Source organism: Vicugna pacos, unplaced genomic scaffold, assembly GCF_048564905.1.
Source record: "Vicugna pacos unplaced genomic scaffold, VicPac4 scaffold_19, whole genome shotgun sequence".
Taxonomy (NCBI): domain Eukaryota; kingdom Metazoa; phylum Chordata; class Mammalia; order Artiodactyla; family Camelidae; genus Vicugna; species Vicugna pacos.
The window spans coordinates 36,313,598-36,457,776 of NW_027328740.1; the positions used below are offsets into that span (position 1 = coordinate 36,313,598).

The 144,179-nt window shown below is 43.7% G+C and overlaps 3 long non-coding RNA genes across 3 annotated transcripts; 1 reads left to right on the forward strand and 2 right to left on the reverse strand.

Annotated features, from left to right (window-relative positions):
* Window positions 1-49,104: 49,104 nt before the first annotated feature.
* Window positions 49,105-100,188, reverse strand: LOC140693453 (uncharacterized). Its single transcript, XR_012069211.1, has 5 exons — window positions 99,928-100,188; window positions 97,256-97,370; window positions 62,618-62,715; window positions 55,910-56,033; window positions 49,105-49,323 (listed from the first exon to the last, which is right to left on the reverse strand). It is a non-coding gene; the product is annotated as an uncharacterized lncRNA (long non-coding RNA).
* A 16,815-nt stretch (window positions 100,189-117,003) lies between these two features.
* On the forward strand, window positions 117,004-118,413 carry LOC140692940 (uncharacterized). The gene is made up of 3 exons (XR_012068578.1): window positions 117,004-117,169; window positions 117,576-117,683; window positions 118,196-118,413. It is a non-coding gene; the product is annotated as an uncharacterized lncRNA (long non-coding RNA).
* An 18,014-nt stretch (window positions 118,414-136,427) lies between these two features.
* LOC140692904 (uncharacterized) lies at window positions 136,428-138,538 on the reverse strand. The gene is made up of 3 exons (XR_012068504.1): window positions 138,299-138,538; window positions 136,658-136,908; window positions 136,428-136,511 (listed from the first exon to the last, which is right to left on the reverse strand). It is a non-coding gene; the product is annotated as an uncharacterized lncRNA (long non-coding RNA).
* Window positions 138,539-144,179: the final 5,641 nt, after the last annotated feature.

The window sequence follows — 144,179 nt, forward strand, 5'->3', positions numbered from 1 at the left end:
ACATGCTCAGTTCTGAGAGATAAGTGTGTGTGAAAGCCGTCCTTCACCTAGCTTGAAGGGAACACAAAGTTTCTTTTCAGTTGCCAACTCCACTCCATACATATATATGGGGAGGTACAAGCTCCAACTCGGTTTTACAGTGAAAACGGCAGGAACTTCAAACCGGCACTAGGAAACAGACTGAGAAACCAGAGTAAGGGTTTCTCCTGCAACCCGTTCCCTTTGTGCTAGATGAACGAACGTCACTCCACATGCTCAGTTCTGAGAGTTAATTGTGTGTGAAAGCCGTCCTTCACCTAGCTTGAAGGGAACACAAAGTTTCTTTTCAGTTGCCAACTCCACTCCATACATATATATGGGGAGGTACAAGCTCCAACTCGGTTTTACAGTGAAAACGGCAGGCACCTCAAACCGGCACTAGGAAACAGACTGAGAAACCAGAGTAAGGGTTTCTCCTGCAACCCGTTCCCTTTGTGCTGGATGAAAGAACGTCTCTCCACATGCTCAGTTCTGAGAGTTAAGTGTGTGTGAAAGCCGTCCTTCACCTAGCTTGAAGGGAACACAAAGTTTCTTTTCAGTTGCCAACTCCACTCCATACATATATATGGGGAGGTACAAGCTCCAACTCGGTTTTACAGTGAAAACGGCAGGCACTTCAAACCGGCACTAGGAAACAGACTGAGAAACCAGAGTAAGGGTTTCTCCTGCAACCCGTTCCCTTTGTGCTGGATGAACGAACTTCTCTCCACATGCTCAGTTCTGAGAGTTAAGTGCGTGTGAAAGCCGTCCTTCACCTAGCTTGAAGGGAACACAAAGTTTCTTTTCAGTTGCCAACTCCACTCCATACATATATATGGGGAGGTACAAGCTCCAACTCGGTTTTACAGTGAAAACGGCAGGCACTTCAAACCGGCACTAGGAAACAGACTGAGAAACCAGAGTAAGGGTTTCTCTTGCAACCCATTCCCTTTGTGCTGGATGAACGAACGTCTCTACACATGCTCAGTTCTGAGAGTTATGTGTGTGTGAAAGTCGTCCTTCACCTAGCTTGAAGGGAACACAAAGTTTCTTTTCAGTTGCCAACTCCACTCCATACATATATATGGGGAGGTACAAGCTCCAACTCGGTTTTACAGTGAAAACGACAGGCACTTCAAACCGGCACTAGGAAACAGACTGAGAAACCAGGGTAAGGGTTTCTCCTGCAACCCGTTCCCTTTGTGCTGGATGAACGAACGTCTCTCCACATGCTCAGTTCTGAGAGATAAGTGTGTGTGAAAGCCGTCCTTCACCTAGCTTGAAGGGAACACAAAGTTTCTTTTCAGTTGCCAACTCCACTCCATACATATATATGGGGAGGTACAAGCCCCAACTCAGTTTTACAGTGAAAACGGCAGGCACTTCAAACCGGCACTAGGAAACAGACTGAGAAACCAGAGTAAGGGTTTCTCCTGCAACCCATTCCCTTTGTGCTGGATGAACGAACGTCTCTCCACATGCTCAGTTCTGGGAGATAAGTGTGTGTGAAAGCCGTCCTTCACCTAGCTTGAAGGGAACACAAAGTTTCTTTTCAGTTGCCAACTCCACTCCATACATATATATGGGGAGGTACAAGCTCCAACTCGGTTTTACAGTGAAAACGGCAGGCACTTCAAACCGGCACTAGGAAACAGACTGAGAAACCAGAGTAAGGGTTTCTCCTGCAACCCGTTCCCTTTGTGCTGGATGAACGAACGTCTCTCCACATGCTCAGTTCTGAGAGTTAAGTGTGTGTGAAAGCCGTCCTTCACCTAGCTTGAAGGGAACACAAAGTTTCTTTTCAGTTGCCAACTCCACTCCATACATATATAAGGGGAGGTACAAGCTCCAACTCGGTTTTACAGTGAAAACGGTAGGAACTTCAAACCGGCACTAGGAAACAGACTGAGAAACCAGAGTAAGGGTTTCTCCTGCAACCCGTTCCCTTTGTGCTGGATGAACGAACGTCTCTCCACATGCTCAATTCTGAGAGTTAAGTGTGTGTGAAAGCCGTCCTTCACCTAGCTTGAAGGGAACACAAAGTTTCTTTTCAGTTGCAAACTCCAATCCATACATATACATGGGGAGGTACAAGCTCCATCTCGGTTTTACAGTGAAAACGGCAGGCACTTCAAATCGGCACTAGGAAACAGACTGAGAGACCAGAGTAAGGGTTTCCCCTGCAACCCGATCCATTTGTGCTGGATGAACGAACGTCTCTCCACATGCTCAGTTCTGAGAGATAAGTGTGTGTGAAAGCCGTCCTTCACCTAGCTTGAAGGGAACACAAAGTTTCTTTTCAGTTGCCAACTCCACTCCATACATATATATGGGGAGGTACAAGCTCCAACTCGGTATTACAGTGAAAACGGCAGGCACTTCAAACCGGCACAAGGAAACAGACTGAGAAACCAGAGTAAGGGTTTCTCCTGCAACCCATTCCTTTTGTGCTGGATGAACGAACGTCTCTCCACATGCTCAGTTCTGGGAGATAAGTGTGTGTGAAAGCCGTCTTTCACCTAGCTTGAAGGGAACACAAAGTTTCTTTTCAGTTGCCAACTCCACTCCATACATATATATGGGGAGGTACAAGCTCCAACTCGGTTTTACAGTGAAAACGGCAGGCATTTCAAACCGGCACTAGGAAACAGACTGAGAAACCAGAGTAAGGGTTTCTCCTGCAACCCGTTCCCTTTGTGCTGGATGAACGAACTTCTCTCCACATGCTAAGTTCTGAGAGTTAAGTGTGTGTGAAAGCCGTCCTTCACCTAGCTTGAAGGGAACACAAAGTTTCTTTTCAGTTGCCAACTCCACTCCATACATATATATGGGGAGATACAAGCTCCAACTCGGTTTTACAGTGAAAACGGCAGGCACTTCAAACCGGCACTAGGAAACAGACTGAGAAACCAGAGTAAGGGTTTCTCCTGCAACCCGTTCCCTTTGTGCTGAATGAACGAACATCTCTCCACATGCTCAGTTCTGAGAGATAAGTGTGTGTGAAAGCCGTCCTTCACCTAGCTTGAAGGGAACACAAAATTTCTTTTCAGTTGCCAACTCCACTCCATACATATATATGGGGAGGCACAAGCTCCAACTCGGTTTTTCAGTGAAAACGGCAGGCACTTCAAACCGGCACTAGGAAACAGACTGAGAAACCAGAGTAAGGGTTTCTCCTGCAAAACATTCCCTTTGTGCTGGATGAACGAACGTCTCTCCACATGCTCAGTTCTGAGAGTTAAGTGTGTGTGAAAGCCGTCCTTCACCTAGCTTGAAGGGAACACAAAGTTTCTTTTCAGTTGCCAACTCCACTCCATACATATATATGGGGAGGTACAAGCTCCAACTCGGTTTTACAGTGAAAATGGCAGGCACTTCAAACCGGCACTAGGAAACAGACTGAGAAACCAGAGTAAGGGTTTCTCCAGCAACCAGTTCCCTTTGTGCTGGATGATCGAACGTCTCTCCACATGCTCAGTTCTCAGAGTTAATTGTGTGTGAAAGCCGTCCTTCACCTAGCTTGAAGGGAACACAAAGTTTCTTTTCAGTTGCCAACTCCACTCCATACATATATATGGGGAGGTACAAGCTCCAAGTCGGTTTTACAGTGAAAATGGCAGGCACTTCAAACCGGCACTAGGAAACAGACTGAGAAACCAGAGTGAGGGTTTCTCCTGCAACCCGTTCCCTTTGTGCTGGATGAACAAACGTCTCTCCACATGCTCAGTTCTGAGAGTTAAGTGTGTGTGAAACCATCCTTCACCTAGCTTGAAGGGAACACAAAGTTTCTTTTCAGTTGCAAACTCGAATCCATAAATATATAAAGGGAGGTACAAGCTCCATCTCGGTTTTACAGTGAAAACGGCAGGCACTTCAAACCGGCACTAGGAAACAGACTGAGAAACCAGAGTAAGGGTTTCTCCTGCAACCCGTTCCCTTTGTGCTGGATGAACGAACGTCTCTCCACATGCTCAGTTCTGAGAGTTAAGTGTGTGTGAAAGCCGTCCTTCACCTAGCTTGAAGGGAACACAAAGTTTCTTTTCAGTTGCCAACTCCACTCCATACATATATATGGGGAGGTACAAGCTCCAACTCGGTTTTACAGTGAAAATGGCAGGCACTTCAAACCGGCACTAGGAAACAGACTGAGAAACCAGAGTAAGGGTTTCTCCTGCAACCCGTTCCCTTTGTGCTGGATGAACGAACGTCTCTCCACATGGTCAGTTCTGAGAGTTAAGTGTGTGTGAAAGCCGTCCTTCACCTAGCTTCAAGGGAACACAAAGTTTCTTTTCACTTGCCAACTCCACTCCATACATATATATGGGGAGGTACAAGCTCCAACTCGGTTTTACAGTGAAAACGGCAGGCACTTCAAACCGGCACTAGGAAACAGACTGAGAAACCAGAGTAAGGGTTTCTCCTGCAACCCGTTCCCTTTGTGCTGGATGAACGAACGTCTCTCCACATGCTCAGTTCTGAGAGATAAGTGTGTGTGAAAGCCGTCCTTCACCTAGCTTGAAAGGAACACAAAGTTTCTTTTCAGATGCCAACTCCACTCCATACATATATATGGGGAGGTACAAGCTCCAACTCGGTTTTACAGTGAAAACGGCAGGCACTTCAAACCGGCACTAGGAAACAGACTGAGAAACCAGAGTAAGGGTTTCTCCTGCAACCCGTTCCCTTTGTGCTGGATGAACGAACTTCTCTCCACATGCTCAGTTCTGAGAGATAAGTGTGTGTGAAAGCCGTCCTTCACCTAGCTTGAAGGGAACACAAAGTTTCTTTACAGTTGCCAACTCCACTCCATACATATATATGGGGAGGTACAAGCTCCAACTCGGTTTTACAGTGAAAACGGCAGGCACTTCAAACCGGCACTAGGAAACACACTGAGAAACCAGAGTAAGGGTTTCTCCTGCAACCCGTTCACTTTGTGCTGGATGAACGAACGTCTCTCCACATGCTCAGTTCTGAGAGATAAGTGTGTGTGAAAGCCGTCCTTCACCTAGCTTGAAGGGAACACAAAGTTTCTTTTCAGTTGCCAACTCCACTCCATATATATATATGGGGAGGTACATGCTCCAACTCGGTTTTACAGTGAAAACGGCAGGCACTTCAAACCGGCACTAGGAAACAGACTGAGAAACCAGAGTAAGGATTTCTCCTGCAACCCGGTCCCTTTGTGCTGGATGAACGAACGTCTCTCCACATGCTCAGTTCTGAGAGTTAAGTGTGTGTGAAAGCCATCCTTCACCTAGCTTGAAGGGAACACAAAGTTTCTTTTCAGTTGCAAACTCGAATCCATAAATATATAAAGGGAGGTACAAGGTCCATCTCGGTTTTACAGTGAAAACGGCAGGCACTTCAAACCGGCACTAGGAAACAGACTGAGAAACCAGAGTAAAGGTTTCTCCTGCAACCCGTTCCCTTTGTGCTGGATGAACGAACGTCTCTCCACATGCTCAGTTCTGAGAGTTAAGTGTGTGTGAAAGCCGTCCTTCACCTAGCTTGAAGGGAACACAAAGTTTCTTTTCAGTTGCCAACTCCACTCCATACATATATATGGGGAGGTACAAGCTCCAACTCGGTTTTACAGTGAAAACGGCAGGCACTTCAAACCGGCACTAGGAAACAGACTGAGAAACCAGAGTAAGGGTTTCTCCTGCAACCCGTTCCCTTTGTGCTGGATGAACGAACGTCTCTCCACATGCTCAGTTCTGAGAGATAAGTGTGTGTGAAAGCCGTCCTTCACCTAGCTTGAAGGGAACACAAAGTTTCTTTTCAGTTGCCAACTCCACTCCATACATATATATGGGGAGGTACAAGCTCCAACTCGGTTTTACAGTGAAAACGGCAGGCACTTCAAACCGGCACTAGGAAACACACTGAGAAACCAGAGAAAGGGTTTCTCCTGCAACCCGTTCCCTTTGGCTGGATGAACGAACGTCTCTCCACATGCTTAGTTCTGAGAGTTAAGTGTGTGTGAAAGCCGTCCTTCACCTAGCTTGAAGGGAACACAAAGTTTCTTTTCAGTTGCCAACTCTACTCCGTACATATATATGGGGAGGTACAAGCTCCAACTCGGTTTTACAGTGAAAACGGCAGGCACTTCAAACCGGCACTAGGAAACAGACTGAGAAACCAGAGTAAGGGTTTCTCCTGCAACCCGTTCCCTTTGTGCTGGATGAACGAACGTCTCTCCACATGCTCAGTTCTGAGAGATAAGTGTGTGTGAAAGCCGTCCTTCACCTAGCTTGAAGGGAACACAAAGTTTCTTTTCAGTTGCCAACTCCACTCCATACATATATATGGGGAGGTACAAGCTCCAACTCGGTTTTACAGTGAACACGTCAGGCACTTCAAACCGGCACTAGGAAACAGACTGAGAAACCAGAGTAAGGGTTTCTCCTGCAACCCGTTCCCTTTGTGCTGGATGAACGAACGTCTCTCCACATGCTCAGTTCTGAGAGATAAGTGTGTGTGAAAGCCGTCCTTCACCTAGCTTGAAGGGAACACAAAGTTTCTTTTCATTTGCCAACTCCACTCCATACATATATATGGGGAGGTACAAGCTCCAACTCGGTTTTACAGTGAAATCGGCAGGCACTTCAAACAGGCACTAGGAAACAGACTGAGAAACCAGAGTAAGGATTTCTCCTGCAACCCGTTCCCTTCGTGCTGGATGAACGAACGTCTCTCCACATGCTCAGTTCTGAGAGATAAGTGTGTGTGAAAGCCGTCCTTCACCTAGCTTGAAGGGAACACAAAGTTTCTTTTCAGTTGCAAACTCCAATCCATACATATACATGGGGAGGTACAAGCTCCATCTCGGTTTTACAGTGAAAACGGCAGGCACTTCAAATCGGCACTAGGAAACAGACTGAGAGACCAGAGTAAGGGTTTCCCCTGCAACCCGATCCATTTGTGCTGGATGAACGAACGTCTCTCCACATGCTCAGTTCTGAGAGATAAGTGTGTGTGAAAGCCGTCCTTCACCTAGCTTGAAGGGAACACAAAGTTTCTTTTCAGTTGCCAACTCCACTCCATACATATATATGGGGAGGTACAAGCTCCAACTCGGTATTACAGTGAAAACGGCAGGCACTTCAAACCGGCACAAGGAAACAGACTGAGAAACCAGAGTAAGGGTTTCTCCTGCAACCCATTCCTTTTGTGCTGGATGAACGAACGTCTCTCCACATGCTCAGTTCTGGGAGATAAGTGTGTGTGAAAGCCGTCTTTCACCTAGCTTGAAGGGAACACAAAGTTTCTTTTCAGTTGCCAACTCCACTCCATACATATATATGGGGAGGTACAAGCTCCAACTCGGTTTTACAGTGAAAACGGCAGGCATTTCAAACCGGCACTAGGAAACAGACTGAGAAACCAGAGTAAGGGTTTCTCCTGCAACCCGTTCCCTTTGTGCTGGATGAACGAACTTCTCTCCACATGCTAAGTTCTGAGAGTTAAGTGTGTGTGAAAGCCGTCCTTCACCTAGCTTGAAGGGAACACAAAGTTTCTTTTCAGTTGCCAACTCCACTCCATACATATATATGGGGAGATACAAGCTCCAACTCGGTTTTACAGTGAAAACGGCAGGCACTTCAAACCGGCACTAGGAAACAGACTGAGAAACCAGAGTAAGGGTTTCTCCTGCAACCCGTTCCCTTTGTGCTGAATGAACGAACATCTCTCCACATGCTCAGTTCTGAGAGATAAGTGTGTGTGAAAGCCGTCCTTCACCTAGCTTGAAGGGAACACAAAATTTCTTTTCAGTTGCCAACTCCACTCCATACATATATATGGGGAGGCACAAGCTCCAACTCGGTTTTTCAGTGAAAACGGCAGGCACTTCAAACCGGCACTAGGAAACAGACTGAGAAACCAGAGTAAGGGTTTCTCCTGCAAAACATTCCCTTTGTGCTGGATGAACGAACGTCTCTCCACATGCTCAGTTCTGAGAGTTAAGTGTGTGTGAAAGCCGTCCTTCACCTAGCTTGAAGGGAACACAAAGTTTCTTTTCAGTTGCCAACTCCACTCCATACATATATATGGGGAGGTACAAGCTCCAACTCGGTTTTACAGTGAAAATGGCAGGCACTTCAAACCGGCACTAGGAAACAGACTGAGAAACCAGAGTAAGGGTTTCTCCAGCAACCAGTTCCCTTTGTGCTGGATGATCGAACGTCTCTCCACATGCTCAGTTCTCAGAGTTAATTGTGTGTGAAAGCCGTCCTTCACCTAGCTTGAAGGGAACACAAAGTTTCTTTTCAGTTGCCAACTCCACTCCATACATATATATGGGGAGGTACAAGCTCCAAGTCGGTTTTACAGTGAAAATGGCAGGCACTTCAAACCGGCACTAGGAAACAGACTGAGAAACCAGAGTGAGGGTTTCTCCTGCAACCCGTTCCCTTTGTGCTGGATGAACAAACGTCTCTCCACATGCTCAGTTCTGAGAGTTAAGTGTGTGTGAAACCATCCTTCACCTAGCTTGAAGGGAACACAAAGTTTCTTTTCAGTTGCAAACTCGAATCCATAAATATATAAAGGGAGGTACAAGCTCCATCTCGGTTTTACAGTGAAAACGGCAGGCACTTCAAACCGGCACTAGGAAACAGACTGAGAAACCAGAGTAAGGGTTTCTCCTGCAACCCGTTCCCTTTGTGCTGGATGAACGAACGTCTCTCCACATGCTCAGTTCTGAGAGTTAAGTGTGTGTGAAAGCCGTCCTTCACCTAGCTTGAAGGGAACACAAAGTTTCTTTTCAGTTGCCAACTCCACTCCATACATATATATGGGGAGGTACAAGCTCCAACTCGGTTTTACAGTGAAAATGGCAGGCACTTCAAACCGGCACTAGGAAACAGACTGAGAAACCAGAGTAAGGGTTTCTCCTGCAACCCGTTCCCTTTGTGCTGGATGAACGAACGTCTCTCCACATGGTCAGTTCTGAGAGTTAAGTGTGTGTGAAAGCCGTCCTTCACCTAGCTTCAAGGGAACACAAAGTTTCTTTTCACTTGCCAACTCCACTCCATACATATATATGGGGAGGTACAAGCTCCAACTCGGTTTTACAGTGAAAACGGCAGGCACTTCAAACCGGCACTAGGAAACAGACTGAGAAACCAGAGTAAGGGTTTCTCCTGCAACCCGTTCCCTTTGTGCTGGATGAACGAACGTCTCTCCACATGCTCAGTTCTGAGAGATAAGTGTGTGTGAAAGCCGTCCTTCACCTAGCTTGAAAGGAACACAAAGTTTCTTTTCAGTTGCCAACTCCACTCCATACATATATATGGGGAGGTACAAGCTCCAACTCGGTTTTACAGTGAAAACGGCAGGCACTTCAAACCGGCACTAGGAAACAGACTGAGAAACCAGAGTAAGGGTTTCTCCTGCAACCCGTTCCCTTTGTGCTGGATGAACGAACTTCTCTCCACATGCTCAGTTCTGAGAGATAAGTGTGTGTGAAAGCCGTCCTTCACCTAGCTTGAAGGGAACACAAAGTTTCTTTACAGTTGCCAACTCCACTCCATACATATATATGGGGAGGTACAAGCTCCAACTCGGTTTTACAGTGAAAACGGCAGGCACTTCAAACCGGCACTAGGAAACACACTGAGAAACCAGAGTAAGGGTTTCTCCTGCAACCCGTTCACTTTGTGCTGGATGAACGAACGTCTCTCCACATGCTCAGTTCTGAGAGATAAGTGTGTGTGAAAGCCGTCCTTCACCTAGCTTGAAGGGAACACAAAGTTTCTTTTCAGTTGCCAACTCCACTCCATATATATATATGGGGAGGTACATGCTCCAACTCGGTTTTACAGTGAAAACGGCAGGCACTTCAAACCGGCACTAGGAAACAGACTGAGAAACCAGAGTAAGGATTTCTCCTGCAACCCGTTCCCTTTGTGCTGGATGAACGAACGTCTCTCCACATGCTCAGTTCTGAGAGTTAAGTGTGTGTGAAAGCCATCCTTCACCTAGCTTGAAGGGAACACAAAGTTTCTTTTCAGTTGCAAACTCGAATCCATAAATATATAAAGGGAGGTACAAGGTCCATCTCGGTTTTACAGTGAAAACGGCAGGCACTTCAAACCGGCACTAGGAAACAGACTGAGAAACCAGAGTAAAGGTTTCTCCTGCAACCCGTTCCCTTTGTGCTGGATGAACGAACGTCTCTCCACATGCTCAGTTCTGAGAGTTAAGTGTGTGTGAAAGCCGTCCTTCACCTAGCTTGAAGGGAACACAAAGTTTCTTTTCAGTTGCCAACTCCACTCCATACATATATATGGGGAGGTACAAGCTCCAACTCGGTTTTACAGTGAAAACGGCAGGCACTTCAAACCGGCACTAGGAAACAGACTGAGAAACCAGAGTAAGGGTTTCTCCTGCAACCCGTTCCCTTTGTGCTGGATGAACGAACGTCTCTCCACATGCTCAGTTCTGAGAGATAAGTGTGTGTGAAAGCCGTCCTTCACCTAGCTTGAAGGGAACACAAAGTTTCTTTTCAGTTGCCAACTCCACTCCATACATATATATGGGGAGGTACAAGCTCCAACTCGGTTTTACAGTGAAAACGGCAGGCACTTCAAACCGGCACTAGGAAACACACTGAGAAACCAGAGAAAGGGTTTCTCCTGCAACCCGTTCCCTTTGGCTGGATGAACGAACGTCTCTCCACATGCTTAGTTCTGAGAGTTAAGTGTGTGTGAAAGCCGTCCTTCACCTAGCTTGAAGGGAACACAAAGTTTCTTTTCAGTTGCCAACTCTACTCCGTACATATATATGGGGAGGTACAAGCTCCAACTCGGTTTTACAGTGAAAACGGCAGGCACTTCAAACCGGCACTAGGAAACAGACTGAGAAACCAGAGTAAGGGTTTCTCCTGCAACCCGTTCCCTTTGTGCTGGATGAACGAACGTCTCTCCACATGCTCAGTTCTGAGAGATAAGTGTGTGTGAAAGCCGTCCTTCACCTAGCTTGAAGGGAACACAAAGTTTCTTTTCAGTTGCCAACTCCACTCCATACATATATATGGGGAGGTACAAGCTCCAACTCGGTTTTACAGTGAACACGTCAGGCACTTCAAACCGGCACTAGGAAACAGACTGAGAAACCAGAGTAAGGGTTTCTCCTGCAACCCGTTCCCTTTGTGCTGGATGAACGAACGTCTCTCCACATGCTCAGTTCTGAGAGATAAGTGTGTGTGAAAGCCGTCCTTCACCTAGCTTGAAGGGAACACAAAGTTTCTTTTCATTTGCCAACTCCACTCCATACATATATATGGGGAGGTACAAGCTCCAACTCGGTTTTACAGTGAAATCGGCAGGCACTTCAAACAGGCACTAGGAAACAGACTGAGAAACCAGAGTAAGGATTTCTCCTGCAACCCGTTCCCTTCGTGCTGGATGAACGAACGTCTCTCCACATGCTCAGTTCTGAGAGATAAGTGTGTGTGAAAGCCGTCCTTCACCTAGCTTGAAGGGAACACAAAGTTTCTTTTCAGTTGCCAACTCCACTCCATACATATATATGGGGAGGTACAAGCTCCAACTCGGTTTTACAGTGAAAACGGCAGGCACTTCAAACCGGCACTAGGAAACAGACTGAGAAACCAGAGTAAGTGTTTCTCCTGCAAACCGTTCCCTTTGTGCTGGATGAACGAACGTCTCTCCACATGCTCAGTTCTCGGAGGTAAGTGTGTGTGAAAGCCGTCCTTCACCTAGCTTGAAGGGAACACAAAGTTTCTTTTCAGTTGCCAACTCCACTCCATACATATATATGGGGAGGTACAAGCTTCATCTCGGTTTTACAGTGAAAACGGCAGGCACTTCAAACAGGCACTTGGAAACAGACTGAGAAACCAGAGTAAGGGTTTCTCCTGCAACCAGTTCCCTTTGTGCTGGATGAACGAACGTCTCTCCACATGCTCAGTTCTGAGAGTTAAGTGTGTGTGAAAGCCGTCCTTCACCTAGCTTGAAGGGAACACAAAGTTTCTTTTCAGTTGCCAACTCCACTCCATACATATATATGGGGAGGTACAAGCTCCAACTCGGTTTTACAGTGAAAACGGCAGGCACTTCTAACCGGCACTAGGAAACAGACTGAGAAACCAGAGTAAGGGTTTCTCCTGCAACCGATTCCTTTTGTGCTGGATGAACGAACGTCTCTCCACATGCTCAGTTCTGTGAGATAAGTGTGTGTGAAAGCCGTCCTTCACCTAGCTTGAAGGGAACACAAAGTTTCTTTTCAGTTGCCAACTCCACTCCATACATATATATGGGGAGGTACAAGCTCCAACTCGGTTTTACAGTGAAAACGGCAGGCACTTCAAACCGGCACTAGGAAACAGACTGAGAAACCAGAGTAAGGGTTTCTCCTGCAACCCATTCCCTTTGTGCTGGATGAACGAACGTCTCTCCACATGCTCAGTTCTGGGAGATAAGTGTGTGTGAAAGCCGTCCTTCACCTAGCTTGAAGGGAACACAAAGTTTCTTTTCAGTTGCCAACTCCACTCCATACATATATATGGGGAGGTACAAGCTCCAACACGGTTTTACAGTGAAAACGGCAGGCACTTCAAACCGGCACTAGGAAACAGACTGAGAAACCAGAGTAAGGGTTTCTCCTGCAACCCGTTCCCTTTGTGCTGGATGAACGAACGTCTCTCCACATGCTCAGTTCTGAGATATAAGTGTGTGTGAAAGCCGTCCTTCACCTAGCTTGAAGGGAACACAAAGTTTCTTTTCAGTTGCCAACTCCACTCCATACATATATATGGGGAGGTACAAGCTCCAACTCGGTTTTACAGTGAAAACGGCAGGCACTTCAAACCGGCACTAGGAAACAGACTGAGAAACCAGAGTAAGGGTTTCTCCTGCAACCCGTTCCCTTTGTGCTGGATGAACGAACGTCTCTCCACATGCTCAGTTCTCGGAGGTAAGTGTGTGTGAAAGCCGTCCTTCACCTAGCTTGAAGGGAACACAAAGTTTCTTTTCAGTTGCCAACTCCACTCCATACATATATATGGGGAGGTACAAGCTTCATCTCGGTTTTACAGTGAAAACGGCAGGCACTTCAAACAGGCACTTGGAAACAGACTGAGAAACCAGAGTAAGGGTTTCTCCTGCAACCAGTTCCCTTTGTGCTGGATGAACGAACGTCTCTCCACCTGCTCAGTTCTGAGAGTTAAGTGTGTGTGAAAGCCGTCCTTCACCTAGCTTGAAGGGAACACAAAGTTTCTTTTCAGTTGCCAACTCCACTCCATACATATATATGGGGAGGTACAAGCTCCAACTCGGTTTTACAGTGAAAACGGCAGGCACTTCTAACCGGCACTAGGAAACAGACTGAGAAACCAGAGTAAGGGTTTCTCCTGCAACCAGTTCCCTTTGTGCTGGATGAACGAACGTCTCTCCACATGCTCAGTTCTGAGAGTTAAGTGTGTGTGAAAGCCGTCCTTCACCTAGCTTGAAGGGAACACAAAGTTTCTTTTCAGTTGCCAACTCCACTCCATACATATATATGGGGAGGTACAAGCTCCAACTCGGTTTTACAGTGAAAACGGCAGGCACTTCAAACCGGCACTAGGAAACACACTGAGAAACCAGAGTAAGGGTTTCTCCTGCAACCCGTTCCCTTTTTGCTGGATGAACGAACGTCTCTCCACATGCTCAGTTCTGAGAGTTAAGTGTGTGTGAAAGCCGTCCTTCACCTAGCTTGAAGGGAACACAAAGTTTCTTTTCAGTTGCCAACTCCACTCCGTAAATATATATGGGGAGGTACAAGCTCAAACTCGGTTTTACAGTGAAAACGTCAGGCACTTCAAACCGGCACTAGGAAACAGACTGAGAAACCAGAGTAAGGGTTTCTCCTGCAACCCGTTCCCTTTGTGCTGGATGAACGAACGTCTCTCCACATGCTCAGTTCTGAGAGATAAGTGTGTGTGAAAGCCGTCCTTCACCTAGCTTGAAGGGAACACAAAGTTTCTTTTCAGTTGCCAACTCCACTCCATACATATATATGGGGAGGTACAAGCTCCAACTCGGTTTTACAGTGAAAACGGCAGGCACTTCAAACCGGCACTAGGAAACAGACTGAGAAACCAGAGTAAGGGTTTCTCCTGCAAACCGTTCCCTTTGTGCTGGATGAACGAACGTCTCTCCACATGCTCAGTTCTCGGAGGTAAGTGTGTGTGAAAGCCGTCCTTCACCAACTTGAAGGGAACACAAAGTTTCTTTTCAGTTGCCAACTCCACTCCATACATATATATGGGGAGGTACAAGCTCCATCTCGGTTTTACAGTGAAAACGGCAGGCACTTCAAACACGCACTTGGAAACAGACTGAGAAACCAGAGTAAGGGTTTCTCCTGCAACCCGTTCCCTTTGTGCTGGATGAACGAACGTCTCTCCACATGCTCAGTTCTGAGAGTTAAGTGTGTGTGAAAGCCGTCCTTCACCTAGCTTGAAGGGAACACAAAGTTTCTTTTCAGTTGCCAACTCCACTCCATACATATATATGGGGAGGTACAAGCTCCAACTCGGTTTTACAGTGAAAACGGCAGGCACTTCTAACCGGCACTAGGAAACAGACTGAGAAACCAGAGTAAGGGTTTCTCCTGCAACCCGTTCCCTTTGTGCTGGATGAACGAACGTCTCTCCACATGCTCAGTTCTGGGAGATAAGTGTGTGTGAAAGCCGCCTTCACCTAGCTTGAAGGGAACACAAAGTTTCTTTTCAGTTGCAAACTCGAATCCATAAATATATAAAGGGAGGTACAAGGTCCATCTCGGTTTTACAGTGAAAACGGCAGGCACTTCAAACCGGCACTAGGAAACAGACTGAGAAACCAGAGTAAAGGTTTCTCCTGCAACCCGTTCCCTTTGTGCTGGATGAACGAACGTCTCTCCACATGCTCAGTTCTGAGAGTTAAGTGTGTGTGAAAGCCGTCCTTCACCTAGCTTGAAGGGAACACAAAGTTTCTTTTCAGTTGCCAACTCCACTCCATACATATATATGGGGAGGTACAAGCTCCAACTCGGTTTTACAGTGAAAACGGCAGGCACTTCAAACCGGCACTAGGAAACAGACTGAGAAACCAGAGTAAGGGTTTCTCCTGCAACCCGTTCCCTTTGTGCTGGATGAACGAACGTCTCTCCACATGCTCAGTTCTGAGAGATAAGTGTGTGTGAAAGCCGTCCTTCACCTAGCTTGAAGGGAACACAAAGTTTCTTTTCAGTTGCCAACTCCACTCCATACATATATATGGGGAGGTACAAGCTCCAACTCGGTTTTACAGTGAAAACGGCAGGCACTTCAAACCGGCACTAGGAAACACACTGAGAAACCAGAGAAAGGGTTTCTCCTGCAACCCGTTCCCTTTGGCTGGATGAACGAACGTCTCTCCACATGCTTAGTTCTGAGAGTTAAGTGTGTGTGAAAGCCGTCCTTCACCTAGCTTGAAGGGAACACAAAGTTTCTTTTCAGTTGCCAACTCTACTCCGTACATATATATGGGGAGGTACAAGCTCCAACTCGGTTTTACAGTGAAAACGGCAGGCACTTCAAACCGGCACTAGGAAACAGACTGAGAAACCAGAGTAAGGGTTTCTCCTGCAACCCGTTCCCTTTGTGCTGGATGAACGAACGTCTCTCCACATGCTCAGTTCTGAGAGATAAGTGTGTGTGAAAGCCGTCCTTCACCTAGCTTGAAGGGAACACAAAGTTTCTTTTCAGTTGCCAACTCCACTCCATACATATATATGGGGAGGTACAAGCTCCAACTCGGTTTTACAGTGAACACGTCAGGCACTTCAAACCGGCACTAGGAAACAGACTGAGAAACCAGAGTAAGGGTTTCTCCTGCAACCCGTTCCCTTTGTGCTGGATGAACGAACGTCTCTCCACATGCTCAGTTCTGAGAGATAAGTGTGTGTGAAAGCCGTCCTTCACCTAGCTTGAAGGGAACACAAAGTTTCTTTTCATTTGCCAACTCCACTCCATACATATATATGGGGAGGTACAAGCTCCAACTCGGTTTTACAGTGAAATCGGCAGGCACTTCAAACAGGCACTAGGAAACAGACTGAGAAACCAGAGTAAGGATTTCTCCTGCAACCCGTTCCCTTCGTGCTGGATGAACGAACGTCTCTCCACATGCTCAGTTCTGAGAGATAAGTGTGTGTGAAAGCCGTCCTTCACCTAGCTTGAAGGGAACACAAAGTTTCTTTTCAGTTGCCAACTCCACTCCATACATATATATGGGGAGGTACAAGCTCCAACTCGGTTTTACAGTGAAAACGGCAGGCACTTCAAACCGGCACTAGGAAACAGACTGAGAAACCAGAGTAAGTGTTTCTCCTGCAACCCGTTCCCTTTGTGCTGGATGAACGAACGTCTCTCCACATGCTCAGTTCTCGGAGGTAAGTGTGTGTGAAAGCCGTCCTTCACCTAGCTTGAAGGGAACACAAAGTTTCTTTTCAGTTGCCAACTCCACTCCATACATATATATGGGGAGGTACAAGCTTCATCTCGGTTTTACAGTGAAAACGGCAGGCACTTCAAACAGGCACTTGGAAACAGACTGAGAAACCAGAGTAAGGGTTTCTCCTGCAACCAGTTCCCTTTGTGCTGGATGAACGAACGTCTCTCCACATGCTCAGTTCTGAGAGTTAAGTGTGTGTGAAAGCCGTCCTTCACCTAGCTTGAAGGGAACACAAAGTTTCTTTTCAGTTGCCAACTCCACTCCATACATATATATGGGGAGGTACAAGCTCCAACTCGGTTTTACAGTGAAAACGGCAGGCACTTCTAACCGGCACTAGGAAACAGACTGAGAAACCAGAGTAAGGGTTTCTCCTGCAACCGATTCCTTTTGTGCTGGATGAACGAACGTCTCTCCACATGCTCAGTTCTGTGAGATAAGTGTGTGTGAAAGCCGTCCTTCACCTAGCTTGAAGGGAACACAAAGTTTCTTTTCAGTTGCCAACTCCACTCCATACATATATATGGGGAGGTACAAGCTCCAACTCGGTTTTACAGTGAAAACGGCAGGCACTTCAAACCGGCACTAGGAAACAGACTGAGAAACCAGAGTAAGGGTTTCTCCTGCAACCCATTCCCTTTGTGCTGGATGAACGAACGTCTCTCCACATGCTCAGTTCTGGGAGATAAGTGTGTGTGAAAGCCGTCCTTCACCTAGCTTGAAGGGAACACAAAGTTTCTTTTCAGTTGCCAACTCCACTCCATACATATATATGGGGAGGTACAAGCTCCAACACGGTTTTACAGTGAAAACGTCAGGCACTTCAAACCGGCACTAGGAAACAGACTGAGAAACCAGAGTAAGGGTTTCTCCTGCAACCCGTTCCCTTTGTGCTGGATGAACGAACGTCTCTCCACATGCTCAGTTCTGAGATATAAGTGTGTGTGAAAGCCGTCCTTCACCTAGCTTGAAGGGAACACAAAGTTTCTTTTCAGTTGCCAACTCCACTCCATACATATATATGGGGAGGTACAAGCTCCAACTCGGTTTTACAGTGAAAACGGCAGGCACTTCAAACCGGCACTAGGAAACAGACTGAGAAACCAGAGTAAGGGTTTCTCCTGCAACCCGTTCCCTTTGTGCTGGATGAACGAACGTCTCTCCACATGCTCAGTTCTCGGAGGTAAGTGTGTGTGAAAGCCGTCCTTCACCTAGCTTGAAGGGAACACAAAGTTTCTTTTCAGTTGCCAACTCCACTCCATACATATATATGGGGAGGTACAAGCTTCATCTCGGTTTTACAGTGAAAACGGCAGGCACTTCAAACAGGCACTTGGAAACAGACTGAGAAACCAGAGTAAGGGTTTCTCCTGCAACCAGTTCCCTTTGTGCTGGATGAACGAACGTCTCTCCACCTGCTCAGTTCTGAGAGTTAAGTGTGTGTGAAAGCCGTCCTTCACCTAGCTTGAAGGGAACACAAAGTTTCTTTTCAGTTGCCAACTCCACTCCATACATATATATGGGGAGGTACAAGCTCCAACTCGGTTTTACAGTGAAAACGGCAGGCACTTCTAACCGGCACTAGGAAACAGACTGAGAAACCAGAGTAAGGGTTTCTCCTGCAACCAGTTCCCTTTGTGCTGGATGAACGAACGTCTCTCCACATGCTCAGTTCTGAGAGTTAAGTGTGTGTGAAAGCCGTCCTTCACCTAGCTTGAAGGGAACACAAAGTTTCTTTTCAGTTGCCAACTCCACTCCATACATATATATGGGGAGGTACAAGCTCCAACTCGGTTTTACAGTGAAAACGGCAGGCACTTCAAACCGGCACTAGGAAACACACTGAGAAACCAGAGTAAGGGTTTCTCCTGCAACCCGTTCCCTTTTTGCTGGATGAACGAACGTCTCTCCACATGCTCAGTTCTGAGAGTTAAGTGTGTGTGAAAGCCGTCCTTCACCTAGCTTGAAGGGAACACAAAGTTTCTTTTCAGTTGCCAACTCCACTCCGTAAATATATATGGGGAGGTACAAGCTCAAACTCGGTTTTACAGTGAAAACGTCAGGCACTTCAAACCGGCACTAGGAAACAGACTGAGAAACCAGAGTAAGGGTTTCTCCTGCAACCCGTTCCCTTTGTGCTGGATGAACGAACGTCTCTCCACATGCTCAGTTCTGAGAGATAAGTGTGTGTGAAAGCCGTCCTTCACCTAGCCTGAAGGGAACACAAAGTTTCTTTTCAGTTGCCAACTCCACTCCATACATATATATGGGGAGGTACAAGCTCCAACTCGGTTTTACAGTGAAAACGGCAGGCACTTCAAACCGGCACTAGGAAACAGACTGAGAAACCAGAGTAAGGGTTTCTCCTGCAAACCGTTCCCTTTGTGCTGGATGAACGAACGTCTCTCCACATGCTCAGTTCTCGGAGGTAAGTGTGTGTGAAAGCCGTCCTTCACCTAGCTTGAAGGGAACACAAAGTTTCTTTTCAGTTGCCAACTCCACTCCATACATATATATGGGGAGGTACAAGCTCCATCTCGGTTTTACAGTGAAAACGGCAGGCACTTCAAACCGGCACTAGGAAACAGACTGAGAAACCAGAGTAAGGGTTTCTCCTGCAAACCGTTCCCTTTGTGCTGGATGAACGAACGTCTCTCCACATGCTCAGTTCTCGGAGGTAAGTGTGTGTGAAAGCCGTCCTTCACCTAGCTTGAAGGGAACACAAAGTTTCTTTTCAGTTGCCAACTCCACTCCATACATATATATGGGGAGGTACAAGCTCCATCTCGGTTTTACAGTGAAAACGGCAGGCACTTCAAACACGCACTTGGAAACAGACTGAGAAACCAGAGTAAGGGTTTCTCCTGCAACCCGTTCCCTTTGTGCTGGATGAACGAACGTCTCTCCACATGCTCAGTTCTGAGAGTTAAGTGTGTGTGAAAGCCGTCCTTCACCTAGCTTGAAGGGAACACAAAGTTTCTTTTCAGTTGCCAACTCCACTCCATACATATATATGGGGAGGTACAAGCTCCAACTCGGTTTTACAGTGAAAACGGCAGGCACTTCTAACCGGCACTAGGAAACAGACTGAGAAACCAGAGTAAGGGTTTCTCCTGCAACCCGTTCCCTTTGTGCTGGATGAACGAACGTCTCTCCACATGCTCAGTTCTGGGAGATAAGTGTGTGTGAAAGCCGTCCTTCACCTAGCTTGAAGGGAACACAAAGTTTCTTTTCAGTTGCCAACTCCACTCCATACATATATATGGGGAGGTACAAGCTCCAACTCGGTTTTACAGTGAAAACGGCAGGCACTTCAAACCGGCACTAGGAAACAGACTGAGAAACCAGAGTAAGGGTTTCTCCTGCAACCCATTCCCTTTGTGCTGGATGAACGAACGTCTCTCCACATGCTCAGTTCTGGGAGATAAGTGTGTGTGAAAGCCGTCCTTCACCTAGCTTGAAGGGAACACAAAGTTTCTTTTCAGTTGCCAACTCCACTCCATACATATATATGGGGAGGTACAAGCTCCAACTCGGGTTTACAGTGAAAATGGCAGGCACTTCAAACCGGCATTAGGAAACAGACTGAGAAACCATAGTAAGGGTTTCTCCTGCAACCAGTTCCCTTTGTGCTGGATGAACGAACGTCACTCCACATGCTCAGTTCTGAGAGTTAAGTGTGTGTGAAAGCCGTCCTTCACCTAGCTTGAAGGGAACACAAAGTTTCTTTTCAGTTGCCAACTCCACTCCATACATATATATGGGGAGGTACAAGCTCCAACTCGGTTTTACAGTGAAAACGGCAGGAACTTCAAACCGGCACTAGGAAACAGACTGAGAAACCAGAGTAAGGGTTTCTCCTGCAACCCATTCCCTTTGTGCTGGATGAACGAACGTCTCTCCACATGCTCAGTTCTGGGAGATAAGTGTGTGTGAAAGCCGTCCTTCACCTAGCTTGAAGGGAACACAAAGTTTCTTTTCAGTTGCCAACTCGACTCCATACATATATATGGGGAGGTACAAGCTCCAACTCGGTTTTACAGTGAAAACGGCAGGCACTTCAAACCGGCACTAGGAAACAGACTGAGAAACCAGAGTAAGGGTTTCTCCTGCAACCCGTTCCCTTTGTGCTGGATGAACGAACGTCTCTCCACATGCTCAGTTCTGAGATATAAGTGTGTGTGAAAGCCGTCCTTCACCTAGCTTGAAGGGAACACAAAGTTTCTTTTCAGTTGCCAACTCCACTCCATACATATATATGGGGAGGTACAAGCTCCATCTCGGTATTACAGTGAAAACGGCAGGCACTTCAAACCGGCACTAGGAAACAGACTGAGAAACCAGAGTAAGGGTTTCTCCTGCAACCCATTCCCTTTGTGCTGGATGAACGAACATCTCACCACATGCTCAGTTCTGGGAGATAAGTGTGTGTGAAAGCCGTCCTTCACCTAGCTTGAAGGGAACACAAAGTTTCTTTTCAGTTGCCAACTCCACTCCATACATATATATGGGGAGGAACAAGCTCCAACCCGATTTTACAGTGCAAACCGCAGGAACTTCAAACCGGCACTAGGAAACAGACTGAGAAACCAGAGTAAGGGTTTCTCCTGCAAACCGTTCCCTTTGTGCTGGATGAACGAACGTCTCTCCACATACTCAGTTCTGAGAGATAAGTGTGTGTGAAAGCCGTCCTTCACCTAGCTTGAAGGGAACACAAAGTTTCTTTTCAGTTGCCAACTCCACTCCATACATATATATGGGGAGGTACAAGCTCCAACTCGGTTTTACAGTGAAAACGGCAGGCACTTCAAACCGGCACTAGGAAACAGACTGAGAAACCAGAGTAAGGATTTCTCCTGCAACCCGTTCCCTTTGTGCTGGATGAACGAACGTCTCTCCACATGCTCAGTTCTGAGAGTTAAGTGTGTGTGAAAGCCATCCTTCACCTAGCTTGAAGGGAACACAAAGTTTCTTTTCAGTTGCAAACTCGAATCCATAAATATATAAAGGGAGGTACAAGCTCCATCTCGGTTTTACAGTGAAAACGGCAGGCACTTCAAACCGGCACTAGGAAACAGACTGAGAAACTAGAGTAAGGGTTTCTCCTGCAACCCGTTCCCTTTGTGCTGGATGAACGAACGTCTCTCCACATGCTCAGTTCTGAGAGTTAAGTGTGTGTGAAAGCCGTCCTTCACCTAGCTTGAAGGGAACACAAAGTTTCTTTTCAGTTGCCAACTCCACTCCATACATATATATGGGGAGGTACAAGCTCCAACTCGGTTTTACAGTGAAAATGGCAGGCACTTCAAACCGGCACTAGGAAACAGACTGAGAAACCAGAGTAAGGGTTTCTCCTGCAACCAGTTCCCTTTGTGCTGGATGAACGAACGTCTCTCCACATGCTCAGTTCTGAGAGTTAAGTGTGTGTGAAAGCCGTCCTTCACCTAGCTTGAAGGGAACACAAAGTTTCTTTTCAGTTGCCAACTCCACTCCATACATATATATGGGGAGGTACAAGCTCCAACTCGGTTTTACAGTGAAAACGGCAGGCACTTCAAACCGGCACTAGGAAACACACTGAGAAACCAGAGTAAGGGTTTCTCCTGCAACCCGTTCCCTTTTTGCTGGATGAACGAACGTCTCTCCACATGCTCAGTTCTGAGAGTTAAGTGTGTGTGAAAGCCGTCCTTCACCTAGCTTGAAGGGAACACAAAGTTTCTTTTCAGTTGCCAACTCCACTCCGTAAATATATATGGGGAGGTACAAGCTCCAACTCGGTTTTACAGTGAAATCGTCAGGCACTTCAAACCGGCACTAGGAAACAGACTGAGAAACCAGAGTAAGGGTTTCTCCTGCAACCCGTTCCCTTTGTGCTGGATGAACGAACGTCTCTCCACATGCTCAGTTCTGAGAGATAAGTGTGTGTGAAAGCCGTCCTTCACCTAGCTTGAAGGGAACACAAAGTTTCTTTTCAGTTGCCAACTCCACTCCATACATATATATGGGGAGGTACAAGCTCCAACTCGGTTTTACAGTGAAAACGGCAGGCACTTCAAACCGGCACTAGGAAACAGACTGAGAAACCAGAGTAAGGGTTTCTCCTGCAAACCGTTCCCTTTGTGCTGGATGAACGAACGTCTCTCCACATGCTCAGTTCTCGGAGGTAAGTGTGTGTGAAAGCCGTCCTTCACCTAGCTTGAAGGGAACACAAAGTTTCTTTTCAGTTGCCAACTCCACTCCATACATATATATGGGGAGGTACAAGCTCCATCTCGGTTTTACAGTGAAAACGGCAGGCACTTCAAACACGCACTTGGAAACAGACTGAGAAACCAGAGTAAGGGTTTCTCCTGCAACCCGTTCCCTTTGTGCTGGATGAACGAACGTCTCTCCACATGCTCAGTTCTGAGAGTTAAGTGTGTGTGAAAGCCGTCCTTCACCTAGCTTGAAGGGAACACAAAGTTTCTTTTCAGTTGCCAACTCCACTCCATACATATATATGGGGAGGTACAAGCTCCAACTCGGTTTTACAGTGAAAACGGCAGGCACTTCTAACCGGCACTAGGAAACAGACTGAGAAACCAGAGTAAGGGTTTCTCCTGCAACCCGTTCCCTTTGTGCTGGATGAACGAACGTCTCTCCACATGCTCAGTTCTGGGAGATAAGTGTGTGTGAAAGCCGTCCTTCACCTAGCTTGAAGGGAACACAAAGTTTCTTTTCAGTTGCCAACTCCACTCCATACATATATATGGGGAGGTACAAGCTCCAACTCGGTTTTACAGTGAAAACGGCAGGCACTTCAAACCGGCACTAGGAAACAGACTGAGAAACCAGAGTAAGGGTTTCTCCTGCAACCCATTCCCTTTGTGCTGGATGAACGAACGTCTCTCCACATGCTCAGTTCTGGGAGATAAGTGTGTGTGAAAGCCGTCCTTCACCTAGCTTGAAGGGAACACAAAGTTTCTTTTCAGTTGCCAACTCCACTCCATACATATATATGGGGAGGTACAAGCTCCAACTCGGGTTTACAGTGAAAATGGCAGGCACTTCAAACCGGCACTAGGAAACAGACTGAGAAACCATAGTAAGGGTTTCTCCTGCAACCAGTTCCCTTTGTGCTGGATGAACGAACGTCACTCCACATGCTCAGTTCTGAGAGTTAAGTGTGTGTGAAAGCCGTCCTTCACCTAGCTTGAAGGGAACACAAAGTTTCTTTTCAGTTGCCAACTCCACTCCATACATATATATGGGGAGGTACAAGCTCCAACTCGGTTTTACAGTGAAAACGGCAGGCACTTCAAACCGGCACTAGGAAACAGACTGAGAAACCAGAGTAAGGGTTTCTCCTGCAACCCATTCCCTTTGTGCTGGATGAACGAACGTCTCTCCACATGCTCAGTTCTGGGAGATAAGTGTGTGTGAAAGCCGTCCTTCACCTAGCTTGAAGGGAACACAAAGTTTCTTTTCAGTTGCCAACTCGACTCCATACATATATATGGGGAGGTACAAGCTCCAACTCGGTTTTACAGTGAAAACGGCAGGCACTTCAAACCGGCACTAGGAAACAGACTGAGAAACCAGAGTAAGGGTTTCTCCTGCAACCCGTTCCCTTTGTGCTGGATGAACGAACGTCTCTCCACATGCTCAGTTCTGAGATATAAGTGTGTGTGAAAGCCGTCCTTCACCTAGCTTGAAGGGAACACAAAGTTTCTTTTCAGTTGCCAACTCCACTCCATACATATATATGGGGAGGTACAAGCTCCAACTCGGTTTTACAGTGAAAACGGCAGGCACTTCAAACCGGCACTAGGAAACAGACTGAGAAACCAGAGTAAGGGTTTCTCCTGCAACCCGTTCCCTTTGTGCTGGATGAACGAACGTCTCTCCACATGCTCAGTTCTCGGAGGTAAGTGTGTGTGAAAGCCGTCCTTCACCTAGCTTGAAGGGAACACAAAGTTTCTTTTCAGTTGCCAACTCCACTCCATACATATATATGGGGAGGTACAAGCTCCATGTCGGTATTACAGTGAAAACGGCAGGCACTTCAAACCGGCACTAGGAAACAGACTGAGAAACCAGAGTAAGGGTTTCTCCTGCAACCCGTTCCCTTTGTGCTGGATGAACGAACGTCTCTCCACATGCTCAGTTCTGAGAGATAAGTGTGTGAGAAAGCCGTCCTTCACCTAGCTTGAAGGGAACACAAAGTTTCTTTTCAGTTGCCAACTCCACTCCATACATATATATGGGGAGGTACAAGCTCCAACTCGGTTTTACAGTGAAAACGGCAGGCACTTCAAACCGGCACTAGGAAACAGACTGAGAAACCAGAGTAAGGATTTCTCCTGCAACCCGTTCCCTTTGTGCTGGATGAACGAACGTCTCTCCACATGCTCAGTTCTGAGAGTTAAGTGTGTGTGAAAGCCATCCTTCACCTAGCTTGAAGGGAACACAAAGTTTCTTTTCAGTTGCAAACTCGAATCCATAAATATATAAAGGGAGGTACAAGCTCCATCTCGGTTTTACAGTGAAAACGGCAGGCACTTCAAACCGGCACTAGGAAACAGACTGAGAAACTAGAGTAAGGGTTTCTCCTGCAACCCGTTCCCTTTGTGCTGGATGAACGAACGTCTCTCCACATGCTCAGTTCTGAGAGTTAAGTGTGTGTGAAAGCCGTCCTTCACCTAGCTTGAAGGGAACACAAAGTTTCTTTTCAGTTGCCAACTCCACTCCATACATATATATGGGGAGGTACAAGCTCCAACTCGGTTTTACAGTGAAAATGGCAGGCACTTCAAACCGGCACTAGGAAACAGACTGAGAAACCAGAGTAAGGGTTTCTCCTGCAACCAGTTCCCTTTGTGCTGGATGAACGAACGTCTCTCCACATGCTCAGTTCTGAGAGTTAAGTGTGTGTGAAAGCCGTCCTTCACCTAGCTTGAAGGGAACACAAAGTTTCTTTTCAGTTGCCAACTCCACTCCATACATATATATGGGGAGGTACAAGCTCCAACTCGGTTTTACAGTGAAAACGGCAGGCACTTCAAACCGGCACTAGGAAACACACTGAGAAACCAGAGTAAGGGTTTCTCCTGCAACCCGTTCCCTTTTTGCTGGATGAACGAACGTCTCTCCACATGCTCAGTTCTGAGAGTTAAGTGTGTGTGAAAGCCGTCCTTCACCTAGCTTGAAGGGAACACAAAGTTTCTTTTCAGTTGCCAACTCCACTCCGTAAATATATATGGGGAGGTACAAGCTCCAACTCGGTTTTACAGTGAAATCGTCAGGCACTTCAAACCGGCACTAGGAAACAGACTGAGAAACCAGAGTAAGGGTTTCTCCTGCAACCCGTTCCCTTTGTGCTGGATGAACGAACGTCTCTCCACATGCTCAGTTCTGAGAGATAAGTGTGTGTGAAAGCCGTCCTTCACCTAGCTTGAAGGGAACACAAAGTTTCTTTTCAGTTGCCAACTCCACTCCATACATATATATGGGGAGGTACAAGCTCCAACTCGGTTTTACAGTGAAAACGGCAGGCACTTCAAACCGGCACTAGGAAACAGACTGAGAAACCAGAGTAAGGGTTTCTCCTGCAAACCGTTCCCTTTGTGCTGGATGAACGAACGTCTCTCCACATGCTCAGTTCTCGGAGGTAAGTGTGTGTGAAAGCCGTCCTTCACCTAGCTTGAAGGGAACACAAAGTTTCTTTTCAGTTGCCAACTCCACTCCATACATATATATGGGGAGGTACAAGCTCCATCTCGGTTTTACAGTGAAAACGGCAGGCACTTCAAACACGCACTTGGAAACAGACTGAGAAACCAGAGTAAGGGTTTCTCCTGCAACCCGTTCCCTTTGTGCTGGATGAACGAACGTCTCTCCACATGCTCAGTTCTGAGAGTTAAGTGTGTGTGAAAGCCGTCCTTCACCTAGCTTGAAGGGAACACAAAGTTTCTTTTCAGTTGCCAACTCCACTCCATACATATATATGGGGAGGTACAAGCTCCAACTCGGTTTTACAGTGAAAACGGCAGGCACTTCAAACCGGCACTAGGAAACAGACTGAGAAACCAGAGTAAGGGTTTCTCCTGCAACCCATTCCCTTTGTGCTGGATGAACGAACGTCTCTCCACATGCTCAGTTCTGGGAGATAAGTGTGTGTGAAAGCCGTCCTTCACCTAGCTTGAAGGGAACACAAAGTTTCTTTTCAGTTGCCAACTCCACTCCATACATATATATGGGGAGGTACAAGCTCCAACTCGGTTTTACAGTGAAAACGGCAGGCACTTCAAACCGGCACTAGGAAACAGACTGAGAAACCAGAGTAAGGGTTTCTCCTGCAACCCATTCCCTTTGTGCTGGATGAACGAACGTCTCTCCACATGCTCAGTTCTGGGAGATAAGTGTGTGTGAAAGCCGTCCTTCACCTAGCTTGAAGGGAACACAAAGTTTCTTTTCAGTTGCCAACTCCACTCCATACATATATATGGGGAGGTACAAGCTCCAACTCGGGTTTACAGTGAAAATGGCAGGCACTTCAAACCGGCACTAGGAAACAGACTGAGAAACCATAGTAAGGGTTTCTCCTGCAACCAGTTCCCTTTGTGCTGGATGAACGAACGTCACTCCACATGCTCAGTTCTGAGAGTTAAGTGTGTGTGAAAGCCGTCCTTCACCTAGCTTGAAGGGAACACAAAGTTTCTTTTCAGTTGCCAACTCCACTCCATACATATATATGGGGAGGTACAAGCTCCAACTCGGTTTTACAGTGAAAACGGCAGGCACTTCAAACCGGCACTAGGAAACAGACTGAGAAACCAGAGTAAGGGTTTCTCCTGCAACCCATTCCCTTTGTGCTGGATGAACGAACGTCTCTCCACATGCTCAGTTCTGGGAGATAAGTGTGTGTGAAAGCCGTCCTTCACCTAGCTTGAAGGGAACACAAAGTTTCTTTTCAGTTGCCAACTCGACTCCATACATATATATGGGGAGGTACAAGCTCCAACTCGGTTTTACAGTGAAAACGGTAGGCACTTCAAACCGGCACTAGGAAACAGACTGAGAAACCAGAGTAAGGGTTTCTCCTGCAACCCGTTCCCTTTGTGCTGGATGAACGAACGTCTCTCCACATGCTCAGTTCTGAGATATAAGTGTGTGTGAAAGCCGTCCTTCACCTAGCTTGAAGGGAACACAAAGTTTCTTTTCAGTTGCCAACTCCACTCCATACATATATATGGGGAGGTACAAGCTCCAACTCGGTTTTACAGTGAAAACGGCAGGCCCTTCAAACCGGCACTAGGAAACAGACTGAGAAACCAGAGTAAGGGTTTCTCCTGCAACCCGTTCCCTTTGTGCTGGATGAACGAACGTCTCTCCACATGCTCAGTTCTCGGAGGTAAGTGTGTGTGAAAGCCGTCCTTCACCTAGCTTGAAGGGAACACAAAGTTTCTTTTCAGTTGCCAACTCCACTCCATACATATATATGGGGAGGTACAAGCTCCATCTCGGTTTTACAGTGAAAACGGCAGGCACTTCAAACAGGCACTAGGAAACAGACTGAGAAACCAGAGTAAGGGTTTCTCCTGCAACCAGTTCCCTTTGTGCTGGATGAACGAACGTCTCTCCACATGCTTAGTTCTGAGAGTTAAGTGTGTGTGAAAGCCGTCCTTCACCTAGCTTGAAGGGAACACAAAGTTTCTTTTCAGTTGCCAACTCCACTCCATACATATATATGGGGAGGTACAAGCTCCAACTCGATTTTACAGTGAAAACGGCAGGCACTTCAAACCGGCACTAGGAAACAGACTGAGAAACCAGAGTAAGGGTTTCTCCTGCAACCCATTCCCTTTGTGCTGGATGAACGAACATCTCACCACATGCTCAGTTCTGGGAGATAAGTGTGTGTGAAAGCCGTCCTTCACCTAGCTTGAAGGGAACACAAAGTTTCTTTTCAGTTGCCAACTCCACTCCATACATATATATGGGGAGGTACAAGCTCCAACTCGGTTTTACAGTGAAAACGGCAGGCACTTCAAACCGGTACTAGGAAACAGACTGAGAAACCAGAGTAAGGGTTTCTCCTGCAACCCGTTCCCTTTGTGCTGGATGAACGAACGTCTATCCACATGCTCAGTTCTGAGAGATAAGTGTGTGTGAAATCCTTCCTTCAGCTAGCGTGAAGGGAACCCACAGTTTCTTGTCATTTGCAAACTCCACTCCATACATATATATGGGGAGGAACAAGCTCCAACCCGGTTTTACAGTGCAAACCGCAGGAACTTCAAACCGGCACTAGGAAACAGACTGAGAAACCAGAGTAAGGGTTTCTCCTGCAACCCGTTCACTTTGTGCTGGATGAACGAACGTCTCTCCACATGCTCAGTTCTGAGAGATAATTGTGTGTGAAAGCCGTCCTTCACCTAGCTTGAAGGGAACACAAAGTTTCTTTTCATTTGCCAACTCCACTCCATACATATATATGGGGAGGTACAAGCTCCAACTCGGTTTTACAGTGAAAACGGCAGGCACTTCAAACCGGCACTAGGAAACAGACTGAGAAACCAGAGTAAGGATTTCTCCTGCAACCCGTTCCCTTTGTGCTGGATGAACGAACATCTCTCCACATGCTCAGTTCTGAGAGTTAAGTGTGTGTGAAAGCCATCCTTCACCTAGCTTGAAGGGAACACAAAGTTTCTTTTCAGTTGCAAACTCGAATCCATAAATATATAAAGGGAGGTACAAGCTCCAACTCGGTTTTACAGTGAAAACGGCAGGCACTTCAAACCGGCACTAGGAAACAGACTGAGAAACTAGAGTAAGGGTTTCTCCTGCAACCAGTTCCCTTTGTGCTGGATGAACGAACGTCTCTCCACATGCTCAGTTCTGAGAGTTAAGTGTGTGTGAAAGCCGTCCTTCACCTAGCTTGAAGGGAACACAAAGTTTCTTTTCAGTTGCCAACTCCACTCCATACATATATATGGGGAGGTACAAGCTCCAACTCGGTTTTACAGTGAAAATGGCAGGCACTTCTAACCGGCACTAGGAGACAGACTGAGAAACCAGAGTAAGGGTTTCTCCTGCAACCAGTTCCCTTTGTGCTGGATGAACGAACGTCTCTCCACATGCTCAGTTCTGAGAGTTAAGTGTGTGTGAAAGCCGTCCTTCACCTAGCTTGAAGGGAACACAAAGTTTCTTTTCAGTTGCCAACTCCACTCCATACATATATATGGGGAGGTACAAGCTCCAACTCGGTTTTACAGTGAAAACGGCAGGCACTTCAAACCGGCACTAGGAAACAGACTGAGAAACCAGAGTAAGGGTTTCTCCTGCAACCCGTTCCCTTTTTGCTGGATGAACGAACGTCTCTCCACATGCTCAGTTCTGAGAGTTAAGTGTGTGTGAAAGCCGTCCTTCACCTAGCTTGAAGGGAACACAAAGTTTCTTTTCAGTTGCCAACTCCACTCCGTACATATATATGGGGAGGTACAAGCTCCAACTCGGTTTTACAGTGAAAACGGCAGGCACTTCAAACCGGCACTAGGAAACAGACTGAGAAACCAGAGTAAGGGTTTCTCCTGCAACCCGTTCCCTTTGTGCTGGATGAACGAACGTCTCTCCACATGCTCAGTTCTGAGAGTTAAGTGTGTGTGAAAGCCATCCTTCACCTAGCTTGAAGGGAACACAAAGTTTCTTTTCAGTTGCAAACTCGAATCCATAAATATATAAAGGGAGGTACAAGCTCCATCTCGGTTTTACAGTGAAAACGGCAGGCACTTCAAACCGGCACTAGGAAACAGACTGAGAAACTAGAGTAAGGGTTTCTCCTGCAACCCGTTCCCTTTGTGCTGGATGAACGAACGTCTCTCCACATGCTCAGTTCTGAGAGTTAAGTGTGTGTGAAAGCCGTCCTTCACCTAGCTTGAAGGGAACACAAAGTTTCTTTTCAGTTGCCAACTCCACTCCATACATATATATGGGGAGGTACAAGCTCCAACTCGGTTTTACAGTGAAAATGGCAGGCACTTCAAACCGGCACTAGGAAACAGACTGAGAAACCAGAGTAAGGGTTTCTCCTGCAACCAGTTCCCTTTGTGCTGGATGAACGAACGTCTCTCCACATGCTCAGTTCTGAGAGTTAAGTGTGTGTGAAAGCCGTCCTTCACCTAGCTTGAAGGGAACACAAAGTTTCTTTTCAGTTGCCAACTCCACTCCATACATATATATGGGGAGGTACAAGCTCCAACTCGGTTTTACAGTGAAAACGGCAGGCACTTCAAACCGGCACTAGGAAACACACTGAGAAACCAGAGTAAGGGTTTCTCCTGCAACCCGTTCCCTTTTTGCTGGATGAACGAACGTCTCTCCACATGCTCAGTTCTGAGAGTTAAGTGTGTGTGAAAGCCGTCCTTCACCTAGCTTGAAGGGAACACAAAGTTTCTTTTCAGTTGCCAACTCCACTCCGTAAATATATATGGGGAGGTACAAGCTCCAACTCGGTTTTACAGTGAAATCGTCAGGCACTTCAAACCGGCACTAGGAAACAGACTGAGAAACCAGAGTAAGGGTTTCTCCTGCAACCCGTTCCCTTTGTGCTGGATGAACGAACGTCTCTCCACATGCTCAGTTCTGAGAGATAAGTGTGTGTGAAAGCCGTCCTTCACCTAGCTTGAAGGGAACACAAAGTTTCTTTTCAGTTGCCAACTCCACTCCATACATATATATGGGGAGGTACAAGCTCCAACTCGGTTTTACAGTGAAAACGGCAGGCACTTCAAACCGGCACTAGGAAACAGACTGAGAAACCAGAGTAAGGGTTTCTCCTGCAAACCGTTCCCTTTGTGCTGGATGAACGAACGTCTCTCCACATGCTCAGTTCTCGGAGGTAAGTGTGTGTGAAAGCCGTCCTTCACCTAGCTTGAAGGGAACACAAAGTTTCTTTTCAGTTGCCAACTCCACTCCATACATATATATGGGGAGGTACAAGCTCCATCTCGGTTTTACAGTGAAAACGGCAGGCACTTCAAACACGCACTTGGAAACAGACTGAGAAACCAGAGTAAGGGTTTCTCCTGCAACCCGTTCCCTTTGTGCTGGATGAACGAACGTCTCTCCACATGCTCAGTTCTGAGAGTTAAGTGTGTGTGAAAGCCGTCCTTCACCTAGCTTGAAGGGAACACAAAGTTTCTTTTCAGTTGCCAACTCCACTCCATACATATATATGGGGAGGTACAAGCTCCAACTCGGTTTTACAGTGAAAACGGCAGGCACTTCAAACCGGCACTAGGAAACAGACTGAGAAACCAGAGTAAGGGTTTCTCCTGCAACCCATTCCCTTTGTGCTGGATGAACGAACGTCTCTCCACATGCTCAGTTCTGGGAGATAAGTGTGTGTGAAAGCCGTCCTTCACCTAGCTTGAAGGGAACACAAAGTTTCTTTTCAGTTGCCAACTCCACTCCATACATATATATGGGGAGGTACAAGCTCCAACTCGGTTTTACAGTGAAAACGGCAGGCACTTCAAACCGGCACTAGGAAACAGACTGAGAAACCAGAGTAAGGGTTTCTCCTGCAACCCATTCCCTTTGTGCTGGATGAACGAACGTCTCTCCACATGCTCAGTTCTGGGAGATAAGTGTGTGTGAAAGCCGTCCTTCACCTAGCTTGAAGGGAACACAAAGTTTCTTTTCAGTTGCCAACTCCACTCCATACATATATATGGGGAGGTACAAGCTCCAACTCGGGTTTACAGTGAAAATGGCAGGCACTTCAAACCGGCACTAGGAAACAGACTGAGAAACCATAGTAAGGGTTTCTCCTGCAACCAGTTCCCTTTGTGCTGGATGAACGAACGTCACTCCACATGCTCAGTTCTGAGAGTTAAGTGTGTGTGAAAGCCGTCCTTCACCTAGCTTGAAGGGAACACAAAGTTTCTTTTCAGTTGCCAACTCCACTCCATACATATATATGGGGAGGTACAAGCTCCAACTCGGTTTTACAGTGAAAACGGCAGGCACTTCAAACCGGCACTAGGAAACAGACTGAGAAACCAGAGTAAGGGTTTCTCCTGCAACCCATTCCCTTTGTGCTGGATGAACGAACGTCTCTCCACATGCTCAGTTCTGGGAGATAAGTGTGTGTGAAAGCCGTCCTTCACCTAGCTTGAAGGGAACACAAAGTTTCTTTTCAGTTGCCAACTCGACTCCATACATATATATGGGGAGGTACAAGCTCCAACTCGGTTTTACAGTGAAAACGGCAGGCACTTCAAACCGGCACTAGGAAACAGACTGAGAAACCAGAGTAAGGGTTTCTCCTGCAACCCGTTCCCTTTGTGCTGGATGAACGAACGTCTCTCCACATGCTCAGTTCTGAGATATAAGTGTGTGTGAAAGCCGTCCTTCACCTAGCTTGAAGGGAACACAAAGTTTCTTTTCAGTTGCCAACTCCACTCCATACATATATATGGGGAGGTACAAGCTCCAACTCGGTTTTACAGTGAAAACGGCAGGCCCTTCAAACCGGCACTAGGAAACAGACTGAGAAACCAGAGTAAGGGTTTCTCCTGCAACCCGTTCCCTTTGTGCTGGATGAACGAACGTCTCTCCACATGCTCAGTTCTCGGAGGTAAGTGTGTGTGAAAGCCGTCCTTCACCTAGCTTGAAGGGAACACAAAGTTTCTTTTCAGTTGCCAACTCCACTCCATACATATATATGGGGAGGTACAAGCTCCATCTCGGTTTTACAGTGAAAACGGCAGGCACTTCAAACAGGCACTAGGAAACAGACTGAGAAACCAGAGTAAGGGTTTCTCCTGCAACCAGTTCCCTTTGTGCTGGATGAACGAACGTCTCTCCACATGCTTAGTTCTGAGAGTTAAGTGTGTGTGAAAGCCGTCCTTCACCTAGCTTGAAGGGAACACAAAGTTTCTTTTCAGTTGCCAACTCCACTCCATACATATATATGGGGAGGTACAAGCTCCAACTCGATTTTACAGTGAAAACGGCAGGCACTTCAAACCGGCACTAGGAAACAGACTGAGAAACCAGAGTAAGGGTTTCTCCTGCAACCCATTCCCTTTGTGCTGGATGAACGAACATCTCACCACATGCTCAGTTCTGGGAGATAAGTGTGTGTGAAAGCCGTCCTTCACCTAGCTTGAAGGGAACACAAAGTTTCTTTTCAGTTGCCAACTCCACTCCATACATATATATGGGGAGGTACAAGCTCCAACTCGGTTTTACAGTGAAAACGGCAGGCACTTCAAACCGGTACTAGGAAACAGACTGAGAAACCAGAGTAAGGGTTTCTCCTGCAACCCGTTCCCTTTGTGCTGGATGAACGAACGTCTATCCACATGCTCAGTTCTGAGAGATAAGTGTGTGTGAAATCCTTCCTTCAGCTAGCGTGAAGGGAACCCACAGTTTCTTGTCATTTGCAAACTCCACTCCATACATATATATGGGGAGGAACAAGCTCCAACCCGGTTTTACAGTGCAAACCGCAGGAACTTCAAACCGGCACTAGGAAACAGACTGAGAAACCAGAGTAAGGGTTTCTCCTGCAACCCGTTCACTTTGTGCTGGATGAACGAACGTCTCTCCACATGCTCAGTTCTGAGAGATAATTGTGTGTGAAAGCCGTCCTTCACCTAGCTTGAAGGGAACACAAAGTTTCTTTTCATTTGCCAACTCCACTCCATACATATATATGGGGAGGTACAAGCTCCAACTCGGTTTTACAGTGAAAACGGCAGGCACTTCAAACCGGCACTAGGAAACAGACTGAGAAACCAGAGTAAGGATTTCTCCTGCAACCCGTTCCCTTTGTGCTGGATGAACGAACATCTCTCCACATGCTCAGTTCTGAGAGTTAAGTGTGTGTGAAAGCCATTCTTCACCTAGCTTGAAGGGAACACAAAGTTTCTTTTCAGTTGCAAACTCGAATCCATAAATATATAAAGGGAGGTACAAGCTCCAACTCGGTTTTACAGTGAAAACGGCAGGCACTTCAAACCGGCACTAGGAAACAGACTGAGAAACTAGAGTAAGGGTTTCTCCTGCAACCAGTTCCCTTTGTGCTGGATGAACGAACGTCTCTCCACATGCTCAGTTCTGAGAGTTAAGTGTGTGTGAAAGCCGTCCTTCACCTAGCTTGAAGGGAACACAAAGTTTCTTTTCAGTTGCCAACTCCACTCCATACATATATATGGGGAGGTACAAGCTCCAACTCGGTTTTACAGTGAAAATGGCAGGCACTTCAAACCGGCACTAGGAGACAGACTGAGAAACCAGAGTAAGGGTTTCTCCTGCAACCAGTTCCCTTTGTGCTGGATGAACGAACGTCTCTCCACATGCTCAGTTCTGAGAGTTAAGTGTGTGTGAAAGCCGTCCTTCACCTAGCTTGAAGGGAACACAAAGTTTCTTTTCAGTTGCCAACTCCACTCCATACATATATATGGGGAGGTACAAGCTCCAACTCGGTTTTACAGTGAAAACGGCAGGCACTTCAAACCGGCACTAGGAAACAGACTGAGAAACCAGAGTAAGGGTTTCTCCTGCAACCCGTTCCCTTTTTGCTGGATGAACGAACGTCTCTCCACATGCTCAGTTCTGAGAGTTAAGTGTGTGTGAAAGCCGTCCTTCACCTAGCTTGAAGGGAACACAAAGTTTCTTTTCAGTTGCCAACTCCACTCCGTACATATATATGGGGAGGTAAAAGCTCCAACTCGGTTTTACAGTGAAAACGTCAGGCACTTCAAACCGGCACTAGGAAACAGACTGAGAAACCAGAGTAAGGGTTTCTCCTGCAACCCGTTCCCTTTGTGCTGGATGAACGAACGTCTCTCCACATGCTCAGTTCTGAGAGATAAGTGTGTGTGAAAGCCGTCCTTCACCTAGCTTGAAGGGAACACAAAGTTTCTTTTCAGTTGCCAACTCCACTCCATACATATATATGGGGAGGTACAAGCTCCAACTCGGTTTTACAGTGAACAAGTCAGGCACTTCAAACCGGCACTAGGAATCAGACTGAGAAACCAGAGTAAGGGTTTCTCCTGCAACCCGTTCCCTTTGTGCTGGATGAACGAACGTCTCTCCACATGCTCAGTTCTGAGAGATAAGTGTGTGTGAAAGCCGTCCTTCACCTAGCTTGAAGGGAACACAAAGTTTCTTTTCATTTGCCAACTCCACTCCATACATATATATGGGGAGGTACAAGCTCCAACTCGGTTTTACAGTGAAAACTGCAGGCACTTCAAACAGGCACTAGGAAACAGACTGAGAAACCAGAGTAAGGATTTCTCCTGCAACCCGTTCCCTTCGTGCTGGATGAACGAAAGTCTCTCCACATGCTCAGTTCTGAGAGTTAAGTGTGTGTGAAAGCCGTCCTTCACCTAGCTTGAAGGGAACACAAAGTTTCTTTTCAGTTGCCAACTCCACTCCATACATATATATGGGGAGGTACAAGCTCCATCTCGGTTTTACAGTAAAAACGGCAGGCACTTCAAACAGGCACTTGGAAACAGACTGAGAAACCAGAGTAAGGGTTTCTCTTGCAACCAGTTCCCTTTGTGCTGGATGAACGAACGTCTCTCCACATGCTCAGTTCTGAGAGTTAAGTGTGTGTGAAAGCCGTCCTTCACCTAGCTTGAAGGGAACACAAAGTTTCTTTTCAGTTGCCAACTCCACTCCATACATATATATGGGGAGGTACAAGCTCCAACTCGGTTTTACAGTGAAAACGGCAGGCACTTCAAACCGGCACTAGGAAACAGGCTGAGAAACCAGAGTAAGGGTTTCTCCTGCAACCCGTTCCCTTTGTGCTGGATGAACGAACGTCTCTCCACATGCTCAGTTCTGAGAGTTAAGTGTGTGTGAAAGCCGTCCTTCACCTAGCTTGAAGGGAACACAAAGTTTCTTTTCAGTTGCCAACTCCACTCCATACATATATATGGGGAGGTACAAGCTCCAACTCGGTTTTACAGTGAAAACGCCAGGCACTTCTAACCGGCACTAGGAAACAGACTGAGAAACCAGAGTAAGGGTTTCTCCTGCAACCGATTCCTTTTGTGCTGGATGAACGAACGTCTCTCCACATGCTCAGATCTGGGAGATAAGTGTGTGTGAAAGCCGTCCTTCACCTAGCTTGAAGGGAACACAAAGTTTCTTTTCAGTTGCCAACTCCACTCCATACATATATATGGGGAGGTACAAGCTCCAACTCGGTTTTACAGTGAAAACGGCAGGCACTTCAAACCGGCACTAGGAAACAGACTGAGAAACCAGAGTAAGGGTTTCTCCTGCAACCCATTCCCTTTGTGCTGGATGAACGAACGTCTCTCCACATGCTCAGTTCTGGGAGATAAGTGTGTGTGAAAGCCGTCCTTCACCTAGCTTGAAGGGAACACAAAGTTTCTTTTCAGTTGCCAACTCCATTCCATACATATATATGGGGAGGTACAAGCTCCATCTCGGTTTTACAGTAAAAACGGCAGGCACTTCAAACAGGCACTTGGAAACAGACTGAGAAACCAGAGTAAGGGTTTCTCTTGCAACCAGTTCCCTTTGTGCTGGATGAACGAACGTCTCTCCACATGCTCAGTTCTGAGAGTTAAGTGTGTGTGAAAGCCGTCCTTCACCTAGCTTGAAGGGAACACAAAGTTTCTTTTCAGTTGCCAACTCCACTCCATACATATATATGGGGAGGTACAAGCTCCAACTCGGGTTTACAGTGAAAACGGCAGGCACTTCAAACCGGCACTAGGAAACAGACTGAGAAACCAGAGTAAGGGTTTCTCCTGCAACCCGTTCCCTTTGTGCTGGATGAACGAACGTCTCTCCACATGCTCAGTTCTGAGAGTTAAGTGTGTGTGAAAGCCGTCCTTCACCTAGCTTGAAGGGAACACAAAGTTTCTTTTCAGTTGCCAACTCCACTCCATACATATATATGGGGAGGTACAAGCTCCAACTCGGTTTTACAGTGAAAACGGCAGGCACTTCAAACCGGCACTAGGAAACAGACTGAGAAACCATAGTAAGGGTTTCTCCTGCAACCAGTTCCCTTTGTGCTGGATGAACGAACGTCACTCCACATGCTCAGTTCTGAGAGTTAAGTGTGTGTGAAAGCCGTCCTTCACCTAGCTTGAAGGGAACACAAAGTTTCTTTTCATTTGCCAACTCCACTCCATACATATATATGGGGAGGTACAAGCTCCAACTCGGTTTTACAGTGAAAACGGCAGGCACTTCAAACCGGCACTAGGAAACAGACTGAGAAACCAGAGTAAGGGTTTCTCCTGCAACCCATTCCCTTTGTGCTGGATGAACGAACGTCTCTCCACATGCTCAGTTCTGGGAGATAAGTGTGTGTGAAAGCCGTCCTTCACCTAGCTTGAAGGGAACACAAAGTTTCTTTTCAGTTGCCAACTCCACTCCATACATATATATGGGGAGGTACAAGCTCCAACTCGGTTTTACAGTGAAAACGGCAGGCACTTCAAACCGGCACTAGGAAACAGACTGAGAAACCAGAGTAAGGGTTTCTCCTGCAACCCGTTCCCTTTGTGCTGGATGAACGAACGTCTCTCCACATGCTCAGTTCTGAGAGATAAGTGTGTGTGAAAGCCGTCCTTCACCTAGCTTGAAGGGAACACAAAGTTTCTTTTCAGTTGCCAACTCCACTCCATACATATATATGGGGAGGTACAAGCTCCAACTCGGTTTTACAGTGAAAACGGCAGGCACTTCAAACCGGCACTAGGAAACAGACTGAGAAACCAGAGTAAGGGTTTCTCCTGCAACCCATTCCCTTTGTGCTGGATGAACGAACGTCTCTCCACATGCTCAGTTCTGGGAGATAAGTGTGTGTGAAAGCCGTCCTTCACCTAGCTTGAAGGGAACACAAAGTTTCTTTTCAGTTGCCAACTCCACTCCATACATATATATGGGGAGGTACAAGCTCCAACTCGGGTTTACAGTGAAAATGGCAGGCACTTCAAACCGGCACTAGGAAACAGACTGAGAAACCATAGTAAGGGTTTCTCCTGCAACCAGTTCCCTTTGTGCTGGATGAACGAACGTCACTCCACATGCTCAGTTCTGAGAGTTAAGTGTGTGTGAAAGCCGTCCTTCACCTAGCTTGAAGGGAACACAAAGTTTCTTTTCAGTTGCCAACTCCACTCCATACATATATATGGGGAGGTACAAGCTCCAACTCGGTTTTACAGTGAAAACGGCAGGCACTTCAAACCGGCACTAGGAAACAGACTGAGAAACCAGAGTAAGGGTTTCTCCTGCAACCCGTTCCCTTTGTGCTGGATGAACGAACGTCTCTCCACATGCTCAGTTCTCGGAGGTAAGTGTGTGTGAAAGCCGTCCTTCACCTAGCTTGAAGGGAACACAAAGTTTCTTTTCAGTTGCCAACTCCACTCCATACATATATATGGGGAGGTACAAGCTCCAACTCGGTTTTACAGTGAAAACGGCAGGCACTTCAAACCGGTACTAGGAAACAGACTGAGAAACCAGAGTAAGGGTTTCTCCTGCAACCCGTTCCCTTTGTGCTGGATGAACGAACGTCTATCCACATGCTCAGTTCTGAGAGATAAGTGTGTGTGAAATCCTTCCTTCAGCTAGCGTGAAGGGAACCCACAGTTTCTTGTCATTTGCAAACTCCACTCCATACATATATATGGGGAGGAACAAGCTCCAACCCGGTTTTACAGTGCAAACCGCAGGCACTTCAAACCGGCACTAGGAAACAGACTGAGAAACCAGAGTAAGTGTTTCTCCTGCAACCCGTTCCCTGTGTGCTGGATGAACGAACGTCTCTCCACCTGCTCAGTTCTGAAATTTAAGTATTTATAAAACCCGTCCTTCAACTTGCTTTTTGGGAACACAAACTTTCTTTTCAGTTTAAAGCTACACATTTGGAGTGACTTTCGTACATCTAGCACAATTGAAACTTGTTTCTGGTGGAACCCTCACCCTACTTTCTCAGACTTTTTCTTAGTGCCTATTTTAAATTCCTGCGATTTTCAATATTAAACAGATTTGGAGTTTTTACCTCCCCTTATGTATGTTTGTAGTCTAGTTTCCAAATGAAAAGCATCTTTTTTCCCACAAAGCTTGGTGTTTTTTTTTTCACACACCCTTCTCTGTAATAATTGAGCATGTTTATTGTCATTCGTCTATGTAGCATTAAGTGAATTTTTGTCAATTTTTACACTTACTCTTGTTTCTGATTATGTTTCCAAAACTGCTTAGACGTTCATGCAGTTTTCACTTTTAAATCGATTTCGAGTTATTTCCTCCCAATACATATCTATAGAGTTTTTTTCCAGTAGAAAAAGCTATGTGTTCACAACATGCTTTGTGATTCACGGATTTCACACAAACTTTATTCTCATAGTTCAGCATTTGAACAGACGTCCTTTCATCTAACCTAAAGTGACTGGGTTGCAGTTGATTCACTTACTCTGGTTTCTCAGTATGTTTTTTGTGTCAATTTGAAGTTCATGCAATTTTCACTGTAAAACAGGGTTGAGCTATTTCCCCCATATATATGTATGTAGATTGTTTTCCCAGTGAATTAAACTCTGTGTTCCCTTCAAGCTATTTTATTGATGGCTTCCACACAGGCTGAACTCTCAGTACTGAGCAAATGGAGTTACGTTTGTTCATATAGGATAAAAAGAATAGGTACCACTAGAAACTCATACTCTGTTGTCGCAGTATATTTAATATTTTTGGTTTGAATTTCATGATGTTTTCACTGTATAACCTAGTTGAAAACTGTACCTGCCAATGTATATTTATGTAGTGTGTTCCTCACTGTAAACAAACTATTTGATCCCGAGAAGATTTGTGATTTTCGGCTTTCACACACATTCAATTTTTGAAACTGAGTATATGAGGTGGGATTCGTTCATCTAAACTAAACAGAATGGATTCCTGTAAATACACTTACTGTGGGGTCTGAATATGTTTCCTAATTCCGGTTTGAAATTGATGCATTTTTCACTTTAAAACCAATTTGGAGCTAGTACCATCCCGTATATATATATATACAGTGTAGTTTCCTGCTGAATAAAACTTTGTTTTCCCAAAAAACTAGCTAATTGATGACTTTTACACTGACCTAAATCTCAGAATTAACATGTGGAGAGATATTCGTTCATCTAACCTTAAGGGAATGTCTTGCAGTAGAAACGCTAACTTGGTTTCTCAGTATGTTTCCTAGTGCCGGTTTTAATTTCATGCAGTTTTCACTGTAAAACCGAGTTGGAAATATTACCTTCCCATATGTATTTATATAGTGTAGTGTTCCAGTGTAAAGAAAGTGTGTGTTCCAAACAAGCTAGTTGGTTGACGGCTTTCACACACACTTAACTCTCAGAATTGAGCATGAGGTGTGAATTTTTTCATCTAACATGAAGGGAATGTGTTGCAGTTGAAACATTTACTCTGGTTTCTCAGTATGTTTCCTATTGCCGTTTTGAAGTTCATACACTTTTCACTTTAGACACGAGTTGGAGCTTGTATCTCCCTATATATATAGAGAGAGAGATTAGTTTCCCACTGGATAGAATCTGAGTGTTCCCAAGTTGCTTGATGATTGACGGCTTTCACACACAATTAATTCTCAGAATTGAGCATGTAGAGAGACGTTCATTCTTTTAGCAAAAAGATAATGGTTTGCAGTAGAAAGAATTACCCTGGTTTCTCAGGATGTTTCCTAGTGTCCTTTTAAAGTTCATATATTTTTCAGTGTAAACCCGAGTTGGAGGTAGTACGCCAATATATATGTATATATGTAGTGTCGTTCTTCACTCTTTAGAAACTATGTTTTCCCTTCAAGCTAAGTGATGTTTTACATTTGCACACATTCATCCCTCATAACTGAGCATGTGTAGACGCTTTCGTTCAATTACGATAAAGGGAATTCTTTGCAATTGAAACACTTACACGGGTTTCTCAGTCTGTTTCCTCATGCCGGTTTGAAGTTCATGCAGCTTTCACTGTAAAACCGTGTTGGGGCTAGTACCTCCCCATATAAAATCATGTCATGTATTTTCCCCATGAAAAAGATTGTGTTTCCCCAACAAGCTAGGTGTTTGACGGCTTTCACACTCACTTACTCTCAGAATTGAGCATGTTAAGATACGTTCTTTCATCTTGCATAAAGAGAAGAGGTAGCACTTGAAATATTTACTCTGTTTTCTCAGTATGTTTCCTAGTGGCAGTTTGAAATTCCTGCAGTTTTCAGTGTAAAAACGACTTGGAGCTATTACCTTCCAATATAGATATATGTAGTGTATTTCCCCACTCAAAGGAAACTATGTTTTCCCTACAAGCTAAGTTATAGTTTACATTCACCCTTATTCAACACTCAGAACTGAGCATGTGGAGAGGTATTCTTTCAACTAGCTTAAAGGGAATGATTTGCAGTAGAAACACTTACTTTGTTTTCTCAGTATGTTTCCTAATTCGAGTTTGCAGTTCATGCAGTTTTAACTGTAAAACCAATTTGGAACTAGTACCTCCCCATATATAGGTATTTAGTGTTGTTTCCCACTGAAAAGAATTTGTGTGTTCCCAAAAGTTAGCTTCCTAACGGGTCTCACACTCATTTAACTCTCAGAATTGAGCATGTGTAGAGACGTTCATTCATATAGCATAAAGGGGATAGTTAGTAATAGAAACACTTACTCTGGTTTCTTAGTATATTAACTAGTGCTGGTCTGAACTTCATGCATTTTGCACTTTTGAACCGACTTGGAACTTGTACCTCCTCATTTATATGTATGTAGTGTATTTCCCCAATCAAAAGTAACTGTGTGTTCCCTACAAGCTAAGTGATAGATGGCTTTCGCACAGAGTCTGCTCTCAGAACTGAGCATGGGGTGAAGCGTTAGTTCATCTAGGATGAAGGGAATGGGTTGCAGTTGAACCACTTATCTGGATTCTCAGTTGTTTCCTAGTGCCAGTTTGAAGTTCATTCAGTTTTCATTGTAAAATCGACTTCGGGCTAGTACCTCCCCGTATATATGTATGTAGTTAGTTCGGCACTCAAAAGACACTGTGTTCCCTACAAGCTAAGTGATAGATGGTATTCGCTAGCATTAAACTCAAAACAGAGCATGTGGACAGGCTATCGTTCATCTAGTATAAAGGGAATGGGTTGCACTAGAAATAATTACTCTTGTTTCTTAGTATGTTTCCTAGTGTCGGTAAATTTGCTGCAGGTTTCACGGTGAAACACTTGGACCTAGTACCTCTCCATATATATGAATATATTGTAGTTTTCCACTCAAAAGAATATGTTTGTTTCCAACAAGCTAGGTGACTGTCGGCTTTCACACACACTTAACTCTCAGAATTGAGCATGTGGAGTCTGGTTCGTTCATCTAGCATAAAGGGAATGGGTAGCATAAGAAACACTTACTCTGATTTCTCAGTATGTTTCCTATTGCCGGTTTGAAGTTCATGCAGTTTTCACTGTAAAATCGACTTGGAGCTAGTACCTCCCCATATATATATGTAGTGTAGTTCCCCAGTCAAAAGAAACTGTGTGTTCCCTACAAGACTAGTGATAGATGATTTTGCACACATTCAACCCTCAGAACTGAGCCTGTGGAGAGACGTTCGTTCATCTATGATGAAGGGAATGATTTGCCGTAGAAGCACTTACTGTGGTTTCTCAGTATATTTCCTCGTGCCGGTTTGAATTTCATGCATTTTTAACTGTAAAACAGAGTTGGAGCTAGTACCTCCCCATATATATTTATATAGTGTCATTCCCAACTCAAAAGAAACTGTGTGTTCCCAAAAAGTTAGGTGATTGACGGCATTCACGCACACTTAAGTCTCAGAATAGAGCATTTTAAGATACGTTCATTCATCTACCATAAAGGGAATGGGTTGCATTAGAAAGACTTACTCTGGTTTCTCAGTTTCGTTCCTAGTGCTGGTTTGAATTTCATGCAGTTTTCACTGTAAAGTTGACTTGGAAATATTACCTCCCATATATATGTGTATATTGTTTTTCTCCACTCAAAAGGATCTGTGTGTTCCGTACAAGCTAACCGATAGATGGCTTTTGAACACATTCATCTCTCAGAACTGAGCATGGAGAGAGGCGTTCATTCATCTAGGATGAGGGCAATGGGTTGCAGTAGAATCACTTAGTCTGGTTTCTCATTATTTTTCCTAGGTCCGGTTTGAATTTCATGCAATTTCCACTGTAAAACCAAGTTGGTGCTAGTATCTCACCATATAGATATTGTGTAGTTTCCAATAGAAAAGAAGCTGTGTTTTCCCAACAAGCTAGTTGTTTGATGGCTTTCACACACATTCAACTCTCAGAATTGAACATGTGTAGAGGCATTCGTTCATGTAGCATAAATGGATTTTGTAACTTTAGAAACACTGCGATTTGTACGTATGTTTTCTAGTGCTGGTTTGAAGTTCATGCAGTTTTCAGTGTAAAATCGTGTTGGAGCTACTAGCTATCCATATATATATATATATATATATTTAGTTTAGTTCCACACTCTAAAGAAACTGTGTGTTCACAACAAGATAGGTCATTGACCGATTACATGCACATTCAACTCTCAGAATTGAGCATGTGGAGACGCGTTCGTTAATGTCGCATAAAGGGATTGAGGAGCCATAGAAACACTTAATGTGATTTCTCAGTATGCTTCTTAGTGTGAGTTTCAAGTTCATGCACTTTTCTCTGTTAAACCGAGTTGGAGCTAGTACCTCCCCATATATATTTATGTCGTGTATTTTCCCACTGAAAAGAAACTGTGTGTTCCCAACTAGCTAGGTGATTGACGGCTTTCACACACACTCAGCTGTCAGAATTGAGCATGTGGAGAGGCGTTCGTTCATCTAGCATAAATGGAATTTGAAAGCGATTATAATGACCTATGTTGGTATTAAAACAGTAAAGGGAGGATTAATTTAGAGCCTGTATAGTTATGATAAGCATACATGACAGAATTTCATTTTCAGCATAAATTTCTTTTTTTAACGTTCAGAAAACTTAATTCTTTCCTGTAACTGGATATAGATAGTGAATGTTTTAAAGTCTTTGAGCAACTGCTTTAAACTAGAATTGTTACTTTGCTTCTGGTCTTTAACCTAAGGGAATATCCAGAATTCCAGTGGCAGTTCAAAGCAAGGGCCTGAAACTTGCCTATTACTTGTTTTAAGTACAGTAAGAATAACTGTATACTAGGGTACTGTGGATAACTGAAGGGCTGCTTGGATATGTTATATGTAAGTTATATTTTCAAAAATTATTAATATCATGAAAATCAATCAACCTTGGTGATCTATTTGGTATAATTTAATCTTTAATAATGTAAATTTTGATAGCCCTTTTATTTATGTAACTTATGAAAAATAAGTTGGCTTTATATAACTACTTTTTAAATAAATGATTAAATTTTGGGTTTTTTATCATTTGCTTATTAAAAATAGGATATTAATTACAGAATATGTATTTTCCTTCAAGTTCATACATTTTTCCCAAAACTATCTTGACTTGTTTAGATAAGTTAACCCATAGTCTGATTTATTTTAAACACTCAGAATGTTCTTATGTATGTTGCTTTATTAGAGAGCAAGAATTCCTTATTATTTTTAATAAAATATACTTGCAGGAAACTATACTGGGATTCTTTCATTCACAGAGTCAAGCAATGATTCCTGTTTTGTTAGATCAGGTGTCTAGGTCTCTCAACTTCCAAAAGATTACATGGACAAAGTTAAAAACGCCATTAATGATCTACTAAGAAAGTTTATTGTGTTCCTTGATTAAAAGTATAAATATGGGTCAGCCTTAAATTCGGATGTAAAACTGTTATGAATTACATGAGTCTTCTCCAAAATTCTTTTTTTAAACATTTTTTATTGATTTATAATCATTTTACAATGTTGTGTCTAATTCCAGTGTTCAGCACAATTTTTCAGTCATTCATGGACAATAACACACTCATTATCACATTTTTTCTCTGTGAGTTATCATAACATTTTGTGTATATTTCCCTGAAAAATTATTTAATTTGGGCTTTAAACCCTCCAGTAAAATACTGGTTTGAAGGAAGAAGAAAGTTGAGAAATGATTCAATCCAAATTCTATGGGAATAAACAAAGCTAAATGTTTCAGTCATTATTTGAAGCAGAACAGATATGTTTTCTGCACCATATGATTTTAATATTATTCATCTGAACATACGGTATAGACACCATGAGACCACAAGCCAACAAACAAGATGTCAGGTAAAGCAAGAAAAACAACTGAGGGGATTTTCTACTGCAAAATTTCCCCTAACTCGAACTGTAATAGAGAACAAATCTGACGCCACATTGGATCTGTTCCTTTAGTTTGAAGCACTGTGCCCTGTTTTCCAGGCTTAATCTTGCTGGCTCTGCACCTTTTGTAAAACAACGTTGCCTTTAGCCTAATACCTAGAGGAAATCCTATTCTTGGGGCTCTGACATTTAATGATGTTAGCACTTCTGCACTTATGCAGGGATGGCAAGTTGCAAAATAGAGAATAACCTTTGTTTTGTTGGAGATTTACAGGGACACCACAGCCTGACACACATGGATGACTGCAAGAACAAAGAATGCCTGCAGCAAGAAGTTTGCACAGCCAACCACACTCCCTCCCCTTTTTAGCTTAAAAGGGGCCTGAATTCTGACTTGGGCAAGATGATTCTCCAGGACATTAGTCCCCCATCTTCTTGGTCTGCCAGCTTTCTGAATAAAGTTACTATACCTTGCTCCAAAACCTTGTCTCCTGATTTATTTTTTTATCGCTGTTGTGTAGTGAGCAGAACAAGTTTGGCCTCGGTAACAGAACCAGCTTTGTCATTTCGTCTGATGTGAAATCTCTCTGGGTGTACACGTGCTTGCCTGGTGGTGGTGGTGGTAGTAGGCAAAAATATTTCACTTCTCCTGATTTCAATAGGCTAAAATTTCCTGCTATTTAAGTCAACTCTAGACTTTTACAGAATCACCTGCAGATGTGCTTCTGGAAGCTAGAAAAATTCCAACAATGAAAATAATTGTATTGTCTCCAGACAAGATACTTTTCCTCAAAACTGAGTAGCTGTGAGACACAATTCAGGAGTACAGATAGATGCAGTGTGCTTCATTTCCCATGTTGTTCCAACACAATTTTCCAGTTATATCAAAGTAAATTAAAATCAGTCTTCAATAGCAGATGCTCTGGCATGATACAACAATGTCAATTCCACATATTGAGCCAGAGCAGCTTTAGAGTAAATAATTTTATACCAAATCCTGCTTGATGTCCTGTCTTCTCCCTGGTGGCTAATTCCTTCTTCTGTCTTCCTAAAAGTTCTCCTGTTATGGGAAGTTAGCCTTTACTGTGCACATTCAATTGAGAAGACACAAATTAAATATAGGAGGGGATGACATGCATATTTAATTCTTACTTATACATAAATACAAACACACAGGACCTGTGTCTTGGAAGACGTCACTTCCTAATATGGGCAAGAGGATGGTCTATAGTTCAATCAATGATCTAAAAGCAGTTTTCTAGGATATAATAAAGCAATGCCTGAGTTATAAGACAGAACAACCCCTGGATATGAAACAGTGGCACCAATCAGTGGGGGCACATGTGTGCACACACACGCCCATGCACACAGAGCAGCCTTGGAGACACTCCATCTGTGCTGATGGAGCAAAGTCATGCTGGGGAGATGAGGAAAAAGTGCCTAATACAATCAAACCAGGACACCTGAGGAATGGGTCATAGGAGTCAATTAAATTTTCTGGTTAGCTGTAGGTCAAACAAAAACACTTTTAGTTTCAAACGTCATTATTAAAAATTTTGTTAAAGCACAGGAGCCTGTTTTTAAACTGTCATGTTTTTAAACATGACAGATTCATGCTTCTCTGACTGTGGAATGGGAAAGGCCTTGCTGTCCTATTCTGAATATTAGTCTATGTTTTGCAGCACAGTGGATACTGAAAATGGGGCAATTTGAGTGAATGGGAATGGACATAACCTAGCAGTCATTGACTGTGTGTGATCTGCCAACTTTCTCCAAAAAGAAGGGGTAGCAAGCAAATCAGATTAATTCAGGGATCTTGGGGTGGGGAGTCGGGTGGGCTGACAGCTGGGTGGTCTCATGTAGCTGTTTTACTGTGTAAAATAGTGACTATGAGCCACAGTGACACATTGTCAAATTCTTGTGCCTGTAGCTGTGATACCTGGCCAAGTCTGTGCAGCCAATTTTATCGATGGTGCATAATGAAAATAACTAACCTTCCCTGAGGACCATCTTATGTGAAATCCATTCATTGTCTCACTGAATTCCCTAAGCACACTTTTTGGTACATAACAGTCTTAAAATATGAAGCAGGGATAAAATGAAGCTCTGAAGTTTTGAAGCCTTGCCCGAAATCATGCAGTTGGGAAGACGCGGTGCTGGGAGCTAAGCTCGAGCCAGACTACAGAACCTGAAGGGCCCAGCAAGTCCCCTCACCCAGGAACCTGGCCCACAGCCACTGCCAGGTCCTGTTCTGTTTCTATGAGTGCTCATGGGAAAGTGCCAGGGACTTAGCGTAAATATGACTTGATTAAGAAATTCAAACTGGGATAGCCTTTTGTTTGGGACTGCAACCTGGGAGTGAAACTGGCAGTGAAGTAAGGGAGGAAACAGCCCTGGTTGTAAGAACATTTCTAGGGAAGAAGGCTCCCTGATGGGCTGGCATGGGAATCGCTGTGGTTGTGAGCCCCCTGTTGCCCTGTGGGGGTGTGGGCAGGGAAGGAGAGAGACTGTTCAAACTGGTCATAGTCACTACAGTTTGTAAACAGCTGAGTTCTGTTCCCTCACAGCTCAGACACATGCAGGACATGAGGCTGCTTAGCTAATGACCAACAGTGGGTAGCAAAGGCCAAGAGTGGGGTGGGGAGGAGAGATGGGACCACCTTCTAGAAGAACCTCTGCCCCAGGGGTCCAGGAATGTAATGAATGATTGGGGATTCACAAAGGGTTTATATGACCTCATCAGGTAGTTCCTACTTTAAACTGAGAGTCTGGAATATATGGTAAAATACGGTGGAATGACTGCTCTTATTTTAGGTTCTGCAAAAACTTAAACAGATGGATTTCTATCTCCATTATACAAGCACTGCTGGGTAACCTTTAGAGCCATGTGAGGATCAAACGAGTGAGTACTTATTAATACTATTACCATGCTTCTACTGAATTAACACTTCTGCAACAGTATAATGGCCACGCTTCTTAACAACTGCCTCTGTAAGAGCTCTTGTAAGTCATAAATAATATTTATAAAGAAAATATATTAAAATAATAACAATTACAGTTACAACAAATATGTTGTTTATAGCGATGTCAGTGTTAGCATCTGCCTCTCATATTAAACAATGCCCAACACTGGATTCCTTAGGAAGTATTGCCAATGCATGTTTGGACTTTTCAAAGTCTTCAGCCCATGAAGACGTTTTACTCACATTGGTCCACCACAGCCAGAATTGCTGTTCCTTGCATGGTGGGCTGCCATGCTGCGATGTCCTGGGCTTTTTCTGGTACCATGCGTCTATACAGGGTAGTCAAGTTTCCACATACCCACTCTGATTTGCAATATATTGTTCTCCAGAGCCAACAGATTGGCCACTGGAAAGAGGCCACAGATAAGGTGGTGAACCCAAACTGAATTTGCCTCAACTCGATTTTGAAGGAATGGACACACAACATGGAGTGGTGGATGGATGGAAGGACAGCATCAATTCCTTTACTCCTGTAAAGAGAGAGGGGCAAATGGTGAACTAAATCCCAAAGAGAAAAGACATTCATGGTAATAATAATGTTCAACAGTGAAAGAATCCAAACAAAAGGCAAATATAAAATCTCTCGGAAGAAGACACATTACAACCTGTTTCTTTCACGTATATACCCTTAGTAGGAATAACATACTCAAAAATCTTCAACCAATCATAGTTATTTTCTGGTAACAAACTTGGGAATCTTGAAGCATATTATTCACTCTCAGTGTTGAAATAATACAATCTTGGAAGATGATATGTCATTGAGGATTAAGAAAAAGAATATTGTGGTTGTATATAAGAATTTAAAAAGGAATAAGGAATGTACTTTTGGGAAAGCTCTGCATAGAGAATGTTGGAGGAAATGCACTGAAAATAGGCAAGTGAGCAAGCTCCCTTGAGTCTGGGAAGGTGAGTGCAGCACATTCAGAGAGTCTATGAAGTTATTACAAGTCACAGAAAGGTATGCAATTAAAGTGTCTTCCTAAGCAAAATATCCTTCTTCAGGAATTTTTATCTTGATATTTCTATGGTCTGTGTGGTCACAGGAAGTCAAAGTTATGGTGGTGGCTTAGAAGTTCTTTTCTCTCTGTCTGTAATTTACAGGGCATTGCTACAGATGGGGCAGCAGAGATCTGCGGTAAGCTGTTCCATGGGGTGGGGGAGCAGTTAGAAATGATAAGGCCAGAGATCTAAAAGACTTTTAGACCCTAACTGGCAGACTTTTAAGTAAACTACCACAGGTATGTAACTAAGACAGTGGATGAAAGGCAAGTTTGTAGTCCCTTTAGTGTTACTGCTCAGTCAAGGGATAGGGACCACTCTGGCCAGGAACGGCAAGACCGTGGATTGGGTGGATGAGTAGGAGGAGCTGACATTTGCTTCTGACCTGAGAGGCAGGGGTGTGTTGCCGAAAAACCGACAGTGCTGGAAAGAAGCCTCATGTCCCCAGCCTAAAAGGAGATGTCATATTCAGGGAAGTCACAGAGAAAGAACCAGAGTTAGTGATGCCACAGGGTCAGCAGCGTGGCAGCAGTGATGTCAGTATCTGTTTCCATAACCCACCTAACCCTACATGAACAAGTCTGCCTACAGGGGGCGGGTAAGTATCAGAAAAATGTGGAGTAGGTGCAGCCACTGGCAAATTGGCAAGTGGACATCTTAATGAAATGCACTGCTCACAGTCACCATATTGGAAAGAGGGCCCCACACTGTCAGATCCCTTTCTAATTCAAGAGAAACTAGAAATTAAGACTTCATTAGCAATCATCCCTGTTCAAACCCAGAAAAGATATCATTTATAATGACAACCAAGGCACAGACTATTCAGAAATAAATTAATGAAAAATGTTAAAATGATTCTGATAAATGACTTAAAAAAGAAAAAAAATGATGATTGAATGAACAATAGAATGCACCATCCTCTTCAGTTGGCAGACTCAAATTTGGGGGACATAGAACATTTTTTCTCCAAAATAAATTTAGTATCTGAATGCAAATTTACTTAATAAACCCGAATGGATTTAAGAAAAATTTCTGAAAGGTGATCCTAAATTACTTCCAGAAATATACACAAATATACAAATAAAATAATGAGGAGGGATGTTTGAATTTGTAATATTAGGCACACTCTGGAAAAGGATAAAATAGGACCAACTGTAGGAGATATTAATCTATGGTCATGGAAACAGTATAGAAATAGTGCACTGAGAGTATGAATGAAATAGAATACATTTCAAAAATAGATGTGGATATTTAAGAGATTTTAGTAATATTATAAAACTGACACTTAAAATCAGTGGATTCAGGTACTGGTGTAATTAACTAAATCATTAGAAGGCCTGGTACATTGTCCACACTTTTGACATTAAAATAAATTCCAGAAAATTTTTTAATTAAAAATAAAACACTAGAAATAACCCAACATGATTTAATCTGTTCAGATAGTCAAGCGAGAAGAACTTTCTAAAAAGCTTTTGGAACAAATACCAACAAGAGCAAAGGCCTAGCAACACAGCAAGGCCAGAAACGCCCCCTGTAAAACAAAACTGACCCTTGCCCAACCCTCTCTCACTGCCCTGTATTGCTCTCTGATACTTTCTATACTTTCTTCTTCCCTTTAAAGTCCAGTATCTTGGAGAAGTGCCTGCGCTGATGACTCCTCCAGGGCTCAGAGCCCTGCATCCCCCACGGCCCTCACCACGGCACTGAGAAAGGAGTTGCACTGCCTGTGGCTGCGTGTTTCAAACCAGTGGGCATTTTCAGCTCCTGTTTATTTGATTACCAGGTAGCTTTTGCCGTGGACAAATATTTTCCTCTCAGTGGAATGTTTTCCCCCCTTAATTTTTGTTTTAATTAAATAAATATTAAAAGCCCAGGCAGAAAAGTGTGTGTGCACATATGCACACACACAGATACACACAGATCTGTTTTTTAAAAGCTACCTAAGTGTAGTCCTCCTCCGCCTTTTCCTCAGTTTAGACAATTAGAGGTGGGCTTTAGCCCTTGCTTTTATGCCCCACACAACCCCCTTTCTCACTACGCTCCTTTTATTCAGTGTTCAAATCCCTCTTAAGCCAGGTTACAGCCTTCTCTGTGTTGCCTCAACTCGTTTTCTCTCAACTGCACTGCTATTCTTCTTTCTCTTGGTGGACCTCTCTTCTCCCATTTGCCATGTACATGGCCCTTTTCCCCAAGGCCTCGTCTTCAGTCCTCCACCTGGCAGGACTGAATCGCCCCCACAGCCTCACCCACAGCTCCTCTGAGCTCCTGACTGGTGAAACCAGCTTAACAATGGACATCACCCCTTAGATGTCCCATAGACACTTCACACTCAAAATGTCACACACAGAACCATCTCCTCGAAACCAGCTCCTCCCCTTACACTCCCCCTGCAGATCTGCTCTCTGGATGGGTCACTGAAAGTCAACTCAGCAGCTCTGCGGCCCGCCGCCCCGGTCCTGCAGTCCCCACTGCAGCAGTCACCACTTATGCCGCCCATGTCTCTCTCCTTCTGCCCACGGCCTCTCTGCAGGCATGTGCCAATTGTTGTCTGGGTTACCTGGGTTGGTCCCCGAAATATCCTTTCCCCCAAAATATGGGCCTCCCCCCAAAAATAGTATCTTCCATTCTGCTGCCAGAATAACCAGATATTCTGCAACATAAACATTATGCAATTCTCTTACAAATATTCCAATATATCCCTGCTTCCTTAAGGATATATTGAAGTCGAAGCACACAAGGCCCATCGTGACAGAGGCCTTGTGCACCTGATATTCCCACCTATGGATCCTTTGTTCTAGCTCTACTTGTTGTTCTTCAGTCTGGCCAAGCCACTTCATGCTGTGTACACATATATGTCTCTACCTCTCTGCATGAAGTGTCCACTCCCTCTACCACAAAATTGAGAGCTAACTTCCTTTCACCTTTCAAGATTCAGTTCAAATATTTCCAGCTCTAGGAAGTCCAATTTGTGTTCACCTGCTTAGCAATCCATTAACTCCTTGCCATGCCTCGCCTGGCCTGGGAAGTGCAGACAACAAGTCTTACCTGTCTTGGTCTCCCCAGCAGTTGATGCAGTGTTTGGCATAGCAGTACTCAATGTTTGTTGGTTGGATAAATGAATGAATCAGTAAAGAGATGAGAGGTCTAAAATCGCCCCCAGTTACTCAGCTGCCATTTTGGAAAGTTTATTCTGCGGAGTTAAGGAAATGTCAGTGCAGGTGGTGGGCAGTCAGAACAGAGGTGAGGGCGTGGGGGAGACAGGCCTGTTCCTGGAGAGCGCAGGAGAGGAGTGGGTGGGAGAGCACTGGAGAGATAGGGAAAGGAGGGGGCGGGTGCAAGGAGATGTTGAAGAACAACTGATATTAAATGCAGTAAATTAAATGGAGAACATAATATGTGAAGGGAAGATCAAGTTAACACAGGAAGGGTGGAAAAGGCAGTACCAGAGATGCAGAGCTCTCACTTCATCCCTCACAGCATTCCACTTATGGCACCCGCCCTCTGGGAAGGCAGCGTCAAATTCTTGAGAGACTGGTGTTTGTGCTGTGGGTGCTCTAAGTACAAAACGGTATCTTATGGCTTCCAGATTTTAAGACTGATAGATTATTTCTCTTATGTCCCATGTCTGAGTTCTCAGGCAGCAGGATCATTCACTGGTGGGGGGAGAGATATTGTGGTTAACAACTCAGGGTTACTCTAATAATCTCAAAGGACAGTGGGGAATTCATGAAAACAAATAGAAGAGAAATTTCACTCAGAAAAAACCATTTGCCATATAGAACCTTGTGGGGGCATTGGGGGCAATGTTACCGCCACCTCATCTAATAGTTGTATGTGAGTGTGTTGAAACTACAAGCTCAAGTCACTTAAACACGTAGGAGAACCAGGGTCCAGGCTGTGGTGCTCCAGACATGGACGGGAAGATGAAAAGTCTGACTACTGCCTCCGACAGGATCACTACAGTCGGGGAGCACAATGGACATGGGCACGATTATGCACCATCAAGACAAGAATCAAGTACAATTCATGCCTAGACAGGAGAGCAGATAATCTCTAAAAAGTGGAGGGGTCCCTGTCAAGGCTTGGCAAGAGTCCTTCCAGGCAGAAAAGCAGAGAAAGGTAATTCAGGCGAAGGAGACTAGGGTTGGTGGCTGCGTGCAAGGCCTAACGAAGCACGGGTGGAGGGCTCCAGGGTCATGTATCAGTAGCTGTTCCCCCTCAGCAGCTAAGAGGCATAACTAAAAGGCAGGTGGGGTGTCATTAATGATCATGGGGAAAACTGGGAGGAGGAAACTGAGGTCAGGAGGTCACCACCAAAGGCAATTTATTTTAGAGGAACAAAAATAATTCAAAAAGCACTTGGAAATTCTATCTCCCATGAATGAAAAGAACACAAAATAAGTTTCACTCCAGCATTGAATACAGAATAACAGACTTCCTACTCTCAGAAATGGATTGAATTTTCTAATTCGTCAGGGATTATTTAGATAATAGGAAAACGAATAAATCTGAAAAATCTCTCTAGAATAGCTGTTACTCCATCCTGTTATGTAGGGTAGAGTTAGGCTGAATTATTTAATTGGTATTTTAATGAGACTATAAAGTTCTAAAAGCCCTATCAATTTCTCCCAAAAGCGTACAATTTTTCCTTTCATGACATTTATTTGACTTAATTAGAACAATAACTTTTTTCCAAGGCTTTTTTTGTGTGTGTTAAAATACCTAATGATATGCTGCCCCCAGAATGTTGTTGTTATTATTAATGCTGATAATACCCCCAATAAGACATATTTACCATTATGACTCATTTTGGAATAACAGGTCATTGGCTTAAAGTCCTTTTGAAAATAAGGAGAATAAACGAACATAATTTCTACACCAGGGACAGCAGCTGCACCCTTCATGGAACCTGGTCACTAAACACAGCAAAATCAAAGATGAAACTCAAATCAGACACCAGGCCACAAAGCATAGGTGACTGAAGATGCCACAATATGACCTTTCATTCACTGAGGGAACCAGATGCATTTCTATGTATAATGTATATTTTTAAAAGCAATTATTTTATATATAGAATGTAATTTAGGAAAAAGAAAACTCCATCTGTAGACTTATAAACAGGAAGCACAAAGGGTGCCTTTGCAGACAAGAACCTGCATGCATAAATGCAAAGCCTATTGACAAAAATCCTTTCCTGTCTCCTAAGTTTAAAAAAAAAAACTACTTCAAGGCAGTGGTGAGCTGAAAGGTTTCAGATACAAAACGTGCACATCAACAGCCTTCTAGTAGATAAAAGTGCACCATACATAATAGAAAAGATAAGGTTTCCTATGGAAATCTATTTTGAGATGCAACAATTTAAAGGCAACTGAGAGCTCAAAACCAAGTTCAACCAAGAGGAACAGAGCCCAAGCAAATGTACGGAAATGGACAAAGACATTGGAGAAGGAGGGGATCTGTGTTCTACCGATACTCCAGATCAGCAAATTCATCCTGAATTCAAGCCAGTGATGTGTCATGAGGTCACTCAAGGAACCAGGCAGAAACCATCAGCCAGAAGAAATAGGAACAATATCAAAGGCAGGTGTGAGATGTGGAAGGGGTGACCCGGTGCACCTTGCTGCAATGAGGCAGGATGCGCTTGTGGGCTTTCTGTACAGGCTGACTGGCTCACATGACTCTGTTTAGAAGGATATCAGCCAACAGCTGTGCCACACGGGCTACAGCCTGAGCTGAGTCACATCTAGTAACGGTTCTGAGTTCATCCTTAGACGACATGACCAGAAGGATCTGAGAATCAATGGTGGAGACATATCTGAATAAGTATTCCATTTCATTCCTTGGCAGTAAATCTTCAGCTTTGTACAACATAAATATTGACAAAGATATACACAGGCACCCTATTTGAAAGCCTGACTGCATAATTGCATCTAATGGAAAAAAGCGGGCTCCGTTTCGGTATGCTAGGACATTGTTTGGCTTGGTAACCGATGCTTCTGAGACCCAAAGCATACTCTAGTATAACCGACAGCACAGAAATCTCCACTGATGACTTACTCATTTCAGGGTATTCATAAAATAACCCCAGTTTGCTCATGGGATACAGATGGTTTTCCCGTTCCCATCGTGGGTTGGTCTGTTCTGCTCCCGAAATTGTGGCATCATTAGATTCATGATCCAGCTGTCAAACAGATCAAATTATAAGGCAGGATATTATCAGACCAAGGTCATAAAAGTATTACTGATATCTCAAGCTGAACACATCATCTTCCCAAGAATTTAATTTCTTGTTTTCAGGATAAATTTCTTTTTATTGCTGCCTCCCTACCCTCAAATATTGTGAAAACTAGTCCTGACTACGTGCCTTGGGTTTACCAAAATTGTAACGACTACTACTACTTTATCTCCTACCTCCTTTTCAGGTGGGCATTTTAGCTTTTAGAAGATGCCTTCCCTCATTTGTCTTTTTTACCCCCACTTTTCTGCTATTATCCACCATGGCCTTTCCAGTCTGAAAATCGTCAGAGAAAATAAGTAAAAGAAAGAAATACAGGTTCTGTGAGCTGGTGATAAGTGCTGTGGAGGAAAATAAAGGAGAGTGAAGAATGTGTGCTAGGGAGGAGTGGGGATGGGGCAGTGACCTTTGAATAAGGCAAAGACGGGAGCAAAGGGGTTTGCAGAGAATGGGCAGAGGAAACAGTGATCACAGGCCTGGAGGTCCCTCACGCTGGACAGACAGCATGGAGACTGGTGTGGGCCACAGTGAATAGGAAATAAGTGGTGGTTTTGGGGGTGGAGCCTTAGAGGCTGCCGTGAGGATGTGGGCATTTTTCCCTTTGAAGGAATTGCGGAGCCCTGGAGGGTCACCGAGCAAAAAAGTGATACTCTAATTTGGATAGAACAGGTCCAAGACCCTAATATAAGCTGAACAAATCAAGGGCCAAAGAAGTGACATGCCACCTCAAATTCAGTGCAGAGCTTGAAAGAAACACAGCCTCGACTCGCAGCCCAATGCTCTGCCCCCTTCTGGATGCTGTCCCACAGAGCTGTCTCTAACGTTATGTTTTTTCCTCACTCAGAGGCTTGTGGGCCAACTGAATGCTTCCCCCTTTTTCAAATGGCAATTTGTCCTGAAAGGAAATCAGAGTTGGCAGTGAAACAAGGCATGGACCTGTAGCCTACAGAGCTGTTGTCTCTGAAAGCAACAGGTGGCACGTGGTTTACTCGTGGAGTTCAGCAGAAGAGACAGAGCAACAACAGACAACTTAGCATCTGGCTGAGCTTCGGCTGACAGCACTGCACGTTTGGATGGATTTCAAATTTGGACAGTGAGGCGGCTTCACACGAAAGGCAGGTGTATACATCATACATGCCCACACGTCTGTATGCATACACATGTAGACACACACAGAGCATATGATGTGACTTGTAAAGAGCTGCCTCTGCTTGGTTTCCCACGGCCTCTAATTTCAGCATTAACCTTTCATTGGCCATGCTCCCAGGTCTGCTACGAGATTTCTTTGCAATGGAACATGCCCTTCGCTTCACAATCTTTCCCCACTTCTTTCAATGACATTAGGGGAAGAGCAGGGAGCCCTGGGAAATGCTGGGGATATGGACTCGAGATACCGCTGAATCTGAATCCACACTTCATGGCTTATTTGTTATTTAACTTTATTTACATTCAAAATGCAATTGTTGCAGATCTCAGAAGATGATTTACACTCACTGCTATGGCAGAATGTTGCGGTTAGTAGACTCACCACTGGATCCTCTTATTCAACACGTTCTTCCAATATTTCAGATATTACTGTATCACAAATGCCCATTTCTATATTTTGATATCTGCTTTTCAGTATAATTATCTTCCTTCTTTATTCTCTAAATCTTATGGTTTTAAAACATTTTTCTGAGAAGTGTTCCACAGGCACTTTACATATGATAATTTGATAAAGAGATCCTGGAGATCAAAACCACATTTAAATCCTGAGATAAACTCAACTGTGTCATATACATGGCTAGGTTTAGTCTGCTTACTTTGTTACTTTGTTTAGTAATTTTTGTTTCAAACAACAAGATCCTTCTGTATAGCACAGGGATCTACACTCAATAACTTTTAATAGCCTTTAGTGGAAAAGTATATGACAAGGAATATATATATATATAGTCCAAGAATTAAACAAGAATTAACACAATATTGTAAACCAACTATAGTTTCAACAAAAAAAGTTGAAATAAAATTGAGAGATGAAACTTCCACTGCCCAGGCTGCTATGAGGATGAAAAAATTCAAAGCAGGCCAGGTATTAGCAACCCCCCTGACACAGCAAAACCCCATGTGGGGTCTTCCTTTTGAGCAGCACAGGCTAACCGGCTGTGGTCACCTGTAAATAAGGTTGAAGTCACTTAGACCCTTGGCTTGGGATCACCGTGGCCACAGGGGTGGGGGTCACTGTAGCACCTACGAAAATGACGGGGCCAGCCTGCTGCTGAAGCCACTCCCCAGGCTGCAGCCCAGAGCGCTGCAGGCAGGTCTGTGGTCCGGCCGGGGGCGCACAGCTCCACAGCCCCTCGGAGCCCTGCAGTGCGGGTGGCGCTGGGACCGCACTCGTCCATTACCCTCCCTGGCACCCAGACTCGGGATTCTCCTGGGGGAATTTTTCTCTGCCTCATACTTCCTGTCTCAGCCACTTGTGGAATCCGGTCCATGCCCCAGGGAAGAAGGGCTTTTACCCTCTGGGACCCAAATCCATCACGGTTTGGATCCAGAATGAAACTTCCATGTTAACTCACCTGGCGCTCCCTTCTTGTGCTGAACTGCCCTCCCCCGTCGATGGCATTAGGTCATATTAGAAGTCCCGACTTGCTTGTCCTTAGCTAAGACTCTGAGCCTCTTGCTCAGTGTTCCTGAGTGGAATCACTCATCTGTGGCAGAAAAGCTTGGGCTGTCGTCTACCCATCATTGTCCACGGTCTTTTGGGCTTTCTGTTGGTTTAAGGTTCTTGTGCAGGGATATCAATTTGCACATGAGAAGCAACTGTAGACATTTTAAAAAATACAGACACTGGATCCTCCCCCCTCTCCTGCCAAGGCTGGAAGCTTTCTCCCTCTAGCAGGGGTTACACAATCATTTGCTTGGGAATTGACCACACATATTGGCATAATCATAGTATATTGCCCTTTACTCTGTGCTTGCCACGTGGCATTTTCTACTTCATGTTGTCTTTGTACCTTCATTATCACATTTAATCCCTGCATTATAGATTATCACCATTTCTGTTGAGGACACTCCTACTTGCTAATCTTGAATACAAGTATCTTTGATTCTCTTAAACTATTTCATTCCTGAGTTTCCTGTTCCTGAATTTAAAGAGTGAATTATGGACGCATGTATTTAAGATTCTCTTATTATATGTATCTGACTCATCCTCTAACCAAATCATATCTGGAGAAGAGAAATTTTCTCTTTTAAACATTTGCTTTTTCTTATTATATAGTAGTGCATACACACAGTGGAAAATGTAGAAACATATAAAGTAAGAAAATTACAGCCATACATTATCTAAACACCAAAGGACTATGCTATGTCATTTTGGGCATTTAACTATTTTTCTTTATATTTTATCATAAAATTTCCCTAGGAAAGTTGCTTAACCCTGGAATTGTACTAGCCTTTTGTCCAGTACAGAATAACATTCCCAGAAATGACCCCAACATCAAAATAGTATGTGAGGCTGGGAAGGCCACAGGGCACTCAGCTTATTGTCTGAGTCCTACAAAGAATGCTGTTAATTCACTGATGTTACGCATTCGATGCCTGTGAGTCAGTCACTCACTCAGCTGGCTCGGACTGAGACCTACTTTATACCAGGTGCCGATCCAAGTGCTGGGGAGACCCCAGAGGGAGCCTGGATCACGGCATCACTGTCCTTAATTTGCTCCCAGAATCCTACTCAAGAACCCTACATGGGATAGGGGGGGCGGAAGCAGGTGAGATATGGTGAAATTCATTTCATTATGTTCCTTTAGACATATTTAAAAAGCATGAAAATAGTCGCTAATTTTGGTAAGTTTTCTTTTCCTTTCCTATGTATTTTTGAGGATGGGTATAGTTTTGGTGCAGCAAGAGTAATTGATAGATCTTTGGTATGTTAGGATTTTATATGAAAAATTAAGAAGGAAACTGCACTTATACAAAGAGAAGAGGCAGTGAGGAAAAAACAAGCTACCCTCGAACTTGGCTACAATTCAGAATTCCTGGTTTTCAAAAAAGGGAAACATAATTCAAAATAAATTCCCTAAATATTTTAGCCCATAGTAGAAATACATGGAGGCAAAGTTCAGCTCACTGGAAGCTAGAACAATGTGCTTACTTAAGCGAAGGTATAAACAGACCACAGATACTATAATGCATCCTTTATTTTAAACTAGTTCATGTGAGCAAGTTTCATTTCACATAAATTGCTAAGTAACAGTTTTGGAAATATATCCTTCTTGATTGGTAAAAATAGCTCACGGATTACCAGATTCAACAAAATTTAGTATTAAATAATTTACTTATTTCCTTCAGGAAATTCTTTTGAGTAATCTGAGTTAAGTGTTTCCTCTATCTGATCTATTACTTTTCACAGAGAAAAGTAGTATTATTTGCACATGACCTACTTTTACTCCTCTGGAAATATCTGACTGTGAGCTCAGGTTAAGGGTTGTCTACTGCACAGTAGGGAAAAAAAAGTTTCATTTCACAGCGGAGATCAGAATCATTTTTTTGAGGGGCGTGGTGAGCTGGGGGACAAGGGAAATTCCTTTGTTTCGAGACAGACCCCAGGAATCCACACTGAAGCTGAAAGATGAAGCCCTTGTGAAGAAATGTGGAAGGACACACTGACACGAAAATGTGTTCATTCTGCAAAAACAGAAAGAAAGAAAGAAAAAATAATTTAACTGCCCTATAAAGAGAATGGACAGAAACTTGGTAATAAGGGAGAGAGAAGGAAGGTTAAGAAAGGGAGGAGAAACAATGAAAGGAAACTTGGATGCGGTGGGCAGAATACCAGGTTTCTGGAGCCTACAATGAAGGATGATAAGAAAAAAAGTACAGTTTAACAAAAGTTACAAAGTTTAAAATAGTTTAAAAATTAAAAAACAAAGTTAAAAAAATAAAATTTTATAGTGGCATGGAAGATTTTAAAATGATGGAGGTTTTTTATTTCAAAATTCAAGTTGTTTGAGTTTCTCCCCCATGCTACAAACAACAATAACACCTGCTTGTGTAAGTGGTTTTGGGGGACACCACAGAGAGGGACGAGCTCTGCAGTTAGGTTGGCCAGGAGCATAATGCTGGTGTGGAAGGCAAGACAGAAGAGAGATCAACAGTTTCATGAAAACAGATACTCAAAGCCAGAAATTATCTTAAAAAGGTTAGTGTGGTAGGCAGAAAAATGTTCCCCGCCAATATGTCTATGTCCTCATCCACAGAACATAGGAAGAGGTCAGATTCCCTGGCAAAGGGGCCTATGGTTGCAGATGTGGTTAAGGTTGCTAACCAGTCGACTCTAAGAGAGACCAGCTGGATTATAGATTTGGGCTCAGTGTAATCACCAGGGTCGTTAAAGGAGGAAGAAGGAGGCAGAAGAGGGGAGAGAGGAGAGGAGATCTGACCACAGGTTCAGAGTCAGAGGCACACAACCATGCTGACCTTGAGACAGAGAAAAGAGGTCACAGGCCAAGAGACGCAGGTGGCCTCTGGAAGACAGAAAAGTCAAAGATACAGTTTCCCCTGAGGCCTTCAGAAACAGCCGTGTCAACACTTTGACTTCATCAGGCTTCTGCGTTCAAGAACCCTACAAGGTTAAATTTGTGTTGTTTAGTGGAGACTTTTTCTTTTTTCTTCCTACTACCATGATGTTTGGGGATACTAGTTACAACAGCAACAGAAAGCGAATACAGTAAGCTCCTTGAAATGTTCAGAAATTGCAGATAACACTGGACTGTCCACTTTGATGTGGGATTGGGCTTATGTGAAAATCAAAAGGACAGTGTGACCTTTGCTAACATCTGCTTTTCTCATTTTTAGGAAGAGAACAGTAAGTCAAAACCTCTGTTGTTATTATTTTAGACAGTGTCTCTTAAAACATTATGTAACCCTGTGCCTTAGGACACTAAGAGAGTCTCTGTCCTTAGAAGAACCTGGATTCAGAGAGATAGGGTCTTACATCTGAGTCCCACAGTGGTCTCTTATTGGCAATGAGAGCTTGGGCAAATCAGTTACCCTCTTTAAGCCACAGGATCTTCATTTGCAAAAGGAAGATAAGAATAAGGATTGTTTGGGTGATTAAATTGTACACACACACACATGCACACATACATATATGTACAACATTTAATACAGTGACTAGCACATACTAGGCACTCAACAAATTCCTGTTATGGATTTTTAAATGCATATATAAAAGGAGGAGAAATTTGCAGGAAGTTGTAGGAAAACTTAGTTCATGGCCCCAAAAAGGGCTCTGATCAGTCAGTCCCCAGTGCTGTGCTAATAAGCAGAGACTATAGCACTTGAGGATTTATGTTAAACATAAAAAGGAAGGTATTTAAACATAATTATTAAACAGCAGGTACATTTATAATGTTGGCTGGATCATCTTATCTGGAGAGCTTTAATAAGCAGAGAGTCTCCCCTGTTCTAGAGATGGCCACGCAGGAAAATGACGTGGGTGGGTGGGCCGTTCTCACCCCAAGATCACATGACTGAGTACTCACGGAAGTAACACCTCTTGTATGTTATTCCAGATGGACTGTCCTCCCATGATTATTGTCAGCTGTGTCATCAGTTCAAGGAGACAGCCACTTGAGTCACACTGGAATATTAGAAAGAAAATCTCATTTAAATTTTGGATAGCTCTAACATGAAATAAAGTCATTATTTTATGCCTAAAATATCTAAGGAACAGAGAGTAAAGACACTCTTCATTGGGCAACTAAGAGAAAACCTGAAACAGGTTAGACTGTCAGAACACAAAGCTGTATTCACACCTCTTCATTTCTGTATTTTTACAGCCAATACACCAGATCTCACAGATAAGTCACAAATCTGCCCTTAAAGAATGTGTTGTAGAAACACGAGGAGTAGTAGTTGACAAAGTGGAACAAGAACACCTTCATGGCTGGGTTGTTCTCATAGTCAGTCTGGTCCTTGGGAGCTCTGCAGCTAGAATAAAGAAAAGTTAAGTCTGCAAAATTGTGAACGGCTTTGAGACCCTAATCAAAGCCACGGACACATGAGTTAACACGCTAAATATGTATGTATATATATATATATATATATATATATATATATATACACACACACAATTCACACTGTTTTCATATCAGCTCTTTTGAATTTCTTAACATATCCACTATGTTAATTCCAACTGTACACACTGTTGTAAGAGTTTCTCCCACTAAGAACGAAATATCTCACAAGGCAAAAAAAAAAGTCACCCGTTCCTTAAAATTTATAAGCACATAAGTATCTAATGGGCAAGAAATTTCCTTTGTCAGGTGTAATTTGAAAGAAAGCTACTTCTAAACATCCTGCTAAATAATATTCTCTTGTCTCCCTGAACGGCAGTAAGGTAGGACTATTGAAGAAGACAAACAAAACACGGGGCAACTTGCTAGAAGCATTTGGGGAACATAAAACGGGTCATCCTTCTAGTTCAGAATTTGAATTGGTCTTAGTATTTTCAGAAGATGACAACTGAGCAGACCACTGGGAGAACCACCCAGCCACATGCAATGTGTGGGAAGCACTTAACTTAGGCCGCTAAGCCGCTGGGTGGGATACAAGCCAGAGAGAAGAAACATTTATTATAGAAGTCGCAGCTGATGAGAATAGAGCTACACTAACGGGAACAGCATGGGGGGAAGACATATAACAGTGTGATTAATTGTCCTCTCCGTAACGCACAAGCAAATCTGCCACTGGAACCACGACCCTCTTCCACTTATTTGCAATACAGAGACTATTTACTTTCAACAATAGGGTACATTATCTAATGTAATTGAAATTATTATTAAGCACTGACATATTTACACAGAGTTTGGACATTCTAAAGCTTCCTTTGTCCCTTTTACTAATGCAAAAATGGAGCTAATTCACTTCTCACATAGGCTAGAGAAAATACGTTTACACTTGAAGTTAACTAAAGACTGTAATGTACTGCAATTGAAGTGCTTAAAAGATAGTCTCTGTTTTGACCTTGTTCTAAAACTAGTGTAGAAATTATCTCAGCTGCAGGAGGACCTTACCAGAGTCAGTCATCATGATTGCCACTTTCTCATATATGGCGTTCAGGGTCACCATGATGATAAAACTGATGAGGGAAGCAGTGATGGGCGTGGCCCACCTGCACAGTCAGGTACTTTTGGATTGGGTCTGTTCCATTCAGGTTCTTGGGAAGTTTTGCAGAAAATACAATGAACACTGAAAGTCCTTAGACAATGATCCCAATAACTGAAGCAATGGTCAACAGGACCTGACAACCCAAAAACCCAGCAGCATAAGACTCACTAATGATCGTATTTTTACACAGAAAACTTGCCCCCAACCCAGCTTAAACAGAAAACATGCATGTGTTGTAAACCTCACATAAACGTGAGAAGTGATATAAATCGCACGTAAATGCCATGAGACGTGAATATCAGGCATGTTAAATTTTAGGGGAGGAGGAATGAAAGATGTCAAAAAGAATGAGTGCATCCAGTAATGTAACATGCTGACAGCAGGAGCAGCTGTGTGCAGGGCATAGGGAATATATGGGAACTCCACTTTCTGTGAATTTTTCTGTAAACCTAAAACTGCACTAAAGAAGGAAGCCTGTTAAGTATATTTTAATGGGTGAAAATGGGGTAACTGGTGGCATGATATTTTGGAGGGAAGTCTGTGATAGCAGAACCAATGAAAGTATCCCTTCTACATCTGTAGAATTACTTAGGTTATGAACTAGTTGTAACCCATGAAGGGGATATGCTTCCTTTCAAGGGAGAACCTATCACTGATTCAGGGGTCAGCAGGTGCTAGCTATCGTCTTCATTCTGAATAAAACCAGTGAAGCTGTGGACATGCCCTGAGGGAAACAGTGGAAGTGACAGCAGGTCTCTGCTGATGAAAGCTTCACATGCTTTTCATACTCCTTGAGATCTTAAAATGGCAGGTATTCCTACTCCCTGCATTTACATAAGTTTCATGTCCCTGATCCCCTGTAGTTCTGACTGTGTGGACCCAAGGGCAGCGGGGGTGTCTGAAGCATAATTTGCACGTGGCTGATAGGGTTTCAGTTCCTCACTTGGCAGGTTTTTTCCTGCCCATTGAAGAATGCACATTAAAGATCCCATTTTTAAACTGTTTTCCTTCCATCTACCTTCTTGGTCATAGTCCAGAAGCATGTACTCAGTGTCCCTGGCTGCTCCTGATGACTGCCCCAGACAGAAAGCTACAAAGAATGTGAATTTCAGGACTAAGTGAACCACATCATGTTATTTACAGTAACAGCGGGTGGCTGGCTTGCACCTGCAGGGGAGAGCAGAGGGAGTGTTTACAAGCCCCCCCTGGAGCCACACTCCTGCATCTGGATCCCAGCTCCGATGCTAGCTGTGGGGCCTTGTGGAAATTTCTTAACCTCTAGGGGCTTCAATCTCCTCACCCATATAATGGGAGGATAATAATAGCAATTTATAGGACCATTGTGATGAGTCAATTAGTTACTAATTGTGAAAACAATTGGAACATTAACCGCAGGCATGTGAAAAACTCTACCTAAATATTAGCTATGAATATGGTGACCAAAGTCTTTTTTTAATTATTATTATTATTTTTTTTACATTTTTTATTGATTCATAATCATTTTACAGTGTTGTGTCAAATTCCAGTTTTCAGCACAATTTTTCAGTCATTCATGGACATATACACACTCATTGTCACATTTTTTTCTCTGTGATTTATCATAACATTTTGTGTATATTTCCCTGTGCTATACAATGTTATCTTGTTTATCTATTCTACAATTTTGAAATCCCAGTCTATCCCTTCCCACCCTCTACCCCCCCGTAACCACATGTCTGTATTCTCTGTCCATGAGTCTATTTCTGTCCTGTATTTATGCTTTGTTTTTGTTTGTTTTTGTTTTTTAGATTCCACATATGAGCGATCTCATATGGTATTTTTCTTTCTCTTTCTGGCTTACTTCACTTAGAATGACATTCTCTAGGATCATCCATGTTGCTGCAAATGGCATTATGTTGTCGGTTTTTATGGCTGAGTAGTATTCCATTGTATAAATATACCACATCTTCTTTATCCAGTCACCAGTTGATGGACCAAAGTCTTAAAAAGGCGTTTTTCTTAGTTTTTAAGCCATCAGTTTGTAGAGAAAGCATTTTATTTTCTCCTCTACTCTCTTTCATCATCCTTTCCTTCACAGTTAAGTCTTCATGCTTGTGAAAGGAATAACTTTTTGGTGTGTGTGTGATTAAATGTGAAAATTAGTTAAGGCTGAGAAAAATGTATTATAGAAGGTATATTAAGCCTTCCTCTCTTGTACAGCACATATAGGCCATTTAAATAGTATGCATTTTTTAAAAGTCTGCATAATAATTTTTTAATTATGTATTAAGTAAACATAAAAGTTAAGAATCCTTAAATGCTTACTATTGCCTCAGCACACATCTATTTTTCAAAATCCTCACAATTACCCTGTGGGGAAAGTAATATTATATCTCTTTTACAGATGAGGAAATAGAGCCACGTGGAAATGATGCAATTTGCCCCAAATGAAGCAACTTTTATGTGAAAGTACTGAAATACTCAAAGAGCCCAAAGACACACTAACTGTATAGCACTGTCTCCTACATGGTCTGTAAAATCAATTCTAATTCATTTCAGAACTTTTACAAACTTGAAACATTTCCATTTTTCTTCCAAGCACTTAATGGGTTCAATATTTCTTAAGAAACAGGAAAGCTTTCCATTCTCCTTCCTTAAGTTTCTTATTTATCATCTTTTCTGATCATAAATTTAACATTTGCTCATTAAAGAAAATTTGAAAGCACTCAGTAATGGACAGAACTTCTGTCCTGTATCTGTCCCCAGTCTTAGAAGAGGACCCAGAACTTGCTTTAGGATAAGTAACCTCCCTTTCGTTTTTAGTCCTGTGATTTAACCTCGATTGACCCACTCTTTCTGAAGCACCAGAAGTAGATCTCAGTTGGTTTAAGACAAATAATACCCCTCATTGTATTGGCCTCGCACATGATTGGAGAATTGGCAAATAACCCAGGAAGAGCCACTATTATGTGAGGAGATATGTGCTGGTGCCCATGTGAATCATAAGCTTCCTCTATCAAGAGAGAAAGGGGCCAAAAGGGACCTGTCTTGGTTTGGATGGATGATCTGGGATGCTGCGTGCCTAGAAGCATCATGCTGAGACATCTTTGGACACAGAATGAAGACAGGACAAAAGCAGCCCTTGACATCATCTGGGCTAGAGTATCTCTCCTTGACTGAAGCCAGACCTCAGACTGGAGGTTTTCATTTACAGGAACCAATAAATCCCATGCATCCCCATTTTTTGGTTGTTATTTAAACACATTGGAGATTGATTTTGTCACCTGCAATCAAAAGACCCCAACTCTGAAAATGAATAAAAAATAAAATAAGAATAATTGCTTCGACCTTTAGACATAATTCCTTCAGAACGGTGCATTGTTTGTATATTACAAATCATTTTATATATTAATTTTATCCTCAAATCTATCATAACACTTTGACATGTCATAAAATATTTTCATGGACACACTTTTTCATGACTGCATACTATTCTACTTTGTGAAGGGTTGGAAGAATATTTTGGCTGAGATTTTATATATATATTTATACACATACATATAAAAGTATGTCTGTGACTTGCATCCATACTGACTTTTCCCTGCCATTTTGAAATAATTCCTGATTAAAAGTTTTTCAAAGCTGAATTAGTGGATTAAAACATATGAGTATTTTTGACTCTTGATATCAACTGCTAGACTGCTTTCTAAGAAGGCTTGAGGAGTACACCAGAATTTAACACAGCATTGTAAATCAACCATACTTCACAAAAATTATCCAGTAACTAGGCATGGTATTGGTGATCACTGGCATTTCATCCTCATAAACAGAGCTGTGTCACTTGAGAGGTGGAAAACTATTTCATTTTGATGTGCACTGAGTGAATTACCATTGAAGTGTGACATCTATTTTTTCCTTTGTGAATGTGTGTTCATCTTTTCGGCCTTCTGCGCTCCTGAGATTTTTTGATGTTACCTTTGAAGTGATCTGAACTCTCTATGTATTGAAGGAATTAGCCCCTGGTCGGATTTGTAAACAAATAACATCCTCTGGTGTTTTGTTTAAAATTAGGATGCTTCTGATGCATGGAAATCTTTGTATACTTTCCTCTGAAACTTACTGTTCATCTAGAGGCTGTATACTCATCCATATTTATTTCTAGTTTTTTTTTTTCTAATTGTGTTACTTTTTAAGTGTTTCTGGAATTTATCACAATATATGGTTCACTGTATGATTTCAATCTTTTCTTTTCCCCCCAAGTAGCTAACAAGTGTTCTATTCACTGAATAACCTTTATTTATCTCCCTGATTTGTAATGCCTTCCATCTCTTATATTAAATTATTATTGATATCAGAGCCCATATCTGGACTTCCTGCCCTATTTTCTAATCTGGCTATTCTTGAACAAGTAAAACTCTCATTATCTTATTAATTATTATATTACTAATATTATTTTATTCACAATAAACCCAAAAGAATTTTATAATTTCTGATACTTTGGAGATATGATCTTTTAATCTAGAATCATGTGATTAAAGCACCTTTTATACCTTTCAGTAGTTTTTACTTTTATTTTTTGATAGTTCCTACTATCCTTTTGTTAGGCTATTTTTGGATATTTTACCTTGGCTGTTACACTTGGAAAATTTTAGAAATCTTAATGCCTCCAACTGGTCTCTTAATCAGACCCTGGAGAATCCTAAACCACTGATCTGATTTGAACAAATGAGGTGAAAAGAATTGGGTGAAGCACTGTGAGCAGAAGAGACTGTGGAACCTCCAGAGTGGCACCCTGCATTGGCTCAGATGTTCTCTGGAAAAAGTTTTCTCTATGAGACTACATAGTTCCCAGCTTGACTTTCAGTTTTCTCAGCATTTCACATTAGATTTTAAAAGTCTGTGGCAGGTTCTTACCCAGAAATAGAGCACTTGCACAAAGGGTTATATGTATACACTTTCCCCAGGTGGTAAAGGGAACACGCTCTTCTTCCTAATTTAAAAAACAAGTTTAGTCAATCAAGGGATTACACCAATGAAATGATATTTTTCCTAACTGGTCACTAAATCCTAAACATAATATAAAAAAATAATAATTTTCAGACATAGCCTCATTGTTTGTAAATGCATGGGTTTTTTTCTGTTTTTTTTCTTTTTCTTTTCTGTTAACGATGTCAAACGCACAACAAAATATGTACAGTGTTCGTTTTAATACTATTTTTTGAAAATTCACATGTGAACAGTAAACTGTTTCCCTGCCATGGTCTGAACACCTGACCAGGCCAAGCTTTAAAGCTCTATTCCTTAGCTTGCCTTTGATTTCAGAAGTGATGGTAGTTACAGCTTAGAGTCTGTGCAGGACAGAAAATATCACAGCTGTCTGCAGCTAACTGGTCTCTACTGTGTGTTTCTTGGTTGAACTTTATGTTTTAATTAGCTACAACTATGAAGTTTAAGAATTTCCATTTTAGAGTTTATATTTAGAATTTTTTAAGAGATGAAATCAGTAAGACTCAAGATTTACCTGGATTATAAAACCAGATATAGTATAATAATAGCTGTAACTAAGTACATGGCCCTTCCTCTCTGCCAGGAGGCCTTCCAAGTAGATTCTGTACATTACTTCGACCCGTCTTTACCACTGTCATGAAGAAGCAACTCTCTTATTCTTATTTTATAGGAAACAATGGCACAGAGAAGTTAAGTTGTCCAAGATCACTTAGGAAGTAAGCTGCTGTGTTCAAATATGAATTTAGGCAACTTCATTCGCAAGAACTCACTACCACGACGCTGGCCTCTCTAAACAATGGAGCATGCTTTCGCAAGTAAAGTAAAATACTTCAAATAAAAAACTAAAAAAAAATAAGGCAATTTTTTAAATAAGGAAGAATGATAAAGTTAAATGAGTCTTCATCTTCAATTTTTCAACAAGCATGTTTCAATGAAAATTTAAACTTATTAGTTGGCAATTTTAAATTTAAACTTGGCAGTTTAAATGACCAAAAAACTTTTCTTCAGTATTTTTTGTATGCTGCCAATATGATAAGTTTTTGTTTTTCAGGACTCAAAAGCATTATGAACATCTAATTTTGTCTTAGTTTCAGCTTTCATCTCTGAATGTACAGTCTTTCACCAACATACGCTTTTACCCACATCTTCAGTTGTAAACAATGGGAACTATTCATAATGGGGATTATTAGAAGCTTATTACATTGTAAAAGACCAATGTCACTTTCTATTGGTAGCTGAACCTCATTTTTGTTCATTTATAAAAAGAGGAGTTTGACCTACTCCCTCCATATCTTTTCAGTGCCAACATTCTGTAGATCTGTGATTCAATTTATTAAATCAATATTTGGAGACATTTTCAGATGATCCTAGTAAAAGCATTTTTTTCCCAAGAGTTATTCATGCTCACAACCTACTGTCCTGTTGCTGCTGACCGCAAGCACCATCAGCTCTAAATTATCTCAGCTGATGGAAAGAAGCAATAATACAGATGACTCAAAAATCATCTTTTCATAGCTCTGGAATGTTGATACAAAGATATATAGTTTTATTTTTTTAATTTTGCAGCAGGAGTGGCAGCAATAAATTTACATTTCCAATTATGTAAAATGCCTAGCTCAAACACTGCTCAAATACTGATGGCACCTCAACAAATGTTTCCCTGCTTCTTCTACCCTTTCTCTGACTTTAGGATGAGAGTCATGCTTCTTTGTGCACATCCCAATAGGAAGGGGGAGCAGTGACCGGGACTTAGTTCAAGACAAAGGGGCACCTAGTCTACGATGAAAAGGAGGCTGCAATAATGAAGTTGCATGTGAAAAAATGGGAGTCAACTATAAAAACCAATTTGTCTTTCCTTCTACATCTGTGTCATTGCAGCTAATTTATATTTTGCATTTTTTTATTGGTGTTATGAAAGGATACAGATCAATGCCTCTTTTCATATACACTTATACCAGTCTTTTTCTTTTCCCCTTTTTTCTGTTATTATGAAGGAAGGACCTCACTTCTCTTCTGTGTCCACCATTCCAGGCAGTGCTCCTTCAACTTGGCTGCACATTAGAATAACCAGAGGAGCTTTAAAAACTTCCCTATGCCAGAATGCACCCCAGGCCACTGAGTACCATCAGAGTTTGCAGTGATGGAATCCAGGCACCAACATTTTTTAAGGTCCCCTGGTGATTCCAACATGCAGCCAAGGCTGACAAGTCCAGAAGTAAACACACTAAAGTGCATCTAAACAGCACCCGCTTTTCCTGGGTAATCTCATCTATCTCCACGTGGGGACAACGTGCCTCCTATTCTGGCCAGACTTGTTCTTCCTGCTCAACCGTGTCCCATTTGTACTCAAGCACTGCCTGGCGCTGATTCCAGAACTCCAGAAGTAAGGTGACTAACAGAGAGAGAGAACAGCAGAATGTGGATCTTCAGTGATGACTGATGCTTCAGAAATCTGTACTTAATATTTATTACACTTAACACTTTGGTAAATGGTTAATAAAATCACATTTTATTTATAGGCGATACTAAAGAGAAAAATGAGTTAATACCTTTTTTTTAAGAAAAAAGAAAATGAAGATAATTTATTGAACTTTTGGAAACAGACAAGCTCTCTAGCTCAAGGGAAAGGTATTAACGTGATGGTCAGAGGCAGGTGACTATCTGATGCTAAAGTACCTGCTTCCAGCATATTATGCCCACTAAAAACACAAATATCGGGGGGAAGGGTGGGTATATCTCAGTGGTAAAGCACGTGCTAAGCATGCACAAGGTCCTGGGTTCAAGTCCCATTACCTCCATTAAAAAAATTAAAAAAAAAGCACAAGTAACTGTCACAATTTAAAAGCAATGCACGGTGCACCCTCCAAGCCTTCTCCTCACATCACTCTGTCTCTTCTGTCCAAAGGATCTGAGGGTGGGGAAGGGGATGAGAATACTTTAGTAGCCCCTGCATTTCTATTTTCCACCACCCCAGTCACACAAACTTAAAATAATATTCTTAAATATGGAAAACTGCCATTTTCCTCAATCATCGGTAATTTTTAGAAATCATCATTCTGTTTTAAGACTCGTAATTTTAAATAGTAGACAAAAACAACATGAAATGTTAATTGAAAATGTGGCTTCAGGGTGAATCCCCTAAGCCCTTCTTCCCACCAGACTGTTATCCCTAGGCCCCAACTCTAGAGAAATTGCAGAATAACCACTATGTCCTCCACCATTGTACGTGAGTCTCTACAATGCTCTGAGAATAAAGAGGAAAAAGACACAGTCCCTGCTTCCGGGAGCTCCTAGGTGCACAGGACTCATTGTGAAATGATGGCTGAGGAGGCGTGTTAAGAGGGCTTGGATAACAGTCAGCAGAGGGTGCTCGGGGCAGGGAGCCGGAACTGTAGCCAAGGCTCTCCCAGAGGAGAGAACCACTGTGGTGAGCTCTGAGATGCCCTAGAAGTGATCAGGTGAACTTATAATGTTAAGGCCATTTCTCCCTGGGGAGCTGCACATGCAAAGGAGGGAGGCCAAAGAGAGCCAGGTCCCTTCCAGGAACTGCAAATAGTCTAGAAGCGAGCACAGGGTGTGGGAGGCAGGTGAGGCAACCAGGTGGAGAGATCACAGGGGCACATCACAAAGGGCTCTGTGTGCCTCCAAGGTAGAGGAGACATGCAAAGTGATCTAGAAAGAGACAAGATAGAGGCAGGGAGGACTATTGGCAGGTTCATGTGAAGGCCTGCTGAGGCCCTGCCAGGAGGAGAGAGAAGAAAACATTTCAGCAGGTGGACGGATTGGCCACAGGTGTGATGGAAGGGCAGGAAGGGGACAAAGATGCCGACCAGCTTTCTGGCTTTGGCAGTGTCTAATTTATAATGCCATTCCCTGAAATAAGAAAGGCAGGAACCTCCTAGAGGAAAACATAGGCAAAACATTATCTGACATACATTTCAAAAATTTTCTCCTAGAAGAAATAAAAGCAAGAAAAAACAAATGGGACCTAATGAAACTTACAAGCTTCTGCAGAGCAAAGGAAACCAGAAATAAAACAAGAAGAAAACCTACGGAATGGGAGAAAGTTTTTGCAAGTGAAACCGACAAAGGCTTGATCTCCAAAATATATAAGCAGCTCATACGACTCAATAAGAAAAAAATAAACAACCCAATCCAAAAATGAGCAGAAGACCTAAACAAGCAACTCTCCAAGGAAGACATACAAATGATCAAAAAGCACATGAAAAAATGCTCAATATCACTAATTATCAGAGAAATGCAAATCAAAACTACAATGAGGTATCACCTCACACCAGTCAGAATGGCCGTCATTCAAAAATCCAAAAATGACAAAGGCTGGAGAGACTGTGGAGAAAGGGGAACCCTCCTACACTGCTGGTGGGAATGCAGTTTGGTGCAGCCACTATGGAAAACAGTGTGGAGATTCCTCAAAAGACTAGGAATAGACTTATGACCATATGACCCAGGAATCCCACTCCTGGGCTTGTATCCAGAAGGAAATCTACTTCAGGATGACACCTGCACCCCAATGTTCATAGCAGCACTGTTTACAATAGCCAAAACATGGAAACAGCCTAAATGTCCATCAACAGGTGACTGGATAAAGAAGACGTGGTATATTTATACAATGGAATACTGCTCAGCCATAAAAACTAACAACATAATGCCATTTGCAGCAACATGGATGCTCCTGGAGAATGTCATTCTAAGTGAAGTAAGCCAGAAAGAGAAAGAAAAATACCATACGAGATCGCTCATATGTGGAATCTAAAAAACAAAAACAAACAAAAACAAAGCATAAATACAGGACAGAAATAGACTCATGGACAGAGAATACAAACTTGTGGTTACCAGGGGGGTAGAGGGTGGGAAGGGATAGACTGGGATTTCAAAATTGTAGAATAGATAAACAAGATTACACTGTATAGCACAGGGAAATATACACAAAATGTTATGATAAATCACAGAGAAATAAATGTGACAATGAGTGTGTATATGTCCATGAATGACTAAAAAATTGTGCTGAACACTGGAATTTGACACAACCTTGTAAAATGATTATAAATGAATAAAAAATATTAAAAAAAAAGAAGGGCAGGAAGAGGGGCAAGTCATGAGAGGAGACAACTGATTCAGTTCTGGCTGGGTGCCTGTGGGCTCCAGGAGAGATGTGCAGTAGGCAAATAAAAGTCTAGAAATCGGGAGAAAGTTCTAGGCTGAGCCAAGTAGTTTTCCTGTTTCAAGAGGCTAATTGGTGTGAGTGGACAAGCTCACAAGAGGTGTATAGGGATAGCTCTCACCCTCCTGCATATGGGATGCATTTGGGAGCCTTTAAAAAATAGTGCACCACAGCCTGGAGTGGGGCCTTTGTACTGTTTATTATTTTTTAAATACTTCTTTTATTTTTGTGGGGAGTATTGAGCTTTATTTATTTTAATGGAGGTACTGGGAATTGAACCCAGGACCTCTTGCATGCTAAGCACGTGCTCTACCACTAAGCCATACCCTCCCCACCTTTTTTTGTTTTTAGACGTTAGCTCTACCCAGCAGTCAGGGTTGAGAATCAACCTGCAGAGAGCAGAGAGCCTTGGGGTTAGAGAACAAGGAGAAGCTGCCCAGAGCCCTGTAGACCCCACCAGGGGCAGCCGGAGATGCAGGGAGCCTCGGAAGGGCTATGAGGAATGTGAACTCAACACTCCCCAATGGCAAAGACGTCAAACATGTTTCAAGCACCCACTTCCCAGCAGTGTTTGTTCTGACTTTACTAGTATTCCAGTAATACTGAGTGAGAATAGAAATTATCTGGACACAGGGATCAAATTCAAATGCTGATTATGACCATTCTTAGTTGCATGATTACTGATTAAAAATTACTCGTCTGCCACGTGTAAAACGGGGGACCTAGCACAGTGCTCGTGGGCTGCTGTGAGCGTAATGAAATGACATCTATAAAGGCGCTCCTGACTCTCAGAGGTAATTGCTACTATTGTCCCCATTTGGGACACCAAGAAACAGAGGCACAGAAAGCTTCAAACATTTGCCCAAGATGAGGGTTGAGGTCAGGAATCAAGCCAATGACTTCTTGGATCCAGAGCCCAGGATCTTCTTACGAACAACACGGCACTGCCCAGGCTCCCTGCTTCAAAACCAGCCTCCCTTTGGCTCAGTTCCATGGCACCTGCACTGCACAGATGTCCTCACTGCCTGCCTGCCCTCCCGGTGTCTGACCCCAGCACTCCTCCCCCTGTCCCACACAGCGCTTCCTTGGGCACACCATCGCTCACGAGGCCATTGCTGTGGCTACTCGGATGTTTACACGGAAACGCAGGTGGCAGCCCAGCTTTTTGCTATACATGCTGCTGTCAGTGGAGGCAAAGAGCTCACAGTTGGTGGGGGAGGCCACTTGTGGTCTCCTCCTTGGCTGGAGAGCTGGATGAAATCCAGTTTTCCTTTGCAACTTAGACATCCAGCATGAGAGATATGTAAGGCCATCTGGCCTCTCAACATAGAAATGATGCCCCCGCAGTCGTTCTTAACATTGTAATCTCCTGGCTCCACCAGGGAGCACAGGCCATGGCCTGTTGTCCACCAAGTTTTGTTTCCTTGCACAACAGCTACAATGGGGTGAGTTAACACCGGACCAGAAAATCTACAAAGCCCTCGTGTACTATTTCCTGACACTTGCAGGTCACCAAAATACCCCAGATCCTCCAAGTAAACAACTAGTAAGAGGAACTGAGCTGGCTCGTCTGTCAGACCCCTGATGGCAGGACTGATTTGGCCTCTCCTGCTCTCGGGATGATCCGTTCTCCTTCTGTGTGCCCTTCCCCGAGTGAAAGGGACTGTTCTTTGTTTATGGGCTAGGGAGTATTTATGGCTGTCTGACCAGAACCTTCAAAAGTAGAGCTCTTGGTGAGAGTGGAAGCATGGCACCCACGTCTCATGAGCTCAGCTACTCAACAGCCTCATCTAGCCAAGACTGTGGCCAACACCAGGGGTCCATGCTGTTGAGTGTTGGGTCTGGAGAGCAATGCCTTCGCCACTGAGAAGCTGCCCCACCACTTGTGACCTTGTCCCCATCGAGGGGGAGGTGACGCATCCATGGGATGAAAGCCGCGAGGGCACTAGGTGACTGTGGACCAAGCTGTGACTGGCTGGTCCTGCCCCCCATGTGACCCATGTTATCCTCAAGTGCAGAAAATCCCCAAAAAGACCCCTGCTTGAGTGAATGGGTCACCTATAAGCCAACTGTTCTTGAGCCGCCTAAGAAGCAACACAGTATATACAGTGAGCCACCCACTCACTGAAGTCCCCAAGGCTCACAGCTTCCTAATGTGACACTAGGTAATCCCAGCAAACAGAAGACCCTTACTTTATAATTGACTTGAGAATTCTACTACCAACACTGCCTTCCACCTTCCACTTATGAAGTTCTTTCCACTCTATCCCCTGCTCTGCAATTGTGCAATCAGTCCAGAGCTCCTTCATGAGACAGGAGGGAAGGGGGAAGGGCACTGCCATTAAAAGAATGGCACAGCCATTAGCACCGAGACGGTGGAAAAGTCAACTCCCAGTAGATCTTGAGCTTCAATACACACTCACTGAAATACAGCAGGATGCTATATGGCACTCCCACAGGTGCCAGGACAGGTTCAAGGCTGACCATGAAAGGTCAAAGGGTGAGTGGTGGCCCAATTTCTGGTAATCGCAACACCTTCCCCAAAGCGGTTGGAATATTCCTCCCACTTATTAGCATATGAAAATACTGAGTGCATAAAAACTAACAACCACACCTCGTGGCTGCTCTCTCTGCTGAGGGAGACAGCCCACACTATGTCTGTGGAGTGTGTATCTACTTTTCCTTTAAACTGGAGCACCCAACCCTCACGCCTCATGGCCTTTCTGTTGCCTTCTGAAACAGCCCACTCTGTCTGTGGAGTATATATCTCTCTGAATAAATCTACATTTACTGAATTGTGGCTCTCTCTTGGATTCGTTCCTGTGCAAACCAAGGACCCACACATCACGAGGTGCATCTCAGGGACCCAAATAAGACCTGGGATACGGCCATCCTCTCCCCCACATTTTCCTGTATCATACATTCCTTCCCAAAGGATCTCACCTTGTGCACTCCAAAGTAGACGGCACTCATGTGTCCTGACGTGGATCTGCTTCTGTGTTTATCATTTCTTATGTCCACTAGAACGTCATCTTCATGAGGACAGGGATTTGGTTCTGTTCACAATGGAAGCACCAGCACATGACAGGTGCAGAAGAAGTATTAGCTGAATGAATAAGCTGTGGGAAGTCCTGGGAATTCAACCTGGAACTCCTAGCCACTTGGGCCCCAGCTCACTCCAGTTGCTCCCTCCTACTCATGGCTGACCTCTTGCCACCACTCTCTGCTCTGCCATCACCTGAGCCTGGATGAGCTGAGATGAGCACACACCACGGAGAGCATGGTGAATGGTTCACGTCGTTGCAACACACTCGCCCTCTGACTGCCAGGGGTTACTTAGGATGGACAAACTGAAGGGAGCACCATGTGCACCGCCCTAACCTACAACTCACTTGAAGCACCAGGAATGCACACATGGGAAGCGCAGGCCCTTTCCAACCTAAGGAGAGGGACTATGGGTGAGAAGAGGGTCTCTGTCAACTAACAGTCTCTTTACAAGCCCAGTCTTAGAAAAGCTCTTTAAAGACACTTTTGGTATCTTCCTTGTGTTTCGGTAATCCCTCTAGATTTTGTCATTTTAATCTATGCATCAGAAATACAGATGCTCTTGAAATCTCTATTGATTTTCAATGAAGAAAATCCTCAATTTCCTTCTCTGCTAGGAAAATTACTGCACTTTATATAAAAAAAGGCAGCTTCCTTTCATGAGTTTCTATCTTCAAACACCTAATTTCACAAGAATCAGTGAAGCAGGACATGAAAATCTCGCTGTGCTTTATCACCTACTGGTGGGCAGGAATGAAATGAATGAGTACTGATCTCATGAGATGGGAAGGCTGGGGCTGTCTTATTCCTGCTACAGATGGAAGGGTCCATATCTGTGAAGGGGAGGAAGGACCAAGGATGAGAAACCAACATTTTCTAACCCATTTCTCTTTTTCAGAGTCTCAGACAAAACACTGTGATTTTATAAACAAAACAAGAACAACTGCACCCTTTTAAAAGCACGCTACAACTTTACTACTACACACGGCACTCTGTCATTGACCTAAAGGCGAATGACAGCCAAGAAATTTGCGGGGATCTTATTCTGTGCTCATCCCTTTTGGTCTTTGGAACCTCAGGAAGTTTGCCTCCTCTCCCTGAGTGTCGTTTTCTCATCCTTCAAATGGGAGTGTAACAGTCATTCATTTGCTCAGTGTCCATTCGACAACAGGAGACGGCTTATGAAAACAATAATAAAAAAAGCAAAACAGCATTTCTGATCTGTGCTTCTTCCTCCTCCTCCCTGAACATGAACTTACAGGCTAAAATGGCATCTTTCACTAAATCCCGAACGTAAGGAGCAGTTCTGATAAGGAAGTCACAGGACTGCAGGTGTAACCGAGAAATGACCCAGTGAAAAAGAATGAGTTGCCAGCAAATCCTCAAAACCCGTAAGGGTGCAAACCCTGGGAGTTACAGCCATGGGTGGGAGTTCCTTAGTTCCCCATTTCACAAAGCCGAGAACTTTGCAGGGCCCATGAAAGACACAGATAACCCAGTAAAACCACACCATGTTTTGGAGTACACCGGGGCCACATTGCTGCTGACCTGCACTGCTGTGTGTCCCAGAGCAAGAGCCCTCGGCGGGGGTGACTGTGTTTGAGGCTGGACAAGAACTTCCTGTTCTGTCTCTTTTGCTCTCTCTCTTCCTGCAATAAAACAACTGGTAGGACTCTGGTGGGGAGCACTGCACCCACATTCTCTGGGAAACCACACACCAGGCAGCTCTAGCTGATCTGAGAGAGGACACGTCAATGAACATATATACACCAAAGTCAGGCAGAAGGCTGCCTGTGGCCTTGGGAATCCAAACTAGCTTGTCCTGTTAATCAGGATATTACACATCTAAAGAAAGTGTGCACCAGATGAAGACGATGCCTTAGACAGCGTCGGTGGTTATGTCCAGCAGTGTCTAAGGACAAGTCATGCTCTGGTAGATGGGAGCATTTTGGTTGCTTTAAGAGTTTGCTACTGAAGGGCTGGGACATTTCATTGGGACTTGAAACTCCAGACCTCTTTACTCACAAAGGCAGACAAGTTAGGTGAGCCAGGTCAGCCTTTATTCCAACTTCCTAACCAAAAGGCTATGAGGTCGAAAATATATTTCTCAGACTCTTCCGCAACAAGGATTCCAGATATGGCTTTAAAAATTCCCATCAGAGACTGAGATTTGCAAATATTAACTACTATATATAAAAATAGCTAAAAAAACTAAATTTCTTCTGTATAGCACAGGGAACAATATTTAATATCTTATAATAAACTTTAGTAAAAAAATATGAAAAGGAATTCATACATATATATGTGAATATGAAAGACTGGAACATTGTGCTGTACATCAGAATTTGACACATTGTAACTGACTATACTTCAATTAAAAAAAATATATATATATATATATATATATAATGCCCATCAGCAGCATCTGAGTGTCACTGAAAGAAGAAACCCAGATGAATGGACGCTGAGGTGGTTGGATGAGCTACGTTATTTTGCTGGGGTGGATGCAGCCTGCATGGCAGAGATCTAGAAGGAATGCTCACAACAGCCACTCACTGATCTGAAAGTGAGTTAGGTTAACAGCTTTCTGAAATCCTCACTGCCCCTCCTGATGAGCCAAGTGTCTGGCGTTTCTCTGGAAATCACTAGGTGCAGCCTGGAACTCAAAGGTAAAAATTAAAAACTGCAGTCAGGTAGCAAAGAGACTGGCAGGACGCGTTGGACAAAAGTAGGTCAGAACCAACAAGGAATGGGGAGGGGATAGAATGTGTGTTGAGGACCCTGAATTCAGGGGTGGATTGTCTATGTTGAGGACTCTGAGTCAGTATGAGTAGATGGATTTGTGTGGACTATGGACTAAAATGGTGGCCATTGTTCAGATAAGTGTGATTTGGAGTATATTTATTTGAGGAGGGTTTTTTTTTTCCCCTTCAACATTGATCATTTCTAGGGAGCAGAATAATACTCTGCCACACAACATCTAAGTGCAAAAGAGATGCTATGGGATGATGGTGGTATGAAAAATTTCAGTACTGCAATTTCAAGCTTTCCTTAATGAGGTGCACCGCAGTAGGTACTTAAAATAAAATAAGGTACTTATATTAAAGACATCATCATATGTACATATCCTTTAAGATACACATATGGTGCTATAAGTGGGCCTGAAATGTGTTCTGCATTCTAAAATCCGATGAAATAAAATCAGTAGTTCAATATGCCTGTCGGCTCTAAATACATGATGTAGCTCATGATCACAGAAAGCAAGATCAGCTAGGGAATTTGAGATTTGTCGTTTCCAGTGTCAAAGTTAATATTTTTTGCTTTACTTAAAAAGCATTTTTTTAATTAGGTCTGTCAGCATCCATTGGTATACGGGGTTCAGTAGATGTGTTCAGATGTTCCAGACAGTGAATCAGAGCAAAGACTGAGGTTTAGACAGTAGTTAAATGCCTCACCCGTGTGATCAGCATCCACAAACTGCTTTACTGAAAATCCTTAAAAGTGAGAACTTCATTAAAGCAACGATAAGTGAGGGGAAAAAATAGCTACAGACTAGTGGAAGTTTTATAACGTGTAAAAATGACAAAAGGCTATTCATGAGCATATTTTTAAAAACCCCTACACTTTAATAAGAAAAACAACAATCTGACAACAGGTTGTACACTGCTGTAGGAGAATCCATGCAGATGGACTCTTATGTGAATGGGGCTGGAGCTGTAGAATTAGTTAGTCTTGCAAGTAACTCAGTTAAACACAAATGCAAATGGGATACACTTCTAGAATATCTGAGGAAATATCTTGGAAAACTTACTCCTCTATGAAGCAATGACAATGGCAAAATTTGTCAAAATTAACCTCTGTAGAACTCTGGAAATTAAACCAAGACTTCCAGCAATCCGGGGAGTCTTTATTTGAGAAAGAAAAACAGCTAAATCTCCATAAAGATAGTGAGTTTTGAGGCATTGTAACTTGATCTACCCCATCCCTGTATCCTCACCTAAATGGTGGCCTTTATAAGCAATAGTCTCACAATCAAGGTAGGGGCAGAAGTGATTTAAAGTTACCCAAAAAATCCGCCCCCAGAGAGCTGTCACTATGTGACCTGTCACAAACTCATGCTGTGCAAACAGCCTGTCCCCAGAGTGTGTGTGGGAAAAAATCAGCAGTGAGTATCTAACATTACAACTGCCTGAGGCAGTGGGACCAGTAGAGGCTAACTAGGTGCTGACTAGGAAACTTAGAAGGCAAAATTGAGTAATGAGAAGTTCTGGGGGTGAAGGTAGGGTTAAAAAGCTCCAAAAAATTCTGAGAATTGTAGAAGGCAATATACATGTGTGGCACATGGCAAGGAAAGATCTGAGAAAATCCTAAGCCTTCAACACTGGCTGAACTTGAGGTTCTGCATAAGCAAGAACTAAAGGCTACGGAAGAGCTGCTGACTGCATGCTGGTGCTGAGGGCATCCCTCAGCATGCGGACACACAGCCACCTGGCAACAGCTCAAACGATTGGCTCCAGGCATTGAAAGAAATCACTGTCCAATTATTATTACAGTGATGACAACTAGGCTTTCTTCACACACACTGATCTCATGGTCATGCATGATAAAGAAAACAGACTTTAAAGAATTTGTTCAGGAAAGTAACTAAATAAATAGCTGCAGCAGCAATGACAATGGAAGCAACAATAAACCCTTGAGATGAGGAAAATCTGGCTTTCAGATCTGCCACATTGTAATATTTTAAATGTCCAGTTTTCAACAGAAAATTAGAAGATGTACAAAGAAACAGAAAAGTTTGGTCATAACAGATGGGGAAAAAGTAGTCAATAGAAACTCCCTGAGGTAGCCCAGACACTGGACTTACTAGACAAAGATATAAATAAGCAATTACACACATGTTCAAAATACTAACAGAAACCATGCCTAAAGGATTAAATTATGTGCACATCTCATTGTACAGAGAATATCAATAAATAAAATTTATAATAAAAACCAACTAGAAATTCTAGAGATACAAATATGACTAAAATAAAAACTTCAATAAGAGGTTTCTCTGTAGATATGAACTTGTTGGAGAAAAAGTCAGTTAAATTAAAACTACTGAAATTATCCAGTCTGTGGAACAGAAAGTAAAAGGAATAAAAAAAAAATAGAACACTGTGTCAGAGATAGGTGGGACACCATCAACAATATCAATACACACATAATGGGAGCGCCAGAAGGAGGGAGAGGAAAAAAGGGGCAGAAAGAATATATAAAGAAATAATGGCTGAAAACTTCCCAAATTTGATGACAGCATTAATTTGTACATCCCAGCAGTTCAACAAACTCCAAGTGCTATAAACGTAGAGACATCTAAAATAGGCACATCAGACTCAGTGTGTCAAAAGACAAGAATAAAGTATCTTGACAGCTGAAAGAGAAAAGTGGTTCAACATATAGAAAGGCTCCTCAGTAAGACAGTTGATTTCTCATCAAAAACCATGGAGACCAGAAGGCAGCGGATGGTATCGTCAAAGAGATAAAAGGAAAAGACTGTCACCAAGTATTTTATAGCCAGCAAAATGATTCTTTAAAAAAAATTAAAGGAGAAATTAAGACACTCCTACAAAAACAAAATCTGAAAGAATTCATTGCTAGCAGGCCTGCCCTACAAGAAATACTAAGGATAGTCCAGCAGGTGTAAATGAAAGGACACTTACCTGAAAAATAAAGAGCACTACTACATGAGTAAAAAAATAAAACAGTATAAATCGAGTATTACATGTAAATGTTTTGTTCTATTTGATGTAAAGGACAACTGCATAAAACAATACTTATGAAACTGTGTAGATGAGCTTATAAATGCATAAAGGTGCAATTTGTATGACAGTGACAGCATGAGGAGGGGGAGGGAAAAGACTGATACCAAAGCAAAGTTTTTGTGTACTGTTGAAATTAAGTTGGTATTCATGTCAACTAGATTGCTTTAAAACAAGATGTAAATTATAATCTCCAGGGCAATGGAAGAGAAGGAGGAGGAGGAAGAGGAGGAGGAGAAGAAAAAGATAAAATAAACAAATTAAAATGACACACTTGAAAATGCTTACTTTGTACAAAAATGTGTAGTAATAGAGGAATGGGAAAAAAAGACATATAGAAAGTAGACAGCAGTTGTAACTTCAATCTGATAAGAAATTACATTAATGTAAATGAATTAAACATTCTAATCAAAATACTAAAGGCAGAAATAAATGGAATAGACAATAGATGAACAATAGAGAATAATCAACAAAAGGAATAGTTGGTTCTTTGAAAAGATCAATAAAATTGACAAATTTTATCTAGTACTGAAAAAAAAAAGAGAGAAGATTCAAATTACTAAAATGAGAAATGAAAGGAAGGATGTCACTACTGCCCTTACAAAAATAACAAGGAATGTAAGGGAATACCATGGATAATTATATAGCCAATACATGAGATATTGTAGATGAAATGGATAAATTCCTAGAAGGACATAAATGACTGAAGCTAATTCAAGGAGAAATAGAAAACTCAAATAATCCTACAGTAAGTAGTAACTGAAATAGCAATCCAAAACTTTCACACAAAGAAATGCTAGGCCCGTATGGCTTTGTTGGTGAATTCCATCAACTACTTAAAGAAAAAACAAAAACAAAAACAAAAACAAACAAAAAATGCTTCACAAATTCGTCTGAAAATAAAAAGGTGGACACACTTCCCAATTCATTCAATGAGACTAGTATCACACTGATACGAAAATCAGACAAAGGGATCACAAGAAAACTAAAGACTATCTCTTATGAATATAAATGCAAAAATCCTCAACAGAATACAAGCAAATCCAAAACAGTAACATATAAAATAGACCACCATTAAGTGGGATGTATCCAGGTATGCAAAGGCAGTACAACATACAAAAGTCAATTCATGTAATACACCATATTAATAGAATAATGGATAAAAACTAGGAATAGAAGAGAACTTCCTCAACTTGACAGAGAACATCTATGAAAAACCTGAAGCAAAGATCATACATAATGCAGAAGCACTGAATTATTCCCTCCCAAAATCAACATTGTACTAGAGGTTCTAGTCAAATCAATCAGACAAAGAAAATAAAGCCTCTAGATTAGAAAGAAAGAAATAAAACTGTTTTGATTCCAGATGACATGATATTATATATTGAAATCACAAGGAATCCACAAAGGATAAATAGAAAAGAAAAAAAATCCTCTTAGAATTAATAACCCAGTCTGACCAAAATTGTAAGACACAGATGAATATATGAAAAGTAATTACATTTCTATTCAAAAGCAGTGAATAATCTAAAAATAAAATGAAGGAAACCTTTTCATTTACAATAGCATCAAAAAGAATAAAGTAATTAGTAATATTAAGAAAAAATATGTGGAATACTGAGAAAAATATCTGAAACTTGTATATTGAAAACTAAAATACTACTGATAGAAGTTAAAAATGACCTAAAATAAATGGAAAGCTCTTCTGTGTTCATGGATCAGAAGCCTTATTATTGTTAGGATGGCCATTGTCCTCAAAATGACCTATACATTCAATGCAGCTCTGGCTTTTTGGCAGAAATGAACAAGCTGATCCTAAAACTAATATGTAAATGCAAGATACCCAAAACAGTCAAAACAATCTTGAAAACTAACAAAGTTTTGAAGTTTCCAAATTCAAAACTCACTAACAAAACTGTGATCCATACAGTGTGGTACTTGCAGAAAGGACAGAAAAATAGATTGAGAGAAAAGAACTAAGAGACCATAAAAATGTCTTACATGCAGCCATTTAATTTTTGACAAAGGTGCCATGACAATCCAATGGGGAAAAATAATCTTTACAAAAATGATGCTGGGACACCTGTACATACACCTGGAAAGAAAGAAAACTGAACTTTTATCTTAACACCATTTATGGAAATTAACTCAAAATAAATCACAGACCTGAAACTATAAAACATTTAGAAAATGAACAATGAGGAAATCTTCAGGACTTTGGATTACAAATACTTGTAATATATGACACCAAAAGCACAAACAACAAAAGAAAAAAATCAAGTAAACTGGACTTCAGTGAAATTAAAAACTTCTGTGCTTCAAAGGACTTCATCAAGAAAGTAAGAAGACAATCCACAGGATGGATGAAAATATTTCCAAAATTTTCCCTGATAAGGGACTTTTATCCAGAATAGACAAAGAAGACTTAAAACATGACAATACAAAGACAAATGTAATTAAAATGGGCAAAGAATTTGAATACATGTTTCTCCAAAGAAGACATACGAATGGGAACTAAGCACATAAAAAGATGTTCAACATCAGTAGGCATTAGGGAAACAGAAATCAAAATCACAATGACATACCACTTCATACCAACTAGGATGACAAATATATATGATATATGATATATAAATATGAATCTGTAAACCCAGTAATAAAAAGTGTAGATGAGGATTTGGAGAAACTGGACTCCTCATACATTACTTCTGGACATATACAATGCTTCAGTCACTTTAAAAGCTATATTAGCAATTCCTCAAAATGTTAAAAGCAGAATACATCCCAGCAATTCCATTTTTTGATATATCCTGAAGAGAAGTGAAAATATGTGTTCACACAAAAACTTGTCCATGAGCATTTACAGCAGAATTATTCATCATCAACTGATGGATGGATAAGCAATGTGGTGTATTTATAACTACGGCATATTATTTGAATACAAAAAGGAATTTGGGTATTGATATATGCTACACTATGGATGAGCCTTGACAACGTCACACTAAATGAAAAACGATAATCAAAAAAGGCAGCATACTGTATGGTTCTACTTATATGAAATGCCTAGAACAGGCAAACCTGTAGAGGCAGAAAGTAGAGTGGTGGCTGTTGAGGGCTAAGGGAAAGGAAGGTTAGGGACTGACTTACTAAAGGGTACTGGTTCCTTTTGGGGGTGATGGCTACACAACCCTGAAATGTACATAAAAAGCTAATGCACACTTTCAAAGGCTGCATTTTACGGTATGTGAATTATATCTCCATAAACCTGTTATTCTTGAAGCTGAGCCCACCTATGGAGCAACTGACACAGCACTGACTGTGGCATCTGAACGGGGAGTGACCCACCCACCCACCGCGAAGGAGAGCAGCACCTGACCCAGTGTTGGAGGGGTGCAGTCTTCTTGCCAATGGACACTGTGAGCAGCACAGATGAGGGGGCCAACAGAGCAAGCTGAGTTCATGAAACAGGGAGAAGACACAAAGACCTCTCAATAAAACCATTAAGAGCGTTCAGTCTCTAGGAGAACACATCTTTGTTTTTAAAATCTTTTTATACACGTTTTATTTTCTATTAGCTTTTTAATCTTTACTTTTTAAACAGTTCTATATGTTTACAATTCTCATTTCATTTTTAATTCTCTTGGATTTGATCTGTTATTGATTATTCACAGGTTTTAAATATTGTGTTTTGAGTTTTTTCTTCTTTGCATTAAGGTTTTAAGAAGACATCTCAACTCGATTCCTATTCTTCTTCAACTTGCTCTTCTATTATTGATTATACACTGTTTTCAAACCTTCTTTTCCTCCATTCTTTTAAAATTCTATTTCTCTCTCTCATTTTTAAGTTTTATTCCAGCATAGGCCTTAGATAGATAAAGAAATAAACCCCTTTAAGGGCCACAATAGATAACTGATATTCCTTAAGCCACAGTGCCAGAGAGATATGAGCAGTTGAAGAAGCAGAGAAAGTATTCCCAATTAAAAGAGAAAGAGAAATCCCCTGAAAGAATGATCAATGAAATAGATATTAATGGCCTATTAGATCAAGATTTCTAAAAAGAAGTGATCGAATTACTGAAGGAACTAAAAGAGATAGTATTTAGAGACATAAAATATGTCAAAAACAAAATAGTAGCTATAAAGAAGAGCCAAGTAGAATTGGTAAATTCATTGGCTGAAATGAGATCTGACCTAAAGGCAGTACAACTCAGGCTAGATAATGCAGAGGAACGAATAAGTGACCTAGAAGACAGGACAACAGAAAGCACACAATCAGAACAGTTGAGAGAAAAAAATAAAAAACAATGAAAACAATATATGGAACCTATGGGATAATATAAAGCATGCCAATCTATGCATCATAAGAGTTCCAGAAGGGGAAGAAAGAACAAAGGGGATGGAGAAGGTATTTAAAGAAATCATAACTGAAAAATTCCCAAACATAAAGAAAGAATCAGACACCCAAGTACAGGAGGCTCAGAAGTTCCCAAACAGGAAAAGCCTAAAGAGACACACACCAAGACATAACAAAATCAAGATGGCCAGACTGAAGTAAAAAGAAATGATCCTAAAGGCAGCAAGAGAAAAACAAAGAGTGAGTTACAAGAGATGGCTCTCAGCTGATTTCTCTACAGAAACACTGTAGGCCAGAAGGGAGTGGAAAGATATATACAAAGTCCTGAATGAAAAAACAGATGCAGCCTAGGATACTTTCTGCAGCAAGGCTATCCTTTAGAACAGAGGGAGAGGTAATGAATTTCACAGAGAAGAAAAACTAAAAGACTTTAGCAACACTAAACCCATGCTAAAAGAAATATTGTAAGGTACACTCTAAATAAAAAAGAAGCAGGATGATACAGAAATGAGAGCTCATAACTGGAAAGGTGATAACTACCATGAATTACAAATAGAATGAACATGAAATTGTAAAAGAAGACATCTAAATCATTGAGTGGGAGAGGGAAGTAAGAAAATATAGAGTATTTTTTCTTTCTTCTTTTTTCTTAAATTTTTCGTTCTAGGTAGGATGGGTTAGAGATTGCTTTACTATCTGTTTAGTACACACAGTTACAGTAATTGCTTAACAGACTTACAAAAAAGTGTAACCACAAGCCAAAAACTTACAAGTGAGTAACAAAAACTAAATACAATCCAAGATAACAGAAAGGAAAATTACCATACCACAAAAGGAAGAAGAAAGGAACAAAGAAGAAATATGAAATCAACTGCAAATAAAAGTTCAAATAGCAATAAACACTCATTTATCATTAATTATTCTAAATGATAATGGACTAAATGCTCCAGTCAAAAGACAGAGTGGCAGACTGGATAATAAAGCAAAAAACTTCAATAAACTGCATACAAGAGACACATTTTAGGGAGAAGGACACATATAGATTGAGAGTGAATGGACGGAAAAGGATATTCCATGCAAATGGAAACTCCAAAAAAGCAGGTATAGCAGTTCTGATTTCAGACAAAATAGACTTTAAAACAAGGGCCATAAAGAAAGATAAATAAAGGCATTTTATAATGATTAAAGGAGCAATACAAGATGAGGATATTACAATCATTAATATATATGCATCCAACATGAGCACCTAAGTACATAAAACAACTACTAACAGAGATAAACGGGGAAATTGATGGGAATACAATCATTGTCAGAAGTTTTAACACCATATTAACATCACTAGACAGATCTTCCACACAAAAAATAAATAAGGCAACAGAGAAATTAAATGATACAATAGAAAAATTAGATTTAGTGGATATTTTCAGAGCATTACAACCCCCCAGAATAGGATATACATTCTTTTCAAGTGTGCGTGGAACATTTTCTAGGATTCATCATGTACTTGGTCACAAAAGAAGCCTCAAAAATTTTAAGAAGATAGAAATTTTCTCAAGTATCCTTACTGACCACAATGCCATCGAAACTAGAAATCTCTTCAGAGAAACAAAGCATAAAAAAAAGGAAAGCATAGAGATTAAACAACATGCTATTAAAAAAAAATGGGTCAATGATGAAATCAAAGTTGAAATTAAGGAATACATTGAGACAAATGAAAATGAAAACAACCACAAAAAACTTATGGGACAAAGCAAAAGCAGTGCTAAGAGGAAAGTTTAGGGCGATACAGGCCTTCCTCAAAAATGAAGAACAATTTCAAAAAAACAATCTAACCCACCAGTTAAAAGAACTAGATACTGAAGAGTAAAAACACCCAAAAAGTCAGCAGAAGGAAGGAAATAATTAAGATCTGGGAGGAAATAAATAAAATAGAGATTAAAGAAATAGAGAAAATAATCAATCAAACCAAAAGCAATTTTTTGAAAGAGTAAATAAAATCGAGAACCTCTGGCCAAACTCACAAAGAAGAAAAAAGAGAGAGCACAAATTTGCAAAATAAGAAAGGAAAATGGAGAAATTACAACAAATAACATAGAAATATAGACTATCATATGAGAATATCATGAAAAACTACATAAAAAAAGGGATAACCTAGAGGAGATGGACACGTTTCTGGAAACATACAGTCCACTAAAACTGAATCAAGAAGAAACTGACCACTTGAACAAAATGACCACTAGGAATGAAATCGAATTAACAATAAAAAAATCCCTACAAATAAAATCCAGAACTGGACAGCTTCACCAGGGAATTCTACCACACATACAAAGAAGTACTCATACCAGGCCTTCTCAAACTCTTCCAGAAGATTGAAAAGAAGGAATATTCCCAAACTCATTCTATGAAGCCACAATCACCCTGATACCAAAACCAGGCAAAGACACCACCAAAAAAGAGAATTACAGAACAATATCACTGATGAACACAGATGCAAAAAAAGTCCTTACCAAAATACTAGCAAATAGAATTCTACAGCACATAAAAAAGATTATACAACATGCTCAAATGGGGTTCATCTCAGGGACACAAGGGTGTTTCAACATATGCAAATCAATCAATGTAATACTTCACATCAACAAGAGAAAGGACTAAAACCACATGATCATCTCAATAGATGCATAAAAGCTTTTGATAAAATTCAACACCCATTTATGATAAAAATTCTCACCAAAGTGGGTATTGAGGGAACATAACTCAACATCATGAAAGCTATATATGACAAACCTACAGCCAGCATAGCACTGAACGGTGAAAACCTCAAAAGCTTCTCACTAAATTCTGGGACAAGACAAGGATGCCACTATCACCACTCTTATTCAACATAGACTTGGAAGTCCTGACCATAGCAATCAGGCAAGTAAGAGAAGTAAAAGGGGTCCAAATTGGAAAAGAAGAGGTAAAAGTGTCACTACATGCAGATAACATGACACTATATATAGAAAACCCTAAAAGGTCCACACCAAAACTACTAGAGCTGATCGAAGAGTTTAGCAAGGTAGCAGGTTACAAGATTAATGTTCAAAAATCAGTTGCATTTCTTTACACTAATGATGAATCAACAGAAAAAGGAAGTAAAGAAATAAAACACTTTAAAATAGCACCCAAAGTAATAAAATTTCTAGGAATAAATCTAACCACAGAGGTGAGAGAATTTTACACAGAAAACTATAAACCATTGGCGAAGGTAATTGAAGAAGACTTTAAAAAATGGAAAGGTATCCCAAGCTCTTGGATTGCAAGAATCAATATTGTTAAAATGGTCACACTGCCCAGGGCAATATACAGATTTAATGCAATCCCTGTAAAATTACCCAAGACATATTTCATAGAACTAGAACAAATCACAATAAAATTTATATGGAACCATCAAAGACATAGAAATTCCAGGGTATTACTGAAGAAAAAAAAGAAAGAGCCTGGAGGAATAACTCTCCCAGACTTCAGACAATACTATAGAGTTACAGTCATCAAGACAGCATGGTATTGGTACAAAAACATACATATAGACCAATGGAACAGAATAGAGAGCCCAGAAATGAACCCACAAACTTTTGGTCAACTAATCTTCGACAAAGGAGGCAAGAATATACAATGGAATAAAGACAGTCTCTTCAGCAAGATAAACATAAGACAAGATACAATAAACCTCCTAGAAGAAAATACAGGCAAAATATCTGACATACATCTCAGAAATGTTCCCTTAGGGCAGTCTAGCCAAGCAATAGAAATAAAAGCAAGAACAAACAAATGGGACCTAAAGAAACTTACAAGATTCTGCACAGCAAAGGACACCATATGTAAAAAAAAGACAACCTACAGAATGGGAGAATATTTTTGCAAATGAAACTGACAAAGGCTTGATCTCCAGAATATATAAGCAGCTCAAATGACTTAATAAGAAACAACCAAATAACCTAAACCAAAAATGGGCAGAAGACCTAAACAAGCAATTCTCCAAGGAAGACATACAAATGATCAATGGGCACATGAAAAAATGCTCAATGTCACTAATTATCAGAGAAATGCAAATCAAAACTACAATGAGGTATCACCTCAAACCAGTCATAATGGCCATCATTCAAAAATCCACAAATGACAAATGCTAGAGAGGCTGTGGAGAAAGGGGAACCTCCTACACTTCTGGTGGGAATGCAGTGTGGTGCAGCCACTGTGGAAAACAGTATTGAGTTCCCTCAAATGTCTAGGAATAGACTTGCCATATGACCCAGGAATCCTGCTCCTGGGCATGTATCCTGAAGGAACCCTACTTCAGGATGACACCTGCATCCCAATGTTCATAGCAGCACTATTTACAGTAGCCAAGACATGGATACAGCCTAAATGTCCATCAGCAGATGACTGGCTAAAGAAGTGGTATATTTATACAATGGAATACTACTCGGCCATAAAAACTGACAATTTAGGGCCATTTGCAGCAACATGGATGCTCCTGGAGAATGTCATTCTAAGTTAAGTAAGAACGGTAACAAGGAATAAAGACAATTACCCACAGGTACAGTTATTTTGATTAAAATATCCACACAGAAAGCAAGTCACCCCCACGACTGCTGCCAGGAGGAGCATCTGAGTGTAATAGCCCAGCCAAGCAAAGTAGATTCTGAACTTCTCTCCTTAGAATTTCCTGCAGAAAGACAGAAGGAAGTTTCAGAAGACACAAATAATCACTCTGTAGCTTCATCCTCATGTTAATTTATTTTTTTCTTTTTTGGGGGGCATAACTAGGTTTATTTATTTGTTTTTAAATGGAGGCATTGGGGATTGAACCCAGGACTTCATGCATGCTAGACATGCACTCTACCACTGAGCTATACCCTCCCTCCATCATATTAATTTCTGATTCTAAATCAAGGGGGCTTTAAGTTTAATCCTCCGACTCAATTCACTCTTAAAACATATGCGTTTTCATAGCAGCCCCCAAATTCTACCGTGAAATAAGAAGTGTTTTATGTATCATAGAAGTACAGATCACTGGCTCACCTGCTGAAGAGAGATAAATGAGAACAGAGCAAAGGAGAGGACGAGGCTGACTCCACAGCAGATGCAGGGGATCATCACCACTCACTGGACAGTCTGGCACATTCAACAAATCCCCCCAAAAATCATTCTTAACAGGCTTGACACAAGTGGACATCAACAAGTGGCTCAGTCATCTGCTCCTGCCTTATCTCGGGAATGTCCCTGGAGCAAATACATCGTAAACCACAGATAATAAGGAAATGGCTGATAATGATAACAACTGGGAGTGCAATGTCTGTCTGACAAAATATTTATAAAACTCATTGTGGGAATGGGAGAGGGCAGGAGGGATGTGACTGAGGAAGGCACTGCCCTGTATTCTTTGTATCTAGCACGTCTGTTGTTCCTAGGTTTTAAAACCTCTTCTCAGTTAACCTGGAGTAGATGGAACAGGCCAGGGAGGCAAGATTAGAAGAAAGGAGGCAGGGCATTAAGTGGTGCCAGGCTGATCCTAAAAGGGAGACCGACACAGACAGGCAGACACAGAGAGTTTAGGGATGAGGTGGAACAATGAGACGGCGGCTCAGGTGTGTCTTGCTGTTGCTGAACCTTCCCTCAACTGGCTCACTGATGACTCGGCAGTGCTGGGTAAAACCTGTGGATTTCCTCAGCTCTGAGTTCTCTCTGAGGCTTCCGGCTCAGTCTGGAGCTGAGATGAGTTCCGTGGGCTTAGCCTAGGGGGGACTCAGCTCCGAGAATAGCCTGGAATCCTGGAAAACTTCACGCAGGAACCCCGGAGGCTGGACCAGCACTCACAGGGCTGCTGTGAGACCAGCTCCATAGTCAGAGCCCTGGGCATGGACCATTCCATGGGGAAAAGGGCTGAGCCCGATGCCAAATCAGATAGGAGCGAAAAAGTGTGTTCATTCTCATGTGACTGGGCTTTGTGGCCTGGCTCACGGGTGGCAGGCTCAGGATGGTGTCTGGCAGAGAAAACCCTGGCAATGGGTTTGAGATGTCTTGGACTCATTCTTGTTAAGCTTTTTGTAATACATTCTTATCAACTATCCATCCTGAAAATGCCAAATTCAAAACTGAAAGAATGTTAGAAGTTGCCTGCTCTAACTGCCCAATGGTAAACACACCCTGCTACAGTTAGAGAGCTGGTCAGGCAGCCTCTGCCTGGATATTTACAGTGACGGGGAGTTCGTTACTTCCAAAGGTTACAAGTCGGCAGGAAGGTCAGACAGAATTTTTGAACCTTAAACAGATATCTGCCTCCTAGTCCTTGCTGAAAGGCAAGGAATAATGAGGATCCCTTCAAATGTAGTTTTGCCTGATTGTTATCTCTCTCTGTCAAAAGCACCCCAATTTTTTTTCAAAATTCAGCTTTGATTTCTTTTTATCAAAGTAATGCCATACATTTAATAAAGAGTCAAACAGTTCTCGAACACCGATTGTAAAAAGGAGCAGTTCCCATCAACCGCCCCATTTCCTGGCCAGAAACAACCACGTTCAGCTCCTACTGCTGACTCTTGGAATACTTACTCCCTTTCTCTGACTAATATCCTTGTAACACAGCCTACTGACTTTTTCAGCTTTATGTATCACCTATTTAACTTTCTATTTTGGAAAATGAGGATTCAGCTCTCTTTCAAACCCCATCTCATCTACACACCCAAACCTTCATTCTTCCAACCTTTTGATACAATTACATTATAATTTTCATCAGCTCAGTATCCTTGATTTACATTATTATTACTCTGTACAGACTATTCAAAGCTGTAGCAATTTGTGCTAGTCTTACCTTTTCTTCCCTACTTCGTTTTCCTGGAGTTAATAATTGTCTTGGTTTTTCATAGCTTAGATTTCTGTGCACTTAATAATTCAACCTCAGACCTTCTCTTAACGAACAACTTTCACAATACTTTCCAATACATTGTCTACAAATTTCATCTCCTTGAATAAATCTCTTCAGATCTCCTTCCACATGGATTAACGACATGCTAGTCTTGTCACAGAGCTCATGGGGCCACTAGTGTGAAGTAACATGGGAATACATGGACCAGGATCAGGGAAAAGATCAACATAATTGCCTTAGCAATACATACTTAAAATAGTAGGAAAATTGTTTTCTTTACAAACACAAACACACACACAAACCCCAAAAGCCCATAAAGAATGATTAAAGAGTGGTCAAACCCATTGCCCTGCCTTCAAATTCTGTATAACATAAAACAAAAATAACAGAAGGAAGATATCATATAAATATGAATCTCAAGGGGGATTGGGTACACTCAGTGGCAGAGTGTGTGCTCAGCATGCTTAAGGTCCTAGATTCAATCTTCAGTACCTCCATTAGAAAAAAAAATTAAAAAGAAAAAAAATTATCAATTTTAAATATTTACATATTAACAAATATCCTCCTTTAAAACTGTGTTCTAAAGGATAACCCGGGTTAAGGAGAAAGTACCTCTTCATGACTGTGATCCTGCTGATAATTGAGGGAGGAAATTAGAGTATGACCACATGAAATAAAATTCCTTATGAAATAATGATCCCGGGTGACAATCATTATTGGCTGCTGTCATCACAAAAAAGAGAGTCGAATGTAATATTATGTACCTTATGACAGGAGTACAAAACTTCACATAACAATTATTTTTGCACAAAGTTGAACCTCAATCAGATCAAGCTTTTAGGGGAGGATTAAATCACTTAGCTAAAGCCAATACATAGGATGGAGAAACAAGTCTAACACCATAGGGGAGAATGAAATCAGCCAAACAGGAAATAGAGAAACCCCTCAGCAATTTCAAGGAAAATGAGAAACAGGAAAATTATAGATTAGAACGCACTTGAGAGATATGCTAGCTGCAATGTCTGAATCTTGTCTGGATCTTGATTTCAACCCCAAAACTACTTAAAAGTGTATTTTTGTGACAAGCAGGGAATTATTTTGTAACCCTAAAAAAAAGGAATATTCCAATTTTATTTGAAAGAGACCTTGTCATTTCACTAATGAAAGGTTAAGCTATGTAGGATTGTCTTCAAAATGACCCCATAGTGGGGGAGGGGAGGAGATGGAGATGAAAGATGCAACAACAGTGACTCTGAGTTTATAATTCTGGAGCTGGGTGACTGATAACACCCAGGCAGGCTGGCTGTACTGTTCTCTCTATTTCTGTACATGTTTGAATCTTTCCATAAAATGTGAAACAACAAATAGACTTCAGTGTTTTAAAACCCTCACTTTGAAGGTTAAGAGGTTTGCCCAAGTAGGTGGGCACCTGCATGGGGCACTGAGATAAGAAAGAACAGACACCTGGCTCCAGACCGACCTGGGGCTACCTTGACCCTCCTCTTCTCCTAACCATCCACAGCCAGCCCATAACTGCATCCCGTCAGCCCCACTCCCCAAATGCATTCCTCATTGGCTCCCACCATCTCTCAACTGGCCCAATCCAAGAGCCTCCTACCTGGCCTCCCTGCTTCCTGGGTCCCTGCCATACATTCTCCACATTATCTTTGCAAAATGTGAGTGAGAGAAAATTACTTAAGTGCTTAAGCTATCATGACTGCTTCTCACTGCGCTTAGAGTCTACACTGCTTTCCGTGCTCCTGATGCCCTTCTAAACCTCGCGTCTCATCACTCTCACCAGCGCTGGCTCCAGTGTCTCCACAAACCTGCTGAGCACATTTGTGCCTCGGGGCCAATGGACAAGCTGCCTCTATTCCATGGGTGACTTTTCCCAGATCTTCAAATTCCAGCCTCCTTATCGCCATCTCAGCTCACATGTAACCTACTCAAAGATAGCTTTCTTAACTCACTTCCCCCCAAGTCTCCCATCTCAACACTGTGTTATTTCTTCATTTCAATCTGACATTGTTTCCTTATTTGCACGATTATTTTTGTTTTCTCGGTTGTCCTTGGCCTCCATCCCCCCAGCAGCCTTGCCCAAACAGCATAAGCCCCCGGGGAGCAGCCGGCGCTGGTGCTCTGAGAAGACACATGCTGAGCGTGACATTACAATCACGTGGTGTAGTGAAACGGTGTCGAACAGCAGATACAGAAAAGCAGTGAGAATTTCTCTCTTATTTTATAATTTAAATGAAATGTAACATTTACTCCTATGTAATGAAGAATTTGGTAGGTCTTTGTTCCCAGTTCCTAGGCAGCAACCGCTAAAGCCTCGAAATTTCCCAAGATAAGAGTGTCTTTGCTATTCATGGTGGAACCTTGGATGGCTTGTGTTCATGAGATGACTCAGGATGGGGACTGGCCAGCCAGAGACACCAACCATGTGATTAGAGGAGTGGGGCTTTGAGCTTTGTGACAAGTGAGTGGCCACCAGGAGAGGAAGGGGCTCAAAATTTAGGGCTAAGGAAAGGTTTGACTTACAGTTAGGGTTTGGGTTAGCCATGTCGGTAGTGACCCAATAAATCATGGCTTTGTAATAAAGCCTGCAGTAAAAACTTGGGGCAACGAAGCTCAGAGCTCCTGTGAGCTTCCTGGTTGGTAACACTCTTGGAGGACTGTCACACTCAGATGCCATGAGGACAACCCTGAGCCCTTCCCACTGGGGTGCTCTCCACAACACCTCACCTGATGAGACCTAAGGGCTGCTGCTTGTCTGTGCTTCGAGGAGGAGCCCATTCCCTGTACAGAAGGCCCTGATCACTGGGGCAGCTGAGGTCCTCTGACGGAGGCTGAAGTGGCACTGGGAATCAGAAGCAAACAGGTGAGCGTCACTGTCACAAAATGTTCACATGTTCTGGTGATAAAATTTGGTGCTAACACTTCATGGTCATTTGTAAATAAGGGGCCCTCACTTGCCAGGAGGGATGGAGGTACCATATAATTTTTCATAATTCTCACCCAGGATTAATATTAACCCCTTGAGGGTCATTTGCAAACGTGGGTGGAAAGGAACGCTTGGATGTCACAGTCCTGGGACCACCGTGGGTACCTGGTGAGAGCCTTGCAGATGCTTAATGTTCTACAACCGGGCCAGTGTTCCACAGCAAAAATCTAGTCCACCCAAGTGCCCAAACTGCTGCAGTGGAGGGACACCTGATGGTCCAGCCCCCTCTTTGGACACCCGGAGGAACTTGGACCCTGACAGGTTAGGGGCAGGGTCAATTCTAAAACCCAGGCATTTTTGTCCCCACAATTCAGTAGTTATTCGGTGACAGCACATGGAATATAAACAACAAAGTAACTTGACATGATGTTATATATTTAGCTTACTCAAGAAACAAAGTTTAAATCCAGTCATTCTCCTTCCCACCTGACCTACTTTCCTTTGTCTTGTACTAGCACCAGATTATTACCCACCCAGCCTTAACAAGGGTCCTGACTCCACTTACCTCCCTCCCAAACACCACATGAGATGATTCCTCAGCCTGGATGTGGGACCAGCAATTACAAGAAGCTTTAGTGGAAAAGAACTGGTTATGCACAGATACCAACTAAACACTGTAGATTCCTGGTGTCCCACAATAGTAATCATGACAGCTGTTTGCAAGTGTCCCCAAAGTTCATTTAAGACTCTCACTGCTAATTTTGCTGGGACATAAATATGAAACATGTGGACTGCTGGGCTGGACTGCTAAGCTGGGTCTCTAATCCAGGAAGCTCAGTGTCTGCTCCCTGCACCCAGCTCCCTGTTCTGTTCATGCATATGCATCAAGAAGCTGTTTAGTGTCCATTTTAGTATCTTAAACAGTGCATTTCAATATTGTCTTCATCCACAAATACGTGTACCACATAGTAGTAATGATCAATCTTAGTATTTGCTTTCTTTGGTCTTAGAGAGTCAGATAAATGGATAGCAAAGATAACAAAGTCATAGAGGGCTATAATATAGTATTTCCTTTATTTCAATGACAGGATTTATTTAAAGAGCTTAGATATAACATCCTTGCATTTATGGCATCATTAAGCGTCTGAAGCTGTTACATTATAAAAACTTCATTTCTAGCGAGATGTTATCAGTTAGAGAAGAGCTCCTAAATTTGAGGGGTTGCTGTCATCTCAGACAGAGTCCCTAAAAAATGTCAGCAATCTGCAGTATTGCCATCATGACAAGAACCCAGACAGATGAAATTTGGAAAGCCCTGTGGCTTTCTAGTGTACAGACATAAAATGGTATTTCAGAGGGAAAAGCCTGAATTACAGAAAGTGATAAATGAAATGGTCTAACATGCATTTCCCTTTCAAAGAACTAATATGTCTTTTGTCGATAATAACATCTGTCAGTAATTATGAAAAGAGCTGACAGATGCATAGTACTTAATATAAGCCAGGGCAGTTGTATCACTGACACAGATTCATTAATCCCCATAGCATCTCTACGAGGTGGGTACTACAATTATCCCCATTTTATTGGTGAGGAACTTGATAGACACAGAGGGTAAATGACATTTACAAGGTCGACAGCGAGAAACCAACACAGGTGTTCCAGCTTGAGTCTACGCTCTTGGCCACTTCTCTTTTTTTTTTTTTTTTTGGTGGTGGGGAGATAATAAGGTAATTCTGGTGGGGGGTGGGGAGGTAATTAGGGTTATATGTCTATTTTAGAGGACGTGATGGGGGCTGAACCCAGGACCTTATGCTTGCTAAGCATGTGCCCCATCACTTGAGCTGTGCCCTCCCCTCTAGAGTCTATGCTCTTAGCTGCTAATCCTCACTGTCCCACATGGTAACTGTGGGGGAAGTACAGTTCATTCATTCACTCGTTAAACTCAGCCTTCCCGGTGCCTGAGATTCAGCAGTGAACAAGACAACATGTTTCCTGCCTTAAATGAGCTTGTCGCGTCCTGATATATTATCTTCATTTTACCCAGGAAGAAACAAGGTCAAGAAGTTTAGCCTTTTCCTGTTAACACCGGAGGATACATGAGGTGCTTTATTTCAATTCTGCCATTTGACTTACACCATGGGGAGGGAAAGCTGCCTTGCAAATCCTGGAGCTCACAAACCTGTTAATCCTGAATTTTTTTTAACACTGTCCCTTACTTGATACTTGATCTGAGAAAGGATGAAGTAAACCTAAAAATGTTCTAAGAGAGCTTGTGGCTTATACAAGGTAACTAACCAGCCACTGTTTACTATCCTAACAGGAATCTGTAGGCATATTTCTTTTCTTTCTCTTTTTTCCTTTTTATGGGCAGCTTTTAAAAACCAAATCAAACCAACCAAACCAAATCACTGATAATTCAACAGCAGGTTCTAAATCACCCCCAAGACAGCAGCTAAACTCGGTTTAGACTTACAATGCGGTTTCTGGTGGTTGGATTGAAGAATGTATCTCTATCCTGAATATAAAAGTCTTTCATGGAGCTCTTCTCAAATAGGGCAATGAAAAACTCTTGTTCCGGTTGTTGATACTTTCATCCACTTGGAGGACTTTCATCAAACAGCGGAAGTTATCAAAGGCTGAGGACCGGGTTTTCAAATCATTGGGCTTCAGAGGCAATATTATGTGCAGTATCTCAGCGTATGTACAGAACACCTCCCACAGGGGGTGTACTTTTGAAATACAAGCTTGTCATCCAAAACCTATATTGGGAGAATGAAAACACAAACCAGGAAAATATTTTCACATTTTTAGTATACAGATTTTTCCTACGTTGCTGGTAGTTAAAGCACTTGTGCAAACACACACATATGTCACACTGGTAAAAGTGAAGATATAATAAAAATAGATTTGCATTACATCATACATTTTTGCCTTAAAGATAATTTCTTTGTTGAAATTACTGAAAAGTTTTTTAAATTCCTTACAATTCCTTCATAAAATAACCAATGTTTTAGATAAAGAAAAGCAAACTTGTTAATTTTTAGTCCAAATTAGTAACTAAAAATAGAAACACCAAAATATTCTTTGCAGTGGTATTGTAATGACAATTTTTTAAATTTCTGAAACCTAGAACTATTTACATATCTGTTCAATATATTGTTAAACAGCCATTAAAAGGGATTTAAAAGATTTATATTTATTGATATGGAATATATAATAAAAGGAGAAAACAAAAAAATGTGAAATAATAATTTTCCTTTTTGGAAGGGAAAAATATCTTCATTTGAACAAAAAAAGTTTAGAAGGATTTTATGATCCTTTATATATAATTAAGGTACAGATGGTTTTTAATTCCACTGTTCTTTCACTTTCAATTTTGGGGGTAACTTTTTATAATAAAAAAATCTTTAAAAAGGTTCTTGCATAAATACATTAATAGATATATTTATGACTATATTCTCTGGCTATTAAAAAAGATCTCCTAGCTGTGGATCTGAAACTTACATTCCATAATGCAGATTCTGACTGACTCGCCTCCCAGCCCACAGCAAAGGCACGGCTAGTGTGACATGTTTCAAATACCATTCCAAGGAACATGCAGGCTCCCAGCCAATGGCTGCAAGGGGACTGACACTGATCTGGTTGCTCCCAGCTGCAGACCATCACAGATGAGGTTAGATCCACAGGCTCATATTTTCTCTGTCAAAAGAAATCAGAAAGTGTTAGGCTTTTACTTACACCAGGGAACAAGAATTTGTTTTTTTATGCAAAAAAATAACAACAAACCAATTTGAACCTGATGAAAAGACATTTACTCAAAACAGCACAGTAGCAATGAAGGTGCTCTGGCAGACAGGGACTTGTTGGATTCCTGTGAGTGCTGGACTCCTCACATGGAATTTCCTTGGCACTCCAGAAGGCCTGTGGTTGTCCTCATGGGTTTGTGGCCATAAGTGGCGCACAAAAGTCTCTGGCTTTGCCACAGTTTCAAAGCCTTTTTGGCTTATGAAAGGTTTTGCCCTCAAATGGAGTTTTCTTGTGTCCAGTCACTGATGTCATTTACCAGAGTTACAGTCCAGATCTGATATTCTAGACTCTTAATATCTTGCAGACATTCAAATGGTTCAGGTTTGGATGTGTATTCACCTCTGCAGGCCTGGACCAAATCCGATAAAGACACCCGGACAAGTTCAGCAAAATACAAAGAAATTTTTCTCTCTGCAAGACTGAAATGTCTGTGAAGCTATAAAAACATCTGCACCTACGAAAATAGGGAACCAACTCATCAATAACATATCTATCCATAATGCATGGACATTCAAAATAAATACTGTATTTACTCCTATTAAATTCTATCTTGCTTTTGCCAAACTGTGTCCTAAACTGAAAGGAAAGTAGGTAAATGTAGAGAATTTTTTACCTTTTAAGAGAAAAAGGAACCCTCCTACTCGGTTGGTGGGAATGTAAATTGGTGCAACCTCTATGGAGGACAGAAAAGAGGTTCCATAAAAAAATGAAAATAGACTTCCGTGTGATCCAGCAATCCCATTCATGGATATATGTTTGGAGAAAAATTTAATTCAAAAAGACACATGCACCCCAATGTTCACAGCAGCACAATTTAAAATAGCCAAGACACTGAAACAACCCAAATGTTCACTGACAGATGACTGGATAAAGAAGTTGTGGTATATTATATATATATATATATATATATATTATATATATATATGTATATATACATGTATGCATATATATACACACGCATATATACACATGAACACACACACAAATGGAATACTGTTCAGCCAGTAAAAAATAAAATAATGACATTTGCAATAACATGGATGGACCTACAGGGTATTATGCTAAGTGAAATAAGTCAGAGAAAGAAAAACAAATATTCTATGTATTAACTTATATGTATATCTAAAAAATAAAACAAATTAATGACTATAATAAAACAGAAATAGACTCACAGGTACACAGAACAGACTGGTGGTTACCAATGGGGAGAAGGAGAAGAGGGGAGGCAGGAAGGGGTTAGGGGATTGAGAGGTAAAAAGTACTAAGTATAAAATGGATAGGTTACAGGGCTGTATCATACAGCACAGGGAAATATAGCCATTATTTTATGGTGACTTTAAATGGAATATAATCTATAAAAATGTTGAGCCTCTGTTTTGTACACCTGAAACTAATATGATGCAAATCAACTACTCAATTACAAAATTTTTAATCAAAGTTTTCTTTTCATATTATTTGCAATAAGTTAGAAGCCAGCACTGTCAACAGAAACATAGTGCAATTCACAATTTTCCAGTAATCCCATTTAGAAAATAAAAAGGAACAAGTGAAATTAATTCCAGTAATAATTACATTTATCCCAAAATATCCAATATACTATCATTTCAAAAGTGTGATTGACACTTTTAAAACTTATTAATAATATTTTACATTATTTTTGTTGTACAAAGTCTTGAAAATCTATTATGTATTTTCCACTTATAGAACATCTCAATTCACAATAGCCACATGTGGCTGGTGGCTACCATACTACACAGACCAGATTACACCATTCACACTTCTGATAAATTAACTGCTCTTACTTATTTAAAAAACTTGCAGAAAAGGGTTTAGATATTCCCTCTATCAAACAAAGCAACCTTGACAGGTGGGGATTATTTTCATTATAAAGTGAAAAATAAAGGTAAGAGAGCCATGCTTACATGTATGTTAAGGTAACAATACCTTCTTAATTCATTCAGGACTTTACAATCTTTCTTCATATGCCAAGGATTCACTGTCACTGCGCAATGTTTTTCACTACTATCATCTTTGTGATTGAGAGGCTTCTGATGACCCTGCTTTGTGCTTCTGTACATAAAGTAACGAAACAGAGAAAAAGACCTTATTAAAGATAATTTAGGGGGGAGGGTATAGCTCAAGTGAAAGATCATGTTCTTAGCATGCACAAGGGCCTGGGTTCAATCTCCAGTAATTCTTCTAAAAATAAAATAAATAAATAAAAACCTAATTACCACCCCCCAGCAAAAAATTAATTTATTACTTTAATTAAAAGTTTAAAAAAGATAATTTAGTGCAGGCTTATCAGGCTACAAGAGCTACAATGAATGCCCCCACCCATTAATTTAGAAGAAGTCTCACAGTATTTCTCAACATAAAGGCTAAAATATAATTGAGAACACTTCCTGATGGTCAGCATCATTTTAACAAAAATGTAGATAATTACGTCCCTGTTGTCAAATTTCTGTCAGAGTTGGGCATGGAACATTTAGTTAGTAAAAGTGATTTTGCAGCTCTCTTTGAAAGAAATGCTGAGAAATGATCTTTTCTGTTGGAAATTAGCCTGCTTTTAAATTCTTCAGTAGGCATAAGTGTTTACAAACCAGGCAGGAACTGGATTATATTTTACATATACTTTAGAAACTGATTTGAATTTTGCCCTCTACCTGCAAGGCTATTTCTTAGGTAATAACATAAGCAGGCCACTATACTAAATTTTGTTTCCCTGTTTGCTTAATCCTCACAACAACTCTGTAAGCTGCTATTATTACCCCCATATAACAGATAAAGAGCTTGAGGCAGAAAATAATTTGGGTAACTTGGTAAATGGTGGAGCTGGGTAAGACTGCAGCCAGTCTGACACTCAGGTCCATTCTTCTCACCAATGTCTGATACTGCTACCTACATTCAGCAATGACCGCTAATTTCATATTTAAGTGTGTCATTTCTAAAAGTGCAAAGCTATATTAGTACTGCTGTGTAAATTATCCGTTTGAGATGTGATTGCCAAAACAAAAAAAGAAATAAAATCAGGGTGCCACTGAGGGGGGGCAAACTGCATATGGACGGACACAAGGGGACTTTGTGAGGAAAAAGTTGCACAAATCTAGAAATAGCTAAAATGGCTGACTTGTACAATTATAATGTGTGAATTTTATGGCCTGTAAATTACACCTTAATACAGATATTAAATTAAGAAACTGGGATACAAAATTAAGACTAAAACACATATATAAATCACACAAAGAACAACAGGCAAATATCATTATTTACTGCACCATTGTCCTTGATGCAGCTTCCTATCCTCACCCATTCCTGAAAGGATGATTCATTTTTAAAATAGTCTTTTAATTTATTCAGCAAATAATTTTTGATTGCCTACTATGTACCCAGGACTAGTCTAGGCAGTTGGAATAGATAAATAAACAATACAAAATCCTGTCCTCACGGAGCTTTGTTGGAGTCTAGCTGGGATGGGGGTGGAGATGACAATTCACACAACAGAGCAGCAGAGGAGGTGGCATGTTAGGAAAGAGGAACCATGGAAAAATCAAAAAAGGGCAAGGTAAAGAGAGTTTAGGGTATGGGATGAGGGTGATGTTGTATTAAATACCAGAGCAGGCCACACTGAGGACTGAGGTTAGAACTAAGACTTGGAGGTGAGAAGTCCCAGGTGGACGGAATAACCATCACCGAGGCCAGCGTGCACTTCGCATGTTCCAGAATGGGGGCACGGCTGGAGCTGCGGAGAAGGGTCAGTGCAGATCCTGTATGGCCTTGGAGGACGTTGTAAGGACTGTGGCTTTTACCCAGAGTGAAATGGGGAGGCACTGCAGAAGGACGACACAATCTAACTTAGGTTTTCGAGGCTCACTTGACTGCCAGGTGAGAATAGTCGAAACGGGTCAGAGATGAAAGGAGGGAAGCCTCTGCGAAGGGCTGTGCAGGAGGAGAGGACAGTGGCTCAGGGTAGGGAAGCAGCAGTGGAGGCAGGAACCATGGTGAGAAGTGGCTGGGTTCTGGATATGTTTTAAAGGCAGTGTTAAACCAGATCTATTGACAGAATTCATGTGGTATGTCAGTGAAAGTCAGAATAACTCCAAGTTTTTTGACCCAAGCAGCTGGATGGATTAAGTTTCCACTAACTGAATGGGGGAGGTTGCAGGAAGAACCAGTTTGGGGTGTAGGAGAACAAAGAGCTCAGTTTTTACACATGTTGCTTTTAAGATATCAGAGTTTCAAGTGAAGATGTCAAATCAGCAGAAGATTGTAAGAGTCCAGAGTTGGAGAGAAAAATTCTAGCAGGAGACAGAAATGTGGGAATCATGGGTCACACAGGTGGCACAGGAAGACATGAAACCCAGGTACTCAAACATTAAGATAACCTGGCATTAACCATAGAAGTTGTCCTTGAGGTCCTGCCTACTAGGTGTGGATATCAGTCCTATTTCCTGACCACTCGAGTTTTAAAAAGCAACTTACAAATTAATTCGTGCAAGACACTGCCTCCAGTGGGTGGGTCCAGAGCTGGAGTGGGAGAATTGGATGGTGCACACTACTCCCTACAGTAGAATGTGTGTGTGTGTGTGTACACATGTGTGTGTGCGCAGGGGGATGAGATACACCTGGCTTAAGAAAAAGAGCTAGTAAGTCTAGAAGCTGAAAGATGAAAGAACATCCAGATATGGTAGAGGGAACAGGGGAAACACTGTGTACTGTAAGACATATGCCCATAATGCCATTTCCCACCATCCTTTCATCAGGAACACAGTTGGAAAGGGGGGAATTATGTAGATACGTGTGATGTACACAAACTTTCTGAGTATGTAACACAGAATATCTACATATGTAGCAAGTTAGTGATATTTATATATGCTTCAAGTTTAAAAACAAGTTCACAACAGAGGGAAAATAAAATACTGAGGAGTGGTAGAAGTATCATAGAAGGCCTTTCAATGCTCAGAATGGAAGCAAAAGCAGCTTCACCCAACAAAGAACGTCAATAAGAGTCAAGAATGTTTATATTTGCTTAAGAAATTGAGAGTTACAACTTCCTGCTTTAAAGAATTAACATAAGACAGATACCACACTATAAGCAACGTCTATACTGGAGCTTTCTTAAAGCTATTTTAGTTCCTGCTTGTTCTGATGTACTCCAGACACTCTGCAAAGAAAACCTTCTATTCAAAAGCTTAAAGGAATAAAATAAGAAATAACACTGCATTCTTTTCAGTGGTCTCTGTACTGAAAGTCACTTGCAAATGCAGCACCCTGCCACAGGTCCACATTTTTAACAATAAAGACCTTTGTGCAATTTTTCAATTGCTATGTGACTTTGGGTCAGTCTCTCACTAAGAAGCAGAATGGAGAACCAGAAAATGACACATCAGGTCTAAAACTACAGATGTGGGAGATGAACCTACACCAGGAAACAGCTAAGTGGGAGGGTAAGGTTTACCTTTTAAGTTACCGTAAGTGCAGTTACACCTGCTCCCTGCTTCCCCTGTGAAGTGAAGAGCTAGTCTTTTCCAGAAAAGCTCTCATTCTGAGAACTGTCTTCTTTAAAATATTCGGAGATTCTCTTTTAAGGTTCTTGCACTTTTAAGCCTTTCCCCAACTCTACATCCTATAACAAGTGTAAAAATTATCCTATAGCCTATTGTTACAGAACATACTCTACAAAAGCTGAGGTTTCCCAGGGTTTGGATCCCAGAACTCTGCTACCAGATAATCCTAAAGCTTTCCTTCCATAACAGACTCTTCCGCCAATTCCCAGCTGTGGGCAAATTCGGCTTCTCAGATCAGGTAACTTTCTAACTCTGCCTACGAACACTCTGCTGCCAGGAAAGGAACTCTCAGACAGAAAGCACACAATGCCCCTAGTGAGGGTTGCCTCCTTCAATCAATCAAGATGCCATCACCAAGCAAATATTTAAACCTACTGCAAAACCTCTAAAGACATCTTACAAACAATATAGTTTGTATAGATGCATACTATTTGCTCTGGAATAGTGATTTCCAATGGAAGGAACAAAGGACCACATGACCCAAGCAATTTTTTAAAACTGCACATAACCATCCCTCTTCACGTGAGGATTCAGGCAAGACGGTCTTACAGGCCTAGGTGTAACAGAATGACAGCACCTCTAGGAGTAGGTTGAAAAGCAGCGAGGTAGACTTCTAGTGAAAGGGGGTGATGTAATAGGCCCCATCGCCCACTTACCTACCAGCACAGGACAGTCATCTCAGATCGAGAACAAACACTTTGGGAAACAGAGGTTGTTTATATTTTTATGATATTCTGGTGGAAATAATGCCCTGAGTCATGTGAAGTTGTGGCTGCAAAATTGAACAGGGGACTGGACATTTTCACATTCAGGACAAAAATAGCCCCTGGATAGCCACCATATCTGCTCTCCCTTTTGCCTGTTCACCCCAAAAGCTGCAGGACTCTCCTGCTTGCAATGACACCCACCACTTCTCACAAATTCTTGCCAAGTTCACATCAGCAGCTGGTGGTGTCAAAGTCACCATTTGTACTGCTATGAAGTCCCTCCATTTCTTTATATCCCTTCTATTTTCTCTGTTGTCTTCCTAGCTACACTTGCATTCACAAGATAGTTACCGCACTAACATTGCCTCTGTAATCAGTCCAGGATATAGGAAGTAGAGATTCAACTGTAACCAGTCCCAGAATACTTGTCATGCCACACTAGTGTCCCAAAAAATACTCTGGCATCCCTCATCTCACTCAAAGAACCACTGCATTACTTAGAGGTTGTAAAATTAGAGGGCTTTCTCTACTGGGAAACACTGTGGCTTGTGGTAGAGTTGTGATTTCAGTTTTTGCAACTACTTACAGGCAAAAAGACATGGCCCGCAAATTTTCTTCAAGCGTTTGGTATTTAAACTTTCATTAGATACAGAGCCGGTGGACTAACCGTAATCTATGAACATATGGTCATATTATCAAATAATGTTCATGTCTACCTTACAGACATGTAAGAACTTGGATTACACCTGCAAGCCTCTAGGACTTTAGAATTAGATGTGAAGCATCCTGTGAGATAAAAAACCTCCTATCCAGTCACAGAACACAATTATAGACAACATGACACTAATGTCACTGAATACATTAGTATAGTCCATGTATGGTTAAGTTACATCTCCAATTTCTCAGAGCTGGAAAGGAGATGTCTAGAAAAGCTGGAAAAGCCCAATTACCAAAACAGCTCAAAAGTTAATGCAGACTCCTGCACCTCCCAGAGCAGAGGGCGGAGGGGGCATTGCCCAACACTCTGTCCTCCCCCAGGATGTGGCATGTGGGGAAGCAGGCAGGAATGGGTGGCTGGGACTCGGAGGTGGAGAGGTGATGAAAGCAAGAGTGGAACTGCTCTGGTCCTAGAACAACAGAGCTGTAAAAAGCTCGGCTTCAGTTCAACCAACTCCCTCTCCCACTTTCCCTCCCACCTACGTGACAAACAGAGCACAGCCAGGCACTTTCTGCCCATGACGGTGACTACTAGTAGGAAAGGGACCAGGATAAAAGCATGTCCTATAAAAGATCAGTCTGATTTTAAGGCTATGTTATAAACAATGAACAGCACTGTCAGAGTGGGACACTTGTGTGGCGCTCAAGTAGGGAGGAGGAGGTTGAGGATCCATTTCCAGCACTTCCATGTCTTTTATCACTCCTATTTCTGACCTTTCCTTTGCCACTTTTTGAAGCACTGCCATCACTGGCAGGTAAAGGGGCAGCAATGTGACTTGGCCATTTGGCTGATGGGGCTACATTTCCCAGCAGTGGAATGAAAAGGCACTGGAAGAGGATCAGCTGGAAGATGTGAACTGCGGTCCTGGCCTGTGCCAAACACTAACCAGGTGACCCTGGGATAGGCTCTTAGTCTCTCTGGGCTTCCGGCTGTTTACTTATAAAAGAAGGTTTTGTCATTGCACAAATATATCCAATATGAAATGTAACATGAAAGTCAAACATAATGACATCTCACCTGCTTGCTTCAGGGAACTGTACAAGCACTGAACACTATGTGAATGTAAACACAGTCTTAAGAAAACTATTGAGGTAAAGCACTAAACTGAACATGGAGATAAAGTTTTATGGATTTTCTTGGCTTTCTTTTTTAATTGCAACACTGAATTAATAGTTATTAGCTATAATCCACACCACCACCACTGCGAATAAATAAAGAAGGTAAGCACTGCCTGGATGCCTGTTATTGCCCGATGCTAAGCAGGGTGAGGGGTATAAAGGAGGCTGAACAAGTGAGTCTTCTCCAGTTACCAGCTAAGTGAGGAGACACATTGGAAACCACCCAGGAATGGTACCAAGTCAGTACTCAAATCCAAGATTACAGACTACTGATCATAAACAGTACAGGAATACAAAGAGGAGCTAGAAGTATTTGGAATAAATAGGGAAGACTCTATGAAGGGGATGGGGCTCCAACTAGTTCTCAGGGCAATTCTAAGCTGTTTTAACTGAGGACTGGATAGGAAAAGGCTGGTGACTCCTGGTTTTTAATAAGGCACAGGTTACCCTAGGAGGCTAAGTTACATAATGATTGGAACAAATAAGGTAAGTCCAAAATGATGAAGGGTCGAGACTCCCTGGCTGAGATCTGGTTGTGTTAAGTCTTTGACTTGACTGTAGATGTGGGAGCACCAAAACTGTAGGTTGACTGAAAGGGGGGGAGAGAATATCCAAGAACTCAGCAGAAGGAAAAATTCATGTATCAGGGATGAAAGCTCTTCATCAGAGTATCAGCAATCAGAATAGACACTTGAAACCAAAAAACATACAGTTCAAGAAGCTGACAAAATGTGGAGGGTGGTGAGAGAAAGATAAATCAAAGACCACTCCAAGCCTTTGTGTATTCAAGACCGAAAGAATGATTATCCCACTGAATAAGTGGAGACGCTGCAAGAAAAAAGATTATGAAATCAGCTTTAGACATGTTGAATCTGACGTATGAGCTAAGAGTAGGTTTTCTCTAAGAAGCTCAAAATTCAAAACTGAAGCCCAGATGTTGAGTACAGGCTTAAGATGCAGATGGACAAGACATGATAAATCTCCTAAAAGAAAACATAGGCAAAACATTATCTGACATAAATCTTAGCAACATTCTCCTAGGGTAATCTACCCAGGCAATGGAAATAAGAGAAAAAATAAACAAAAGGGACATAATTAAACTCATAAATTTCTTCACAGCAAAGACAACCATAAGTAAAACAAAAGGAAACAACAACCTACGAATGGGAGAAAATATTTGCAAATGATACGACTAACAGAGGCTTAATTTTCAGAATATATATAACAGCTCATACAACTTAATAACAAAAAAACAAACAACTCAATCTTAAAATAGGCAGAAGACCTAAACAAGCATTTCTCCAATGAAGACACAAATGGCCAATAGGCACATGAAAGAATGCTCGATATCACTAATAAACTGAGAAATTCAAATCAAAACTATAATTAAGTATCAGCTCCCATCATTCAGAATGGCCATCGCTCAAAAGTTCATGAATGATAAATGCTAGAGAGGCTGTAGAGTGAAGGGTACCCTCTTACACTGCTGGTGGGAATCTAGTTTGGTGTAGTCATTATGGAAAGCATGGAAATCCCTGAAAATACTAAAAGTAGACTTACCCTATGACCCAGCAATCCCACATCTGGGTATATAACTGGAAAGAACTCCAATGTGAAAAGATACCTGCACACCAGTATTCACAGCACCACTGTATACAATAGCCGAGACATGGAGGAAAGCTAAATGTAGCAACAGATGACTGGATAAAGAAGTTGTGGCATATTTATACACTGGAATACTACTCTACCATGAATAGGACAAAATAAAACCATTTGCAGCAACATGGATGGAGCTAGAGATCGTCATTCTAAGTGAAAGCAGCCAGAAACAGAAAAATACCAAATGATACCACTCATATGTGCAATGTAAAAAAAGAGAGAAAAAGACACTGTGAACTCATCTACAGAACAGAAACAGACTTGCAGACTTAGTAAACAATCAAGGTTACCAGGGAAAGGGGATAGGAAGGGATAAATTTGGGAGTTCGAGATTTACAAATGTCAGCCACTATATATAAAAAGAGATTTTAAATTAAGTTTCTTCTATATAGCACAGAAACCTATGTTCATTATCTAGCAATAACCTATAATGAAAAAGCTGATACAGCCACCAACTGAGGAAGCAGGAGAAGAAAGGAGAGTTAGTTATGCTGGGCTAGAGCCCACTTCTAAAATCCTTGTCAGCCACTGAGGCTGCCCCGAGTACACTGAGCTTTCCTCCCACGGACAGGCTGACATGACATGCGTCCTGCAAACCTGGGGCAGCAGAGGCCGTCCCCAGGTCTGGCCCTAGGGGAGATGGGAGCAAGTCCACCTGCTCCCCTTGGGGCAGCACCCCTCCCTGCAGCCCCCGCCACCTGACTGCACCACGCCTGCATCTCAGGAAACCACTGACTTGAAAACAACTGATCCATGAACCTGGGGCAGCGGCAGGGAGATGGGCAGCGACCTGGCAAGCTGGTAGACTTGCCCCCATCTCCCCCATGGCCTGTCCAGGGCTCGGCCTCTGCTGCTCCAGGCACGGTCCGCAGGTCAGCCTGCTCTCGGGAGGAGGGCACGGTGTGGTTGAAGGCAGTGGCGGGTTATGGGGCCTGCCCATGGGAGCCCTTGGATTTGCTTCAAACTCCCCAGCGCATGGCCTGAGCTTGGCCTCTGCTGCCTCAGGTTCGTGGAACTCAGGTTACAGGTCAGCCTGCTCCTGGAAGGCGGGTGCTGTGCTGTCAGGGAAAGGCGGCAGCTGCGATGGCGGGATTGGGGCTGCCCTGTGAGAGCGCGGGGGTTGCAACAATTTCCCGCTGCTGCTGCAGCCATCCCAGCACACTCATCGCACCGAGCCCATCTCCCAGGAGCAGACTGACCTGTAACCTGAGTCCCACTAACCTGGGTCTTTAGAGGCCGCCCCCAAGGTCAGGCCGCAGGTAAGATGGGAGCAAATCCATGGGCTCTCATGGGGCAGTCCCCATTCCATCCGAGGCCCCGCGACCGCACCGCACCCACCTGCAAGGAGCAGGCCATCGTCTGAGGGCCAGTCGGAGATGCTCCGGAACCGTCCGGCGCCCTCCCAACTCCCGGGGCTGTACCTGCTCTCCTAAACCCGTGTATAAGCGGCGGCAAAAACACGGTGTTCAGGAACTACTAATACCGGGGTTACCACGAACCACAGCGGCGGCTGGGACCCGCCTCAGGGTCCTAACGGGACGCGCGGCCGGGACCTCACCTCCGCACCCCTCCCTGGGCGCATCCTCAGCTGCACAGCCCAGGCGTCACCCGCCGGCTCCCCGAGCAGCGCGCCCCCACCAGCGCCCTCTTAACTGTCCGGCAGCGGCAGCCGAGCCGCGGGCAAGCGGCGGCCCAGGCCCCAGGCCGTGTTCCTATTCCAGGAGCTGGTCCAGGAGCAACCGGCTGCCGCCAGCTTCCACGCGTTCTGGGTGGGTTCCGGCGTCCGCGCGTCTGTCCGTCTGCGCGTGCGCGCCCCTCCTCCTCCCGCCCGCAGCGCAAACTGCTCGGGTGGGTCTCCTGCTTTACCGGCCCTGGCCGCTGGGGCCGGGAGGAGCCAGGTGGGGCCCCTCCTGCTTGTCCCGCCGGGTCTCCATCCCCAGAGCCTTCACCCAGCCACCGACTGGGTCCTGGCATTGAACTAGAACCACGACTGCCCTAGGCCAGGCCTCACCCACCCAGCCCCACTTTCCCTGCTCAACTTCCCCTCCCTGTTACTACCCTCCCACCACTGGCCAGGCCCAGTCTCCCACCAGACCTTGAAGACAGGGCTCCTTCTCCTCACACCATGGTCCCTGCCCTGACACTCCATCCTGCTAGGTCCTAACCTATGGCCCCTACACCCACAAGCTTACCCCTCATGCCTCAGCACAGGACACCCAACATCCTGAAATTATCCCCCTCACCTCTCAGCCAGGTCATTTCCACTCTGATCGGGCCCCACACCTCTCAACCTGTACCCCCACACCATGGGATCCCCTTAAATCTGAGTGCACCCCTACCCTGAGCTCACTCACTCACCCTTCACCCTGTGGTTGGGGTGGGGAAATCCGTGCTCCAGTAATGATGACTACTGCCACCAGTGGGGGATCGAGCCTAGTGTGCACCTTCAGAGTTAATGTCTGAGGCTACAGGGTGAGGCAGGCTGGGATGAAGGTGGTTCCAATTCCTGCCTTGGCACCCTGATCCCCGCAGCCTGTGCCTGAACTGACCTGATGGGTCAGGTTGATCCCAGACTGCCAGCCACTGGCCTTGGGCTTTCGGTGGTTGATGGTCCTGATGGTGATCTGGACTCCTAGGGCAGAGGCACTGGGCACGCGGACCTTTGGGGTGGGGGAGTTCAGAGTATGCACTTAATCCCAGGGTTAGACATCAGATGGTGGGCTGTGTGCATGGGGCTTTGTGCATGGCATGGACTCAGCACAGGTGGGTGCAGGGAACTTGTTCATTCACACCAGGCCAGAGGGAAGAGGGAAGGGAGCTTTTAAAGTGTCAAAGTGAGGAAGCCAAAGCTTTAGAGCAAAGTAGGAAGGTGCACTGGCCAGGCCACCATGGATCTTGCCGCAACGCTTGTCCCTTGCATCAGGGGAGACTGGCAGTTGACTGGCCAATGAGACATCCCCTGCTGTGGTATAGTTTACAGGCAATTGAAGGGATTTTGAAAGGTAATTTTAATCCAATAATTTTCAGTTTCTCTGTGGTAGATTAGGTCCAAAATCATGGTGAATCTGGCAGGGATCCTGCCTGAAATCCAGCCTGGGACAGTGGAGGACCCACCCAGGAATCATCCACTTAGCTCTCACCAAAAGTCACTGTAATAGAGAAGAACAAATCTGACTCCATATTGGATCTGTTCCTTTTCCTTTAACCCTCTGCTGTGTTATCTAGGCTTAGACATGCAAGCTCTGCACTTTTTGTAAAACAGTGTTGCCTTTAGCCTGAAATAAACAGGAGAGCCTATTCTCAAAAGTCTGAGCTTTAAGGATATTAACACTTTGCACTCCTATAAAGATAACAAGTTGCAGAATAGAAAAATTTGTTTTGTTGCAGGTTTTGCAGGAACACCATGATCTGACCCACGTGGACAGCTGCAAAGGATTCCAAGAACAAAGAATTCCTACACCAACAAGTTTGCAACAACCAACCCCTCCCCTTTTTAGTAGAAAAGGAGCCTGAAGTTGACATGGGGAAGATGGTTCTCCAAGATATTAGTCCGCCATTATCTTGGTGTACAGCTGTTTACGTAGACCAGGTCATAGTGCCTCTGTAAATCCCCTAACAAAACAAAAGTAGTTTTCTATTCTACAACCTGTTGTCTTTATATAAGTGCAAAAGTGTTAATATCCTTAAAAAATCAAAGCCTTGAAAGTAGGCTCTTCTGTATATTTAAGGCTAAAGGCAACATTGTTTTACAAAAGGTGCAGAGCTAGTAAAACTAAGCCTAGAAAAGAGGGCAAAGGGTTAAATCCAAAAGGACAGATCTTCTATGGAGTCAGATTTTTTCTTTTCTATTATACTATATTCTATTTTTGTTTTAAGTATATAAGAATAAAGTTTAGCCTTTTCCCATTTTAAATTGTGCAATTTTAAGGAGCATTAATTGCATTCACAGTGCTGTGAGACCAGCACCACTTGTTTCAGACTATTTCCTTCCTCAAAGTAAAAGCTTGTATACAAAGAGCACCCCACGTCCTACCTCCCCTAGCCCATGACAAGCCCTAATCCCCTTTCTCTCTCTATGTCTTTACGTATCCTGGAGGTTCCCTATCAGTGAAATCGTATAAAAGGTGGCTTTTTTTTGGTTTGTCTGCCCACATATCTTAAGTAGGGACGGGTGAATTATTTTTTTTTTGTTTTCACGTGAATTAGCATTTTTGTATTTTGAGAGGAAAGTCCAGATGGATTAAAGATGAGACGTACCAAATGAAGCCCTTTTAGTAACTCTGTGTATAATCTCGGGGTAGGCACTGCTGTTCTAACTGTGAAACCAGAGCCAGAAGGGAGATGCTTAGCTCTTCTTGTGGCAAAATAAATCCAAACAAAAGCAGAAAACAAAGGCCAAGAAAGACAGCTGGAAAGACAAACCACAGCCTGGAAAAACCTTTCCTCATGACCCAAGATCGGAAAAAAGCTTCACATCCCTGTGGTCCAAAAAGCTCTTGAAGCCCAGTGTTCTGAAAAGAAACAAAACACACAGAGTCAGTTCCAACGAGAGGCAGTGCAGGTGGCCGGTTTGTACTGGAGATGCTTGACCTCTCAGGTGAGGACACAGGCAGACAGACAGACTGCAGAGACAGCATTGGCCACCATCACCCTGGCAGGTCTTTAGCCCGGTGACAACCAGCCCTGGTGACAACGTGAGCAGGCAGAGGCCCCAGGAGGTACCCTGGAAGGAAGAGCAAATGGACGCTCCTCTCCGGCAGAACAAGGTGTAGGATGCATCAAAGTGCCACAGGTGCATCCCTTCCCTAGCAGTGCTGAGCCTTAGAGAAGATCCCACCAAAGTGCTTGCACAATTTTCAAAGATAATGTTTCTTCAGTAACATGAATTCAAAATAATCAATATGTCGTCAAGGGATTTTCAGAAGTGACCTGCCCTGGACCCGTACAATACACACACATAAATACACACATATACACATAAATATATACACACATACATACAGGAAAAGAGACAGACAGACTGAAACACAGAGAAGCAGGGGGAGACAGAGAAACAGAGAGAGAGACAACTCAGAGAGGCACTGAGAGACAGAGACAGAGAGAAGGAACACTGGAGCTGGTAATGAGTGGAACTCACATACATTTTCACAAGTCAGTCTATGTGTCAGAACCTGGTCCCAAAGTCGATCCACCCTCCAGGGGAGGGTGTGGGGATCCCACAAGGGTGTGGGAACAGAAGGCAAAAAGTAGGAAGCCATTGTGGGGCAGCCCACCACAGAGGCCGAGATGGGACACTGGGCCTGTATGTCAACATGACAGAATGACCTAGGAGGTTGTATGCCAGAGCGGACGATGTCAGAGTTGTATTTAATTTCAGTCTCACGACTGTGAGCGGGGAAGCAAGCAGCAAGGAAAGTGACTTTCTCCAGACCCCAGGGCAGACCCCGGCCTGTGTGGGGTGTGCTTTGCACTCCACCAGCCCTCTGTGGGTTCCTTCCTTTGCTGAGTCTGTGCACGATCTCCCTGTGATGCCAGCCCGTGGGGGTGACAGATGCAATAGGTGTTTCTAGGTCTAGAGACAGGATGGCTTCTCTAGGAAGCAGGGGCCAGAATGATCCCCACTGTGCTGATGGGGGATTGGGGAGACCCTGAGAGGCACGTGGCTTGTCCAGGATGATAACACTGCTGAGTAGGGGGAGCCAGGTCTGAACCCAGCTGTGTCTTCAGAGCTGCGGCACTGGTTGCATCCAGGCCTCCCCAGGGCTATGGGGGGGCTGAGTTGGTGTCACTGTGTGTGGACATGGCATGGAGTGAGAAATGAGAGATTGGAAGCCCAGAAAGGCCCTTGAGGAGCTTTGTGTCAGGAGGAAGCTTGGAGAAGTGGACCCCAGGAAGTGACCTCACTTCCCTGGCAATAGAACCCAACAGAACTTGGAACCGAAGTCACCAGGCACCCGCTCTGTAGAGAAGTCCCTACTCAGCTCACCTGGTTGGAGACAGAGGCATGTTCTGCTGCATCCCATTATCCTGAGGCCACAGGCCCCGGAAAGCCCTCAGCGAGGGTCTCTACCAACGCTGCCGGCACTGGGTCAGGTCTCACCCAAGGCGCCTCTGGCCTTTTGGCCAGAGAGACCCAAAGGTAACACAGGGAGGCCCAGGGCAGGCCCCCCCAGGCTGGGCCACCACTCAGATCCCATCCAGGTAGCCACACGGCCCCATCCTGCCTGGTGGAGGTGGAGCAGTCATGTTGGGGATGGGTATCTGCCTCAAGAAAGAGCAGGACAGAGGCCTGGGGGCCCGGTCACGTAGACAGCCCAGGACAAAGCTGGCTGGCTGGGATGTGGAGAGCCGGGGAAGGGTCCTGCCGCCCGAGGTGGAGCCCATGCTCTCTGGGTATGCATTTTCCCTCCCGGATGTCTGCGCTGAACAAGGTTCCGGTCTGATCTAGCAGCAGAGGGTAGAGTCTACAGAATCAGGAGTGTTCCTGGCCGGGAAGGACTCTGAGACTTCCATGCTGGGTCAGCTGCTGGTCACTATCATTGCAGAGCCAGATACCACATGTTGAAAAGAAGCTGATGAATAAGAACACCAACGCCCCCTCCCCAAGTGAAGGACTGGTGTGTCACTCTTCTGAGGGCCAGCGCAGACTCCTGGTGGGTCTGGATATGGAGGGGTCCCCACCACCATGGCCCACAAATCAGTGGGGCAGGCCTCCGAACCAGACATCACCCAGGGCTCTCCCAGGGACCTACCCGGGGCTGACGGGTAGCTCAGCACACCCTGGTCTGACCTGGAGCACCGTGCCCACCTCGCTGCAAGTCAGGTGGAGGACCAGGAGCCCCCGAAGCAGAGACCAAAGGTCAAAAAAGCAGGGCTGGTGTATGTGTGTAGGTGAGGGTGGGGCGAAGGCTGGGCCACACAGGGAGGTGTCCCTAGAGGCTACTGTTGGGACCAGAAAAAAGAATGGCCTCAGAACACCTGTCTGGAAAAATTCAGTCACAGAATACATCCTGTGGGCACTTTCTGGGTGGGAGCTGTCTGGAAAGCTCTGGGAAGATTTCTGTCCTTGTAGAGGCACATGGAAAGGGAGGCAGGTGCGTAAATTTTTCCTCTCTCACAGCATGAGATCTTCCACAAGACTTAAAACTCTCTCCACTTCCAATAGTTACAGAGGAGGCAGGGGCAGGGGAAGATGTCAGAGACCAAAAATGGGACGAACTGGATCCAGCAGGAGACCTCGAGCTCCCTCCTGCCGCTCCTGCAGCTCCTCCTGAACCTGCGTCTGCAGCTGGACTGCTGGGCAACGGAGAAACAGTTCAGGCATCACCACCACCTGGGGTAGAGCCCCTTCTGCACCCACCCACACCTTCTTCTCCAAAATGTTCTCCAAAATTCCACCGTCAGTCCCCCCACAAACTTGACGTCCCTTCCGCTGGAGATGTTTTTGTTTCATTTTCTTTAGTTTCCTTTGCTTGTTTCACATCATTTATGACATCCTTTATTTTTCTTTTTAGAGTTTCATGTAATAAAATGTAGACTTTTCCCCTTTTAAATTGTGCAATTCAGGAGCATTAGGGGCATTCACAATGTTGTGCGACCATCACTACCATCTAGTTTCACACTATTTCTTTCCTCAAAGTGAAACCTTGGATCCAGAGCATGCACTCCCCTCCCTCCTCACCCAGCCCCTGACAACCCCAAGTCCTCTTTCTCTTTGCGTGTCTTTACCTCTACTGGTTGTTCCCTGCCAATGAAATTTTAAAAAAGGATTTTTTCCTTCCTGCCCACATGTTTTCACCCGGGGCTGAGGATTTTTGTTTGTTTTCACTTGGAACAGCATTTTTATTATTTTCAGGGGATATGCAGGGGGATTAAAGATGTGATGCACAAAATGAAGCCCTTTTGGTAACTCTGTGCATAATCTCAGGGTAGACACTGCTGTTCCCCCTGTGACACCACAGCCAGAAGACACAAGGGAGATGCTTAGCTCTTCCTGTGGCAAAAACAAAACCAAACGAATCAAAAAAATTAGTAAAAGCCCAGAAAAATTGCTTGAAAGGCAAACCACAACCTGGAAAATGCATTCCTCATAACCCAAGGTTGGAGAAATTTTTCCCATTCCTGTAGTCCAAAATCCTTTTGAAACTCAGTGTTCTAAACAGAAACAGAACAGGCATGGGCAGTTCCAATGAGAGGCAATGCAGGTGGCCAGTGTGTGTTAGAGATGCTTGACCTCTCAGGTGAGAACAGAGGCAGACGGAAACACTGCAGAGACAGCATTGGTCACCATCACACTGGCGGTTCTTTAGTCAGGTGACAACCAGCCCTGGTGACAATGTAAGCAGGCAGAGGCTCCAGCAGATCCCCTGGAGGGAAGAGTGAAGGGACGCTCCTCTTCAGGAGAACAGGGTGCAGGACGCATCAAAGGGCGACAGATGCATCTCTTCCTCAGAAGATCTGATACTTACAGTTCATCCCGCTAAAATCCTTACACACCTATTCAAAGATGCCTTTTCAAGGGTGTTCATCACAGCACTGGTTGAAACAGTCGGAATTAAAGCAACAATAATATTGATGGAGAGGGGATGGGGTCCATTCGTTCTGGTTCATGTGGATGAATGAATGCTGTTCAGTTGGAAAAGTGGGTGCCTGGTCTCAACCCAATGTCAAGGGAGGCCTCAGGGTGGAAGTATGCAGAACCACTCTCTGCATCCAGGGTCCCATCTGCACGACCACATGTGTGTGAAATCAATATAGATGGAAATTGATCTGATTGTGAGTGTGTGAGAGACAGAGATGGAGAGAGACATACTGAGAGACACAGAGACTGAGACATAAGCACCAAATCATTCATGACAGACACCGCTGTGGGTGGGAATTACAAATCACTTCTTTTTTAGGCAATATTTCAATTTTTTGTACTGTGTCTGTATTACTCTACTAATTCTAAAAGGATTAAAATCCTATGCTAATGTGACCCATTCATTACTCATCTATGGAGTAATTAAAGTACATTAATCCTATTTTTAAAAGAATTTAAAGCCTTCTCAGGACTCAGTTCCATTTCAGCTCAGTGGAAGCAGAGGTTCTCCAGGAGGTCGTGTCTCTTCTGAATCAGCATCCAATACAGGTGAGCAAGAAGTACCCGACTTGGACACTGAAGACTACAATAGATGAGAGAGTCTGTTGAGAGAAATTAAGACCTAAATTCAAAGAGAATAATCCCATATTCATGGAGCAGAAGGCTTCATTCTACTAAGATGGCAAAGGTCCATGAATAGATCTAAGGATTCAAAGAATGCCTACCCAAATCCCAGGTGGTATTTTGCAGGAATTGACAATCAATCTAAAATTCACGTGGAAAATCCAGGGGGTCAGAATACATGAGTGAATCTTGAAAAAGAAGAACAAAGTTCGAGGAATGGAAAGTCAGATGGAACCCACGGTTAATACAAAACCTCTTTAAGCTGAAAATAACTGAGATTCAAAAGATGCAGAAGAAAACCTGTCATGGAAGCCAATTCTCTCCTTTCCCTTTTCCCTATTAAGTTAGGTTGATAAAAAAGCCTTTAACTTTCACCATTTAACATGGTAGGTACTTTTCTGGTTGGCTCCTGCGTGTGTATAAATAAAACGTTTCTCTCGTTCATCTCCTCTTTACTTCTGTGGGCTCTTTGGGAGGGACTCTTGATTATGGGGACCTGCTCTTTTCTCACCTTCTTTAGTGACATCTTTTGCCCATGGTGAAGTTCTTAAAAAAAAGAAAAGTCTCATTGGTTTTGGGTCAGATTTGGAACATGTATACCTTTGGAGACCCCCTGGAGGAACAAGGGGGTTCAATACTGCCTGGAGAATTCACTTGTCAAAATGCCTAACAAGACGCTATTTGCAAGGTTTTTTTTTTTTTTAAAGATTCTTACCCTAAAACAAATCCCCTATCTAAACCTCTTGGATGATCAAATATAAAGAAAAAAGGAGAATCATGTCTGGCTTAAGAACACTTGCTTAACAAAACAGAAGGACAGAATCAGTTTCAGAGCAAAAATTAAAATGCATTTATACCATCAACCCTCCCACCCTTTTGTACACTGTCCTCATGTAATCTGCCAGATGGCCCCCTGGAGAAGGCCCTTTGCCCGGAACTCGTGCTCATTTTCAGAGCTCGGCCAAGCGGGAGGTTGGTCCCCAGGGCCTGAGAGGGGCTATGTGTGAAATCTTCTCTGCTGAGACCCAGTGGGCTGAAGGGAACTGTGTTCTCTGAGGGAGAGAGAGCACACCGAGCCTCTGTGGAGGCATCTCTGAGATCCTCCCAAAGGCACACATCTCTAACTCTGGACACGGGAATTTTTGATTAGCATCTTAGTTGGAAATCTCCTCCTGGATAGAAAGAAGCAGATTCAAGATGTTGCAATTGGATGGGCAGGTCGGCCTCTCGAATTAGTCGATGAGGAGGACACGCAATTCTCTGCAGAAGTAGGAACACCCATCCCTGCTCGGCTGACGTCATATACAGAGAAACAGACGCGACTCTAGGGGGAATTCAAAACCCACCAACCTTTCTTACCGACGTCAACATCCCCACTTTATTCTCCTGTCAGGTCTCTGCACAAAAACTTTGGCTCATCCCCAAATATCACATACCCATCACCCTGTACCACTCTGTGTCTGTGTCCAACTCGAGCATTAAGGCCTGTGACCGTTACTGTTAATTCGTGTCCCCCTTTCTGCCCGTCTCCCGCCATCATCCCAGTCCAACCTCGGTGTCTCTCTCCAGGTCAGCAGTACTCTTCCCACTGGCTTCCCATCAGCTTACCTTGCCCTGCTTCCATTGCTTATTCCCCATACGTTACCCACAACGGTCTTATTAAAGTATGAATCAGATCAAGTTGTTCCGCATTGCAAAATACTTTTGTGATTTTCCATTGTATTCAGAAGGATATCCAGAGTCCCTACCAAGGCCCTATGTGATCCGGGCCCTCACCGATCTCTGCAGCCTCAGCTCTCACCGTTCTGCTCCAGCCCATCTTCACCGCCCCGATGGTCCCCACCAGGACAGCTGCGTTTCTAACTCCAAGTCTAGTACTTACACTTCTTCCAGCCTGGGAGGCTTTTCTTGTCTGTTACATACGTGGCTTATTCTTTTGCTTTATTCAGGACTTTGTTCAAATTATTTACCCTCAGAGAGGACTTATCTGACCAGATTATTTAGAATAGCATGCACATATTTCCTATTCAAACATTTTCCCTCCTAAAATGCTTTATGTTTCTTTGTGGCAATTATTAGTACCTGGTAGTACATCATATATTTATTTGCTTACTGGTTTACTGTCTGTCTTTCTTACTAGACCTATATTCATGGAACCACAAATAACTGTTTTAACCAGTAACTTTCAAACCACCTTTAAATGAATTCTTTTATAAGATGAGAATTTCAGAGGCTTCCACGGGTTGCTTAGGGGAAAAAAGAAAAAGGATTCAGGTTGAAATAATTTATTAAGGACCTGAGAGTTGGTTATTTATTTTATACATAGTAGTGTGTACCTGTTAATCCCAAACTCCTAATCTAGCAAAAGACCTAGCTGACTACTATTTTTAAAGGAATTTTTTTTCTTTTTAAACTGGGGTTGTTTGAGATCTCTTTTCTTCTTCATTATTTTTCTTTTTTTAAAGATTTTTTCTTATTATTTTTTTACATTGAGGTTCCGCAAATTGAATCCAGCATGTACTCTACCCCTTGAACTATACCATCCCCTCCAAAGACAATTATTTTTATACTTTGACAATACCATATTGAATTAAGATTTTTGTTCCATTTTCCCTTCATAGAGTTTATAACTGAGGGAGAGAGTCAGAGGAAGCCCTGGGCCAACCCTTCCTTCTCAGCGGGTCACTACACAGCAGAGGAGCTTGGCTGTCTCCAGGCCCAGCTCACCTTTCTGCTCTGAGGGCCGACTCAGGCCACTTCTCTTAAAAGCGGCGTGTTAGAAGCAGCAGAAAGCCAACTAGCGAGCAACAATGACAAAACTGACCCACCTGCAGTTGGACATCATCTGCTCTGAAACGAACCTCTTAAATTTCTTCTTATTAGTGGATGGTTTTCAAAAATATTCCCAAGGAGATGAATCTCACTCCATTTTTCTGGATTTCTTAGGCCTTCTATGACTTTAACTGCAGGCTTCATTTTCTGCACAACATCTGCAGGGAAGCCAGGCAGAAAACGTGAACAGACCCTGCAGGCCGCGGCTGAGGCCTCCCGTCAAACATCCTTGTTGTGCAGAGCCTACGTTCATGGGACCAGTTTCATTACTGCTGTAATTAGTTCTTGTCCAAGTGTCCCATCGGAAATGTTTCTAGATAGAACGTGGCCTGACGCAGATGAGCAGTGGGGATGTGGGGTGCAGATGACACACAGACTGGAAGGAGAAAAGGGAAATGTTTCTTCAGGCTTCAGTTTGGAAGATTTCTGATTTTTATATGGACATTAAACTTGGTCAGGCTGAAGCACCATTTGCTCTAAGACGGGGTGATGTACACGTATCCCTACAACTTCAAAAAATATGTTGAAGCTGGGCGTAACAGCCTAGGGGACAGACAGCTTTGAGTGACACCTCCGTTCCAGGATGCCTATGATCTAGGGCTCACAAAGAGGAAAAGAATACACATATTTTGCCTCTGTAGTTCTATGTGAAATTATTTTGACCCTTGCCGGATGGTGTAAGATCAGAGAGCATGTAGTCTTTCGTACATCGCAAAGACGACAAGTCTTCTTGATGAGTCAGCAGACTGTTTCCGATGGCCCGGGGTCTATGTCAGACATTAGCTGTCTAGACAAATACCACACAGCCCCCCATCCCTCAAGGAGATCACAGTGTGTCGTGGAAGGGAAAAATTTAAATAGGTTTTCAAAACAATTTGGTAAGAGTCACTTTGCATCATATATACTATATGTTCAGAGGGGCTCTTGCACTGCCTGGGGCTGTGTTCTAGAAGGTAGGGAAGGTGTCAGAGAGGAAATGCTTTCTGCACTGACATCTGACGGATTCCAGCAAATCTCTAGACCAGGAGAGTGCGTGGTGGGGACGGGATTCTCAGCAGCTTGCGTGTCTTGTGCAGACCCCTGGTCATGTCTAAGAGCACTTTGCACTTAGGGAAGGAAGGTCAGTGAGGCTAGAGGCTGTGAGGAACTAACGGAAGCTGAGGCTGAAAAAAAGCAGCAACGAGGTGATGAGAAGGTGTGACGTTAAATCAGAGAGCGTGGACTTCCTCACACACGCAGCGTGGAATTCTTTGCGGTTTTAAGGAGGAGAGTGACACAGATTAGTCATTAAAAGTGAGCAAAGTGGATTGTTCACTCTAAAGTACAGCACTGGGGAGACTAGAAAGGGGTGGGAATTAATGCAGTGGGGAGCGAGGAGCAGGGACTTAGTTGGGGGACATTAAGGAATAGAATTGTAGTACTGATGGGGGTGAGGGAGTGGAAAAGTAAAGGAAAACTCCCAGATGTTTGGCACAGAAAAGAGATGGGACAGTGATGCCATTGTTTGAAAAAGTAAAACTAGTTCTGGGCGAGTGTAAATCCAGACAAACAGAGCTTGAGATTTTTATGTGCTAACCAAATGTGAATGTCTACTTGTCAATTAGAAATATATTTCTGGGACTGAACTGAGATGTCCATGCTGGAAAAGATTTGACAGTTAATCATTGGACAGAGAGCAGTTGAAGCCATGGGAATAAATGCCACCCACTGACAGTTTACCAAAGAAAAGGGAAGGAGGGCACTTCTGGTTCAGAAAATATGGCAGACCAGAATCTTGAAGACCCACTCACTTAAGACACATAAAAACGTAGGACAAAATGCTGCCAGTGTTTTCCTGTTTTTTTTTTTTAAGGGCACGTTTATTGTGGTATGATACCTGTACAATAAAATACACATATTTCACATGTACTTCTTGGTGAATTTGATAAATGTCTACACCCAGAAAACCATAACCACGATCAAGATAGCTAACATTTCCATCACTCCCCAAGAGGGGCACTTTTCGAATCCCCATATTTATCCCTTCCCATCCCCTTCTCTCCCTGTGAACCGTAAGTTTGTTTCTCTATGTCTGTGGGTCTGTTTATCTTCTGTATTTAAGTTCATATGTTTCTTTTTTTGATTCCACATATAAGTGATATCATATGGCATTTTTCTCTTTTTCTGGTTTACTTCACTTAGAATGACTATCTCTACGTCCATCCATGTTGCTGCAAATGACATTATTTGTTTTTTCATGGCTGAGTAGTATTCCATTGTATAAATATACTACTACTTCTTTATCCAGTCACCTGTCAATGGACATTTGGGTTGTTGCCATGTCCTGGCTATTATAAATACTGTTGCTGTGAGCATTGAGGTGCATGTGACTTTTTGAATTAGAGTTTTCTTCTGACATATGCCCGGGAATGGGAAGGCTGGATCATGAGTTAAGTCCATTTTCAGTTTTTAAAGGAACCTCCACACTGACTTCTCTAGTGACAATGCAGCCCATCTTGTGAAAGCAGAGCCATGCTCAGAAAGTAATGGGTATTTCTAAGGGCCAGACATGAAGTGCAGTGAGTGTGGCCTGTTTAAGAATCAGAGGGCAGTCTGCCAGGCCTGGAGGAGAGTGACAAGGGAAGTGTGGTACAGGTAGGAGTCAGACCATGTGGGGACATGGCAGGCTGGGATAAGGAGCCTGGACTTCCAGTAATCCCTTGGTAACCATGGGGCACTGGTTCCAGGACTCACCCTGAAGTCAACATCCATGGATGCTGACGCCTCTTGTATAAAATGACATAGGACTTGCATGGGACTCATGTACATCCCCCCATCTACTTTTATATATATATACAAACTTTTTTTATTGAGTTATAGTCATTTTGCAAAGTTGTATCAAATTCCAGCATACAGCACAAGTTTTCAGTTATACATGAGTATACACATATATTTGTTGTCACTTTCTCTTTCACTGTGTCCTCCTGTGTACTTTAAGTTATCTCTAGATTACTCATGGTATCTAATACAACATGAATGTTATGTAAGTAGTTGCCAGTGTATGGCAAATTCAAGTGTTGCTTTTTGAAACTTTCTGTTTTTTCAACAATATTTTCAATCCACCGTTAGTTGAATCTGCTGGATAGGGAGGCCCTAGATATGGAGAATCCCCAAGCTCCTCCTTCCCACATCCTATATTTTCACTGCAAGCACTGAAGGGGTCCAAACATAGAAGAGACCCATCTACCTGCTGGAAACCCTGAGGAATTCCGTCAGCGTATGTAGAGCAGGAGAGAAGGTTTAGGGCCAACTAGTGGGAAAGGAGGGCCTGCCTGGAGAGGATGGAGGAAGGACAGTAGTGGAAGCCATCACGTACTCTTACTGGAACTAGCTGACAGCAGTGAGGGACGCCAAGGAACTGGGTACACGTCACGTGTGGGGCAATCCTGGCCACCAGGTGCAGGGTTCACATAACTGGGACCCAGTTTGCAAGATCAAAATAACAAGGAGGCAAAGGGGCTGCCTCAGTCCCAGGATCCTGACAACGGCCACAGCGACGTGACCCCAGCTAATGCGGTTCCCCTAGTAAGCCAGAAAAACGAAACTCTGAGCCAAGATATTGCAGATTCCACTGCAGCCACATGGATAACTAGATCTCTAACCTGACAAAATGTAACCACCAGAAACAGGAATCTTTCCTTTTCTCTTCCTTTGGAACTTTGGACAGGGAGTCACAAATCTTTGACGGGAACCACCTATAAACCAATAGAGAGCTCACATTTTCAGGAATAAGCATGGAGAAAAAGAGTGGGGTGATGGTTTAAAGCAGAAGTCAAAGTTGAAGCCCATCTGAGAAATGGTAAAAACATGTTTCTCAATGAATTCGAGTTATGGCAAAAAGAAGGAGGAAGGTTAAGGAAATCTCTATTAATATCCATTCACCATAAAAGACTAGCCAGCCATAAAAAGACAACACCTTAAATTAATAATTTTTTTTTTTGGTGATGAAAAACAATGCCTTAATTTAAAACAAGGCTTGGGCCATCAACAACACTCTGAGAATTGTTGATGAGGAGAACATAAATCTGCATATAGATATGTAAGTGTTCCAAGTCCACCACTCAAAAACAATTAGTCAATCATGTGTCCAGTTGATTGGGAAATCCCAATAAGTAAATAACTCAAAAGTGGGAAAGACATGGGATTAAATAGTGGTAGTGAGCAATGAAATCCAAGATGTATATACCTATATTTTCTTTGTTAATGTAACAAACTTAAAGCAACTGTCTAAAAAGTAGTAACTGGAGCACACAAACACACACACACACAATTTAGAACAACAGAGAGGTAAAATATGCTAAATTTATCATTATTGAGGAACAGGATCTAATAGATTATTTCATTTTTGAGACTCTTATAGGAATACTGGTCCAATTGCATAAAAATTTATGAACTTAGAGGTGATTTATAAAGATTTAGAGAGAATTTTCTTTAAGAGGCAATATAGCTTCCAAATCACTGAAGAGAAAATTAACAATAAAAAAATTAATTAATCTAGGTAATATGGAATAACACTGACCATATTTACCACCCTAAAATAAACCACAAAATGGATAAAATATATGAAGCAATGATTTTTAAGACACGTGGAAACGATCATCCACTAGGACCTTGCCTTGCCACCTCGATACCAAGGCTCCTAGGCCTCCTACTGCCATCACAAAGGATGTCCACCAGGAGGCGACATTTCCTTCCTCTGCTCCTACTGCAGAGCCAGTCCTGAGCAGTCCTTTTCCAGGTGTTGGCAGGCAGCTCCCAGAAGTGCTCTCGTGGGCCTTGGTCCCTTTTGGCCACCAGCAAAGGGATCAAGGATGAGCAGTGAGCCTCCTTCCTCATCCAAGACCTAGGAAACTATCTGACTTCTGAGCAGCCCTTCACTCTTGTCTGCTGTCTGGTACTCTCCACCCGGCTTCCCGAGTCCCCGGCATGGGCAGCCTGCACGCTGGCCACAGCCCATCAGAATCTGTTCCCCCGCCAAGAGGCCACGCATGATCATGAGCAGGGCTCCAGGCCTCTGGAGCAGTGCGGCTTGGACTGGGTCCTGGCCCTGGGCGCGCGAGCGCCATGCCCTTGGTTGAGTCAGTCAACATCTCTAAGCTACAGTTTCCTCATCAGTAAAATGAGGACATAATCAATATGGAAAAAAAACAGAATCTGAGGGGGACTAAATTTCTGGTGATTGAAGATAATTTTAATTTTGATTTATACAGCAAAGGACATCATACAATTTTTACTACATCGTATTTCTAAAGGACAGCTTCTACTATTAAAAGTAATGCATGCACGTACACACAAACACACGTGCAGACACACTGGCTCTAGTCCACATACATCCCCACGGGCACACACACATGGAGTCATGTACCACCCACACACCCATAACATACGCACAACCACACACATCCTCAGGCGCACACACACACATAACATACAGAACCACATACATCCCCAGGTGCACGTGAGCACACACAAACACACAGTCATGTACAACACACGTCCCCAGGTGCGCGCGTGCACACACACACGTCTTACACACTTTGGCGTTATTCTAAATCAGTTTACAATTGAGGGTCACAGTGTCCATTGTTTTATCCACTCAGAAGGTCCTGACTTTGGAGCGTGAAGCAGGAGCTCTCCTCTCTGGAGATGGTCTTTACCAATTACAGTCTCAGTAGAGCCAACATAACTGCTCTGGACCTTTGGAAGTGCAGGCCAGAGCATACCTGGGAGCTCACATCCTGTACATGTAAACATGTTAAGTGCAGTAGGTTCTAAAGTCCTGCCTTTACAAATATACGTTCATTATAAGGGGGAAGACCAGGTTCAAATTTAGAATTCCAAGACACAGGGGAGTCCGGCAAAGAAAGTGAGCGTGTGGGGAGAGCTGATTCCCAGTCTCTGACCACTAGCCTGATCCTTTTCTTCCCAATGCTGGGTCCATCCCTTGCCACAAGTGGCCTTGGATGTTCACAGGGGGACACTCAAAACTCACATTCGGGATCTGCTCATACCCTCCATACATACAGCTGCCCTTTGGCCTCTCTGTGAGTCCTGGGAATCTGAGCTTCCGGGAGAGCCGGTGCAGGCACTAGGAATGGGTCAGGGGCTGCTGAGACAGGGCATCTGGGGTCCTGGGCTTCTAGAGCATGGGATGGAGCCAATGACCCTGCCCCCTTGGCCCTGCTGACTCCACCCCATGGAGGGCGTGGCCAGAGGAAGTGTCAGGGCCAGAGGGACCCTCTGCAGTGCAGGACCCAGGGCAGCGGGCCCCCTTGCCGGGGTCTAAGAGCAGAAGGCCTAAGGAAAGGTCTGAAGAGGCTGTAAGGTATCTTCATTCCCATTAATTAAACAAAAATAAAAGCATACCACAGGCGTGAGTGGAAAGGGATTTGTTAGAACAAGGGAAGGCACTTGCCAAGGTCTGGCCATAGAGGGCTGGTGGGTTTGTCAGGTTGATGAGGAACCAAGAGGCTGTTAGTCCCTTCTGGGTCTAAACACCTCTTGAATTCCTCCGGGTGACACTGAAATGCAGTGAGACACGGAACTCTCTTAAGTTGTTAAAATCTTCATGGTGAACCATTCAACTCTCTCCTCATTCTTGGCTGCGAAAGCACGATAAACACAGGCCAGAAACTCATCAGCCTGTTGGTTGGTTCACTATCCGTCTGGCGCCTCCTCTTGTAGGAGCCTTTATCACATCACCCAGGGCTGACCCGGCTCAGGATTATAGCTGATTTTCCGCAGGTGGCATCACTTGCTAGTGACATGAAGCAGGCACATTAGCCACCTCCCAAACACTGAGGCTCCTCCTGGGAGGAGCCTTCAGACCCCCAATCCAGCCTCTGCACCACGATGTTCCTTAGTGTCACTACCGGTTTGCTGCCTTGGCCTCTAGCTTTGACCAGATCCTCGCCAGATTGTCGATAAATATCACCCATATACCACATCTAAGCTTGCGGTCCAGATGTGACCATGGTTCTTATTTTCTTCCCATCGATGGATTGTTTGATCTTTGTGTAATCATGTCGACAGCAAGGCCAGTACAGCCCTCTTGAGGCCTCCCCGAGCCGCCTCTGTGTATAACTGTCCTAGCACCCCAGGGGATCGGGTCTGAAGCCTGGCACTCAGACACGAGGATGTCAGCTGGAGAGACAGGAACCCACTCTTGCTGTGGCTTCTGCTGTGGCTCAATGTGGCCATAAAAACGGATCCCACAGGCCCTGACGTCACTTGACTCACTGCAGGGATGCTCCCACACTGCCGCGTTCCCCCCGAGACTGAGGGCTTTCTGCTTGTTCCGGAAGGCCCCACCCCCGAGGGGACACTGGGTCCAGTGGAGCGTCCAGCCTGCTTCCCCGCCAGCCCTTAGGGCCTTTGTGGGGCCTAGAACATCAACTAACCTCCCCTTAGGGACCCCTTTGTCCTTTGCAGCCAACAGACCTAGGTCATAAGCACTTTAACTCACCTGAGGGTGTTTTCCTCACTTCAGGGGCAGTGAGGACTGGGCTTCTTCACACTCCAAGTGCCCCCGGTCTGGATGCAGACAGTCTGGCTCTCCCCCCAGTCCTGCAGGTTCCGGCCACACCTCCTGCTGGTCACGGAGTCTGTGCTGTATTCTCTTCCAGGACAACAGGTGCACTCTGCCCCCCGCCCCGTCCCCACCAGCAGTGGCAGAGGTGGAGGACAGGCGGGTGAGCTTGGGCCTGAGACACTGCCCTGAAATCAGTGCCCCAGAGGCCGCTGGTGACTAGAGGGACCACGGGGAAGAAGGCAGCATGGGATGGGAGGGGGAGGAAGGTTCAGGATAACGAGATGAAAAGGGGAACAGATAGCACCGTGAGGACCTCGACCATGAAAGGGAAGAAGATAGACAGTGACAGCTGGAGCGGTGTTGGCGTTAAAAGCTGCGGGCATTTTCATTTAATTTTATTAATTACCATTACATATAGTGACATATTTTTATTTGATTAAAGATTAGGTGCCATGTCATATAACAGGATATAGTGTATTATTTATTAAATAATACATAATAGTAGATATACTAGCATGTTATGTTCTGTTTATTTATTATCAGATAGTATATAATACATATGTAGTTATTTATATACATAATATATAATTCATGCATCTATATAATATATAACACATAACAATGTAGGATTATGAATATTATATTTTATAACAAGATTACATAACAATAATGATGTAATATTATCCATTGTATATCTTGGCTCATGACACATTCTCACCTTAGGTGCCTGTCAGAAGTATTTATGTATTAAAATTAATATTATAAGAAACAGTTGTGAACCTGTCACCCAGCACCAGAACAGGACTATTGACAGTGACATACTGTGTCCTATCCTGCCCTAGGCCTCTTCTCACAGGAAGCAACCAGCATCCTGAATCCTGGCTTACACTTGCCTTGTGTTACTTTCACACACACAACATTTAAGATCAGTTAAAACAAATGAACTGCAGGTACATGCAACGAAGTGGATGCATCATACACCCTATGTTAAATTGAAAAAGTAAGCCCAAGAAGGTAGCCTATAGTGTGCTAAGCTTTTAACTGTGTATATATATGTCAACTAAACTCACTAAATTAAGAACAACTACAGCTAGAGTCCAGGTGGGAGAGGGACAGATAAAAGGTGAGGTGAGCAGATTTGCTGCAGGTGAGCGAGTTCCCTTCAAGTAACATGTCATTCTCTCTGAAGCAGGAGGCAAGGCCATCTGCTGGGAGTCAGGGAAGAGACAGAGGGAAGCTTAGAGGTGTGCAGAGAGCATAGAATGTTGACACCACTGTGTGGCAAGTGGGGAAATGTGCTCACTAGAGAAATCCTGGAGGATTGCCTGGCAGTGGCAACATGCTGGGCATTGATTTGTAGTCTTAGAAATCTGTGCTGGGAGAGCCTGCTGCCTGCAGGCTCAGAACAAATAGAGCTGGGTGAACCGAGATGGAAGTCATCCTGGTCAGGAAATGAAAAGATCAAGGGTCAAGGGAGTTTTGTTTGTCATAAAGAGAGTGCTGACTGTGGATGCAGAGCTGGAAGGTGGGGAAGTGGAAGTAAGAGGAACGTGGACAGGTAGGAAAGCAGAGGAGTCAGTGCATGATGCCCCAGTGAGGGTGAAGGAGGGCCAACGAGGCTGGTGGAGAAGCAGCTGGATGGCTAGAGTTGGGCACATAAAGGAGAGAGGCTGGACCTGGGGTGGAGACACGCCCGGGTATGAGCCCGGGGGTAGGGTGAATGGGAGGTGTCTGGCTCAGGCTGACGGAGAAGAAGACCCTACAATGACCATACTGGGTGGTGGAGGGAGAATCAACATTGACGTCTTGATGGTAGGCGGTGAGGCAATACAGAGTTGGTGGTCCAGCTGCTCCTGACTGAGGCAGATGAGCAGGGAGGCCAGGGTGGCAGGCACTGCTAGGAATGGACTGGGTTTTCCAGGTGTTCCCAAGAGAGGAGGAGAAATCACCTCATGGGAGAAAGTGAGCACAAGGAGGTCAACCCAGGCTCCTGATCAAACGGAGAGTGTGAGGGGGCAAATCGTCAACTCCAGAGATGGTGGCCTAGGAAGCAGGGACCATGGGTGAAGTGAGGGGACACTCAGAGAAGAGAGAGAGATGAGTCTTCTGGGTGTAGGGGGAAGAGAGGCCCCAGGACAAAGGAGCACAGGGGCACAGTGATGAGGATGGACTGGCTCTGTTGTGACACTGCAGGAATGGCTGGATCTTTGTCCTGAGGGCTTAGTTTGGGGGGGCTACTGGCCTCATGAGGGCCCCCCTCTCAGCAGCCTGGACAGATGCTCCCGCTCCTGATAGCTCTGTGGCCACCACTGTTCCCGGAAGGGCTCTGCCTCCATCTTCTATCAGACATTCCTGCCCAGTCCCCGACTGCCAGCGAGGGAGCCTGGGCCTCAAAGCCGTTTGCCGTGGAGGGACACAGGCTCCTTGGAGAAGCAGGCTGATCTTATTTTTCTCCGTAACCCACGGCCTAGCAAAGCGCCAGCCTATGAGTGGGCCATTCAGGGGCTCGGATACTTCTTAAATTAACTCAAAGCAGTAGAATAGCAGAGCTGGAGGAAGTGACCACTGAGCTCACAGAGTTCACTGCCCACACCCCCATTCTACAGATGAAGAAACAGAGGCCAAGCAGCCAAGGTCATGCTGCTCTTTAATGCTGGCCTCTGTTGGGCATACCAAGTGATGAGCTGCACTGAAGGGCCTGAGAGGGGGCTCTGGGGTCAGACAGCTTGGGTTCAAGTCCCACCCCTGCCATTTACTAGCTGTGTGATTAATGACTGTCCTTCCTGTAAAGTGCCACCTCATTTGTTTGTCATGAACACAGAGTTCCTTGAACAGCAGGACAGAATTCTTTAAAGGTTTGCTGTTGCTTTTGTTACTATTATCACCAAGTGAACCCTGAAATGAAGAACAAAGACAGCAAGATTTTTTATTTTAAAAGATTTTAAAATACGATGATGACTGTTTGATTTAATCTATTCAAGTTTGCATTTGACCATTATTAACAAACAACTGCACAATGGATGACTTTTGAGGAAATGTTACTACATGTCTTTAATTCTCACTAACTACACAGGCTATTCAACAGGAAGCAATTTTTTTTCCAGGAAGAGGGACAAAAAGTTAACAATATCTCTGTACCTCTCGGTTCCCAGTGAGTTGGTTGTGATCTGTCAACCCAACTTTGGGGAAATGCCCTCTCCTCCTGGGCTCGCTGCACTGCCACGTGGCCTCCAGGGGGCGATTTACCCCCACACGAATCCAGTATCTTGGTTCATATCTTTGCTTCAGATCCCTCAAGGACTGCCCATGCACCAGGGCCCCATCTGCCCCGCCAGTCTCACCTGCTGGCCTCCAGGAAACTATCCTGGGTCTCAACCATCCTCTGTTCCTATGCCCGCCCCACTACTCTTCATTTTGTCCTTCAAGTGTGGGCTCCTGTGGCTTGCCACCAAGCAGGGGTCTCCCAGTCCTCCACCTTGGGGAACTGCATCGTCCTGCACAGTGCCTAGCGAAACTGTGTGGAGGCCGGAAGAATACAGAACAACAGGTGCTCAGAGGGGCTGCCTTTCCCACTGCAGGGGCCCTGGAGAGCTTTCTCCCAGCTGGTTATTCACAGGCGCTGAAGCTGTGGAATCTCGATCTTACCAATTTAAAGGGCATCATCACTAATTACAAAAGAAATCATTTTTTCAGTAGCAAAAGGAGAAAAGACTTTGTGCCCCATGCCCCCATCTTTCTTCCTCCGCCTTCAGAGGTGATTCTCACTCTCTGGGCAAGGGTAGAAAGCAACAAACAGAATATTATTTTTCAATGATTCTTCTTTCCCACTCTGAAGATTGCATCCCAAGACTGATGAAGGCTAGGATGGTTTGGCTTCCCTGTACTGAGTATTCAGAGGCTCAGGGTGGAGGGGGTTAGGGAGATAATTCAGCATTATGGAACCAAACAGAGACATTAAAAGGTTCTACTCTAAACAGAAAGGAAGCAGGATGCTATAGAAATGGGAAAACCATCATTGGAAATGAAATAACGAGTTACAAGACAATAAACATGAAGATGTAAAAAAGAAAAAGTATATCAAAATACAAAAAGGTGGGAAAGGGAGACGGTAGCAAGAAAAGATAGATTTTTTTCTCTTTCTTTTTCCTTTTTCTCATTATTCTTAGGATGTGTTGGAGCCTACATGATTATCAGTCTAAAGGAAATAGATATGATAATGGGTTGATATACTTGAAAAATAGGGTAACCACAAATCGAAAGCATATAATAGAGTTGAAAAAAAAAAACCAAAAAAGAAACAAACTCTAAATGGCTTAAAGACTTAAACATTAGACAAGACGCTAAAAAACTCTCAGAAGAAAACATAGGCAAAACATTATTTGACATATATCTCAGCAGTGTTTTCCTAGGGCAATCCACCCAAGCAACAGAAAATAAAAGCCAAAATAAACAAATGGGACCTAGTTACACCTATCAGCTATTTCAAAGCAATAGAAACCATAAGCAAAATGAAAAGACAACCTATGGAATGTGAGAAAATATTTGCAAAAGATGAGACTGAACATGGCTTAACTTGTAGACTATAAAAATAGTTCATACAACTTAATAAGAAAAAAAAATAAACAACCCAATCCAAAAATGGGCAGAACAACTAAACAAGCAATTCTCCAATGAAGATATACAAATGGCCAATAGGCATATGAAAAAAAGGCACAATATCGCTAATTATCTTAGAAATGCAAATCAAAACTACAATAAGTTATCATCTCACACTACTCAGAATGGCCACCATTCAAACATCCACTCACCATAGATGCTGGAGAGGCTTGGAGAAAAGGGAACCCTCCTACATTATTGCTGGGAATGTAGTTTGGTGAAGCCAATGTGGAAAACAATATGGAGATACCTCAAAAGACTAAAAAAAGACATCATTTGATCCAGCAATCCCACTCCTGGGCATATATCCAGAGGGAACCTTAATTTCAAAATATACCTGCACCCCAATGTTCACAGCAGCATTGTTTTCAATGACCAAGACATAGAAGCAACCTAAACGCCCACTGACAAATGACTGGATAAAGATGTAGTATTTAGATATAAAAGAATATTACACAGTTGTAACAAAGAAGGAAATAATGCCATTTACAGCAACATGGATGGACTTGGAGATTATCACACTAAAGTGAAATAACTCAGACAGAGAAAGACAAGTAACATATGATACCACTTATATGTGGAATTTTTAAAAAAGATACAAATAAACTTATTTACAAAACAAAAACAGACTCACAGACTTAGGAAACAAACTTAGGAGTTTGGGATTAACAATTACAAACTACTATATGTAAAACAGACAAACAGCAAGGATTCACTGTAGAACACAGGGGAAAATGTTCAGTATCTTGCAACCTATAATGGAAAAGAACCTGAAAAAGAATAGACTATGTATATGTACAACTGAATCACTATGCTGTATACCTGAAACTAACAAAACAGCTGTATATCTGAAACTAACTAAACATTGTAAATCAACCACATTTCAATTAAAAAAAAAGATAAGCTCTAAATAGCTGTATTCAAAGAAAATCTTCAAATCTTACCTCCTACAAAAAGTAAAATGGGAAGCTTGAGCAGGACCAAATTATACTGAATGAGAGGTTACATACCTTCTCCAGCACGTGGCCCATGGTACACATACATCGTGTTTTCCTTCAGGTAAGAATGGCCCTTACTGCCCAGGGAGCGAGTCCTGCTGGGACAAGGCCTCTGTGGCAGTGGCCACCTTGTCACCGCTCCATCTCACCAGAAGGCCAGGGTTTTCAGAGGGGAGGGAACACAGAGCTCATACACTTCAGATATATTTCCTGAGAAAAACTGTGGAAAGACCAAATTCACCTGCAGTGCAGGAAACATGAGCACGGCCCTAAGCAGACTGACAAACCCGAAGCAAGACGGCCCGATGTTCACATCGGAACCAGAACAAAAACCGTCTGGCCCCAGTTAAACGATCACCATCTCACCTGCAATGAACTGTTCGTACTCATTGTCAGGGATGTTTCTGTTGAGACTTGAGAGATCAAAAAAGTCAGACCAGGGAATCCGGACCTGGTGGATGTCCAGGCTCTGCTAATGGTAGAGGCGGCCCCAAGGGGGTATCACCAGCACCGACTCTTCCATTTTCAGCAGGGTCTTCAGGAGGAAGGCGATGTGGATACAGACGCCCCTACGGAGGCTGAAGCCCTCTGGAGGGTTGACATAACACAGAAGGTACCTGGCAGGGAGCAAAGGAGAGCGGGTCTTCAGAGCCAGGTCTCTGCACAGGAATCCCGGCTTAGATAGAACAGATACAATGGGAATCTCTGCACAGCACATGGCCTAGACTCAAGACACGTTCAGCAGCTTCTGGTTTGTATAGTGGAGGCACTGCCCACCGATCTCTGTGTGGCCAATTATTTCGAGTCCGGGAGCACATGCAGAAGACATCTTGGCATCTGTCTATCAACGCTAAGCACCTGACTAGTACCTGAGCACTCGTTCTCCAGGGAATCTCAAACTTCTTGGCCTAAAGACCCCAGTACACTCTTAAATACTGAGGACTTCAAAAGGCTGCTGTTTATGTGGGTTAAATCTATCAATAGTTCCTGTGTTAGAAGTTAAATAAGAACTTTAAAAAATGCTTATGAGTTCACTTAAAAATAATAACAACCTACTACATGATACCATTAATACTCTTAAGCAAAAAATAAGTATATTTTTCTAAACAAAAATCATTAATGAGAGGAATAGCAGTGATTTTAATTTCTGAGAATCTCTTTTGGACTGGTGAGAGCTTAATTCTATCTGCCTCTACATTACCTGTTTTGTGATATCACAGACTAGGTTTTCCCTGGAAAACCCCACAGGAAACTCGGGAGTGCAAGAGTGTGCAAAAGGCAGGTGACTTCCCGGCGTTCCTACGAAAATAGTCTTGCATCTCAGGGGCCTCGGACTCACTTTGATAACTGCTGCCCTACCCTAGGCGAGACTCTCCTACACAAGAGCCAGGCAAGTGTCCTGGCTTCTTTAATGAGTTACCGCAGCAACACACCTCCCTTCTCTGTGTTAATGTTTCCCACAACCTCCATTACTGCAGATGAGGATGTAATCCTCAACTGAGGCCTCTAATCCCAGAAGACTACCAACCTTGAAAGGGAGGGCCCATCTACCATCTCTACACCCCGCACAGTCTATTTTGAGTCAAGCCCTAGATAACTGCTAATTGACACTGACCCTTGTCTTATTCCTGAGTTTTAGCGAAGGAGCCAACATCTGGATGGAACTGAAATTTCCCTGCTGATATACAAGGCTGATAAACCACCCTATTCCAACATCTGATTCTGGGGCTCTTCAAAACGCGGGTAAGGCCCCGCTTCATAAAAGACGGGTCCCCCACCTGCCCTTCCCAGGGGTTCTGGGAGGCCGCGGCCACGCAGGGCTACCCGGACTCGCGGTCCAAGCCCCAGAGCCCGAGGGGGAGGAAAGCCGGAGGCTATGCCCCAGCCCTGTCCCCCCCACCCCAACCCGCTCCCCGGCACCACAGCCCTCCCCGGCCGCCACACCAACCCGGATCCCACCCCGGTCCATGTCCACTGGCCCCGCCAACGGCGCTGCCGTACATTTACCGTCTGTGAGACGCCGCCCCAGAAAGGATGTCGGCCGCCGACTGACGCGGCCAGAACTAGTGGCCCGGCCAAGCAAGCCGCCATCCCCAGCAGCAAACACCGCCATGGTCCCGGGCAGCTGCACACTTCCGGAGCCCGCTGCCTGCCCCAGAAGCGCACGCCAGTCCGCGAGGAGCGCGGCGTCTTTATCCATGGCAACGCCGCGGGGCCCTCCCCTAGCGCTTGCGTCTGCGTCCTCCCGAGGCTAGACGTGCGAGAGCAGAACTTTCGGAGCCAATGGGAGCAAGAGCGCGGCCAGGACGGGGGTGGGGGGAGGCTTATGGGGCAGCTGGGCGGGGCCGGGGCGGGCGGGGCCGCGCGGAGGTCCTCAGCTGCAGGTGGCACCGGCCGGAGGCTGGGGCAATGCTGCCAACAGTGGGCGGGGCGGCGGGGCAGCGGGGCGGGGGCACCCTCACCTGTCTGTGTGCGGGGCTCAGCCTGGGCTCCGCGGCCTCCGCTTGCACCGGAAGTGGACCCAGGCTACCTGTGGGCAAGATAGAGGACTGAGCCCAGGCAGGCACGGCTGGCCAGGTAGGGCACCTGAAGTGCAGATCCGCCAGGCCGGCTGCCGGCCTTGAATACGCGCTGCTAGGCAGTTTCCAAGAAGACGGGATCTGTCCCAAGAGGGGAGGTAGGGCAGGGTGCCAGATGCCTGGTTGGGTGCGGTCTTACAGGAGAGCCACGTTGAGAGGGTGCAGAGCAGCCCCTGTGTTGGCGGGGCTAGGAATTTGGGGTATAGGGTGGGGATGATGTGTGCCATTCCCTGTGGTCTCCCAAAGAACTCGCACCCCCAAGCAAAGGACCCTGCTCCCTCCACCCTTCACTGCATCCCCTGCCTTCCCCAGCACCACCGCCCCTGCCCCCGGAGTGTCCCATGACCTCTCCCCACACCAGGCACCGTCCCTGTTACAGGTACTTATCTCCTGGTGGTTCCAGCCCAAGGGTGGGGGCTGTATCTGACCAGTTAGGATGCCTGGAGCCTTTGTATGAAACCTCAGACTATAATGCAGGCGTGCACAGAGGCCCCTCAAACAGGATTCCCTGCATTCCCTCCCCACCACGCACCCACAGCGCAGCTGCCACACCAGGCCAAGCCTGCTGGAGGACCGCTGTTCCCTCTCCACCTGTCCCTGATCAAGAGTGCACCGCCCACACTGCTGGGTATTTAGTGGGCCTTAGAAGAGCAGCTGGTATTTTCATGGACAAATATTTGCTCTTTTGGGAAGAGTTGAGTGCAAAGGGATGTAGGGTATGCCTTTTCTGTTGTCCTGGAACTGGTGACTAGGATGCAAACTTAAGTCAAAGCAGTTTTTAGAGAGAGCCGCAATATATCTTACCCAAAGATCACTGTTCCCCTACAAAGGCAACACCACCTGGCGGGTGGGGTCCTGGTCCCTCTTTCTGGAGGTTGGGCTTTGCACCCTCCAGCTGGGACAGAGCCTGAAACAGCTCTGAACACGCTCCAACAGGCTTTCCCAGCACAAACTGCCTTTATTTTGAATCTGGCTGAAGGAAGCAGCTGAGAAATCTGGGTAAATCTTCCTGGGTGTAACCATGCCTTTTGTGCTGAATGAAAGAGCAGCTCTCCACATGCTAACAGCTTAGAACTGAATGTGTGTCGAAGCCTTCATGCATGTAGCATGTTGGGAACAGCGTTTCATGGTGAGGGGAACTCTATAACTTACATGTGTATGGGGAAGCCCTCACTCCAACAGGGTTTTCCTGCACAAACTGCCTTTATTTCGAAATTGGCTCTTGCTGAGAAATCTTGGTAAGTGTTCTTAAGTGTAGCCATGCCCATTATGCAGGATGAAAGAGCGGCTCTACACTTTTTCACATCTCAGAAATGAATGTGTGTTGAAGCCGTCATTCATGTAGCGTGTTGGGAACACAGAATTTAGTGGTGAGAAATATGTAAATTACATGTCTATGATGAAGCACTCTCTCGAGCCGGGTATTCCAGTGCATACTGCCTTTATTTCGAAACTGGCTTCTCAGAAGCCTGTGGTCTCCACTGCAGGTCTGTCTCCAAACCCAGGGCCAGCATGGTAACTCTGCTCCCCCTGTCTATTCTGGAAGTTCTAGGTGTCCTCCATGGCCCTTCCACCATTATGTTTTTGGAAAACCCCGCAGATGGAATGGGCCTGAGAACAGGAGAGCTGGATGCCAGAAGCCACTGCCCAGTGTGAGGCTCCTGGGAGGGGCATCTCCTCTCCGTGGGCTCTGATCTAACCTCCCCTCTCCCCCACCCCCACCCCTCTCCTCCTGCATTTCCTGATTGATCCCTGGATAATGGTCCATACCAGGAATGACCTGGGAGAGGTTTTATGAGTCTTTAAGTGGAAAAAAAAAGAAATCTTTAGACAAGTTACTGAAAGTAACTTCCAGCTTTACCGGGAAAGACCTCATTCCAATGTTTAAGGCTAGTTGACAGGGTGTCAAATTGCTTAACCACTCACATCTGAGCAAGTGCTACCTCTCTCTCCAGCTCCCCGCAGCATCCACCTGTGGCAACTTGGCCAAAAGAAGGCAAGAAAGCTCTTTCCCCTCGCCAGCACCAGCGTGGCTTTGGAGTCAGTGGAGGCTGAGAGAAAGAGCCCCGCCCTGAGGTTTGAGGGGCCTCCAGCCACAGCCAGAGGAGCGGGGGTTTTCAGAGTGGCCCAGCAGGGAAACCAGGCAAGGCCACCTGGCCCAAGTCTTCCCTGCCCAGAGAGCCCCATGAACTGCTTTGGGCCACACTCCCCGTTTGGGCCCCCTGCAAAAAGATACCACGGGAGCCACACCTGAGAAGGCAGAAGGACAGCCCTTTACCCTGGGGTCCCAGCAGGTGTGTCCTGTGAGACCTGTGGCCACATAAGTTCCTTGTCTCTCCAGGTCACTGAAGGGACTGTGCTGGGCATCTTGGTGGTCAGGGACATGGGAAAACCTCTAAACTCTGAAGAAGGACAGAGAGACTCTTCCTGGAAGCAAGGATTCCAGGGAGACACCTTGCCCAGAACTGGGGGACTGTGTCCTGAGTAGACCCCTGGGAGGCAATGTGGGGCTGTGGGGTCCTCTTCTGAGAAGGGAGCAGGTGAGTTTTCCGGGGGTGGGGTCCTGCTTTGTCCAGACATGTCCTTGTGTAAGACTCATTTACAAACACCTCCAAGTCCACCTAGGGGTGGCCCCAGAGGTGGGGGTAGAGGAGGAGAGTGAAGGGTGCAGACTTAGGGCCCCCTGAGCCACCCAGGGAGCCAAGGGTCAGTGGGAACATCTTGGGAGTCTAGTGCAGGGGTGGAGGACGAGCACTAAGAACATGCCAAGTCATGCAATAAAGTGACCCGTGACCACGAGACACAGGTGGCCGTACACCAAAAGAGGCAGATAGAAATTTAGACCCAGGATCTGAGAACCTTGAGAGGGGCTGGAGGGTCCCAGGAACCCTCAGGAACAGCTCTTCTAGGGGCACAGACATCCCAATACACACATTTCTCATGGAAGCTTTTTGGGGTGCAGAGTGAGTTACCAGGATCCTGAACTTAGTATGGAATCCCACCCCCTTGTGCATCACGGTACCTGGCAATAAATTGCTGTCATTTGTTCCTGGACATGCACAGGGGAGCTGACTGCTGTGGGGGTCACTGCAGGACTAGAATCTTCTGGTGTCTGCTCTGTGACCACAGAAACACAGGGGGATTTCTCAACGGGAGAACCTGGAGACCATGCCTGCAAGGACCACCCTCATGGGATGGCCAAGGAGCTCGTGGTACCCAGGTCACCAAGTGACGAAGTTGTGAGGTTGCCTGGGGTATCGTGGGGGCATGTAGATTTCTGAGGTCAGCACGTGGGCCCAGCACTGCTGGATGGTCTGCACAAAGAGGGGCCTGCCCTCCTGATGATGGCTCTTAACACCTGCAGGGAAACTGCTCCCAGGGCTCCTGGAGGTCCATATTGAGAGTGTCCTGCCAGCCTTGTGGGGTCACCTTCCCCTGATGCAGAAGCAGACCTCTCTCCCTTGAGGCCCAGGGGACACCTGGCTCAGGTGCCACCTGTGTGCCCTGGACACGCAGAGCCCCAGAGCTCTGGCACAGCCTGGGGTGTGGTGGTGTCCGGGCAAGAAAGGCCCTGGGAAGGGGGTCATTCAAGGGCAGAGGCCACTCTGCAGGGATGCTGGACCTGGCAGCAATGCACTGCTTCAGTACTCCCTTGGGTTGGGTCTCCAACCTGTGGGATGGAAGGGCCACTCCTTCCTGCGGTGCAGTCGGGGGAACTAGATCCATCGTCAAGGTCAGCCCTGAAAATGGAGGCTGCGCTACCTCCATTCCTGGAAAGAAAATCAGTCCCCTCCAGTCCAGGTGATTCAGAAAGTCATTCAGCAATTTTCGGGGCCTCCACTTTAGGCTTTGAATTAGAGCTGAGCGGCTTAGGAGGCCAGATCCCTGTCCGTGGCTCCAGGAGCAGGCTTTCTGCTGGGGGACAGGATCCTCACAAACACCTGTGTCTTTGTGGGACACTCCCCTCTGACAAGCTGGGAGGCAGGGTGCAGTTGTGGGAAATCGTGTTTACATGAGCAGAGGGCCACCATGTGGTGGGGGCACAGGAGACTGTGAGAATGAGTCCCACAGCCTTTCTGGAATCAAAAACTGGCAAATGTGAAAAAGTGCATAATTTGTTTTATTGAACAGGCTGCTTATGTACGTTTGGAGGACCAGGTTCAAGGACTCAGCATCCCTCCAGGACAATAGCCTCAAGAGAAGAACAGACAGAGCAGGAGGAGATCTGGGGTTTCTCCCAGGAATGAGGTGGAACAGGGATTTCTGCAGATTTGCAAGGAGTCCCCGACCACTGAGCATGGGGTTACAGCCCCACGAGCCCCTGTCATGTTTGGCTTGGGCTCTGGTTCTGGCCTGCTCATGTATTCTTCCAGCAGAGTTCCAGAAACTCAGAGGGTGGAATTAGAGGGGCTGCGTTTGGAACCTAGTGAGGAGTTGGAGGGTCCTTTATATTGAGTCCCTTCATCCTAATCACCGTAGCTGAAGCCCAACACCCCCCAGGCCCCCATGGTTGCCGTGCAGGGAGAACAAGCCTGGCAGGCGACCTAGAGGTCCCACTACTGTGTCCTTCCCTTGTCTTCATTCCCTTTCACCCCAGAAGGTGTGATTGTCTCGTGTCATGGTGGCCTCCACAATGTCCCTCCCAGTAATATCTCTTCTCCATCAGGTGGGGTTCCCAACCCCGCTCAGCCTTCTCTGCATGGATGCTGAAGGACCAGGCCCACCTGAAGTTCTGAGCTCGAGCAGTAAGGTGGAAACAAAGAAACCAATGGAAAAAAGAAGCAAGTGATTGTGGCAAAGCTCCCCACCACAGAGAAGCTGCCCTGAGTGGAAGGGAGAGTGTGGGCATGCCCGTTTGTTTCCTATCTCCCAGTGTTCTTAGCTTTCTTATTGCCTACCTGCATGGTTACAACAAAATGATCTGCAAAACTGAAAATATTTACTCTCTCGCTTTTACAGAAAAGGCTGTCCAGCCTCTGGTCCGGTACCAGGCAAGAGATTGGAGTTCCTTTCCAGTTTGGAAACATCTTGGCAGGCCCAGGTTTGCAAAGGTCTTTAAGAGTAGTTACGGAGTTTTGCTTTTAAACTTTTTTACGGCTGTATATACTTGTGAGATGTGGTTGTGATGTATAATTCTGAGCCGGGATTTTCTCAAACTGTTTCTCACTTCTTATACCAGACATTCCTAAATTCCAAGTGGAACTGCATATTAAGGAAGCCATGGAATTTAGCAAAAGGATACAGATCTCATTTCCTTTTAAGCATCGGTGTACCTCCATCATGGCAGTATTTGTTATGTGTTATTGATA